The following is a 142,521-nucleotide window of genomic DNA, read 5'->3' as shown; positions in this document are numbered from 1 at the left end:
CCTTTGACTATTGGATGTTCTAATTGGCACCTTAGTATTGCCAGCCTAATCTCAGGAGTTGATTGGCTTGAAGTCATAAACAGCGCTGTGCTTCAAGCATTGCTAAGAGCTGCTGGCAAACGCAGGAAAGTTTGAATGAATGCTTACGAGCCTGCTGCTGCCTACCACCACTCAGTCAGACTGCTCTATCAAATCATAGACCCTATTATAATATAATAAACACAGAAATACGAGCCTTTGGTCAGTAATATGGTCAAATTCGGGAACTCGTTTAGAAAACAAAATGTTTATTCTTTCAGTGAAATACGGAACAGTTCTGTATTTTATCTAACGGGCGGCAACCCTAAGTCTAAATATTGTGTTACATTGCACAACCTTCAATGTTAGTCATAATTATGTGAAATTCTGGCAAATTAGTTTGCAGTGAGCCAGGCAGCCCAAACTGTTGCATATACCCTGACTCTGCTTGCAGTGACACAAGTGACACAATTTCCCTAGTTAATATTGCCTAACATGAATTTCTTTTAACTAAACATGCAGGTTTAAAAATGTTTACTTCTGTGTATTGATTTTAAGAAAGGCATTGATGTTTATGGTTAGGTACATTCATGCAACGATTGTGCTTTTTTCACGATTGTGCTTTTGTTAAATCATCCCCTGTTTGGCGACGTAGGCTGTGATTCGATGATAAATTAACAGGCACTTCATTGATTATTTGCAACGCAGGACAAGCTAGTTAACTACACATGGTTGATATTACTAGGTTAACTAGTGATTATGTGAAGAGAGAACTTTCAACAACAAAAAATTCTGCTAGCTAGCAACTTACCTTGACTCCGTGCTGCACTCGCATAACAGGTGGTCAGCCTGCCACGCAGTTTCCTCGTGGAATGCAATGTAATAGGCCATAATTGGCGTCCAAAAACCGATTGTTATGAAAACTTGAAATGGGCCATAATTAATCCGTCGACTTCTAATTTCAACCAATTGCTTCTGCCTCTCATTCTACTTAGAAACCATGCCTTTATAATTGCAGTAATTATTAGCTATGATATGAGTCAACTTTCCATTCTACTGCTGCCTCTTTTCAGATTTGATGTTCCAGAGCACAAGTATACCAGCACAGTAATCTAATACAAATTCCTTCTTTTCCAATCTAACAGAAAAACTGCGATTGCCATTGACACCATCATCAACCAGCGACGTTTCAACGAAGGCAAAGATGAGAAGAAGAAGCTCTACTGTATCTACGTTGCCATTGGCCAGAAGAGATCCACTGTGGCACAGCTGGTGAAGAGGTTGACTGATGCCGATGCTATGAAATACACCATTGTGGTTTCTGCTACAGCCTCTGATGCTGCTCCCCTGCAGTACTTGGCCCCCTACTCGGGCTGCTCCATGGGAGAGTTCTTCAGGGACAATGGCAAGCATGGCCTCATCATCTATGATGATTTGTCCAAGCAGGTGAGAAGGGGAAGTTGGGGCTGAGTGGAGTCTCGAGTGTGATGCTACTTCATGGAGGAAAAAATAATGGAACTGGGCTCGCACAGTGACTTCATCCATGTTCACCATCTGTATTCTCTCCCCTCCCTACTCTCCAGGCTGTAGCCTACCGTCAGATGTCCCTGCTGCTGCGTCGTCCCCCCGGTCGTGAGGCCTACCCCGGTGATGTGTTCTACCTGCACTCCCGTCTGCTGGAGAGGGCCGCCAAGATGCACGACAACTTTGGCGGCGGCTCCCTGACCGCTCTGCCAGTCATTGAGACCCAGGCCGGAGATGTGTCTGCCTACATCCCCACCAACGTCATCTCAATCACTGACGGACAGGTGGGTGTGATGTGGATGGACGTAATTTCCAGTCAACATGTCAAAGATGAATGTAATCCCTAAACAGGGGTGTGCTCTCTCCCCGGCAGATCTTCTTGGAGACTGAGTTGTTCTACAAAGGTATCCGCCCAGCCATCAACGTGGGTCTGTCTGTGTCCAGAGTTGGATCAGCTGCCCAGACCAAGGCCATGAAGCAGGTACGAACTGTGGATCTGAAGGAGACTGTCTTTGGATAAATGCGGAGCAACTTCCTTGCATTTCATCAGTTGGCCCACAGTATATTTTTTTTCACTTGAATCGGTCTCCTAAATCCATGATGTAATTGGTCCTTTCTGTGTAGGTGGCTGGTACCATGAAGCTGGAGCTGGCCCAGTACCGTGAGGTCGCTGCTTTCGCCCAGTTCGGCTCCGACCTGGACGCTGCCACCCAGCAGCTGCTCAACAGGGGCGTCCGTCTCACCGAGCTCCTTAAGCAGGGACAGTACTGTGAGTGTTGCCACCAGTATGCTAAGAAAGTTTGACATTTTTGTTGTCCGCAAGGCCCACAATTATTATTATTTTTAAAATGTATTTCTTTCCCTCCTGTAGGCCCAATGGCCATTGAGGAGCAGGTGACCGTCATCTACGCTGGTGTCAGAGGTCACTTGGACAAGTTGGACCCATCCAAGATCACCAGGTTTGAGAAGGCCTTCCTTGGGCACATCCTCAGCCAACACCAGGACCTGCTCACCACAATCAGGTAACACACGGGACCACCTGAGTACTACCAGACTGATCCGAGTTACAAGTCAACAGTGGTTTATGTTAAAATGGTAACGTGTTGATATACACTTCATCTGAACTGATGGGACGCCCTTGTTTCTTTCCAGGACTGATGGCATGATCTCACCGACAGCTGATGCCAAACTGAAGGAGATTGTGTTGACCTTCCTCTCCAGCTTTGAGTAATGAGTGAAACTGCTCCTGGTCCTTCAGTGTGCTTGCTACCGGTCTCTGCCCCCATTGTCCTAATATTATATGTGAACTACTGAAGACCAGAACCTCCATGTACAGATTTCTCCAAAGAAGAAATAAAATGTTACAACCCTGGAGAGCTGTGGTAAAATGTGACTTTATGGTAGGGTGTGCAGGTCCAGCAGTTTTTGTACTTGGAAGGGTATAAATTATCATGTGAGAAATAAAGGAGAATCCCTGCATTCTGTTCTGTTGCAGTGATGTTTCACCCACTGGGGGTCTTAATATACTAAAACTACCCTAAATACAGTATCTTAACTTTGTTCATGAATTTCACTTCCATCTTGTCAGAATAAAAACATGGTGGTCTCAAAATATATCGATTTAACAGGACATGAATTGTCATTCTTGCGCCTCGTGAAAGATGCAGCACATTCAGTCAACAATGGTGCATTTCAGAATTGATTAAAATAAATCTATGGCTTTGAACCCTTGTGTGGTGTTCATGTTATTATTCACCCAATGTTAGCAGGTCTGGACCCACAACGTTACTGGGTTAAAACAATACAGCCATAACAATTTATGTAAAATTACTTAATACTTAGATGTTGACTTACATCAATTACAGCTCTATAGACAGCATACATGGTTAATATTAGCCATTCAACTCTACTAGATCACATTTATCAGTAGCACTGGTTTACAAAAACAATCTATACTTAGGACATGGGTGGAATAAATCATGTTTCTTGGAACAAATATAAATTAGGTTTTCATCACTTGATTATTGCTTTGAACTGAACAAATTTTAGTCGTATTTTATGGAAATATTAAATGAGCCCCATTAAAAACACATTAAGGCTGGTCTACACACGAGGGACAGAATTTAACTGTGTTGCAAATCTATTTCTTTCACTTGATGCATGTGTACTGTGTCTTTCTGTCCTTGGGTCCACACACATCGCAGCGCTTCTTGTTGCTACCGGCTCCAATCTAGAATGATGAAAACACTTAGTGAGATGTTAGTAACATTCCTGAACTCACATAGTTACAGCAGGCCAAGGTAGGAGAGTCAGACACACACATATACTTCCGGTATTGGAGTTGTTGCTTCTGTGGGTCGGGCAGATGGGGCACCAGCATCCTCATGATGGCTGCAGAAGCTGGGGTCCTTGGGATATGTTGCTTCCTCTGGATTTGAGGTCTTACCAATGCCGCGTCGTATGCCACGATGTTGAATATCACAAGTGGCCAGCGTAGGGTTCTTTTTTTTTGCAGCTGTAGCCAGTCACCAGCTTGTCTAAATTGTCCACCCCTCCTTTTGTGGAATTGTGATCCATTATGATTTATTTTTTGATGTTCCTGGCCACTAGGGACGTGTCGGCCGGGAACACGAACTTAGAGGAATTGCTAGTCCTGTTCTGTGTATTCAACAGCTGAGGTGAGAGTTCTGGCTTGTTTTTTGTGCTGTTCCTACCATCGTCAGCTTCCTCTTGAGGAGCTCCTGTCCTTGGTTGTTCTCAGGGGCTCCTCCATCTGGCTTCCCCGTATACACTTGCAAGTTCCACGCACATGATGAAGCAGCATCACAGGCAGCCCAGATCTTGATTCCCTATTTTGTGGGTTTAGACAGTATGTACTGCCTGAAGGGGCAGCGGCCCATAAATGGCATAAGCTGCTCATCAACAATAATGTTGGGCGCAGGGCTGCTGACGGGTTGGTCCTGGGTCTGGCTGAGGGACAATCTCATCCTCTTCTTCCAACTCACTGTCAGACTCCCGAATTGACAGCGACATGATCCTCATATTTGGAAAATTCTTCACCTCCAAAGTGGAAGACGCTCCTTCCACACTAGCTTCTCTCTCTGCAAGAGGCCCTCTGAGTTGAGACTATTTTTGCCATACTGACTGATTGTGGTAAGGAGCCACACATGCAAAGCTATTTATTTGTTGTGTCCCTCCCCCAATTTGCACCTGGCTGGGGTAGATTGTGGGAAAATATAGGATTTTTTTACAATGTATACAAATAATGTATTGAAATAATGTATTGTAATAACATTGTGCAGGTTCCCGCAAGTCAATGTGTAGTTTCACACACTACAAAGGGTAAAGAGTGCGAGAAAATCTGAAGACAGGCAGACGGGCAGGGAGACAGACAGGTTCTTGGTGCTATGTTGAAACAGCAGGTCCAGGGAGGAGGAAGACAGAGTGAAGGCATACAGCAAACCTTTTTGTTTAATTTTTCCTTGTTTTCACCTACAGACACACTTTTCCACACTTTTATTACACTCGGGTCCAGTGGACCCGAACACCACATATGTAATATAAATGTGTAGGGGGGTGCACAGTGTACACTCAATGAAAATGTGTTATTTTACAAGGCCAATGAGTCTCATTCATTGTATCATTTCTCTTTTAGTAAACATTGAAAATGGGTCCCACAGACCCGTACACCACACAAGGGTTAAATACCGTTGCTGCAATGTCTATTGAGTAGTTCCTGTCAGGGCTCATGTGTAAACATTTCTGTAAATCAGGAATGGTGGGTGTTACTTGTTTGATACAATGGAAGTAAAGGTATCCACATTTATTGTAAAACTCTTGCTATCACATTTCCCATATCTAGTACAGCTCTTTGCACATTCATCTGGACCAATACGGCTCTGCTTTCATTTTGATTCATTCAACATGGCAAGTCCTAGTCAGCACTTTGTGAGAACTGTATTACTCTTATTTGACCTTGCATTCCAAATGTTTTGAATAAGATGCAGTTTTACTCTTGAACATGGAATCTGTCAAATCCTTTGCTGAGGTCATCGCCATCACACTGCACACTGCCCTAACCCATCTGGACAAGAGGAATACCTATGTAAAAATGCTGTTCATCGATTACAGCTCAGCATTTAACACCGTAGTACCCTCCAAACTCGTCATTAAGCTTGAGACCCTGGGTCTCGACCCCGTCCTGTGCAACTGGGTCCTGGACTTCCTGACGGGCCGCCCCCAGGTGGTGAGGGTAGGTAACAACATCTCCACCCCGCTGATCCTCAACACTGGGTCCCCACAAGGGTGCGTTCTCAGCACTCTCCTGTACTCCCTGTTCACCCATGACTGCGTGGCCATGCACGCATCCAACTCAATCAGCAAGTTTGCAGACACTACAGTGGTAGGCTTGATTACCAACAACGATGAGACGGCCTACAGGGAGGAGGTGAGGGCCCTCGGAGTGTGGTGTCAGGAAAATAACCTCGTACTCAATGTCAACAAAACAAAATAAATGATCGTGGACTTCAGGAAACAGCAGAGGGAGCAGCCCCCTATGTACATTGACGGGACAGTAGTGGAGAGGGTGGAGAGTTTTAAGTTCCTCGGTGTACACATCACGGACAAACTGAAATGGTCCACCCACACAGACAGCGTGGTGAAGAAGGCGCAGCAGCGCCTCTTCAACCTCAGGAGGCTGAAGAAATTCGGCTTGTCACAAAAAAACTCACAAACCTTTACAGATGCACAATCGAGAACATCCTGTCGGGCTGTATCACCGCCTGGTACGGCAACTGCTCCGCCCATAACCGGAAGGCTCTCCAGAGGGTAGTGAGGTCTGCACAACGCATCACCGGGTGCAAACTACCTGCCCTCCAGAACACCTACACCACCCGATGTCACAGGAAGGCCAAAAAGATCATCAAGGACAGCAACCACCCGAGCCACTGCCTGTTCACCCCGCTAACATCCAGAAGGCGAGGTCAGTACAGGTGCATCAAAGCTGGAACCGAGAGACTGAAAAACAGCTTCTATCTCAAGGCCATCAGACTGTTAAACAGCCATCATTAACATTGAGTGGCTGCTGCCAACACACTGACTCATCTCAAGCCACTTTAATAATTGGAAAATTGATTTGATCAATTTATCACTTGCCACTTTATGTTATTTATATTAGATAATATTTACATAACCTACATTTTTAATCTCATATGTATATACTGTACACTATACCATCTACTGCATCTTGCCATCTTGATGTATTAGATGAATCACTAGCCACTTTAAACAATGCCACTTTATATAATGTTTTCATAATCTACATTTCTCATCTCATATGTATATACTGTACTCCATACCATCTATTACATCTTGCCTACGCCGTTCGGCCATCACTCATTTATATATTTTTATATACATATTCGTATTCATTCCTTTACACTTGTGTGTACTTTTATTTTTTTATTTTTTTATTTCACCTTTATTTAACCAGGTAGGCTAGTTGAGAACAAGTTCTTATTTGCAACTGCGACCTGGCCAAGATAAAGCGTAGCAATTCGACACATACAACAACACATAGCTACACATGGAATAAACAAAACATACAGTCAATAATACAGTAGAACAAAAGAATACAAAACGTCTATATACAGTGAGTGCAAATGAGGTAAGTTAAGACAATAAATAGGCCATGGTGGCGAAGTAATTCCAATATAGCAATTAAACACTGGAATGGTAGATGTGCAGAAGATGAATGTGCAAGTAGAGATACTGGGGTGCAAAGGAGGAAGATAAATAAATAAATACAGTATGGGGATGAGGTAGGTAGATAGATGAGCTGTTTACAGATGGGCTATGTACAGGTGCAGTGATCTGTGAGCTGCTCTGACAGCTGGTGCTTAAAGCTAGTGAGGGAGATATGAGTCTCCAGCTTCAGAGATTTTTGCAGTTCATTCCAGTCATTGGCAGCAGAGTACTGGAAGGAAAGACGACCAAAGGAGGAATTGGCATTGGGGGTGACCAGTGAGATATACCTGCAGGAGCGCGTGCTACGGGTGGGTGCTGCTATGGTGACCAGTGAGCTGAGATAAGGCGGGGCTTTACCTAGCAGAGACTTGTAGATAAACTGTAGCCAGTGGGTTTGGCGATGAGTATGAAGCGAGGGCCAACCAACGAGAGCATACAGGTCGCAATGGTGGGTAGTGTATGGGGATTTGGTGACAAAACGGATGGCACTGTGATAGACTGCATCCAGTTTGTTGAGTAGAGTGTTGGAGGCTATTTTATAGATGACATCACCGAAGTCGAGGATCGGTAGGATGGTCAGTTTTACGAGGGTATGTTTGGCAGCATGAGTGAAGGATGCTTTGTTGCGATATAGGAAGACGATTCTAGATTTCATTTTGGATTGGAGATGCTTAATGTGAGCCTTGAAGGAGAGTTTACAGTCTAACCAGACACCTAGGTATTTGTAGTTGTCCACATATTCTAAGTCAGAGGCGTCCAGAGTAGTGATGATGGACGGGCGAGCAGGTGCGGGCAGTGATCGATTGAATAGCATGCATTTAGTTTTACCTGCGTTTAAGAGCAGTTGGAGGCCACGGAAGGAGAGTTGTATGGCATTGAAGCTCGTTTGGAGGTTAGTTAACACAGTGTCCAAAGAGGGGCCAGAAGTATACAGAATGGTGTCGTCTGCGTAGAGGTGGATCAGAGAATCACCAGCAGCAAGAGCGACATCATTGATGTATACAGAGAAGAGAGTCGGCCCGAGAATTTAACCCTGTGGCACCCCCATAGAGACTGCCAGAGGTCCGGACAACAGGCCCTCCGATTTGACACACTGAACTCTATCAGAGAAGTAGTTGGTAAACCAGGCGAGGCAATCATTTGAGAAACCAAGGCTGTCGAGTCTGCCAATAAGAATGTGGTGATTGACAGAGTCGAAAGCCTTGGCCAGGTCGATGAAGATGGCTGCACAGTAATGTCTCTTATCAATGGCGGTTATGATATCGTTTAGGACCTTGAGCGTGGCTGAGGTGCACCCATGACCAGCTCTGAAACCAGATTGCATAGCGGAGAAGGTACGGTGGGATTCGAAATGGTCGGTAATCTGTTTGTTAACTTGGCTTTCGAAGACCTTAGAAAGACAGGGTAGGATAGATATAGGTCTGTAGCAGTTTGGGTCTAGAGTGTCACCCCCTTTGAAGAGGGGGATGACCGCGGCAGCTTTCCAATCTTTGGGAATCTCAGACGATACGGAAGAGAGGTTGAACAGGCTAGTAATAGGGGTTGCAACAATTTCGGCAGATAATTTTAGAAAGAGAGGGTCCAGATGTTCTAGCCCGGCTGATTTGTATGGGTCCAGATTTTGCAGCTTTTTCAGGACATCAGCTATCTGGATTTGGGTGAAGGAGAAATGGTGGGAGCTTTGGCGGGTTGCTGTGGAGGGTGCCGGGCAGTTGACCGGGGTAGGGGTCAATGTCATTCCAGGATACACCGGCCAGGTCGATTAGAAAGGCCTGCTCGTAGATGTGTTTTAGGGAGCGTTTGACAGTGATGAGGGGTGGTCGTTTGGTCGCAGTCCCATTACGGATGCAGGCAATGAGGCAGTGATCGCTGAGATCTTGGTTGAAAACAGCAGAGGTGTATTTGGAGGGCGAGTTAGTTAGGATGACATCTATGAGGGTGCCCGTGTTTACGGATTTGGGGGTGTACCAGGTAGGTTCATTGATAATTTGTGTGAGATTGAGGGCATCAAGCTTAGATTGTAGGATGGCCGGGGTGTTAAGCATGTCCCAGTTTAGGTCACCTAGTAGCACGAGCTCAGAAGATAGATGGGGGGCAACCAATTCACATATGGTATCGAGGGCACAGCTGGGGGCAGAGGGAGGTCTATAGCAAGCGGCAACAGTGAGAGACTTGTTTCTGGAAAGGTGAATTTTTAGAAGTAGAAGCTCGAATTGTTTTGGTACAGACTTGGATAGTAATACAGAACTCTGCAGGCTATCTTTGCAGTAGATAGCAACACCGCCCCCTTTGGCAGTTCTATCTTGGCGGAAAATGTTATCGTTAGTAATGGAGAATTCTGGGTTTTTGGTGGTTTTCCTAAGCCAGGATTCAGACACGGCTAAGACATCCAGGTTGGCAGAGTGTGCTAAAGCAGTGACTAAAACAAATTTAGGGAGTAGGCTTCTAATGTTAACATGTATGAAACCAAGGCTTTTACGGTTACAGAAGTCAACAAATGAGAGCACCTGGGGAGGGGGAGTGGAGCTAGGCACCTCAGGACCTCGATTAACCTCCACATCACCAGAGGAACAGAGGAGAAGTAGGATAAAGGTACGGCTAAAGGCTATACAAACTGGCCGTCTAGCACGTTCGGAACAGAGAGTAAAAGGAGCAGGTTTCTGGGCATGATAGCATAGATTCAAGGCATAGTGTACAGACAAAGGTAAGGTAGGATGTGAGTGCATTGGAGGTAAATCTAGGCATTGAGTAATGATGAGAGAGATATAGTCTCTAGAGACGTTTAAACCAGGTGATGTCATTGCATATGTAGGAGGTGGAACAACATGGTTGGTTAAGGAATATTGAGCAGGGCTAGAGGCTCTACAATGAAATAAGACAGTAATCACTAACCAGGACAGTAATGGACAAGTCATATTGATATTAGAGAGAGGCATGCGTAGCCTAGTGAACATATGGGTCCAGTGATTGGTTGGGCTGACTGGGGACACGGCGATTCAGACAGTTAGAAGGCCGCTGCTAACAAGCTAACATGTAGTTGTTGTGGAATTGGTAGATTACTTGTTAGATATTATTGCATGGTCGGAACTAGAAGCACAAGCATTTCACTACACTTGCATTAACACCTGCTAACCATGTGTATGGGAAAAATAAATTTGATTTGATTTGATTTGCCACTGTACAACCACCTATTGCAATGCTACTTTTCTCCACCAGAGGGTGGTAGTTAGCCTGGCTAACATTCCACTCCTTTCCAGTGCCACTCCTGTCATTTAGTAAATTACAGGAGTGGAATGTTAGCTAAAAAGACAGGTAGCCAGACTAAGTGGCAGTTTTGTATTTGTATGTATTAGGGATCCCTACTAGCTGCTTTTTTCAATCTGATTCTACTGCTTGAATCAGTATCCTGATGTGGAATAGTGTTCCATGTAATCATGGCTCTGTGTTGTACTATGCGCCTCCCATAGTCTGTTCTGGACTTGGTGATTGTGAGGAGACCTCTGGTGGCTTGTCTTGTGGGGTATGCATGGGTATCCGAGCTGTGTGCTAGTAGTTTAAACAGACAGCTCGGTGCATTCAGCATGTCAACACTTCTTACAAAAACAAGTAGTGATGAAGTCAAACTCTCCTCTGCTTTGAGCCATGAGAGATTGACATGCATATTATTAATGTTAGCTCTCTGTGTACATTTAAGGGCCAGCTGTGCCTCCCTGTAGTAATATTCCGAGGTCCCTCATTGTGGCACTTGACCACACGACTGAACAGTAGTCCAGGTGCGACAAAACTAGGGTCTGTAGGACCTGCCTTGTTGATGGTGTTGTTAAGAATGCAGAGCAGAGTCATACTTCTCCCCATCTTAGCTACTCTTGTATCAACATGTAGTTGATCTTCTGGTTGACTTCACTTCAGGAGTGCAGGCAATATCATCTATATAGCAAACATGAAAAATGTCTGGTATTTTATTATTTACTTTTGCCCTCAAACTGTTCTAAAAATTAAGTATTTTAGAGAATGTCCCTAGTTGATTCATTTGAACACTTCCGTTGTAGAATGCATCACCCAAAGCATCACTCATTGCTTGGCAAGAGGGAGAGAGCAACATGTGACAGTTTGAATGGGGCTTCTGTCAAAGAGGACTATTGTCTGGGTCAAAATAGTCTCGTTCCCAGCCGTGTGTACCACTATTATCCGGGTCAGAACAACAATGTGTGACGAAGGAAAAACCAAAAGAGGCATCCCGGTGTCAGACATAGTTGCATTTCGTACTAAGGTGATGCTGGGTATATATAAAAAAATCTAATCACAATTTACCATGAATGAGTCCAACATAAAATACAAAAAGCCAGTGGAAATGTATGTTTTTTTGCATTTAGTACCCTGCACCAGGGATTTCAATTAGTCCAGACAGACTGTAGCCTTATGTTTATGGTAATAAAAACAGCATATTTATACCACTTTGCACATTTCACACATACTTTATTAACCATGTAATTAATGTGTTATACCATGTAATACATGGAACACTTAAACTTAACTGGTTCATCTTCTAGAGAGATATAGTAGTGTTGTATTTCATCCTAGAATAGAACATATTGATTCACAGAGGAATAGAACATGCCTGGTAGGCTGGAAGGAACCAAGTGGCTCCTCCTGTCACACAAAATACAAGTGATCTCTTTTCAGACCAAAATCACAATGGGGAAAATCTGGGCCTCCTTTAGGGCCCAGAGTGTTTCCTGGTCAGATCACAGGGCCAGGAAAAGTAATGGGACTTGAAAGTCATGTACAGGGTAGAGGAGAGCCCTAAAGCAGAAATCCCTCAACCTTATAACGCTCTGTAATTAGACATGGCATGAAGACATTGTTAAAATAGATCCCTAGCAGGTGATCATGCTGTTATCCAAACCATGCTATAATGTCCTTCTCTGAGTACTCAACAGGTAATAATTGCAGAGCGCAGGCCATACTGAAAGCCTATTGCTTATACAGACAGTAAAAATGGTAGTACCTCACTGCTTGAGCGGTAATTTATGTAAAACACGTTTTTACTGGACAGCAACTAAACACCGACAGCAGATGTTACTTAAAGGACTAAGGTGAATTATGGTGCAAGTTACATAAGAATGTGTTTGATTTGAATGTGATTTCGTTCTCATTTGCATGCCCATAGTTTATATGTGTGTGGCTGACAGGTGAGGACACACCCACATTGGGAAAAGGGTTGAACAACTGAGAGAGACAGAACACAAATATTTCCAGTGAGTAGCCTACGACTCTAGTCTGTATTGTGGCTTTTGAGCAGTCATTAGGAATATGTTCCTTGTGTTCAGACCTCACCCTGCCTTCCCTCCTGAGCCTCTGCGGCCCAGAGGCCCCACTTAACTCTCATTTCAAAAAGAGACCCTTTATGTCAATGGGACATCCTGGTTAATTAAAGGTTGAATAAATAACAAAAAGCAGCCTACCCAGGCTATTTGACAGGTATGGGTTTGGCCTTTCTGTATGGGTAGTTTCTGTCCCTGATGATCTCACAAAAACAATGCACATATTTCTACAGTTTACAAAATCTGTCTCAGACACAGCACTTTTCCTCATACCAAAGAAGCCAAATGGAATGCCATCTTTCTTTATCGCAGATACAGTTTTTACAACAGTACATCAAAAAAAGATACAACAAACTGTAAAAAAATGTAATTTGTGTAGTTGCCATCATGATTTCTACTATTGGACACATTTGTTAGGAGTTTGCAGGGAGTTTTGAGCAAGTAGCAGCAACAATCTGGCTAAGGCAGTATTAAAACATATATACAGTACATAGTACATCATTTCAGATTTCAATAAGTCTCCTGGCTTTCATTTAAGCTTTGGGACATTAAGGGCTCACAGGTGTAAAATGTATTATTGGCCTGGCTGCACACTAATGGAGGCTGCTGAGGGGAGGATGGCTCATTAGAATGGCTGGAATGGAGTGAAGGGAATGGTATCAAACACATGAAAACCATTCCAGCCATTATAATGAGCCATCCTCCCCTCAGCAGCCTCCACTGCTGCACACATGGACACTCTGCTCACTGTAACAACTGGGATTTCATTCATTTCAAACAAAAGCTTCAACCCAACGCAAACACAACAGCTCCAACAACCTCAGACCTCGCAGGGTAAATGCACAAAGACCAGAAACCCAATCCACGGATCATTAGCTCAACACACCCAACCAAAGGAGACCCTAACCCTAGGCAAGATCATTGTCTCTGAGAGGGCTAGCAGCTGTCTTCAAGGCTCAGGCAAAGTGACCACCACGACAGCCAATGAACTGTAATGCATTGAAATAAATAACCATAGTCCTCCGTAGCGGATGGCAGGTAGTGGTAGCTAGCTTAGCATGCTACTAGTCCTCCATGCGTTGTCTGCTACAGTAAGTCCATGTTGTGGCCAAAGCTTCACTCTGTGCTTCCATATTGGTTCTCATTATCTGGGTTGTCCTGGAGACTGGTTTCGGACGTCTCCTCTTGTATCTCTACTGGATCAACAGGCCTCTTGAAGAAGTCGGACGCGTAGAACACCTGTGTTGGTAGAGCAGAGGACATTCTTTTTTTAAACAATAGAGACAGAAACTGAGAAAACGACTTATGGTGATACAACCATGAATGTGTGTGATGTTGTCTCTATGGGAATGAGAATAAAAGGTTTGTTTGCTAATTCCTTTATGTGTTTATCCTAATTATGCCAGTGCCCTTGGTGGTAGCGTGTTCATTGCTGTATTAAACCATAGCCTATAGCTAGCTACCCACTGTGAGTATTGCGACTATCGCCCCCTGCAGGAGGCCAGTAAGTACGTCACTCCAGTGGTGTTTGTAGTCAGAGATGCGCGACAGTCCCACGTAGACGGACATTGCAATCAGGAAGAACTGTATGGTGGGTCTGAGGAGCCTGGCCCACTCTGTCTGCAGTCTGGCCTGGACGTACAGCTACAAGAGGAAAAGGAGGACACCATCAACATCATGAAAGGGAGATATTGCTCAGGGACGAAGGAACAGTTGTAGCCTCCCTGAATGTAACAATTATCTACTATACTTACTGCAAGGAACAGCATACAGTACATAGAAAAAGATGAGTGACCAGAAAAGAAGGAAAGTCTGTAAAAACAAAAAGACAAAAGAGATTAGGGGAAGCTACAGCATGGCAAACACCTTTTGAGCTTGCATTTCCCAGTTAAGAGTTTTTCCCATTTTGATTTTGTAGCAATGCCTTCTCTTGGGATGTATCCAAGGCTTTGAGATATAACCCTCGGAGCCCTTACTGTACCTGGCCTCATCTACCATGTCCTTGTCCCCGGTACAGGTGAAGTTCTCGATGTAGCCTCCGGCCCTGCAGTTGATACGGTCCCACACAGGCTTACACACAGCCAGGAAGTGGGGCCGCAGTCGACCAATCGAGTACTTGGCAATATCCGTCAGTGATTGGCTAGCAGCAGCCCCGAATAGGAAGCTGGCCACTGCTTTATAAATGCGCGCCACGTAGTTAGTCCCCAAGGACGATTTGGTTTTGACACGAGTCATATAGACGCCAAGGCACTCACCACTGACTACCTGTAACAGCAAGAAAGTCATCTTTAACTGAGGTCAATTGAATATGTTAACATATTGTCTCATATAATTGCAGTTTTACCACAAACCTTTAAAACACACATGCCTGATATGTTGATGACATTTTGAAGAGAATATCTGAGAACAGGGCAGAGGTAATCACTTACCACAATCAGTGTGAAAGGGATCATGACTCCCCCCAGTAACTGGTAGGATATGGTGTCCTCTTTCAGGGGGTATCTGATGGACTCATCATTACAGAAGAAACCCCTTTTGAAGGGATTGTGCTGAGGGGTGAGGATCGCAAAGGGAAGTCCAACTGGAGAGAGAAAGATAATCAGCAATAGTCTCCTTGTTCAAACTATCTTTTGTAATTCTGTACAACAAGCTTTTGACTAAATGTTTTTATCAAAAGTCACAGGAGAAATGAACTTGCTAGGCAAAACCTGATACAAAACAATATCCAAATAAGGCGTGCTTGTTCATGTTTTCAGTTGATTTGGTTAGTCCATTTCTCTCCCTCCCTCTCACCTTACCAAATAGCCCAGCCATGGCCAAGTTAACAAATGAAGGTAAAAGTCAATATAATGAAGGAGGTAGAGTCTCCTAAATAACTAATAGAGTCCAGGATGTGAGTGGACAGCACTTCAACGATAACATGATTTGACAGACACTGTCCACAAACTAGAGCACAAAGATATTTCCTGGTCATGACATGGTAAAGAAAAACTCCTGGTTATTATATTATAGTCTTACTGTGCGTTGTCTTGTATGCTATTATAACAGTGGTACTGACCACAGCTGTGTTGCCTATCTCTGGTGGATGAGCAATGGAATGAATCAGCTGCAAAATAGGACACCCATTCATGACTTTCTCACACTGGTCTGCTCTCATCTGATTTCTATCTCACTCCTCTTATTCACTGTCCACAACATCAGGCCTTTACCAAGAGAAATTAACTATCCAATGTGACACCAATGGGATATTACCCATTGGTAACCACTGTCAGAAGCTCGGCATTCTCAACAACACTAACAGAAAGATATAGAAGAGTCAGCAGGGGTGCTGCTGTGGCCCAGGAGTGGGGAATACAGACAATGAAAGCAAATGCTGAAAAATAAGTTCAAAAGAGTAGCAGTAGAATTCCATGTCCTGATATCTCTTTCTGTCTCTCAAGGTAAGCCCTCTCTCGTATCATTCATTTGCACACTGCAGAAGGCGACATACACTCGTACGGCCCACTGTTTCCATAGCACAGCGCATTTCATCAGCTTCTATGTTTAACAGAGTTTGTTGTAAGTTCAAAATAGGTTTGCTGTTTCTTAAAATATCCTTCTATTCCCACTTCCAAACTTCACAGATAGTAAATTTGCTGTTTGAATCATGCAGGTTACACAACCAGCAATTGTTCTAAGCATTAGAGTCTACGTGAATAGGAGTGCTTCAATTAGCTATCTATTCCACCCTCTGGCCAGATTCTGGCCAGTAGGGCACATTCCACTCCGTCGCACTCCGTTGGCAGATTCCAGCCAAAATGAGATAACTAGCAGTCACAGGTCTTTGATTAGAGCTTGTCCTGTTATGTTGGGGAGTATGGACACCATATGCCATCCTTTGTTAAACATTCTGACTGCATCTAATTGATCACAAAGGGTGAAAAAAGATCCAGAACAATTCAGCATAGAACATTGCTCAAAGGGTTTTAAAAGTGCTACACTAGCCGCTAACTCCAAGTCACTCGTAGGCACACACTTACCATCCTTTTAGCTTCATTCTAAGGACCATGATGTGAAATATAGAGATTTGGCAAAAGGGTAATCACCAAAACACAGGTTTTAAGAGGTTTGAGTTGTTATCTGTTTTTGCAAATTTTTTCTGTGTAACTAAAGATGTTGCAGGATTTTGTTATTTTGTGATTTTGTGTAACGAATGACAGCATGACACTACTATATTATGAGAGAAACAAGTGTGTTTATGTCATTGAGCAGAGATGGCCAACTATCTTAAAACATCCCCAAAATAAGAAATGTTCTCCCTCCTGCTTCCATATTTTAAAAAGCAAAGTTCCCTGCCACTTTTGTGTTGACTCACAACTACTTAGTCACATAACTCTGACAAGTCTTGTCAAGACATCGTACTCAGTGTTGACCACATGAGTTCAGAGACTACAAAAACAATGGTCTTGTCGAAAACCATTACATGCGACCAAGACCCTTACCCAGAGTATCAAGACCCATCTAAACCGAGTTTAGATCAACACCAGTTGCGGACTTACCACTAGGCGGAAGAGGCAATTGCCTCAGGCCACACGTCATTAAGGGGCTTTGTGAGCTGGACATAATAAAAATGTTAAAAAGCATCATTTTTCCACTTGAAGCCCACAGATGGTATGCTGGATTTAATTGTAATTTTTTGTCAATGAACTACACAAAATACTCTGTCATGTCAAAGTGGAAAAAATAAAATAAAAATTAAACACTAATAATTCTTGATTACGTAAGTCCACCTTGATTGTACAATATTTGCACAATATTTGTTATTTTTAAAATTCTTCAAGCTCTGTTAAGTTGGTTGTTGATCATTGTTAGACAAACATTCTCAAGTCTTGCCATAGATTGTCAAGCCAATTTAAGTCAAAGCTGTAACTATGCCATTCAGGAACATTCAATGTCATCTTGATAAGCAACTTCATTGTATATTTGGCCTTGTGTTTTAGGTTATTGTCCTGCTGAAAGGTGAATTTCTCTCCCAGTTGGAAAGCAGACCAAACCAGGTTTTCCTCTGGCTGGATGTCCTTTGGGTGGTGGACCATTCATGATACACACAGGAAACTTTTGAGTGTGAAAAACCCAGCAGCGTTGCAGTTCTTGACACACTCAAACCAGTGCACCTGGCACCAGTAGTTCAATACCATGTTCAAAGGCACTTGTCTTGCCCATTCATCCTCTGAATGGCACACATACACAATCCATGTCTCAAGGCTTACAAATCCTTGTTTTTTTTACTTTATTTAACTAGGCAAGTCAGTTAAGAACAAATTCTTATTTGCAATGACTGCCCACCAGGGAACAGTGGGTGCCCCTGCCTTGTTCAGGGGCAGAATGACAGATTTGTTACCTTGTCAGCTTGGGGATTCGATCCTGCAACCTTTTGGTTACTGGCCCAACGCTCTAACTAGGCTACCTGCCTCCTCCCCTTCATCTACACCGACTGAAGTGGATTTACATCAATAAGGGATTACCGAGGGGAACTACTGGTTAAATGTAATAACTGAACCCCTCTGACTCGCTTGTTTAATACACAACCAGAAGGTTATATTCAAATAAACTGTGCTGGTCTGAATGATCTCATACAATATAGGTTATTGGTATCGTTTCCCCAGAAAAACAGAAGTGGTGACTTTCCTCTGCATGATATGTTAGGTTATAAGCTAAGTTTTAGCCTAGCTAAAACTAGAGCACAAAGATGTTTCCCGGTCATGACATGGTAAAGAAACACTCCTGGTTATTATATTATAGTCTTACTGTGCGTTGTCTTGTATGCTATTATAACAGAGGTACTGACCACAGCTGTGTTGCCTATCTCTGGTGGATGAGCAATGGAATGAATCAGCCGCAAAATAGGACACCCATTCATTCACAGACTTAGCAAAGCATATTTGCAATACAGTTGTAATAAAGAGATACCTCAATTGGACTGGTGTTTAGGCTGCAGTTGGCTAGTGCAGAATAACTTCTCACAGAAAAGGGAACTATAGGCCATGACACTGCCAACACCAACTGTATAGTACGTAGGCTACATACCGAGGATAAGGCAGGTAACGTCGAGAAGGACGAGTGGGATTCTGCCAGTTTCAAACATGTTGCGTCTCGGGACTTCTGTCTGACAAATCCGTAAACTCGTGAGCGTTCGGCTGCTGTCGGCTTTCTTCCGGCGAGATGAGAGACAGTCTATCTGTCGAACATGCCTGGCTATTTGTAGAAAACAATTAAAAACGTCGTTTTTAATATTGTAGGTCTTAACCTAAACCAAAAAAATAGGTCAAACAAAACTGTTTCTGTTAACCCAGGGGGATCCGTATACAGTCTAGTTTACAAACTACTCCTAAACCCTTTATGTTTTCAATCCCTTACCCTTTAAAATTGTCATAGCCCAACTTCATAATAAACAGATTTTTTTCAGCGAAAGGCGCTCATAATCTTCTGGCCCGTCTCGTACGATGCTCCGGAAATAACACAGGCAGGCTTCCAGTTGTGATAATGATGGGAGGTTGAGTCAGGTGAAGAGCCTATCGTGTGCTTGCTAGTGAAATACGACAGCCGTCGCCCGATGCTCGACTCGCTCCATCCCCTCCCCTTTGCTATAGGAAAGTTAAGTTTACGTCACTGTTGCTATTATTGGAAACTCCACGGCTCGAGGGTATGAAAAGTGTTCAATGGAACAGCACCCAACATGATCAATTAATTTACTCTGATTATGTTATCCAATTCTTAATAGAAGGATGATGATAACAGGGGTGTACATTTTTTCCATCCATTTTTACAGGGACGCAAGTTTCACTGGGGAGGGGGGAAATGTCCCCCCCCCCCCACATTCTGAAATTGCACTTTTGTCCCCCGGGTTTTAGCATTGGAATGTGACAGTGCCCCACCTTTTTTTCCCTGTTTTGCATGCTATTTTGACGTTAATATGTGTCACATATCAGTTTGCAAACAATGTAAAAAAATAAAAATAATAAAGCTGCATACAAACTTAGTCTCTTTTTTGCTTTCTTGAGTAAGTCAACTCCAAAATGCAGGTGTTTCAGCCTAGCTCAGTGCTTTCTGTGGTGTTGGGCCAGCCAGCGGAAAATACGGAGTGTAGGTGTTGGTAATGTTCTCTGGTTGCGCGTAATTGGGTAATGTTCTCTAGTTGCGACGGGATTGGCTCAGTATTCTGTCACTCATGGGGACACTACATCACCGCCAAATCTAAGGATAGAGTTAAAAAATTCAAGCCCATTGGATGCTGCCATAGAGTTACATTAGAAGTGCCCATCCAAGAAGGCTCAAGGTCATTGGCCACAGATAAAATGGCATCAATTCACGTTATATCTACAATAGCTTTGATTGGTCTGTCATACTATCAAAATTTTAGCTAGCAAGCTTGCATTCATCATTATGAATGAAGTCGACAATCTACTGGCAAATGCTTTTTAATCCTTGTCATATAAAGATAAATAATGAAGCGAAATTATTGATAAAACGTATCGGTGCTCATCGGCCATTGGACATAAACATTGGAAATCGCAAATTCAACAATGAGTGGTTTGCAAAGCGATCACTAGCCTGCTATACAGCGGAGTGGGTTTGTGGTTCCAAGTCTGGGTTTAAGGGTCTCTTTTCCAAGATTGAAAACATATACATTCAACATTGGCCATGCTGTCAATCCAGCATGACTTCTGCTGCACTCAAAACAACTGTAAACTCAGAACTGGGAAATCTGACTTCAGTGAGTTTAAGATACATGAAAACTCTGAAAAAAACGAGTTCTGACTGGGAAAATACATTTTGAATCGTCATCCAACTCGAAGTTGTATATCTGGAACTCGGGCCTCTTTCTAGAGCTCTGACCTGATGATCACTGAAATCATCATGATTCAACCTTGTCCTTTTACGACTTTCCAGATGTCTTGAAAGCACCATAAATCTAGAGAATGCCAGACTTTGATGCCAAAATTTGCCCACGATGGACCTCCGCGCCCCCTTCCTGTTCAAGTGAGTCCAAAAATGCCTTGTATGCTGCTGCATAAATTATGTAATAAGTCAGGGAGATAGCTAAGAAAGCAATACTAAGTGTATGTTAAGTTGCACACTGTTAGTTGCCCATGTGCCCATGTGCCTCACTCACTCTTTGCCTACGGTTCTGACTTGGTGGTGTACATGGAGCCTATAGCCACGGGGGGCCAGTACAGAAAAAAATGTATGAAATGAGTCGCTCTGGTTAAGAGCGTCTGCTAAATTACTAAAATGTAAATGTAAAATGTAATCATTGAATATTGTAAGAGCTTTCATTGTCTGCTTATAAACTCGACAAAAAAATAAATGTCCTCTCACTGTCAACTGCGTTTATTTTCAGCAAACTTAACATGTGTAAATATTTGTAGGAACATAACAAGATTCAACTTAGACATAAACTGAACAAGTTCCACAGACATATGACTAACATAAATTGAATAATGTGTCCCAGAACAAAGGGGGGGGGCAAAATCAAAAGTAACAGTCAGTATCTGGTGTGGCCACCAGCTGCATTAAGTACTGCAGTGCATCTCCTCCTCATGGACTGCACCAGATTTGCCAGTTCTTGCTGTGAGATGTTACCCCACTCTTCCACCAAGGCACCTGCAAGTTCCCGGACATTTCTGGGGGGAATAGCCCTAGCCCTCACCCTCCGATCCAACCGGTCCCAGATGTGCTCAATGGGATTGAGATCTAGGCTCTTCGCTGGCCATGGCAGAACACTGACATTCCTGTCTTGCAGGAAATCACGCACAGAACAAGCAGTATGGCTTGTGGCATTGTCATGCTGGAGGGTCATGTCAGGATGAGCCTGCAGGAAGGGTACCACATGAGGGAGGAGGATGTCTTCCCTGTAATGCACAGCATTGAGATTGCCTGCAATGACAACAAGCTCAGTCTGATGATGCTGTGACATGCCGCCCCAGACCACGACAGACCCTCCACCTGCAAATCAATCCCACTCCTGAGTATAGGCTTTGGTGTAACGCTCATTCCTTCGACGATAAACGCAAATTTTACCATCACACCTGGTGAGACAAAACCGCGACTCGTCAGTGAAGAGCACTTTTCCCCAGTCCTGTCTGGTCCAGCGACGGTGGATTTGTGCCCATAAGCGACGTTGTTGCCGGTGATGTCTGGTGAGGACCTGCCTTGGGCTCCTGAGTGGCGCACTGGTCTAAGACACTGCATCTCAGTGCAAGAGGCATCACTGCAGTACCTGGTTTGAATCCAGGCTGCATCACATCTGGCCGTGATTGGGAGTCCCATAGGGCAGCACACAATATGTCTGGGTTTGGCCGGGGTAGGCCGTCCTTGTAAATAAGAATTTGTTCTTAACTGACTTGCCTAGTTAAATAAAGGTGACATTTTTATTTTATTTTAATTACAACAGGCCTACAAGCCATCAGTCCAGACTCTCCCAGCCTATTGCAGACAGTCTGAGCACAGATGGAGGGATTGTGCATTCCTGGTGTAACTCGGGCAGTTGTTGTTGCCATCCTGTACCTGTCCCGCAGGTGGGATGTTCAGATGTACTGATCCTGTGCAGGTGTTGTTACTCATGATCTGCCACGGCGAGGACGATCAGCTGTCCGTCCTGTCTCTCTGTAGCACTGTCTTAGGCGTCTCTCTCTCTCTCTCTCTCTCTCTCTCTCGCTCTCACACACACGTTCACGCAGATGAGCAGGGACCCTGGGCATCTTTCTTTTGGTGTTTTTCAGAGTCAGTAGAAAGGCCTCTTTAGTGTCCTGAAGTTTTCATAACTGTGACCTTAATTGCCTACCTGCTGTTAGTGTCTTAACCTGTGCATGTTCATTAATTGTTGATGGTTCATTGAACAAGCATGGGAAACAGTGTTTAAACCCTTTACAATGAAGATCTGTGAAGTTATTTGGATTTTTATGAATTATCTTTGAAAGACAGGGTCCTGAAAAAGGGACGTTTCTTTTGTTGCTGAGTTTTTGTCCCATTTATTTATCCTACGGTTCTGACTTGGTGTACAGGGAGAATACTGTAAGAACGACCCATGTTCTGAATTATGTTGCTGTACATTTCAAAAGTGCTGAACAATTAGTTATATTGACTATGTCCGTCCTAGCTCGCTCATTAATGTCTTAATCGAAAATAAGGCTCCGCTGAAAGCCAGGTTTAGCAGTGGTAAGGTGTTGGGACTGCTGTTGGGAGGGACTCTGCTGTTGGGACAGCTTTATGTAGGCCCTAACAGTTTGTGGGCACCGTTTGTCACCGTTATAGTGCAATTAATGTATTGTTTAGTATTGTGTTTTTTAGTTTGCCCCACAAAGATTTACATGTTAAAATTGCCACTGGAATGTTATACAAAACGAGGCAAAATAAGAACACAGATTCCACCAAAGTGTTTCTTCTGTTCTGTGTCAAAACATGCCTGACCATGAAATACTGCCAGTTGTAGGCCTCCACACCTTGTAGCTATGTCTGCACAAATAGACTCTCTCTCTCTCTCACACACACACACACACACACACACACACAGAAAGAGCTAGATAGAGGGGAAGGAGGAAGGGAGAGAGAAATGGTTTTGAAATATTTACTCTCCCAATGTTGCAATGCAAGACCAGAAAGAACACAAATATTGACATACATGCAATTGCGTCATCTACTCCCAAATCATATAAAACGCTATGATAGTGCATGCAATCAGCATTCTTTTAATTAGGCTTCTTGATCCTTCTATCCAGGTAATGGGCTCCAAGTCAGTTGTTTGGTTGAGGCATTATGATCTTGTATTATTCTAATAAATATTCAGATACAATTATAAATACAGAGTGTTATACAAAAGCGTCCTTCCCTTCATTTATACAAAAATATTATTTTCATTGAGTCCATAGCAAGTTGACAGTCTCAATACAACAAAGTGGGTAAGGTTCTTCTGCCCTCCCTGCATTCACCCAGTGAGCACAAGAAGTTGAAAGACATCTTTGCAATGTCTTTTCAACCAAACGCTCATAGGACAGACTCATCAGATCATTAGGCGATCATCCGTCAGCAAAATGACAATGACGACATACAGTGAGTACATAACATCACATCAATTTTTCATTCAATAACATTTTAATCTTGTCATGACAAAGTTCATGTCTCATCCCTCTACATGCCCTCCCTAGTCCTTAAGTTGAGTCTGTAGGATGATGAGATCATTGTTCTCGCAACAAAACCTCTCCAGAGGTTCTGATTTCCTAACCATGACCACAGGTCCAGGGTCAGATATAGTTCAACTTACTAATGGTTAAGGCTAAGATAAGGTGTAGGGTATTCTGATCTTAGATCTGTGGTTATGGGGCAACCTCTACCTCAAGTGACTTGAGTCGTTCAGTAGTTTCTGCCTCTCCAGGTGCTCCTGGATCTCCTGTGTGAAGAACAGCTCCCCCAGGTGGCCGTGAGAGGCCTCGCTCATGGCCTTGGTCTGCATACACATCTTATACTTGTCTGGCTGCAGCTCGTCCGCGCATTGCTTCTCATGCCACAAGTGGAAGAGGCTACGGGAGGGAGAGCGAATCACCATCAGCTTGCTGTGCAGGTACTTTCTGTATAGGTGAACATCCTCCAAACCCCAGCCTTTGGTGTTCCGGTCAAACCCACCTGTGCAGATCAGAGATATAAATTGACCAAATCAATCAATCAATCAAATTGACAATCAGTCAGTCAGTCAGTCAATCAGCGAAGAAACATATCGTTTAATTACCTATGTTGATGAAATCAGACCTATACTGGCAAGTCATGCCAAACCCAAAATCTCTCCAGAATCCAGCATCCTTCATTATCACCTGTTGCAGAAAGACACAAAATAAAAGTAACATAAAAAAAATCTATGTAATGTATAATACCTTTTTCCTATTTCCACACACAGGTGCACTAGCAAGAAAGACTCACCAGTTGTTGTTGAATAGAAGGGAAGGGACTCTGGTTATTGTCGATAAGAGATGGATTGTACTGACTGAAGAGAACTGGGTAGAACACTTTCTTACCTAAAGTTTGAAAAACAAAGACATGCATCTTCCATTAAAACTTCCACTTCCATTGACAGACAGACACACTGACACACCGACAGATTGATAGATAGTTAGGAGCTCCCGCTCCTCACCAGGCTCTGCATTGAGTCTGCAGGAAGTGAGGAAGTCTAGGGTAAAGTGGATGTCGACGTCGCAGAAGAAGAGCAGCACGTTGTGGCTCCGCCTCCAGGCCCGCGCGCCCACCTCTAAGCCCCGCCCACGAGAGAATTCCTCGTTCAGTTGGATCAGCGTGAAGTTCCGGAACTGGGTTTCCCTGGGGGAGGGAAAGTTTTGCTGAGGTCATCTAAATCAGTGTTTAATGAGAAACGGTCATCAGTCCTCAAGCCTTAGGTCAAATCTAAGCAAACACAGTTGTGGCTAGAAACAGGGTTTAATCATTTAAGTGGGTCAGTAGAAAATGTGGAAATTTGGAGTGATCAAATCAAAATTTGGGTGGTTTAACTTAAACACACTTCCACATATTCACATACAATAAGCCCTGTCTGTGGTCATACAACTGCTGCCCTTTTCATTCCATTCCTGTTGGTTATCCTGTATCTGTATATGTATGGATCTGCTACAATCAGGAGATTACTCAAATTTCTCTCCTTACAGTCTCCTAGCTCTGCAAAACTCCCCTGGCTCCTAATGCTTGAGAGGATGTGGTGATTAAAGAACCTTAACAGTTACTGTATATCTCATTGGAGTTATATCTACACTATCTGCTATCCACCAACGACCGCAATGCAGCACGGACTCATTCCTAATTAGGAATTCCAGAGGAGCAACAATGCATTCATTAGAAGGCAATATGCTGTTGGACAGTACACCGTGGAGCTGAAATTTGAGATTAAGATTTTCAGACCTTTGAGCCCTGTTTGATGGAGTAAGCTTGCTGTTGTTTTGAACTTGTTATTACTTACAAACATGGTATAGCTGAGAAGAGTTTATTACCTGGATGTCTGATCCATGATAGCTTTGACCTCTTCAATCTGGTCCCTTCCAAAGTAGACCACAGTGAGGTGGGTCTTCCCTTCCTGCTGGATGCACACCTTTCTGAAACAGCAAGATGGCAGTTAAAGGCTGACCACACCGCTCGCGTCGCGATGAATACATTTAGAATGGATGAATACATTTAGAAATCCATGTTATTCAATTATTGCACCCACACTGCTCGCACACGCCAACGAGCGTCTGCGTTGCCAAGGGCTAAAATAGAATCAGTTCTATTTCTGACGCAGATCGCGCTGCAAGTCCTGCCTCCCATCTCCTCATTGGTTTGTAGAAGCAGGAACCCACGTGCCATCTCCTCATTGGTTATACCCACGTGGGTGACTGAAGACGAACGAGGTCAGTGGCGATAATGCACCTAATGAAAGTTGCCAATCGCAATATAAAGTCAAGAGAAGAAAAAGCCTAGGAGGAGAGATGACTAGAAACGATTCGGTTTACTGTTTCATGTGTGGATTAATTGTCGGAGCAGAGGACCTTGGGCATTTTAGGTAAAATAACAACTCAATGTTTATATCACAGGACAAATTAGCTAGAAACAGCAAGCTAACTAAATAGGACAAATTAGCTAGCAAGTACAAGCTAGCTAGCTAAATTGCCATAAATGTTTAATGTTTTTCGGCCTGTCCCCAAATTAATGTAATTGGTTCAGAGTTTGTTTTGATATTTTAACCTGCGTGTCGTGATCGCATTTGGTGTGGGGAGACAAATTACATTTATGCACGATGGCGCACGATAGCGTACGATGGCGCACGATGGCGCACGATGGCGCACGCGCGCAGCCGGTTTGGGTTCCGTGTTATAGTCTATATATAGTATTATAGTATTCCACGGGGAGCCGAGTGTCTGCGGGTTTTCGCTCCTCCCTTGTACTTGATTGATGAATTAAGGTTACTAATTAGTAAGGAATTCCCCTCACCTGGTTGTCTAGGTTTTAAATGAAAGGAAAACCCCAAAACCTGCAGACACTAGGCTCGCCATGGAATGAGTTTGACACTCCTGCCCTAAACAGATGGGCAGCCTCCTACAATGTTACCCATGTTCCAGCATACATACAGTACCAGTCAAAAGTTTGGCCATACCTACTCATTCAAGGGTTATTCTTTATTTTTACTATTTTCTACATTGTAGAATAATAGTGAAGACATCAAAATGATTTAATAACACATATGGAATCATGTAGCAGCCAAAAAAGTGTTAAACCAATAACAACATATTTTATATTTGAGATTCTTCAAAGTAGCCACCCTTTGCCTCAACCAGGTAGTCACTTGGAATGCATTTCAATTAGCAGGTGTGCTTTGTTAAAAGTTAATTTGTGGGCCTCCCGGGTGGCGCAGTGGTCTAAGACTGTGCCACCAGAGATTCTGGGTTCGAGCCCAGGCTCTGCCGCAACCGGCTGCGACCGGGAGGCTCATGGGGAGAAGCACAATTGTCCCAGTGTCGTCCGGGTTAGGGAGGGTTTGGCTGGCAGGGATATCCTTGTCTCATTGTGCACTAGCGACTCCTGTGGCGGGCTGGGCGCAGTGCATGCTGACCAGGTCACTAGGTGTACGGTGTTTCCTCTGACACATTAGTGCGGTTGGCTTCCGGATTGGATGTGCGCTGTGTCAAGAAGCAGTGCGGCTTGGTTGGGTTGTGTTTCAGAGGACGCATGCCTCTCCCGAGTCCGTACGGGAGTTGCAGCGATAAGACAAGACAGTAACTACTACCAATTGGATCACAAGAACATCTCAAATAAGCAAAGAGAGTCAGTCCATTACTTTAAGACATGAAGGTCAGTCAATACGGAACATTTCAAGAACTTGATGGTCATAAACACCTGACATTACAATTGTTGATGCTGGGAGAAAAACTCTGTATATACAACGTAAATGGTTATCTTTACTTCCAAAACTGCCTGAGATTGTGGGCCATGTTGTTTCTTTTTGTTCCAACCTGAAGTTGTTGATGAACTGTCTGAATGTGTCAGCCCTCCTGGACAGTGGTACTATGATGTTGATGAGCATGTGGCGTGTGTCCACCCTCTCATTCTTCACCCTGACCACCGGGCCGAAGGGTCTGAAGAACACCAGCTGTCTGAAGTCCTGCGGCCCCTCGCCCTTAAACATCAGTTCATACACTGTCCCCTTGTCACGCTCTGTACGGGTCAGCCCTGTTAGGGATGGATGGACGGACGGACAGACAGACATACAGACAGACATACAGACAGACGGATGGACGGACGTACAGGTGGACAACAGACAAACATCAGCAAGTACAAATCATTTAAACAATCGCAAATTGTGTTCGTGACCCTCTGGAGATCTGAGAGGATTTCATACTTGTAAGCAATTTGTTGAAAAATTCCACCTTTTTCATATTATAATTCCACCTAGACAATAGGAGAGTAAAGTACACTTGGCTGGGCCCAACACGCTCACCCTCTATGAAGTCCGATGGTGAATAGGAGCGTCGGCGGCGCTCCCCGTGTCTCCGGGGTCCGTTGAGGACCTGCAGGGCTATCTCTAACGTGCCTGTCAGCTCGTCTCTCCGGTCCTTCCTCACAGGCCTCTCCTCTGGATGACGGGTCAGCCCCATCTCGAGCTGGTACACCCTGGAAAACAACCATCCTGAGTAGCACTGCATTTATACTGTACCTCAAAATGGCAACGTGCTTATGGTTATGAATATGGTCAAGAGGTTTCCATGGTCAGGTAATGTGGTTAGTGTAAAGCTCAGGGGTCTAATTATAATGCCTTTGAAATAAATAAGGTCAAAGGTCACTTGACTGACCTGTGCAGGGTGAAGCTTTCGAAGGGAATCACGGCGTACTCACTGGGCAACTTCTCACCAGACTGGACCTCAGCCCGGCTCAATTGGGCCTTGAAGAACTCCTGCCGGAAGAGTTGACATACTGATTGATAAAGATGCACACACACACGCGCACGCACACACGCATACACTCATGCACAAACACACACTGGACCTCAGCCCGGCTCAACTGGGCCTTGAAGAACGCCTGCCGGAAGAGTTGGCACACTGATTGATAAAGATGCACACACACACACACACACACACACACACACACATGCACATGCACACACTCACGCAATAACACACACACACACACACACACACACACACACACACACACACACACACACACACACACACACACACACACACACACACACACACACACACACACACACACACACACACAAACACTCACCTGGAGGTCGGTGTGTGTCTGGGGCCTACGCAGGCCCTCCAGCCCCATAGGTAGAACCCCTTTGGCCCTGGCCTTTTCCAGAGACTCCTGCAGCTGCTGGGTCCTCATCTGGAGAGCCTCTTTGAGCTGGGCTATCTGCTTACTGAGACTGTTAATATAGTGCCTGTGTGTGTCCTCGCTCTCCTGCAGTAGCGCCAGGTAACCCTCTTTACTGGTGGCTCCTCCAGCCCAGACCTGGGCCTGTTCATGGCTGTAGCTGCTGGGGGGTTTGCAGGCCAGCAGGTAGAGTAGAGACAGGCAGCAGCACACCACTAGTGCTATGACCCCAACACGGGCCACCAGAGCTAACAGCCACCTCCGGAGCATTGTGGATTCAGAGCACATTAGCGTTTACGCAGCACATCTCTGGAGCATGGTAGGGGCTTTCAGCTTATAGAGGTCATCCTTCCCGTCGTCTTCACTGTCCACACTCATCTCTCAAGTCCCCCATGACAGAATGGTCTTAATGTCCCACGACACTCATTCCACCGATAGAGGAAGTCCATCACAGCATATTCATGCCATACTAAATGTTAAAGGGCATTCTTCCTTGCCTGAAATGGAAAACAAATGTATTAAGTTTCTAATAGTAAATTCCAGCTTTAACAAACACACTGTAGTAAAACCTGAGTCGTGATTACAGAATCAGGCTATGGGACAGTACATATCCAAGCAAAAGTCAGGCTCCTGTTAGGCTCCTACATTCAGTAGGACAGCTGTATGACTGACAATGTGTGGACTGTGGATGAATGACATACAGTATGTTCCAAATTAAAGAGGCAGATTATTATATTTACGTTACAGTATCAGAAAAGAAGATAAGTCGATTTAGAGTAGTGGTCGGCAAAAGGCAACCGGTCCGGTGTTTTTTTTGTGCGGAATGGTTTTAGTAAAAAATAATAACATATGTTTGGGGGTGGAGGGGCATTATAGTTTTTCCCCAAAAAGACTGTAAAATCACCAGGAATTCAGCCAAAAATGTGTATAATTTAGGAAATCTGATCCCAACTATTCACACAACTTAAAAAAAGGCAGATGTGATCGTGTCGCACTCGTGTGCGCGTGTGTGTGTGTGTGTGTCGGACTGTACTAATATAAGACATACAGAGAAACACCTGAACTTACATACTCTTGCAGAACCACAGCGCTGTAGAAGAAAATGCAGGACACAAACCTCTCTCTATATCTGTGTGTGTGTGTGTAGGTGTGTTTTGTTAGTCAACGTTAACTCACAGCACAGTTAGCCCTTTATAGACCAGGTAGAGGTTGAACTCATGAAAGAGCTGCTTATGTTTCCAGGTCCACTCGAACTGTCAGAGAAGATACACATAGCCTGCAGTACACACCCGTGTGTGTGTGTTTCTCAGAAAGGATACAGACAGCCTACAGATGTAGAATCTTAATTTGATCACCCTGTTGCAGGATCCATTTAAAAAGTGTATTGTATTTGAGGTTTAAAAAGGCTTCTGAAGTTTGTAATATCCACTTTGAAATTTCAGACTTGATTTTCCCTTACGAAAAATATGTCAGCCACTACAAAAATGTCCATTAATTATAATCCACATAATAATTTACATTTCCTGTTGCTGCAGAATTATTTTCCTGATGTAGCAAACTGGCTCAAATTAAGATCCTAGATCCAGTCCACACTATAGGATATTATACAGCCTGCTAATGTGTATGTGTGTGTACGTGTGTGTGTACATGTGTGTGTACGTGTGTGTGTGCGTGCGTGTGTGTGTGTGTGTGTCAGTTTTTGTCAGAAATGTGTAAAAACAATGTTATTTTTATACTGATACTCTGTAGTGCACTGCATTTCAGATGTATTTTTTACTCCAGTTATTATGCTTATGCTAGCAATCTTGTTGAGCTGAGCTTTGCAATGAAACATTGAGCCATCATTATAACAAATTATAAATGAAGTGACATGGACTTTGGTCATGTTGCAGGACAGCTACCAGAGAGTTGAAAATACATACTTTTAATGAAGATACAGATCTTTATCCGATGAAGGGGTCTTTACTGAAATACCATATCTACGCACATATAAGTAAACTGATACTGAGATTCATATTTAACTAACATATCTCTCTGATTCAGTTTGACATTAACTTTCTGATTTTACTCAGAGAAACAGACAAACAAGTCTGCAATCCACATACCCTCAATAACTAAACACTTCTTATTCAATATAAAACGATGTATACTTTACTCACCAACTGCTCTCCATCTCTCGGCATGCAACATAGCAGAGATAAGACAGATCCAACATGATTTAATAATTGCCACGCATCTCTTTTCAGAGTTAGCAAACTTACTGCACAGAGCTCTGCGCTTCATTCATATTAGCCCACGACAGAGCTCTCTCTCTCTTTCTCTCTCCCCCTTCCTCTTACTCTGTCACTCTCTCATTAGGACTGAGAGCGAGAGAGAAAGAGAGCAAGAGAGAAAGAGAGAGCAAAAAAGAGAGAGGGGGACACAGAGAGAGCTGAAATGGCCCTCTTTGGCTGAGCTCACTGCTGCTGAGTGCACCCTCTGTCTCGGCCTTCCTCTTCCTCCCCCCACTACTCCCTCTCCTCCCTCGTTCTCACCATGAGAGCAGTGTTTGTTAGTGTGGGGTTGTATCAGTAGTATGAAGTAACTTCCTTTCCTACCCAGTCCGTTCACCTATTAGTGGTACTAAAGTAAATTATATTAGGAAAGGAGATAAGGAGATAGGACTATAAAGACTATTGGGACACAACCTGAGCTCCAATCTCAAACTCCTAATCCTCTTCTTGAAATCCCCCCTTTTAAAGGTTTCAGTCTCTTTGACAGTGAAGTCTAACTAGTAATACGAGTGGGAACTGGCTTTAGAAGCTTTATGATGATTTGACACATGCACGCTATCCTAATTTCTTACTAGATCATTGGTAGCTGTAGGATTAAGTGTGATGGAAATGTACATGCTGTATCTACATTCCAATTGAGCTCTACCAGATGAAACATATTTGTCCAAGAGTGACATAAAGGGAGTTTAATTTTGATAATATAAGACCATTGAACAGTTTTTGTTGAGATAAGGAGATAATCAAATTCATATATTAGATGTAGACTGAGGAAGCAGCAGAATTGCATGTCTCCACGAGTATCCTTTACAGAAATAACACTTCAGATGATATTCTTATGTTGTACCAGAGGGTGGCGCCAGAGACACTATCAGGCTCAGTATGCACACACACGCACAGACACACTTGACAAAGTAGTCAAGAAATAAACAACTTGTAAAGTAGTAAACTAAGAAGAAGGGTAAACCCCTCCATTTATTCAAGTCACATTTGTGTACGCCGACTGATTTAAAAACGTGCAATGTGGCTGGTGTAGGAAAACCAAACGTTTCTACAAACCTCAGGCACATTACAGGTGCTGTAGGTGGTGCTATACAGTAGTTCTCCAGTAGTTATCTTCATCCCATGGTCAGTACTGGGATGTACCTCCATGGCACAGGCGAACGTTACATACACTGCATTCGGAAAGTACTCAGACCCCTTGACTTTGTCCACATTTTTTTTTCTTTTTCCCACACATCAATCTACATACAATAGATTATAATGACAAAACAAAAACAATTTTGAAATTTTGCTAATTTATTCAAAATAAAAACATTGAAATATTACTTTTACATAAGTATTCAGACCCTTTACTCCGTACTTTGTTTAAGCACCTTTGGCAGTGATTACAGCCTCGAGCCTTCTTGGGTATGATGCTACAAGCTTGGCACATCTGTATTTGGGGAGTTTCTCACATTCTTCTCTTGCAGATCCTCTCAAGCTCTTCCAGGTTCGATGGAAAGCTATTTTCAGGTCTCTCCAGAGATGTTAGATTGGGATCAAGTCCGGGATCTGGCTGGGCCACTCAAGGACATTCAGAGACTTGTCCCGAAGCCACTCATGCATTGTCTTGGCTGTGTGCTTAGGGTCATTGTCCTGTTGGAAGGTGAACCTTCGCCCCATTCTGAGGTTCCGAACACTCTGGAGCAGGTTTTCATCAAGGATCTCTCTGTACTTTGCTCCATTTACCTTTCCCTTGATCCTGACTAGTCTTCCAGTCCCTGCCACTGAAGAACATCCCCCCACCATGCTTCCCCGTAGGGATGGTACCAGGTTTCCTCCAGACGTGACGCTCGGCATTCAGGCCGAAGAGTTCAAGCTTGGCTTCATCAGACCTAAGAATCTTGTTTCTCATGTCCTGAGAGTCCTTTAGGTGCCTTTTGGCAAACTCCAAGCGGGCTGTTGTGTGCCTTTTACTGAGGAGTGGCTTCCGTCTGGCCACTCTACCATAAAGCCCTGATTGCTGGAGTGCTGCAGAGATGGTTGTCCTTCTGGAAGGTTCTCCCATCTCCACAGAGGAACTGTGTCAGTGACCATCGGGTTCTTGGTCACCTCCCTGACTAAGGCCCTTCTCCCCCGATTGCTCGGTTTGGCCGATCAGCCAGCTCAAGGAAGAGTATTGGTGGTTCCAAACTTCTTCAATTTAAGAATGATGGAGGGCCTCCCGAGTGGCGCAGCAGTCTAAGGCACTGCATCGCAGTGCTAGCTGTGCCACTAGAGATTCTGAGTTTGAGTCCAGGCTCTGTCACAGCCAGCCGCGACCGGGAGACCCATGGGGTGGCGCACAATTGGCCCAGCGTCATCCGGGTTAGGGGAGGGTTTGTCCTGCAGAGATGGCCTTGTCCCATCGTGCACTAGCGACTCCTGTGGTGGGCCGGGCGCAGTGCACGCTGACACAGTCGCCAGGTGCACAGTGTTTCCTCCGTGCGGCTGGCTTCTGGGTTAAGAGGTCATTGTGTCAAGAAGCAGTGTGGCTTGTGTTGTGTTGTGTTGTGTTGTATTTCGGAGGACGCACGGCTCTCAAGCTTCGCCTCTCCAGAGTCTGTATGGGAGTTGCAGCAATGAGACAAGACTGTAACTACCAATTTGGTACCATGAAATTGAGGAGAAAATGGGGTGAAAAGAATGATGGAGGCCACTGAGTGGTGCCGCTCTCTAAGGCACTCCATCACAGTGATAGAGATGTCACTACAGACCCAGGTTCAATCCTGGGAGACCAATAACTGAATGATGGAGGCCACTGTGTTCTTGGGATCTTTAGGATCCTGAGTGGTGCAGCGGTCTAAGGCACTCCATCACAGTGCTAGAGCTGTCACTACAAACCTGAGTTCAATCCCAGGCAGTATCACAACCGGCCGTGCTTGGGAGTCCTTTAGGTTGGTGCACAATTGGCCCAGTGTCATCTGGGATAGGCATTGTAAATAAGAATTTGTTCTTAACTGACTTGCCTAGTTAAATAAATAAAAACAATCAATGCTACAAAAAAAATGGTGCCCTTCCCCAGATCTGTGCCTTGACACAATCCTGTCTCGGACTTCTAGGACAATTCCTTTGACCTTGGTTTTTGCTCTGACGTGCACTGTCAACTGTGGGACCTTATATAGACAGGTGTGTGCCTTTCCAAATCATGTCCAATCAATTGAATTTACCACAGGTGGATGCCAATCAAGTTGTAGAAACATCTCAAGGATGATCAATGGAAACAGGACGCACCTGAGCTCAATTTCTAATCTCATAGCAGTGTCTGAATACTTAGTTAAATAAAGGTATTTCTGTTTCTTATTTTTAATACATTTGCTAAAATAAAATAAAAACTGTTTCCACTTTATCATTATGGGGCATTGTGTGTAGATTGATGAGTAAGAATGTAATTTAATCAATTTTAGAATAAGGCTGTAACGTAACAAAATGTGGAAAAAGGGAAGGAGTCTGAATACTTTCTGAATTTCCCCACTACAGATAAAATACAGAGACCAGGGTAGTGGTAGAGATTCAGGGTGTTTAATAGTCACATGTACAGGGTTGTAGGTGGGTTTGCAGGTGGGTTTGCAGGTGGGATTGCAGGGTACAGTGAAAGTCTTCGAGCGCCAACATGCAGGACTAGTGAAATAAAATAATGAAATAGAAATAACAACAATATAAATAGCACTATATACACATCATAATAAGTGTAGCAGTGATGAATAAATAAATGTCCATTGGGGTGGAGGTAGAGACTGTTGAGGGGCTGGGGTGGAATGACCATAGGGGGAGCAGCCGCATGACCATTGAGCACAATAAAAACAATCAACATTTTAATACAATTCAAATATACATATTAACAACAGCAACAGTGATAAAATGCCATTGGTGTGGGGGCAGAATAAAAGTCTGTTCGGGTGGGATGGGGGGTCTGGTAGCTGACTAGTGGTGGCTATTCAGCAGCCTGATGGTCTGAGGGTAGAAACTATTGGCCAGTCTTTCAGTTTTTGCCATGATGCTTCTGTACTGCAATGTCTGAGTGATTGAAGCGGGGTGGACAGGTCATGGTTTGGTGTCTGGGGTCCCTGAGGATCTTCTTGGCTTCCTGCGACACCTGGTGTTGTAGGTGTCCTGTAGGGCAGTTTGGCTGCATGTACACCCTCTGAAGAGCCTTGCGGGCTGCGGCGGTGGAGTTGTCGTACCAGGCTGTGATGCAGCCCAACAACATGCTCTCGATGGTGCTCCTGTAGAACACTGTGAGGGCCCTCGAGGACAGGCTGAATTTCATCAGCATCCTGAGGTTGAAGAGTTGCTGTAGTGCCGTCTTCACTACCTTGTCCATGTGGTTAGGTCATTTCAGCTTCTCTGAGATGTGAACGCCAAGGAATTTTAAGTTATTGACCGTTTCCACGGCGGCCCCATTGATGAGGACAGCCTGGTTCCTCCTGAAGTCCACAATCAGCTTCTTTGTTTTGCTAACGTCGAGGGAGGGGTTGTTTACCTGGCACCATGCCGTCAGAGTGCCTACCTCCTTCCTGTAGGCTGTCTCGTCGTTGTTGTTGATCAGGCCTACTACTGTCATGTCGTCAGCAAACTTGATGATGGAGTTGGAACTGTCTGAGGCCACGCAGTCATGGGTATACAGGGAATACAGGAGGGGACTGAGGACACACCCTTGTGGGGCCTCCGTGTTGAGGATCAGTGTTGAGGAGGTAATGTTGCCCACTTTCTCCACCTGGGGGCGGCCCGTCAGGAAGTCCAGGACCCAGTTGCATAGGGAGGAGTAGTGCTCAATTTAAGCAGTGCTTACTTGGTTTGTGTTCGACTGGTAAAACAGTTTTAAAATACAGATTATTTCACAGAGATGTGCGAAAAGGAGCCATTAAACATCACGTAAAAAAAATTGAAAGCATATTCTTCAAAGAGAAAGAGAATTACATACTGAGAAAAATGACATATGCTATATTCCATCGGATGGAGTTGTGGAGAAATAATCACACAACATTGAAACTCTAAACTACTGTAACTTGCGAAGAACCCTTTGCTTTATAAAAGTAATGTCACAGGTATACTGCACCAGTAATACGACAGAAAACAGCAGGTGTATTGCCTTTGACTTCTTAGATACCTCAATCTATTAATGTGATTGGCTAGGTATCAAATTCAGGCTGTCTCCACATTTCAGAACCACAATAGTCTACTGAGCTAAAGCCTAGGCAATAATTCTGGGAGCTAAAACGAGTCTTCAGGTGTCAGGCAAGGTTATAAACATGTGAGCATGTTTCACTAAACCACCTGTGCAGTGCGATACACACATTGGTTGGCAGGAGGTATATAAAACACAGAGTGTCAGAGTGCAATATATCAAAAACAAACACCTTTCAGCCAAGAACAAAAATGTTGTGGTGAGAGGGTGATGCACATCGCTCACATTGCCTTGGTCCATGTACAACAATAGAAAACAAACATGTTATAAACAAAAAAAGAAATATAACAAGTGACAAACCCAAAGAGACTCCTCTGTGCGACAACACACACACACACGACACACACATGCCCATAGAACATCACTTTGTATTTTCTCAACACCATGGTTCTTAAAGTTCCACTCTTGTCTTTACACATTCAAATCAACTGCCTCCACTCTCCAACTGTCTGGAGCTCTTCCCTCTTGCTGACTTTGGAATCAGAACTCACCTCTGAGGAAGTAAAAGACAGAAAGAGAGGAAAAGAGAGAAGGTGAGAAAATGAGTGTCAGAGAGAGAGAGAGAGATCAAAGAGACAACAGAAGAAAGACAGAAATAGAGAGCGTGACAGAAAGAACAGAGAAGGCTAGTGAGAGAAAAAGGGGGAGAAAGACAAAGAGAAAGAGTGACGGGGTGAAGTGTGGGTAGCTGGAGACTGTCTGTGGTGTAGACTCATGTATGCAGCTCTGTGTTGGTTGCTAGGTAACAGAAGCTCTCACAGTCCTCTCCAAGTGGTAGTTAGGTTACACCATTTCACAGTCATCTGTGGGTGGTTTCTAGGATACACCAGACAATAGCGGTCACTTTCTGTTGGTTGCTAGGTTACACCAGCTCACAGTGCCCACTCCGTACTGGTTGTTAGGTTACACAAGTTCGTCCAGTAGTGTTCCTATGCTGTTGCGCTGTTCTGGGGGTCCTGCAATGGTTTTGTTGCACATGGGGCACACACAGCGCACCTCCAGCCATTTCACCAGACACCTAAGAAACACACAGAAATTGTATAATTTGCTAAACATTCCAAGTAACTGTAATTTTTGACATCACAAAGGATACACCTGTAAAATTCAGTATAATTGATGACATCACAAAGGCTGAATCTGTCAAATTCAGTGTAATTGTTGACATTTAGAGCAACAGATAGCCTAGCGATTAGAGCGTTAGTTAGGCCAGTAACCACAAAGTTGCTAGTTTGAATCCATAAGCCGACATGGAGAAAAATGATTGCAGACCCTGGCCCCTAGGAACATACAGAGATAAGCATACTATGAAATTGCTCCCCTATACCATCTGTTGTATATATTTAATGTAGTACATGAATGGTGATCATTGCCCTTCCGAAAAAATACATTTAAATTGTGTTTTAATGCGATTTTATCCCACCCTGCTCCATGTATTCAATGCAGGTAGCATAGTGGTTAAGTAACCGAAAGGTCGCCGGTTCAAATCACCAAACTGACTAGGTGAAAAATCTGTCAATGTGCCCTTAAGCAAGGCACTTAACCCTAATTGCTCTGGATAAGAGTGGCTAAATGACAACAAAAAAACATTACATTTCAAATTTGGCTTTACTTCTGGGCATCTGGCAGTTATTATGAGGCATCTGGCAGTTATTATGAGGCATCTGGCAGTTATTATGACGCATCTGGCAGTTATTATGAGGCATCTGGCAGTTATTATGACGCATCTGGCAGTTATTATGACGCATCTGGCAGTTATTATGACGCATCTGGCAGTTATTATGACGCATCTGGCAGTTATTATGACTCATCTGGCAGTTATTATGACGCATCTGGCAGTTATTATGACGCATCTGGCAGTTATTATGATGCATCTGGCAGTTCCTAACCTGGCCCTGACCCCACTCTCTGAAGGATGTCTCAGGGAGAGTTGTGATATGCACTTTTTTGGCAGGGGGGGACAAATATAAGTACCCTCCAAAATTATTATCACAAAGGAAACATCTGTAATATTAAGTCCAATTATGTCTAATTGATGACATCAAAGGTAGTAACGGATCATGACAAAGGGAATTCCAGAGCGAGAGAGAATCTAAAAAAAGAAAAACAATGTTGCACATTAAAGGGCTTCAAATGGGATTCAGTGTTTACCAAGAGGTGCCTCTCTAGTCAGGCAAGTATTGTCTTCCTGTGACCTGGAAACATTTCATAACTGTGGGTATGTCAGTGACAAATCTCTCCATTCAAAAACTGTGTGCTGACTGAAATGAATGGCGGTGACCTCCTTCCTCCTAATATGGTACTCACTTCCTGTGAAAGGCATGTTGGCATGGCAACACTCCCAGCTCATCTTTGACTTTGAAGTCTTCCAGGCAAACAGCACATGTCTGCTGTAAGAGTGACAGAGACAGGAACACGACCAGAGGAGACACAGGGAAGGATATGTTGAGGGAGCGAGAACGAGAGTGGCGCAATGGGAAGAAAGAGGAGACAAAAGAGGGGAAAGATTGAGGCAGAGAGAGAGAGAGAGAGGCGAGGTGGCATCAGATATTGTTACTAAGATTGACAGACATTGTAAATATTCACAATCAGTAACGTAAAGTAGATTGTATTCTTACCCCATGGAGATTCAACTTCTTAGGATCTCCTTTTAAAACCACCTCTCTGTAGCCAAACCTATCGCTCTGGGCTTGGTGTCTTAGTTTACTGTAGGTGAACAAACACACAAAGTACAACCATTAGAGATGACCTACTGTATGTCATTGGTAAGAGTATGTTTTTGCAAGCGGTCCCAGTCCCCCAAGAAACCCAGAAATCAAATCAATCACTGTACTTTTATTGGTCAGAGCAGTAAAGGTAGTACACCTTCAGATGAAAATGATTTACAATTGTATCAAATGGTGGTACGGGTATCAGTGAATGTAGCCTTGACTTTACTTGTAGAAAATAGTCTTCATTTTGATAAATCAATCATACTGTATATTATCAGTGAAGGAAGGGATGGACCATCCTCCTCAGTGAATTTCATAAAAATTGTGAAACAATAAAAATTAAAAAAAAGTTTACTTTTTAGATACAATTATACTAAATATATTCACATCACCAAATAATTGATTAAAACACACTGTGTTGCAATGAAGGTCTACAGTAGCCTCAGCAGCACTCTGTGGGGTAGCACCATGGTGTAACAGGAGGACAGCTATCTGTCCTCCTCTGACTTCAATACAAACCTAGGACAACACGGGTGGATAACATGTTAGTTCATTGCGCCACTCTCATGGTTCTCATCCCCTTCCATAGACTTACAGAGTAATTATGACAACTAGTACTGAAAGCATAAACTACAGATAGCTAGCACTGCAGTGCATAAAATGTGGTGAGTAGTTGACTCAAAAAGAGAGAAAGAAAAAGTTTGAAAGTTTCTTCCAAAATTAAAAAGAAGCGAGAGAAAGAAAAAAGATAGTTACAGTATATTTGGTTGTATTTTTATTTTTTTACTTTCACAATTTAGCTTGCTAGTTTAGGCTACTCAAACACGCGGCTCAATCAAAGAGGGATGCTATGCTAGCTAGCTGGCTATGGCTATCCAACACTGGAACTTCTCCAAGTCAAGGTATTTATTGCCACTGTGGCCTGCCGGTGTAAACTGCTTGCTGACTGTACTGCATGATTGTAGCTGGTTTACCAATGTGTTAGTTCTAGTAGCTATGTAGACTATGACAATGATGTAGGCTGTGTGTAGTGGTTAGCAGTCATGACATGAAGGTTTGGCTTGGAAAGCGTTTTTTCGCCTGGTCACAGACAGCTGATGTGTTGTGCACTGAAGTCCACAAGAGAAGGGAAAAGGTGAGAGCGCGTAGATAGTTGCGAGAAGGAATTACATATACAAGGAGTAAATTGGTCATCCTGTTTTTTGTGGCGGTTATGAAAGTGAACTGGGTTTGCATGTGATCAGGGGATTCTATTCAAAAACATTTCTTAAACGGAATGAAACGGGGATAAACATACCTGAATTTGTCCAATAGAAACTCTAGTTTGCAACTGTTGGACTAATGATTACACCCTAGATCTGCTAGATGCAGGCAAGAGTGTTCAACGCGGTGTTTAATGTGTCAAGGTCTCTTACCTTGATTACTCAAAATGATCTCCACCTGTGCACCTACGTTGTAAACGTTCATTCATAGGCTAGGTTGTTGCAACCTCATGATGGGTACAGGGAAAATTAGAGTATCATGTAGAAACCTAAAGCTATCGATGTTACATTGAATGGAATATGAATGACAGTCATCCAATATGCTGTAATAGAAATAAGGCCATGCTCATAAAAAAAAGAATCATCCTCCCTCATCTTAAACAGCACCGACCGCCACTGGTGTACATACTAGTTTCTTTGTACTTTTTGTTACTACTTGTTACTTTTTTACTTCAGTATTTGGACTGTTTTTCTTGATTGATATTGTTATTGTACTCCATTGTTGAGGAGTTAGCAAGCAACCATTTCACTGTACCGTGTGCACGTGTCTACCCAGCTCACTACATTCTTTAAGGCCTGGGAAAACTCCATGTATATAAAGCAAATATCCTCACATTGTTCTACATGGAGCAATGTTATCAGTCATCAACAACACTAAATTGATCAAAACAACAACTATAATGCTTGGCTGGGCTATATACAAATGTCCTGTCATTTTGGGGCAGATTAAATGCATGCACGCAAACTCACGGAAACACAAGTGTAAAAAAAAAATGCCATAGCAAGGTCCCTAAAAATAAGAGACACAGTTAGTGAAGTGATAAAGATCTGCTCTCCATTGTTTGAGTTGGAAAATTATTTAGGGGCCTGGGAAGCGCAGTGCACTCATTTTGTGTATGTGTGTGTGTGTGTAACAATTTGGCTTTGACAATGTGATTCATTATCTACAGGTAAATATTTACTTGGCCATACAGAGAATCACATACCCAATGTGCATTCTTAAGAGTTCATATTAAAAAATGGCAGTTAATTAAACAGTTCATCTTTCACACTTGCTGAACAAATATTAACAGAGTTGTCAGAACAATGACAATATCCCCACTTCTCTATTGACTACTCTCTCTCCCTCGCTTTCTACTCTGATGAATATAGAACAATAAATGATTTACAAGCATACACAAAGTGAAATGAAATACCATGTCTATCTGAGATTAGTCTGGAAGCGGTTTATGGATATATTGAAGCAACATCTCAAGACATCAGTCAGGAAGTTAAAGCTTGGTCGCAAATGGATCTTCCAAATGGACAATGACCCCAAGCATACTTCCAAAGTTTTAGCAAAATGGCTTAAGGACAACAAAGTCAAGGTATTGGAGTGTCCATCACAAAGCCCTGACCTCAATCCCATAGAAGATTTGTGGGCAGGACTGAAAAAGCATGTGCAAGCAAGGAGGCCTACAAACCTGACTCAGTTTCACCAGCTCTGTCAGGAGGAATGGGCCAAAATTCATCCAACTTATTGTGGGAAGTTTGTGGAACGCTACATGAAACGTTTGACCCAAGCTAAACAATTTAAAGGCAATGCTACCAAATACTAATTGAGTGAATGTAAACTTCTGACTCACTGGGAATGTGATGAAAGAAATAAAAGCTGAAATAAATCACTCTCTCTACTATTATTCTGACATTTCACATTCTTAAAATAAAGTGGTAATCCTAATTGACCTAAGACAGGACATTTTTACTAAGATTAAATGTCAGGAATTGTGAAAAAAATGAGTTTAAATGTATTTGGCTAAGGTGTATGTAAACTTCCAATTTCAATTGTATGCTGAGCACTTGTTGGCTGCTTTTCCTTCACTCCTTGGTCCAACTCATCCCAAACCATCTCAATTGGGTTGAGGTTGGGTGATTGTGGAGACCAGGTCATCTGATGCATCACTCCATCACTCTTCTCCTTGGTCAAATAGCCCTTACACAGCCTGGAGGTGTGTTGGGTCATTGTACTGTTGAAAAACAAATGACAGTCCCACTAAACGCAAACCAGATTGGATGGCGTATCGCTGCAGAATGCTTTGGTAGCCATGCTGGTTATGTGTGCCTTGAATTCTAAATAAATCACTGACAGTGTCACCAGCAAAGCACCCCCACACCATCACACCTCCTCCTCCATGCTTCACAGTGGGAACCACACATGCAGAGATCATCCATTCACTTACTCTGCGTCTCAGAAAGACACAGCGGTTGGAACCAAAAATCTCAAATTTGGACTGATTAGACCAAAGGACAGATTTCAACCAGTCTAATGTCCATTGCTCGTGTTTCTTGGCCTAAGCAAGTCTCTTCTTCTTACTGGTGTCCTTTAGTAGGGGTTTCTTTGCAGCAATTCGACCATGAAGGCCTAATTCACGCAATCTCTAATGAACAGTTGATGTTGAGATGTGTAGTTACATGAACTCTGAAGCATTTATTTGGACTGCAACTTCTGAGGCTGGTAACTCTAATAAACGTATCCTCTGTAGTAGAGGCAACTCTGGGTCTTCCTTTCCTGTGGCGGTCCTCATGAGAGCCAGTTACATCGTAGCGCTTGATGGTTTTTGCGACTGCACTTGAAGAAACTTTCAAAGTTCTTGACATTTTCCGGATTGACTGACCTTCATGTCTTAAAGTAACGATGGACTGCCATTTTTCTTTGCTAATTTGAGCTGTTCTTGCCATAATATGGACTTGGTCTTTTACCAAATAGGGCTATCCTCTGTATACCACCCCTACTTTGTCACAACACAACTGATTGGCTCAAACACTTTAAGAAGTAAAGAAATTCCACAAATTAACTTGTAACAAATGCATTCCAGGAGACTAGCTCGTGAAGCTGGTTGAGAGAATGCCAAGCGCGTGCAAAGCTGTCATCAAGGCAAAGGTTGGCTACTTTGAATAATCTCAAATATAAAATAAACTCAACATCCTCTCACTGCCAACGGCGTTTCTTTTCAGCAAACGTAACATGTGTAATTATTTGTATGAACATAACAAGATTCAACAACTGAGACATAAACTGAACAAGTTCCACCGACATGTGACTAACATAAATTGAATAATGTGCCCCTGAACAAATGGGGGGGGGGGGGGTCAAAATCAAAAGTAACAGTCAGTATCTGGTGTGACCACCAGCTGCATTAAGTACTGCAGTGCATCTCCTCCTCATGGACTGCACCAGATTTGCCAGTTCTTGCTATGAGATGTTACCCCACTCTTCCACCAAGGCACCTGCAAGTTCCCGGACATTTCTGGGGGGAATGGCCCTAGCCTTCACCCTCCGATCCAACCGGTCCCAGACGTGCTCAATGGGATTGAGATCCGGGCTCTTCACTGGCCATGGCAGAACACTGACATTCCTGTCTTGCAGGAAATCATGCACAGAACGAGCAGTATGGCTGGTGGCATTGTCATGCTGGAGGGTCACGTCAGGATGAGCCTGCAGGAAGGGTACCACATGAGGGAGGAGGATGTCTTCCCTGTAACGCACAGCGTTGAGATTGCCTGCAATGACAACAAGCTCAGTCTGATGATGCTGTGACACACCGCCCAAGACCACGACGGACCCTCCACTTCCAAATCGATCCCGCTCCAGAGTACAGACCTTGGTATAATGCTCATTCCTTCAACGTTAAACGCGAATCCGACCATCACCCCTGGTGAGACAAAATCGCGACTCGACAGTGAAGAGCACTTTTTGCCAGTCCTGTCTGGTCCAGCGATGGTGGGTTTGTGCCCATAGTCGACGTTGTTGCCGGTGATGTCTGGTGAGGACCTGCCTTACAACAGGCCTACAAGCCCTCAGTCCAGCCTCTCTCAGCCTATTGCGGGCAGTCTGAGCACTGATGGAGGGATTGTGCGTTCCTGGTGTAACTCGGGCAGTTGTTGTTGTCATCCTGTACCTGTCCCGCAGGTCTGATGTTCGGATGTACCGATCCTGTGCAGGTGTTGTTACACGTGGTCTGCCACTGCGAGGACGATCAGCTGTCTGTCCCGTCTCCCTGTAGCGCTGTATTAGGCGTCTCACAGTACAGACATTGCAATTTAATGCCCTGGCCACATCTGCAGTCCTCATGCCTCCTTGCAGCATGCGTAAGGCACGATCACGCAGATGTGCAGGGACCCTGGGCATCTTTCTTTTGGTGTTTTTCAGAGTCAGTAGAAAGGCCTCTTTAGTGGTTTTCATAACTGTGTTTTTTCATAACTGTGACCTTAGTTGCCTACCGTCTGTAAGCTGTTAGTGTCTTAACGACCGTTCCACAGGTGCATGTTCATTAATTGTTTATGGTTCATTGAACAAGCATGGGAAACAGTGTTTAAACCCTTTACAATGAAGATCTGTGAAGTTATTTGGATTTTTATAAATTATCTTTGAAAGACAGGGTCCTGAAAAAGGGACATTTCTTTTTTAGCTGAGTTTATATTTTGATTTGTTTAATACTACGTAATTCCATATGTGTTATTTCATAGTTTTGATGTCTTCACTATTATTCTACAATGTGGAAAATAGTACAAATAAAGAAAAAAAACCTTGAATGAGTAGGTGTGTCCAAACCTTTGACTGGTACTCTATACTTTAGCCTATCACCATATAACAATGCAGAAAATACAATACCGGTACACACTTAAGTCACATGTACAGTAATATACTGCGGGTTTTGGTGTTCTCAAGGGTGTTACGTTGAACCCCGCTCCCCTAGCTCTAGTGACGTCTGTCCTCACACTGTGGCAGGCAGCTTCCTGCGAACCTCATTTCCTCACAGTCGTCCCCTCAGCTTATCAGGGAGTTCATTGTCAACAGAAGGAAATGTCACCTCTCTCTCTCTCAACAGGAAAAGGTATCACAGAGGTGAGCATGTGGACCGCACTGACAGCATGTCTGTGTGGATGTCTCTTACCCTCGTCTGCAGCCAACAGGCTCTCTGACCCACTATTCTATTCCACTCTGTACAAAGTTCACCTGATGAAGTAACAGCAGAAGATGAGGCTGAGGATGAAGATGAAGATGCCTGTTCCGAAGATGATCATGTAGATGTTGAGGGGCAGGTCCTGGAAGGTGATGGGAGGCATGGTGCACGACTTGTTGGAGTAGACCAGTCCCAGACCACAGAAGCACCCTACACAGGGGACGAGAAAAGTGGTTAGAACATAGTAGCACCCTACACAGGGGACAAGTGTAGTGTTATGACCATAGAAACACCATTGGGACAAGTATAGTGTTAAAGAGGCATCCTCCACAGATGATAAGTACACAGTCTACTGTGTTAGAAACAAATAAATACCCTACAGAGGGGGTGAAGCACACAGTTATAGTCTGACACATTCAGCACCCTCAGAGTGCTGAGAATTAATCCTGCCGAGGCAACAAGTACAATTTTGAGAACACAGAGGCATGTTAAAAAGGTAATAAATATAGGGTTTAGACTACACACACACACACACACACACACACACACACACACACACACACACACACACACACACACACACACACACACACACACACACACACACACACACACACACACACACACACACACACACACACACACACACACACACACACTGCCATCACAGCTGAGGGTCAGGGTTGCCAGTGCTGCAGCTGTGTCCACCTCTGATACAGACGAAAGCACGCACACACACACCACACACACACCTCTGTCTATACCTCACTCTCTCTCAAAGAAAGTACAACCATGGCATCGCTGCTCCATGAAAGACCATGCAATCTCCACTCTATTGAAGAACATGGCGTCTACACTCCATGAAAGAACATGGCATCTCTGCTCCAAGACAATGGTACACAACGGTATCTAGGCAACTAGTCTACATCATACAAGGCATAACCTGATTACTAAGACTTACAACAGAACTAATTGTTTGATAAAACAAAGAAAATAAGACATAATGGCATTGTTGAAAAAGCAATTTAAGCTGTTCAATTCATTTAAATTCCTTTCTTGTTTTGCAATAAAATAAACCATATTAATAGCACAATATAGATAAGATCTGACTAACTGATTTATAAACAATGCACAATGTCTTGGAAGACATGAATGACGTCATGTAGCTTTTGATGTTTCTACGCCTTCCCAAAATATCCACAAAGACACTCGTTCATCAAACACAGAGAAAAGTCTAACTGTTTTACACATCAGGGCCTTTATTTCATATAAATTTAAAGTGGTTTACATTTCTCAGGACAATATTGAGTCCTCTATTTGGCAGCATTGTTTGGAAAAATTGGCATGATGTCTGCAGGGAGCCTTGATTGAGAAAGACAAACAAGGGAATACTCCGACAAAACATACAAGGTCCTGAAAGGTGGTGGTCAACTGCATTTAAATTAAATCAACTCAGAAGAACAGGACAAGAAGACAAACAGAATGTCCAATTCCAAGGCTGGTGGACATGAGTTGTTGAATAGGACGGAGAAGTGTACTAATGCTTCTGCCAAGACCTTTCTGTTTCAGGATGTAGTGTGCTTTCCCGTTAACGGCAGGGTTGAGGGACTGCTCTGGCCGTTCCCCCTAAATTGCTACTTACACATCAAAGACACGCATCTACATAGTTCTATTTCTATGAGATCATTTGATTCTATTTTTATGTGCATATATTCACCAATGAATTCCATGCAGAGAAGGTTAGTCCGCCCACATGTGTGTGTGTGTGTTGTCTGTAGCCCATCTGTATGTATGTGTGTGTGTGTCTATTAGACCACATTATCACTGAAGCATTCAAGTCGGTCGCTGACCAATTTAAAGTAAGGGGGGTAAGATAGAACCAGGACAGGGAGAGGAACTGTGGGGGAGAGAGGAAGGCTGACTGTGGAGAATTAATGAGACACGGGTAGGCTGACTGAGATAGGTCTTTGTGTGTGCCAGGTCAAATGAACCCTACTGCAAGTTTGAACTAGAGCCACTTCAATTCACAGAATTTTTTGGTGGCATTTTAACTAAATCAGAGATATTATTCCATGAGACAAACTGTTAATTCATTGAACTCTGATATATTTATAATAACTCATCAACGAAAGAAAACAAAGTAAGCTCTCTCTCAATTCAATTTAAGAGGCTTTATTGGCATTGGAAACATATGTTAACATTGCCAAAGCAGGTGAAGTAGATAAAAAACTAATGTGAAATAAACAATAAAAATGAACAGTAAACATTACACTCACCAAAGTTCCAAAAAAAATAAGACATTTCAAATCTCATATTATGTGCAAATAGTTAAAGTACAAAATGGAAAATAAATAAACATGGGTTGTATTTACAATAGTGTTTGTTCTTCACTGGTTGCCCTTTTCTTGTGGCAACAGGTCACAAATATTGCTGCTGTGATGGCACACTGTGGTATTTCACCCAATAGATATGGGAGTCTATCAAAATTGGATTTGTTTTTTAATTATTTGTGGGTTTGTGTAATCTGAGGTAAATATGAGTCTGTAATATGGTCATACATTTGGCAGGAGATTAGGAAGTGCAGCTCAGTTTCCACCTCATTTTATGGGCAGTGTGCACATAGCCTGTCTTCTCTTGATTGCCAGGTCTCCCTAAGGCGGCCTTTCTCAATAGCAAGGCTATGCTCACTGAGTCTGAACATAGTCAAAGCTTTCCTTAAGTTTGGGCCAGTGACAGTGGTCAGGTATTCTGCCACTATGTACTCTCTGTTTAGGGCCAAATAGCATTCTAGTTTGCTCTGTTTTAAAAAAATATATTTTCAATGTGTCAAGTAATTATCTTTTTGTTTTCTCATGATTTGGTTGGGTCTAATTGTGTTGTTGTCCTGGGGCTCTGTGGTCTGTTTGTGTTTGTGAACAGAGCCCCATGACCTGCTTGCTTAGGGGACTCTTCTCCAGGTTCATCTCTCTGTAGGTGATGGCTTTGTTATGGAAAGTTTGGGAATCGCTTCATTTTACGTGGTTGTAGAATTTAACAGCTCTTTTCTGCATTTTGATCATTAGCGGGTATATGCCGAATTTTGCTCTGCATGCATTATTTGGTATTTTCCGTTGTACAGAGAGGATATTTTTGCAGAATTCTGCATGCAGTCTCAATTTGGTGTTTGTCCCATTTTGTGAATTCTTGGTTGGTGAGCGGACCCCAGACCTCACAACCATAAAGGGCAATGGGTTCTATAACTGATTGAAGTATTTTTTTGCCAGATCGTAATTGGTATGTTGAATTTTATGTTCCTTTTGATGGCGTAGAAGGCTCTTCTTGCCTTGTCTCTCAGATCGTTCACAGCTTTGTGGAAGTTACCTGTGGCGCTGATGTTTAGGCCGAGGTACGTGTTGTTTTTTGTGTGCACTAGGGCAACGGTGTCTAGATGGAATTTTGGAACACCATTATTTTTTATCTTACTGAGATTTACTGTCATCAACGTTTTTAGAGCAATATGCCAGTGACACACACACACACACACACACACACACACACACACTCCTCTACAGCTGAACTCTAGGTGGACTAGGGTTACTGTCGTGAATGAGACCAGGTCGATTGTCTCTTTGTTTTTGGTTGGTGTCGTGACACTGTTTCTGTGTGGTTATAGCATTCTCATCATATCTGGACATGTCAAAAGGAGAGTGGAGAATCATAGAGAACAGTGGTAAACTGGATAAAGATAATTATAGGTTGGTCTAGTTCTGAACACACACACACACACACACACACACACACACACACAAGGTGACTCACCCAGCAATCTTATTCCTCTGTTAAGAGGACGTCCTTTTGACATGGCCCTCTCTGTGTGTGTGTGTGTGTGTGTGTGTGTGTGTGTGTGTGTGTGTGTGTGTGTCAGAGGTTGTTTCATGGGGGGGGCTAAAGTAAAGAGAGAAAAAGAGGTAAAGGGAGAGAGAAAGCTCTTCACAGTCTCATTGAGAGAGAGAAGTAGAAAGAGAGTCCTTGTCTGTGTATTCATATCTGTTCACAGTTGATGAAACATATCACCTGTGATGCCTCTGCACTCAGACTCAAATGTGGGTCGTACATGAATGCCTCTGTATGTGTGTGTGTGTGTGTGTGTGTGTGCACTAGCTGACTGACTGAGAGGAGCCCCCCATGACCAATGACCTATATTGGCACTCTCCAGAGGGACCCCCATTGCCATGGCACCAGAGCCAGATGATGCATAGAGAACCCTGCTTTAACATTCTGAATGCAGAACTGTTCTCCTGATGTTATATATTCTGAATCTAGAATTGTTCTCCTGTTCTGACAGTCTCATTCTAAAACTCTTCCCATGCTCTAACATTCTCAGTCCAGAACTGCTCCTCTATTCTAACATTGTAAATCTAGAACTGTGGCACCAATGTGCTCATTCTAGAACTGAGCTGATTTCTCAATGAGCCAGTAACATTTTCATAAAAGGTGACTCACCTGGGTAGTAATGACTTTTGCAGATTTAAGGAGAGGTTTGAGGACTACACTCACACAAGGCTTTTACTGCTGCCTCCTTTTACAAACAGAGCTTTAATCAAATATTAATCGGCTCACATGAGCACAAGCATTCATCTGTGCTTTCAAGAAAAATAAAAGATGAGAAGCACACGCAGATCAGTCTGTGTACAGTACATGTAAGACACTAGAAACAACCACTTATCTAGCCCAGCCATGAGGGTTGCTGAAGGTCCACCCTCTGCACCTGCTCTTAAAAATCCTCCAATCATAAGTATTCTCATTTGGGGAGCATGTTAGGGTTTCTAAACCAGCTGTATACTGCCATAGATGGCATTTAGTGATGCCGAATACTAGTAGATACGTGTAATGTGGTATCAGCCAATTTAATAGCATGTTTTTTCTGTATCCTATCATTCCTGGCCACAGCAGGTAACATTTTGTAGGCCTCCTGTAGTTGCATGGAATTCTAATCTCCTGACCTACAGAATGAGGATATACTTGCCTGGTTGCCAGTCTGGTTCCACTTCCAGCTCCTTTGTCATTGTCATGTTATTATGGCTACAGAGATATACAGTAACTCTCCAGGAATACAAATCACCTCTGTATTTTGACCTAAAGAGATAATAATAGATCCTGGTATTGGCTGAGTGTGGAGATTCTCCTCCTCAAATTCAATCATCACTAAATGTCACGAAAGGTTGTGTCAAGGCCATGGGAAACAACACTGATATTGTGAGGAGTGTTTGGCATGACATTCAGAGGAGGCCAAACGGTCTGGCATACCTTGTCTTGGTCCGCACCCCGATGGAGCATTTAAATCAGAAACATGTTTATTTGATTTTAAAACATCTTCCAAATGTCCATGTTTGTCAAACAGTGGCTGCATATATTTTATAGATCTAGGCATGATATTCAGTCCAAGATATCTCAGAATAACATGTGCACTCCAATCTATATTCATAGTTTATAAATTAAAACATTTGAGTGCTGCAAAATGAATGTAAACGAAAAGTACAAATACTTGAACTAGCCAAACACTGGACCATTAAGAGAATGAAGAAATGTTGTGAATTCTAAACATCTTCATTCTCCAACCACACCACTTTGAAGTTCACCATAGCTCTTTCTAAGAGAATCAATGAGATTACATGAAAGTTGCAGAGGATGGTAAGAATCATGAACAAGGAACATCAAGTAGCAATAAGAAAGCAATGAGATTACATGACAAATAATGAAGGGATGAATTATCGAAATGGCAATACAGGTCAAGCCCAGTTTGAGTGGATCCCCTATAGTCAATAAACGTTGATAGCAAGAGCACTGAATAAATAGAATATGACTGAGTGAATAAAGAATGTATTGATAGCCTAGACTACCAGTTTCAAAATTGCCATTTAAATTTGACCAATCCCGCTTGAAAGCCATAGTGGAACAAATATATTCAACTGTAGGCTAATACAATTAAAGAAAACGACCATACCTTGTATTGCAAGATAATATTTATGTATTCAATCTCCTTCATTCTTGGCAAATTAAAAATATCAACCAAATAGAATAAATTAAGTATTTTTTTATAGTCCAATAACCCTTGAATAGACCTTCGCATTTAACACATAAAATGTCGGTCAACATCAGAGAGAAAAATTAACGCTCACCGTTAAACCACTGAAACGGGTGCATCAATGCACCGGAGGTGGTCCTGTATGAGAAAGGATTCGTGTTTATCAACAAACGGTTGATGCTACAGTGGCCGCAGGGCTTGTCCGCCGTATATGCAGTTGGCTGTATTCAAATCACCTTATGAGATCGATATCCAGCTCAAAATAAAAAATATAGCATATATCCAATAAAAACACCGTGTGTCGCTAAATGTAGCCTATCAGTAAAGTTGTTGGCGTAAAAGCAAAATGAAGCGATAATTTACGCGGCGGTTCATCTTTAAGATACTGGTGTCGTTGCTAACTACGAAAATAAATTCCAGCCTTCCACAGTTCAACCACTGATTTACCCTTCAATAATTGGATATATTCGCAAGCTGCTTCAAACCAATGACTGTATATAACTGACCAAGCATCTGTGGAGAGAACGCTGGATCACTTATTCCTACACCCCCCCACCCCCACCCCCCCCACCCCAAAAAAAGCGTTAGACATCCAACGTCCAATCGCTACGTGCGCTGGCCCCACTTGGAGTGTTTCCCCTAGATAGCACAGCCATAAAGTCAGGATTGGATATATTGTAAAATATCATGAAAACAAAAATTGTATTTTTGGTCTTAATTTAAGGATAGGATTAGGCATAAGGTTAGCAGTGTGTTTAAGGTTAGGGTAAATGATAGGGTTAGGATTAAAATCAAATGTTAAGAAGACATATTGTAGAAATAGGCGGGGTTGTCTTTGTGGCTGTGGTAACTAGTGATGACCCGTTGGTGACCACGTTCGTTGTGTTGTGACGGCGCGGGTGGATTTTTTATTTGTTTTATTTAACCTTTATTTAACTAGGCAAGTCAGTTAAGAACAAATTCTTATTTACAATGTCAGCCTACAAAAAGGCAAAAGGGGACGGGGGCTGGGGGCGGGGTTAAAAAATATAGGACAAAGCACACATCACGACAAGATGCACTACAACACTACACGAAGAGAGATCTAAGACTGGATGGATGGGTCTTAGGCTCGCAAACGATGTTACTACACTGAACAGAAATATAAACGCAGCTTGCAACAATTTCAAAGATGTTACTTTAGTTACAGTTCATATAAGGAAATCAGTCAATTTAAATAAATTCATTAGGCCCTAATCTATGGATTTCACATGACTGGGAATACAGATATGCATCTGTTGGTCACAGTTACCTTTAAAAAATGTGTCTCACAATGTGCCTCAGGATCTTGTCACGGTATTTCTGTGCATTCAAATGACCATTGATAAAATGCAACTGTGTTCGTTGTCTGTAGCTTATACCTGCCCTTACCATAACCTCACCATGGGACACTCTGTTCACAAAGTTGACGTCAGCAAACCGCTCGCCCCCTCACAACCGCACATACTGCCAAATTCTCTCAAACGACTTTTGAGTGGCTTATGGTAGAGAAATGAACATTCAATTCTCTGGCAACAGCTCTGGTGGACATTCCTGCAGTCAGCATGCTAATTGCACGCTCCCTCAAAACTTGAGACATCTGTGATATTGTGTTGTGTGACAAAATTGCACATTTTTAGAGTGGCTTTTTATTGTCCCCAGTACAAGGTGCATCTGTGTAATGATCATGCTGTTTAATCAGCTTCTTGATATGCCACACCTGTCAGGTGGATGGATTATCTTGGCAAAGGAGTAATGCAAAGGAAAATTGGCAAAGGGACATTTCTGGGACATTTTATTTCAGCACTTGAAATATGGGACCAACACTTTACATGTTGCGTTTATATTTTTGTTCAGTGTAGATTGGGCCAGAAGGTTGAATTCATTTCAACAATAAACATTTACACCCAACAGCAATCTCATGCCAAAATAGGCCAGCTACTAAACCACCATACAGTGACTAGGCCTATATGGGTATATTTAGCCTACAGGAAAATCATCATTTCATGTGGTGCAATTATACATATAATAAAACATTTTAATTGCAATGATCACTCAACATTTCTAAAAGTCTGTATATGAAGTTTTAGAACATGTCACATTTCAGAGCTAACAATTAGTGCCCATGGTAAACTTCTCATAACATCCCATAATAACATCAGGGACGAATTATAGCGTTGTGAGGGCACAACATCTCAGAAGAAGTAGATCTGCTCGTATCCAGTGAAGTTGCCAGCGTAGGTTGGTGTGTAGTTGTATATGAGTGACACGGCCTCTTCCTCAGGCTGGTCGAAGTGATGCAAACTTCTCCTGCCTTTTAACATAGAATATAACTTTATTGTGCATCCAAAAGGCCAAATTTCACGATTTACGAAACCTCACTATTTATCACTACACTGTCATAAAATAACATGTACAATACAATATACTGTATGTGTCTGACTGTAAAGAACACAACGATTAAACTTCAATAGGTGTGATCTGATTACCCACCTTCATTGACAAAGAACTCAGCCAGTAGGGAGGCAACGCGTACAGCGTCTGAGGAGTGGGGGAAGTTGAGTTTGGGGTCCCACTGGAAACGGTTCACCTCAGGATGCCACTGGACCCCATAGAAGGGGTAGGTCCTCCCTGGGGGGGAAGACAGTTCCAAACTCAACACAGGATCTCACGTTACCTTATGACAGTGAGCAGACTACACCCTATTTCCTTAGACGCCCTTCCTGGTGGTGAGCAATCAGAGCAATAGTATTATTACACTATACAATTTAATGAATACAATTATTATAATGATAACAACCATTCATTTGTACAGCATAGCTCATACAGAATATGCAGCCCACCCAAACTGCTTTAAGCAAAAAACTATGTAAATCACTGTGATCTGTTACAGGCCCATTTTGTTCACTGAATGGATGACATGTTTAAAACTGTAGTTCTACTTGTAGTGGATTATACCTTCCATGGTTGAGACAAAGATGGCACCATTCTCAGCTGTGTTCGTGGACAAGATGGAGAAGAAACTTTGTAGCTTCTCATTTTCCTTGAATGTCTGTAAGCAAAGAAGTTTGATAGTCAACACCAGTACAGAGTCGTATTGTGTTCAACAGAGCTGTACACTAACCAATACTCATTTGAAATCTGATTTGCACCTTCACGGTCACTCCATATTGGTGAAAATTCCCTGTCAAAGCTTCCTGGGATAATGCCTTCATGACATCAATGGGGAACCCCTGGAACATTTGACTGGAATGGGCCTCTGCAGGGAGAGAGGAAAGACATTCCAATGTAGTTCTTTAGGTTACAACCACAGGGAGCAAAATTCATCAGTCAAGAGGAAGCATAAATGCACTACATGAAGATAGAAACTGTTTTGCAATAAGTGTGGGAGTTGTCAGGATGTAGTTTCCACCATGAGCTTCATTCAGATTCTGACATAAGACCACTCTTCTTCTGTCTTGATCGGAAGTATTCCCTGCCCTCCAGTGGTCAATTTTAGCATGTGCAGCATAAGGAAGTCTTCAGACCACATGGTCTATGCTTCAGACCCAGTCCCAAACCGTATCCTTGACCTTATCCTTAGCACTTGACTCCCCTACAGAGGTGTGAATGGATTGGGCCATACCTTTGGTGAGGTTCAGGGGAAGGGCCATGTTCTCAGCTGTGGTTTTGGTCAGCAGGTTCTCTCCAGCCACCAGACAAGTCAGCAGCTGCATCCCCAGACATGTGCCCCAGATAGGGAAAGAGTCTCCAGCATCATTGGCCTGAGACAAGGGAACACATCAGGCTATTAGACAGTTTTGGGATAATGTGAGATGGTTACTGATGGTAAACATACATGCAATCAAATGGACAGATGTAAAAAGAGGCCTACAGAGCATTAGATAGACAGACAGTAGCCGGCTTTGCTCAGCAGCACCACTGACCTTGAGGGCAAGCCGGTAGAAGATCCCTGCCACCTTGGCAAAGTCTGACGTCTCTAGATCTGACGAACCTCCGATGAGCAGCAGGCTGTGAGATCCATCAATCAATAAATCAATCAATCAATCATTTTACATTTGGTTTGCAATCACGTAAAAACAATAAAATACACACAATTCCTATATAGGAAAGAAATGATAATATGATAGCCTACCCATTAATCGACTTGAAAATGTTCTCATACTCATCAGTACTCTGAGTCAACCTGTAGGAGAGGAACAGGCACTGATTAAAAGGGGTAAAGGTTTTAAAGGTTTGAGAAATACATTTTTGGATGACCAGCCATGCACAGTTATAGGCTGCTATGTTCGATCAGTTATTAACAGGATGTGCCCCCTCTCAAATCTTCTCTACTTTTGCATATTTTTGATAGTGATTGTCATCAGATCGTCAACCAAAGCCTAATATTAGCTCAAGGGAACCTGACTTAACATATAACACAACAATTACACATTCACTTTATTTCATAAACAAAGTTATGCAATGCCCCTGTGTGAAAAAGTAATTGTCCCCTTAGACTCAACTGGTTGTCACCTTTAGCTGCAATGACTCCAACCAATGACTCCTGTAGTTTTTTTTTCACCCCCTTTTTTCTCCCGAATTTCGTGGTATCCAATTCGCTGCAACTCCCGTACGGACTTGGGAGAGCTATGCGTCCTCCAAAACACAACCCAACCAAGCCGCACTGCCGGCCAAACCCTCTCTAACCCGGACGACGCTGGGCCAATTGTGCGCGACAGAGCCTGGGCTCGAACCCAGAAACACGCGATACAGTGCCTTAGACCACTGCGCCACCCGGGAGGCCCATCTTCCTGTAGTTGTTGATCACTCTCTCACATCGCTGTGGAGGAATTTTGGCCCTCCCTTCCATGCAGAACTGCTTTAACTCAGCTACATTTGTGGGTTTTCAAACTGTTCGTTTGAAGTCCTGCCACAACATCTCAATTGGGATGAGGTCTGGACTTTGACTTAGGCCATTCCAAAACATCAAATGGGTTGCCTTTTAGCCATTTTCATCTAGAATTGATTGTGTGTTTTGGATCATTGTCTTGCTTTATGACCCAGCTGCATTTTGGTTGAAGATCTGATAACATTTACTATCAAGAATATGCAAAAATAGAGGAAATCTGAAAGGGGGCAAATCCTTTTTTTTAAGGCAGTGTAGATGAACCCCCTTGGGGTTCAAAGTGTCTGGATTTCGCTTTGTTTGAACATGAAACAGAGGAAAAAGGATTCTTCTCAAAAGTGAGAAGTATAGAACTTTATATCGGCCTACCTGATAGGTAGCACTCTACTTCCTGCTGACTCTATATACTTTACATAGGAAGCAGGGATGTAGGTCTTTCCAAACGGCTTCATCACATCATCTTCTACTTCTTGAGTTAAAATTCCTGTGGGACATACAGACATTATAAGCTACAGTCCATAACAGTATCCATCCAGTAGGACTTCTCAAATAGTTCCAGTGAAATGTGATGAGAGTATCTGTAGACTACATAATGAGCAAAAGTAATTCACTGTCTTCAGTTTCTGCCTTTAGAGTTGATTCATTTTCATTAATATATAAATTGTATAACAATTTCAATTTTGCATGTATTGACTTTATTCCTCTTCAAAACAAAGTTATTGCTCTATGCAACCTAATTGTTATTTTTAGCAAAATTCCATATTCATACATGTACATTTATGAGTCGAAAACCTCTGTTTATTACTTTTGAGAATTCAATTTAGCAATCAATATATTAATACAATTTCTTCTTCTCATAACAAAGCAATCAAACTCAATCTTTGTACAGGTCTTAATAATGTATTGTCTGTATTCCCCTGACTGTTGTTTATAATGTTTGTATACCGTTGTATACTATTTGTTAGTTTTTTCTATATTGTATATTTTTTATCGTTTTACCCAACAACAAAAAACAATTCTTTTTTTTACGCACCAATAATCGGTCGGTTGTTGACTGGACCCGGCTGTCGTCTCGTCGGTAATGAGTCGCTCCACGGGACGAAAATGACATGTAAACACAACACCACAGTGAGTAACATTTTCTCACAGTTCAGGTCGAACAGATCTGTCTGCCCTGTATGACAGTGTGTTATTAAAAACTAAAAAGGAGGAAGCGCTTATAGAAAAAGCCTGCAAGACAACTCCTACTAGATGTGCAAGGGGGAAGTCAGGAGATTCCAGTTTGACATGTGAGATTTCTTTAAGCACACGGTCCTGTGCAGTATTGTATTTAAGGTAAGAATATCTGTAATTCCACCAGACAAACATATTTATCCGGTGGTTAATTGAGCCATAACATAATTGGAAATGGAGACTTCTTTGTTGCAAAATGTGTATGTGGTCATTGTTTGCATTAGCTGGTAAATCCCAGATGGTACATTAATGAGCCACATCATATCTGGCAGTGGACCCAGGTAATTCTGTTTTAAAGGCCCAGTGCCGATTTTCCTGTGTTTTATTTACACTATATTGCCACACTATGAGGTTGGAATAATATTGTGAAAATTATGATAATGCCCTTTCAGTGTAAGAACTGTTTGAAAGGAAGGATTTAAATTTCTGCCTGTTTTTGGTGGGATGAATTTTTGGCCTGCCTGGTGTCATCACCAGGCGGTAAATTAGTTTAATATACCAATAAGAAAGAGTTCCAAACCTCTCTGCAAATAACAACTAGTTTTCAGTTTCCCCCTCCCAACTCAGACCACTCCCAGACAGTCCTAGCCAAATTATTGCTTGAGAACTGTATCTTTGATTAGATCTAGTTTTGTTTCTTTTTGCCAATTTTAATTGAAAAAAGTCACAGTAAGCTAGTTAGTTTTGAACCAGAAATCAAATCAAATGTATTTATAAAGCCATTCTTACATCAGTTGATATCTCAAAGTGCTGTACAGAAACCCAGCCAAAAACCCCAAACAGCAAGCAATGCAGGTGTAGAAGCACGGTGGCTTGGAAAAAGTCCCTAGAAAGGCCAGAACCTAGGAAGAAACCTAGAGAGGAACCAGGCTATGAGGGGTGGCCAGTCCTCTTCTGGCTGTGCCGGGTGGAGATTATAACAGAACATGGCCAAGATGTTCAAATGTTCATAGATGACCAGCAAGGTCAAATAGTAATAATCACAGTGGTTGTTGAGGGTGCAACAAGTCAGCACCTCAAGAGTAAATGTCAGTTGGCTTTTCATAGCCGCTCATTCAGATTATCTCTACCACTCCTGCTGTTTACAGAGTTGAAAACAGCAGGTTTGGGACAGGTAGCACGTCCGGTGAACAGGTCAGGGTTCCATAGCCGCAGGCAGAACAGTTGAAACTGGAGCAGCAACACAGCCAGGTGGACTGGGGACAGCAAGGAGTCATCAGGCCAAGTAGTCCTGAGGCATGGTCCTAGGGCTCAGGTCCTCCGAAAGAAAGAGAGAAAAAAAGAGAAAATTAGAGAGAGCATATTTAATTTCACACAGGACACCGGATAAGACAGGAGAAATACTCCAAATATAACAGACTTACCCAAGCCCCCCGACACATAAACTACTGCGGCATAAATACTGGAGGCACAACCCAAGGGGGGGGCGCCAACCCGGACAGGAAGATCACGTCAGTGACTCAACCCACTCAGGTGACGCACCCCTCCTAGGGACAGCATGAAAGAGCACCAGTAAGCCAGTGACTCAGCCCCCGTAATATGGTTAGAGGCAGAGAATCCCAGTGGAGAGAGGGGAACCGGCCAGGCAGAGACAGCAAGGGCGGTTCGTTGCTCCAGTGCCTTTCCGTTCACCTTCAAACTCCTGGGCCAGACTACACTCAATCATAGGACCTACTGAAGAGATGAGTCTTCAGTAAAGACTTAAAGGTTGAGACCGAGTCTGCGTGATTTGATATTGAGATAAAACGGCTGGATTGGACCTTTAAAGGCCAGCAGAGGATAGGCTCCAGACAAGACTGTGAATTTTGACCTGCTGAGTGAATAGGCTATTAATTTAAGGTGTCACCTTTTCATATAGGCTAACCCTGTAGAATTAGAAGAGACATGCATTGAAATAGTAAATTACATTTAAATTCAAACGCCTATACAGATGAACCGATGACATGATGTTGAGATGTGGAGGTACAGTATTTTTGCCATGGGGCATGGTGTCATGCTGGGAGAAAATAGAGAAGTCACAGGTTCTGTGGTTGGAACCCGGAGCTTCTGCAACACGAGGAAGAAACAGGGAAGTACTAGGAACATGTATTCACACATACTTTAATATGTCATAGTAATTGCATACTCATATCAGCTTGAAACATACAAAATACTCAATAAAAAAATGTATGTTGCCGAAAATGTATACAACACAAGCTTAAGTTACAGTAGGCTACATAATATTGCCACTTATTTCCCAATAAGACAGGTTTCTCAAGTTTGACCTCCAAACCATCAGCGGTCTCATCTCTAAAGGGAGGTATGTAAAAAAAATATTCTACAGCCAGACACTGCTAGGAAAAGCAGAACATGGAATACAGCTAAACATTGAATACTGGGAACTAGAATGCAAGTCTCCCACATAGCCTACACCAACTTAAAAGAAAATTACACTCCAAAACTATATTTTGGTATTTGTTTCATTAGTCCACTGCTGGTACAGTACCAAAATGTTTTGCATGTCAGCAATTACATTTTCAAGATATAGAACTGTCAAAATACAGAAAGTGTCACAGTATGATTCTTTTTGCATACACTTTCCCAAACAATAAAAGGTTTGTGACCCACTGCTCAAATAGACCAAAGAGAATAGAACAGAAGCTGATATAATCAGTCTTCTAAGTGTAGGTAGTGTTGCGGAGGTGGCCATACAGTTTGGTGTCCAGGTTGATGAGCTGTCGGAGGAAGCCTCTGTTGGGGATCACACCGCGGTTTTCCTTCACGGCGCAGATGGCATCCACCAGGGTCAGGTTCTGTCTCAGCATCAGGTAGGCAAGAACCAGGGTGGCTGAACGACTCACCCCCACTGCACAGTGCACCAGCACTATACCTGAGGGAGAGGTGGGGGGTAGAGGGTAGAAAGAGGGAGAGGTGGTGCGGTAGAGGGTAGAAAGAGAGAGAGGTGGGGAGGTAGAGGGTAGAAAGAGGGAGAGGTGGGAGGGTAGAGGGTAGAAAGAGGGAGAGGTGGGGGTAGAGGGTAGAAATAGGGAGAAGTGGGCGGTATCAAGAGGGAGAGGTGGGGGGTAGAGGGTAGGAGGGAGAGGTGGGGGGTGGTAGAAGGAGGGAGAGGTGGGGGGTAGAAAGAGGGAGAGGTGGGGGTAGAGGGTAGAAAGAGGGAGAGGTGGGGGGTAGAGGGTACAAAGAGGGAGAGGTAGAGGGTAGAAAGTGGGAGAGGGAGAGGGTAGAAAGAGGGAGAGGTGGGGGGTAGAGGGTAGAAAGAGGGAGAGGTGGGGGGTAGAGGGTAGAAAGAGGGAGAGGTAGAGGGTAGAAAGAGGGAGAGGTGGGGGGTAGAGGGTAGAAAGAGGGAGAGGTGGGGGGGGTAGAGGGTAGAAAGAGGGAGAGGTGGGGGGGGTAGAGGGTAGAAAGAGGGAGAGGTGGGGGGATAGAAAGAGGGCGAGGTGGGGGGGTAGAGGGTAGAAAGAGGGAGAGGGAGAGGTGGGGGGTAGAAGAAGGGAGAGGTGGGGGGTAGAAAGAGGGAGAGGTGGGGGGTAGAGGGTACAAAGAGTGGAGAGGTAGAGGGTAGAAAGAGGGAGAGGTGGGGGGGTAGAGGGTACAAAGAGGGATAGGTAGAGGGTAGAAAGTGGGAGAGGGAGAGGGTAGAAAGAGGGAGAGGTGGGGGGTAGAGGGTAGAAAGAGGGAGAGGTGGGGAGGTAGAGGGTAGAAAGAGGGAGAGGTGGGGGGTAGAGGGTAGAAAGAGGGAGAGGTGCAGGGGTAGAGGGTAGAAAGAGGGAGAGGTGGGGAGGTAGAGGGTAGAAAGAGGGAGAGGTGGGGGGGGTAGAGGGTAGAAAGAGGGAGAGGTGGGGGGGTAGAGGGTAGAAAGAGGGAGAGGTGGGGGGTAGAGGGTAGAAAGAGGGAGAGGTGGGGGGGGTAGAGGGTAGAAAGAGGGAGAGGTGGGGGGGTAGAGGGTAGAAAGAGGGAGAGGTGGGGGATAGAAAGAGGGCGAGGTGGGGGGGGTAGAGGGTAGAAAGAGGGAGAGGTGGGGGGTAGAAGAAGGGAGAGGTGGGGGGTAGAAAGAGGGAGAGGTGGGGGGTAGAGGGTACAAAGAGTGGAGAGGTAGAGGGTAGAAAGAGGGAGAGGTGGGGGGGGGGAGAGGGTACAAAGAGCGATAGGTAGAGGGTAGAAAGTGGGAGAGGGAGAGGGTAGAAAGAGGGAGAGGTGGGGGGTAGAGGGTAGAAAGAGGGAGAGGTGGGGAGGTAGAGGGTAGAAAGAGGGAGAGGTGGGGGGGTAGAGGGTAGAAAGAGGGAGAGGTGCAGGGGTAGAGGGTAGAAAGAGGGAGAGGTGGGGAGGTAGAGGGTAGAAAGAGGGAGAGGTGGGGGGTAGAGGGTAGAAAGAGGGAGAGGTGGGGGGTAGAGGGTAGAAAGAGGGAGAGGTGGGGGGTAGAGGGTAGAAAGAGGGAGAGGTGGGGGGTAGAGGGTAGAAAGAGGGAGAGGTGGGGGGGGTAGAGGGTAGAAAGAGGGAGAGGTGGGGGATAGAAAGAGGGCGAGGTGGGGGGTAGAGGGTAGAAAGAGGGAGAGGGAGAGGTGGGGGGTAGAAGAAGGGAGAGGTGGGGGGTAGAAAGAGGGAGAGGTGGGGGGTAGAGGGTACAAAGAGTGGAGAGGTAGAGGGTAGAAAGAGGGAGAGGTGGGGGGTTAGAGGGTACAAAGAGGGATAGGTAGAGGGTAGAAAGTGGGAGAGGGAGAGGGTAGAAAGAGGGAGAGGTGGGGGGTAGAGGGTAGAAAGAGGGAGAGGTGGGGAGGTAGAGGGTAGAAAGAGGGAGAGGTGGGGGGGTAGAGGGTAGAAAGAGGGAGAGGTGCAGGGGTAGAGGGTAGAAAGAGTGAGAGGTGGGGAGGTAGAGGGTAGAAAGAGGGAGAGGTGGGGGGTAGAGGGTAGAAAGAGGGAGAGGTGGGGGTAGAGGGTAGAAAGAGGGAGAGGTGGGGGTGGGGGGTAGAGGGTAGAGAACATGGATTTTTCCCATTAAGCACAGTGTGGTACTGTAACTTCCCCTCTGGAAACTCCTGCTTCCTTTCAGTGTGACCTTTTACTGCTTTGCAGATAGAAATGTCGTGTTTGCATAGGAAACAATTCTTCGACATGTACAATGCACATTTCATCATACACTTGGCCATACCACACTTTTAACATTATACAGGCATTTTCCATCGGAACAATGTATTACTCTGTAAGAAGCTAGTACATACAATAAATGATGAAGTACTTTAGTACAATCAATGAGGTAGTACTTCACTTTTAAACTCCCTTTTTGAACTTCCTCTCACCACCTCCACTGAACAAGCCCCTGGTCTGGACTTCCAGCTCCCGAGTGGCGCAGCGGTCTCAGGCACAGCATCTCAGTGCAAGAGACGTCACTACAGTTCCTGGTTCGAATCCAGGCTGAATCACATCCAGCCGTGATTGGGAGTCCAGAAGGGCAGCGAACAATTGGCCTAGCATCGTCTGGGTTTGGCCAGGGTAGGCAGGCCGTCATTGTAAAGAAGAATTTGTTCTTAACTGACTTGCCTAGTTAAATAAAGGTTAAATAAAAAAAATACTTCCACTCACCTCTTCCACTGAACAAGCCCCTGGTCTGGACTTCCACTCACCTCCTCCACTGAACAAGCCCCTGGTCCGGACTTCCACTCACCTCCTTCACTGAGGGCCCTGTGGATGAAGTCTGCGGCAGTCTGGAAGTTGACACTCATGTCAAAGTTACAGGAGTCATGAGCCTCGATGCCAAAGTACTTGATGTTCATTCCTAGGTAAGTCTCCGCACCGTCTCGCCGTTTACTGTGGTTTGCATTCAAGACGTGGGTGACATGATGGTTGGCCAACTGGTGGACATTCGTACCACTGTCCCTATGAAAACCACAAGTTTCAAGATTATTCAAAAACATTATCGCATAACTATGAAAATGGATGTTTGCACATGTTGAGGACAAGACTAGAATAAACGAATATATGCAGTCTACAATGAACAAGTAACAAATAATTTCCAGGTCTGTTGACAAAGTTCTGGACACTGAGGCCTGACGTTTATGCTAGATCTATATAGATTGGATAAGAACAAATATCTGGCAATCTGATATTAAGAATTCACACTACTGAGGTCCACATTGGGAACTATTATCAGATAAACCTTTGCACTTTCCCAACACCGAACACAGCACTCAAGTTACGTTAGAGGGCCCAAGCATTTAAAAACTGATTTATGATCAGCTCCCCTTACACACATCGGAGCCTTGTCCAAATAATGCCTTGGATTAGTCTCTATGGAGCCGACGACATACAAAATTCTTGTCCACTTAAAGTGACCCTAGGTTAAATTCCATTGTCAACCATTATGAAAGGAAAAGTATTGTCACTGCACTTACTGGTCTCCAATGTAAAGTCTGGGCCACACTTCGTCTGCATGGCTGTTGATGGCTTTCCCAGTGAACAGGAGTCGTTCCAGCTCAAACACAGCCAGCCCCGGTGAACTCAGGTCAATCTCCACCTTACGAGGAGGGGGTCTGTCGTTCCAGGATTGGGGGAATTTGGAGGTAAAAGACATTTTGTTCTGCTTTTAAAATATCTGATAAATCTCTAATACAATACCTACGCGGGTTACATACAAATCCAGTTTTTCTTCAAAGTGGTTTGAAGCCCAGTCCGAGAATGAAGATAATAAAACAATATATATGTTGCAGATGCTGTGTTTTGCTGGAACCGGTCCTTGGAAAAAACAGTGTAAATGATCCCTAATGTATGAAGGATCTGTCTATCACCGTGCAAGGGCGACAGACTATATCTCCATACTTTTTTCTAGAGCAGCAAAAGTAATGATTGTAGGTTTGTTTCACAGGAATCCTAAAGAGGGATGAACAGGTGTAGGTTTTATACCAGTGCTTTGCTTCAGAGTTGCTCGCTCCATGGAGTCTTCAGAGCCATCTGATGCCCTGTCCCACAAATCAAATTCAATGCGTGTTCCACAAGGCTTGGAGAGACTGTGTTTTGCTTTCGCATCAAAATAGCTACCTATTTAAAGATCTGAACGCTAGTTGGCAGGCAAGGGTGTATGTGCTGCCATCTCAACTTCACCAAAATACATTCATTTCATTTTTCTCATGGCTAGTCATTCTGAGATAGGGTTTCTTTAGGGAGGTAAACTATTCACAGAATGGATCACAGAATAAATTAAATCCATAGAGAAAATACAGTACCAGTCAAAAGTTTGGACACACCGATGGGTTTTTCTTTATTTGTACTATTTTCTACATTGTAGAATAATAGTGAAGACATAACACATATGGAATCATGTAGTAACCAAAAAAGTGTTAAATCAATCAAAATATATTTTAGATTCTTCAAAAGCAGCCACCCTTTGATTTGATGACAGCTTTGCACACTCTTGGCATTCTCTCAACCAGCTTCATGAGGAATGCTTTTCCAACAGTCTTGAAGGAATTCCCACATATGCTAAGCACTTGTTGGCTGCTTTTTCTTCACGCTGCGGTCCAACTCATCTCAAACCATCTCAATTGAGTTGAGGTCGGGTGATTGTGGAGGCCAGGTCATCTAATGTAGCACTCCATCACTCTCCTTCTTGGTCAAATAGCCCTTACACAGCCTGGAGGTATGTTGGGTCATTGTCCTGTTGATAAACAAATGATAGTCCCACTAAGTGCAAACCCGATGGGATGGCGTATCGTTGCATAATACTGTGGTAGCTATGCTGGTTAAGTGTGACTTGAATTATAAATTAATCACTGACAGTGTTACCAGCAAAGCACCATCACACCACCTCCTCCATGCTTCACGGTGGGAACCACACATGCAGAGATCATCTGTTCACCTACTCTGCGTCTCACAAAGACACGGCGGTTGGAACCAAAAATCTCAAATTTGGACTCATCAGACCAAAGGACAGATTTCCACCGGTCTAATGACCATTGCTCGTGTTTTTTGGCCCAAGCAAGTCTCTTCTTATTGGTGTCCTTTAGTAGTGGTTTCTTTGCAGCAATTTCCCCATGAAGGCCTGATTCACAAAGTCTCCTCTGAACAGTTGGTGTTGAGATGTGTCTGTTTAACTTATTTGGGCTGCAATCTGAGGTGCAGTTAACTCTATCCTCTGCAGCAGAGGTAACTCTGGGTCTTCCTTTCCTGTGGCTGTCCTCATGAGAGCCAGTTTCATCATGGCGCTTGATGGTTTTTGCGACTGCACTTGAAGAAACTTTCAAAGTTATAAAACATTTCCGGATTGACTGACCTTCATGTCTTAAAGTAATGATAGACTGTCATTTCGCTTTGCTTATTTGAGCTGTTCTTGCCATAATATGGACTTGGTCTTTTACCAAAGAGGGCTATCTTCTGTATACCCCCCTACTTTGTCACAACACAACTGATTGGCTCAAACGCATGAAATTCCACAAATTAACTTTTAAGAAGGCACACCTGTTAAATGAAATGCATTCAAGGTGACTACATTGTGAAGCTGGTTGAGAGAGCACCAAGTGTGCAACGCTGTCATTTTTTATTTAACTAGGCAAGTCAGTTAAGAACACATTCTTATTTACAATGACGGCCTAACCCAGCCAAACCCTAGCAACGCTGGGCCAATTGTGTGCCGCCCTATGGGACTCCCAATCCCAGCCGGCTGTGATACAGCCTGGAATCGAACCAGGGCCTGTAGTGACGCCTCTAGTACTGAGATGTAGTGCCTTAGACCGCTGCGCCACTCGGCAATGCGTGGCTACTTTGAAGAATCTAATATAAAATATATTTTGATTTGTTTAACAGTTGTTGGTTACACTATGAAATAACACATGGAATCATGTAGTAAGTCTACACTATTATTCTACAATGTATAAAATAGTAAAAATAAAGAAAAACCTGGAATGAGTAGGTGTGTCCAAACTTTTGACTGGTACTGTATATCAGCTTGCAGTGTGTTGTCTCACTTTCATTACCCCTCACTTCATTCAAACGCCTTTAATTTTCTCTCTCCCACCTATCATGACAAACTCTTGTTAATTTTGAGTGTTTATGGTATGTTTTCCAAAAGACTATACAATAACATGCATAACACATTTGAAAAATGTACTGACATTTAATGCAATTCATCTGTTTGAGCTGTAGTCATTTCTGAATCAGTCAGGAAAATATTCCCATCTTATGTTAGAAACATGCATTACGTCAGAAACCGCTGTAGACAGGACCTTGGTCCCTGTATTTAAAGTGTCTTCTATGTTACAAATATATATATTTTTTAGTTAGTGAATGGTTCTCTATCTGAACACAAAAATAACATCACAGGAAAAAAATAAACATATGACAAACAGAACATTTTGATCCATGCAAAGCTTAAGAGATTTAAAGTTTATTTTTTATAACGATTTGAAAAAGCACCTGCCGATATTATGGCACTCGTGATAATTTATTTTTATCAACAAAGTAGCTGATTTCTAAGAAATGAACAGTCTAAGAAAGGGATTTTTGGTGCTAGATTAAATAAGAAAAGCATTTGATTTGTTGTTTTGAAGAAGAAGAAAAAAAACCTCCAATCATAGTGCTGTAGGATGAAGCTGACCCCAACCACCTGTTTCAATACATCCTTCTTCCTTAAAATATCACTGAGCCCGTATCCACAAAGCCTCTCAGTAGGAGTGCCGATCTAGGTTCAGTTTCGCCTTTTAGATCATAATGAATAAGATTATATGGACAGGGTGGACCTGATACTAGATCAGCACTCATATTCCGAGATGATTTGTGGATATGGATCCTGGTCAGATATGAACTTGAATGGTAAAACTGGTAGAAAGGTCAGAGATTACTCTAAAGAAGGAAGTAATTGAACAGGGTCTAAGGTCTGTTTTCCTTTTCGTCCTTCGAAGAATAACACTAAACTGATCCTAGGCCTGCACTTAATTACAATGTCTAAAACCAATCAATGGCAAAAGCATTGTGGAGGAGTTGTAGACCAACTACTATACAGAACATACCAGGGTTAGGATAGATGGAATTACAAATGTAATTTATTCAGGAAGTGAATTGAAACTTCCTCAATATTTCCATTGAGCAACTTTAAGTCATTAATTGAATTAATGAATTTCTTCCATCGACCGCATTGACTCTACCTTTGTAGATACTGAAAAAAAGTGTAAATGAACGGAAGTGTGTAACATTACCCACCCAGGGACTGATATTAAAGTCTAAAAAGGCAAGTCAGGAGCATTTTTTTGGTTGCTCAGAGATTATGATCACTTGCTCAAATGTAAATTAAGTAGAAGTGCTTAAATCAGAAGTATTTAAATCAGTAAAAAAATAAAAAATAAGTAACTTGCCCAACTGCCATAAATTCTGTCTTTCACTTAAAGGAATATCAGTTTTAGGCTATTGAAATTATTTGCAGTTTGGTTGTATTCCCTTTTTAAAAACATATCACCTGACTAATGAAGCAACCTCAGAGCAGGCTTAACTTGCATGACTGCTCAGTTAACTTGACAAAGGCAATAGGGCAACCCTTAATGTCAATCCCTGCGACAATTTGGAAGGCTGTGTGTGAATGCACACTGTTTGCATTCTGCTTACAATGACAGGTGGGTGATAAGGTTAGGGTGAGTGATAAAGGGGAAATGTCATGGTAGTGCAAATGGTTCACAACATGTAAGAAAACATGGTGAATGGAAGGAACACTCATGGTAGAAGTGGCCTTTGAATACAGATCTAGGATCAGATTAGCCTACGCCAAATCCAAGCCTTATTAACCAGGCAAAAACATCTCACCCTATCAGTGATTAAGGGGCAAAGTTTACCTACTTTGAAAGGAACATGGTGACACTATATGAAACCACCATTATAAGACTACATTACACTGGCACAAGCATGACATAACCGATGCTTTAAGCCATCATGGACACTAATGTCGGGTTATGACAACTAACCCAACAACACCATAACTTAGTCATGACTTGATATGTACAACCATTACATTTGCCATCATGAATACTTTGACATGGCATCTCTTATGTTCCTGATCACACCTGCGTGAAGTAGCATAAGCTGGCCTGATTCCAAACCAAACCCTAAGTCCTTGTCGAGAACCAGTCTATCTAAACCTTTACGATCCAGGAGATGTAGTCAACAAACAGAGAATTGGGCATTTAATTCCAAGGGACCGGTTTAGATTCAAATGTCACAAAAAAAGAACAGTCCAATTCAGAAGGCCTTTTTCTCCAGCCGGTCCAGTATGGCCTGGATCCTCTGCACAGCCTCCTTCCGGGCCTGCCTGACCACTTCCTGTCCCTGAGTCTCCACTGAGTCTAGAACCAGCAGCTCCTTGGTCAGCAGTTCCTCCAGGTACCGGTAACTCTTGTCCGATTTTTTACCCACAAATTCATCCACATCCTCATGGAGCAAAAGCACCCGGGCCATGACCTGCTGGACTTTGGCCAAGCTGGGGTTGTCGCTCAGGGGCTGGGGCCCGATCGGACCCTGGGGCTGGGTTGGAGGCTCACCCTGGGAAGGCTTTGGCTCCTGCACCCCCCCTCGTCCTGGTTTGTTGTACATCTGGGGAGGTGAGCTGAAGTCGACGGGCTTGCCATTAGTGGGGTTAGGGGAGGGGGCTGGTCTGGGTTTGGGTCCCACCTGTGGGGCACACTGGTGCTGGTGGGGTCCTGGGTAGTGCTGGTCCTGAGGAGGTAAAAAAGATTGTCTTACACAATTAGTGTGTAATGAATAGAAAATTAATTCAGACCCAAGATTGCTATGGTACCGGAGGGGGGTATGAGCTTTTCTGAACTATCCCCTTTCTTCCAAGAAGAACAAAATTAGTACCACTTGGAGGGCATTTTAGAAACAATATGTTAAAATAAAGGAGACGAGACGACCAAAGGCCAATTTAGGTAATTGAGATGCCTCCCTTGTGTTCCACACGTACCTTGGCTTCATAGGGGGGTGGGGCTCCAGTGCCAGTGCCTGGCCAGGCTGGGGGATGTTGTGGGCGGACAGGGTTCCCATAGTTGCTGTGTAGAGGTTGGGTGCCTGGCTGCCACTGCTGGTGTGAGGGCCCATACCCACCCGAGTGGGCCCAAGCCTCAGCCTGTGGCCTAGGGTGAAGGGCCTGTCCAGTGGAGTATTGGGGGTTTGCAGGCAATGCAGGACCACCTTCCCCATAGTGTGTGTAAGACCCAGGAGGATAGCTAGGGGCCTGGGAGAAAATAGACAAGAGCCATTATACCCAACTGCCTTTACCTTAGACACTGTTAAACACTGCCCTGCCCTCGTTGAATGCACTTACCCCTTGACAGTGTGGTCCAGGGTAGTGGTGGTGCTGATGTTGGTGCTGGGTGTGGGGTTGTCCTGACCCGCCTGTGCTCTGCTCTGGTCCTGGGCAGCCCTGGCTAGGGTACTGGCCTGTTGCCTGCCTGGGAGACATCTGCTCTGCACAGTAGAATGGGTTGGATGGGTGGAAAGAATTTGCCGGATACTGGCCTGGACCAGGGTTATAGACGCCGTGGCCATTTGGATATGCTTGCATTGCCTGGATAGGGAGAGAGAGGGAATGTGTGCATACATCAGTAAGGGTTTGAATTTGAGTGCCAGACTGCCAGTCTGTGAAAATATGTGTGCGTGAGTAACAAAGTGTCAAGGAAGGGTGAGAGCCCTTGAGACGACAGATTAGGACTTAATCCCCATGTATAGAGGTGGATTTAGAGGGCCTTTGCTATGACATAACATGAGGCCGTACTGTACCTGTGGGTTGTAAGGTGGCTGCACATCGGATCCTGAAGGGTAGGCATTTGGATAGTGCCCTGCTGTGGAATGTGTCTGAGGATACCAGTAGTTTGAGGAGTAACCAGGGTATTGGGAAGCGTCCTGTAGACACATGATAAGATATTTTACATGGGCTCAAAATCCGCAATGTTTAAATAGTCAACTATATTGACATGAGTAAACAGTAACCCCAGACCTCTATTGTCACGTCACTTCAATAACTTGTTTGACTAAAGTATCCAACCGTCTAGTAATGCAGCAAGAAAGCGTTTCCTACTGTATTACATAATAGCTAGCTAAGGTTAGCTAGCAGCAGAAGTATCACAAATCAGTAGCCATTAACTAGCTAGGATATTTATCATACACTACAAACTACATAACTAGACAATCTGCATGTCAAATATAACCAACTAAGCAAGTTAGGTAGCTAGCAATATAGGACATCTTACTAGTTAGGTAGATGGGACAAACGGTCAGGAGACGGCTAGCTAGCTAAAAGTAGCTGGCTAGAACGCAGGCTAACTAGCTTGCTAGCTAATGAACGCTAAACTGTATACACAGTACAAAAATACTAACGCGTGTTTACGAACATTAAATCGTATGTTCTAAAATGTGATTAACATAACTAGTTATCTACGTGTTGACATGAATTGGCTATACAATGTGTCGTACCATAGCGTTATTCCAGTTCACGTTATTATTTTCCGAGTTGAAATTTGAGGGCCAGGCGGATTTGGGATTCGACTGCATTTGATGATGCATAACCCAAGCAGCGTCCCCAGCACTTCTGTCGTTTGTCATTAAAAGAAATGGTGATAAAAATGGACTGTCAAAATGGACTGAGCACTCTGACTGCTATGAAAAACAAATGCTTTAATGTAATTCTCGAGTTGTTGAAGGCATTGACCATGGACAGCTAAATATATTATTGTTTGGCCCTTTCATTTTCGCCCCTCCCTTTTCCTTTTGTCCACGTGCGTAGAATATTAGTTATTTTGACCAATAGGCGCTCAGAGTTTAGAGCAGAGCTCATCGAATGCGTGGATTTAAACCAATGATTTGTTTAAACAAGTGGCGATGGTTACAATTCACCGTAGTTGTTTAAATGGCCTTATATTTGTGTCTTATTAAAAACCAAAAGCATATTCATTCAAAGTATTACATTATTAGAAAAATGCAATGTTCTAAATATACATCAGTTATTAAAGTTATATTAGCCTAAATTGTCACTTAATAACTCAATCGAAATTCAAATACAATAACAATTTTATCTATTATCGGATACAATAATAAATTACAGAAGAACGTTTTCCAATGTGCGGTGCTATCGGCGCTTAATGGGTTACAATTCTACAGGAAGTGTTTCCCTGAGCATGCGTCCCCTGCTCTTCCTGTTGAGAGGATACAGGTATACTTTTGAACGATTTTCCTTGACACATGTCATACACGGCGAATAGCTACACACGATCAAAATGAACTACATGCCAGGGACCGCGAGTCTCATCGATGATATAGACAGTAAGTTGGGATAGCAAAGGTTAGGCTGAGTTGAGACAGAAGTGTGAGTGAAAAGTCCAAAACATTTCCAACGTTCGAAAACCGTGATGATGATAATGATCAAATACAGTCACTGGTAAATTATGAACCCGTTCTTGTTAACTATTCATCATTCGACACGGGGCGACCTTGCAACATTGTATCCAAAACTCACTGTGGGGAGTGGGGGGCAACGATTGGATACATTGTAACCACGTGCGGTGGCTCAACTATAAACGTTCCCTTTTTTTTCTTGCAGAAAAGCATCTTGTACTTCTTCGAGATGGACGAACGCTAATTGGGTTTCTGAGAAGCATTGACCAGTTTGGTATTGCAAATTAACAAACTAATAATCATATTTCAGTTTAAACACTAGCCTTAGCTTACTTTGATGTTGTCAATACTCAGATAATGTAACTTATTCACAAGTAGGTACATTCAGGCAAGCAAAGGGAAAATGATCTTAACTTCCCTATCTCATCTCTTCGCCTTCTCTTTCAGCCAACCTAGTTTTTCATCAAACAGTTGAGCGCATCCATGTGGGCAAGAAGTTTGGAGACATCCCCAGAGGAATCTTCATTGTGAGAGGAGAGAATGTTGTTTTGCTTGGAGAAATAGTAAGTATTCATCCATGCCACCCTCTTGTTCTTTATCAGTACTTCAAGGCTGCTTTAGCTTTCCTTAGTAGAGTAGGCCTACACAGTCATTTGTTTGTGCTAAAGTAAGCCTGTTGACCAGGGGGGTACACTACAAATTAGGATCATAGAGAATAATGAACAACCAGAAATAACAGCTGATTTTCTGGTTCATTTAAGAAAGCTAAACATAGATATGTGTTTGGTTGTTGAGTCAATTAGACCATGCCCATTTCAAGCTTATCTTTCTAAAAACTCAAATGTTATTTCAGAATATTCAGGCAAGTTAGCTGACTAACTTGATGATTTAGTTTTGTGTTATACCCCTCAGTTGAATGTGTAGCAGTTTTTCAATATACTCACATGATTAGTAAGTACTTCAGCCCAAACTTTAGTTGTCACCTACGTAGCGTGGTTGATTCACACACAGGGCCCGGTTTCCCAAAAGCATCTTAAGACTATATTCAGCATTAGAAACAGGATCCTATCGTTCTAAGATTATCTTTGATTGAACTCACTGGCCAAGCTTCCTGACATCCAGGACCTCTATACCAGGCAGTGTCAGAGGAAGGCCCTAAAAATGGTCAAAGACTCCAGTCACCCAAGTCATAGACTGTTTTCTCTGCTACCACACGGCAAGCGGTACTGGAGCACCAAGTCTAGGTCCAAAAGGCTCCTTAACAGCTTCTACCCCCAAGCCATAAGACTGCTAATGTTAATCAAATGGATACCTGGACTATTTATATTGACCCCCTTTTTTTATGCTACTACTACTCACTGTTTATTATCTATGCATAGTCACTTTACCCCTCCCTACATGTACATATTACCTCAACTAACCAGTACCCCTGCACATTGACTCGGTACCGGTCCCCACTGTATATAGCCTCGTTATTTTATTGTTACTTTTTTGTACTTTATTTTATATTTGATGCATTTTTGTAGCAGATATATATATATATTTTTTTAATCTGCATTGCTGGTTAAGGGCTTGTAAGTAAATATTTTAGGTAAGGTTTACACCTGTTGAATTCTGTGCATGTGACATACAGTTTGATTTGATCAGTTGATAACAATCAATTGCTGGGGTTTACATGTGTGCCACTGCTATTACTCTCCAGAAGGACATGCATGACATGTACGTTGACAGTATGTTTAATATGATCCCGCTTAAGGACATTGATAAGCTGTGTGACAACGTCTTGCAGCAAGTTTCTATAGAGGAGATCCTGGAGGAGCAGCGATTGCAACAGCAAGCCAAGCAGAAGACAGAGAAAGCCAAGGTGACCGCGCTGAAGGACAGAGGCCTATCCATCCCAAAAGCAGATAATCTCGATGAATACTGAAGGCATTTCTGTTCCATTTTCTTACGTAATACTGGACTCCTCAGTTATATGTTGAATAGGGGATTATTTTGAAGACTGTGAGAAGAATGTGTGCTTTGTAGATGACGCAACGTCACACTAAATACTGTACTGATTTCATTTTGATTATGACTCATTGGTTTGAAAGCAAACAATGAATTAAGTGATGCATGATTTGAAGGTAGACCACACAACCTAGATTGTCTACAAGACTACATTTGATTAGAAATGAATTATGATTTTCATACCATAGCACTGAGAACTAAGTCAATAGTATATAGTGATGAACTCTGTTCGTGTAAGCAGACACATTGTAATGGCAAGATTTGTTTTCCATAAAAGATTTTGTTATTTTATTACTGAAGTCTGCTTTGTTTAATTTGTAAATGGGAATTTTCATTTGAGTCTGACTATGGATCACTGCTCTACTGCAGAAGGCACTGTGGTCTCCCATAGAGTGATGGAGGTCTCTAGTATATTAGCATGGGCAGTGACATTGAGGGCTTCCATCATTTTAATGTAGTCAACTGGGTGGGACTTCCAACTTCATTGGCTGATCCCTCTTGGCGACCCAGTCATGTCCAACTGGGTGATCAGGTGGGATCAGCCAATCTGATGGAGAATGGCGCTGGGATGTATAGCGTCCGTTTTACGGGCTCCTGACCAAATATGCTATTTTGTGTTTTTTTCTTTTTGTGCTGATCTTTAAGTTTTTTTTGTACATAATGTTTCCACCATAATTTTCTATGACTAAAAATAGCTTCTGGACATCAGAACAGTGATCACTAACCTCAATTTGGATGAAGAATTATACTTCAATGATTCGACTGCGCAGGACATGCTGCTCACCTGGAACCAGGCCCTAATCCCCAACACAGAAGAGGAAAATATGGCAATATAGAGAATAACAAGTCTCTACCCTCTGTTCTATTGGTGAATGTTTAATCATGGAAGAACAAACTACACGAGATTTGTTCAAGACTGTCCTACCAATGGGACCTGAAGAACTGTAATAGCCTATGCTTGTCGATATGTAGGAGCAAGTCATGAAGTTTTAATCCCCATATGGGTACGGGCACACTGAGCTGCATGAACACGGATTCAATTGTATATCACGTACAGTACCAGTCAAAGTTTGAACACACCTACTCATTCCAGGGTTTTTCTTTATTTTTATTATTTTCTACAATGTAGAAGAATAGTAACTACATCAAAACTATGAAATAGCACATATGGAATCATGTAGTAACCAAAAAAGTGTTAAATCAAAATGTATTTTTATTTCTTCAAAGTAGCCACCTGTTGCCTTGATGACAGCTTTGCACACTGTCTCACCCAGCTTCATGTAGTCACCTGGAATGCATTTCAATGAACAGGTGTGCCTTGTTAAAAGTGAATTTTTTAAATTTCTTTCCTTCCAAAAGCGTTTGAGCCAATCAGTTGCGTTGTGACAGGGTAGGGATGGTATACAGAAGATAGCCCTATTTGGTAAAAGACCAAGTCCATATTATGGCAAGAACAGTTCGAATAAGCAAAGACAAATGACAGTCCATCGTTACTTTAAGACATAAAGGTCCGTCAATCCGGAAAATGTCAATAACTTTGAAAGTTTCTTCAAGTGCAGTAGCAAAAACCATCAAGCGCTATGATGAAACTGGCTCTCATGAGGACAGCCACAGGAAAGGAAGACCCAGAGTTACCTCTGCTGCAGAGGATATGTTCATTAGAGTTACCAGCCTCAGAAATTGCAGCCCAAATAAATCCTTCAGAGTTCAAGTGACAGACACATCTCAACATCAACTGTTCAGAAGAGACTGCGTGAATCAGGCCTTCATGGTCAAATTGCTGCAAAGAAACTACTACTAAAAGACACCAATAAGAAGACACTTGCTTAGGCCAAGAAACACGAGCAATGGACATAAGACCGGTAGAAATCTGTCCTTTTGTCTGATGAGTCCAAATTTGAGATTTTTGATTCCAACTGCCGTGTCTTTATGAGATGCAGAGTAGGTGAACGGATGATCTCTGCATGTGTGGTTCCCACCATGAAGCATGGAGGAGGTGGTGTGATGGTGCTTTGCTGGTGACACTATCGGTGATTTATTTGGAATTCAAGGCACACTTAACCAGCATGGCTACCACAGCATTCTGTAGCAATACGCCATCCCATCTGGTTTGCGCTTGGTGGGACTATCATGTTTTTCAACAGGACAATGACCCAACATACCTCCAGGCTGTGTAAGGGCTATTTGACCAAGAAGGAGAGTGATGGAGTGTGTTCCAGTTTTGTCATACAACACAATGCCACAGATGTCTGAAGTTTTGAAGGAGCGTGCAATTGACATGCTGACTGCAGGAATGTCCACCAGAGCTGTTGCCAGATAATTGAATGCTAATTTCTCTACCATAAGCGGTCTCCAATGCTGTTTTAGAGAATTTGGCAGTACATCCACAACCGCAGACCACGTGTACCCACGCCAGTCCAGCTTCCTCACTTGCGGGATCGTCTGAGACCAGACACCTGATGAAACTGAGGAGTATTTTTGTCAGTAATAAAGCCTTTTTGTGGGGAAAAACAAATTCTGATTGGCTGGGCCTGGCTCGCAAGTGGATGGACCTGGCTGCCAATTGGGTGGGCCTATGCCCACCCATGGCTGCGCCCCTGCCCAGTCTTGTGAAATCCATATATTAGGGCCTCGAATTCGTTTCAATTGACTGATGTCATTATATGAACTGTAACACAGTAAAACCATTGATATTGTTGCATATTGCGTTAATATTTTTGTTCAGTATATATGAACCTAAGAAGACAGGCATAAAGTCTACTGGTAGGCCTGTATGAGATCTTGAGATAATTGGATGTTGTGTTTGATCAGTTTTCATAATTAAAATATATTATTGTGCACCGCGGTTCTTAGGCTTTCCATGTCAGATGAAAAACAGCATTTGAACAACGGACCAATCACCGTTATCAATATCATTCTTTCTCCCAAGGTCTTTCATCTTCAGTTCTACCGCTTGGCATTGCATTGGGAGGGGATGGCAAGAATGTGCCGCTATCAGATGTCTATGACAGCCAGACAGGCACACTCAACAACGCATACGTCATGGGCCAGATATGAACACGCCCCTTCCGACTGGATGTGTGTTCCACGGGCGATGGAATGGAATATTGGAACCACCAACTTGGTGGATCAAGATTTGCGAACTCTTATTAGAAATCATTGAACTTCCATTGGCTGTACACTTAGCCCCCTGCACGATATCCAAATATAACCGAAATATTGACGAGAACCACGGGGGAAACCGCTTAGAGCTCCGCCAAACATTACAACCAAGATTAAAAAAACCCAGCCCTTTTTTTTTTATTATTATGCACCAAGAGGTGGAGCACGTTGAGTCTAGTACACTTCACTTCACCAACTCCCACCAGTGCTACTGGTCTGTGCTTCAGCCGCTGTTAGGAATGCGTTACCAAAGGATGTAGGTCTTGCTGAGGTCTCGGGCTGTTTCGAGATGTATTGATGGCCCAACAGTCCTATCCTTCTTTGATTCCGCACGAAACACACAACAGTCTCCGGAATTGGAATGGAAATGCCCTCCGGACGCTGTATTCGGAGACGACAATATGAACCATGCCCTAGTTAATATTACAAGGATTTCCTCGATAGCCTGTGTATTGACTTTCAAGGAATTTGAAATGTATACATTTGATTCGGATTTGGAGTAAAACGAAAAGCAATTTAGCCGTGAAGAGCAAGGTGTTGCTGTGCCGACGTAAAAACAACAACAAACCTATTCAGCAAAATCAAAGGATTTTAAATGGAGCTGGAGAATATTGTGGCCAATACGGTACTGTTAAAAGCAAGAGAAGGTAGGTCTTCAAACAGTCTAATAAAATGAATGAACCATTTTGACGCGTAGAATGGGGTTCGAATTCCATTTTGTGTTGAATGCTACAGTGATGCAATCTAAATAGTCTCTGAACATGATATTTACAGACGCTATGCTGCTCTAAAATCTACTTTATACCATACACCACCATCATCATCATCACCAAACAACATGTTTTATTGCTTATGCTAGGCTTTTAAACCCTTCAATGTATCCATCCCTAGCTCAATTGATGTCCAATATAGCTTATGTATGTTCAGGCCTGTGGTTTAAAATCGTTTGACATGCCCTACGTTTGTGAACAAAGGTCCTTCTAAATGTAATAAAAAAATAACCCCGCACATCAGCTTTAAGTTTTGTTTAAGAAATTGTTAACCGCGTGATTATGATTAGACTGTAGTAGAGCCCACCAGTGAAACCGTAACAATTCTTTCCCAACATTCGACATGTTCAGACAGTATTACTAGAACTGGGGTCAAACTCTGGTCTGATGATCATTTGCTACAGTTGGCAGTGGCACATTTATGATGATCTAGGAATCTAAATGGCTATGGTGGTCTCCGTGCAGCAAAATGCAGCCTTTTACACTTCGATACCCCAAACAACCGTGTGATTGGGCACTTAGGTTCTGTCAATTTCATCTTTACCGTCTGTTTGTGTTAGGTCATAATCTGTGTGTTCATCATGGTGGAGAGTTTCGGAGACCAGCTGTTTTGTTATTAACCTTAATTGATCTTTAAGGAAATATCCTTTCACGTGCACATTAGCCTATCCCTTCACTTCAGACTCGACCAAGGATCCAAACTGATGAAATGATTGGCATTGCAGTAAGTTACTAATGATAACGTTATGGCTCTTATGTCGTGTTAATGCCATAAGATACAGCGTCCCGTCTATCTGAATACATAAAAATACTGAGAAGGCTGTGTTCCTCTCACTCTGAGAAATGCACCGTTAGATACACACACACACACACACACACACACACACACACACACACACACACACACACACAGTTGTGCATGGTGTAATGTGGCTACAGGCTCTCTGTGGAGTTGAGCAGTGACGCAGGAGAAGGCAGTGTTCCTATGGCTGGCCTAGTGGTTATCTCACAGTAATAATGACATACTTATGGATTGGCTGCACTGGGTCAAAGATAGGACACACAGAGAGAAAGAGACTGATGTTTGCAGTCAGTGTACCACTGCCATACAAGGGTCCTTCGTTGTTTTGAGATGCAGCTTGAAACCAGCCTACTACAGTGTCAAATAAAAACTGCCAGATCACAGATGATTCCAAAGAAAATCAGAGCATCAAACAGTCTCTATAGCACAGGTACAGTATTTGGCAACCAGTCCTCCTCAGGTGATCCAAAAAGATTAAACTAGTTTAGTCATGATTGTGAACCATTGCTGGTCCAGGAGTGGTGTAGTGTTCACTCATCTGAATAACATGGAACTGTCATATGTTCAGATATGTGCAAGATAATGAAAATAACATATCTATTTTGAAGTCGTTTTTGGTGGTGTCCCTTTAAATTGAATGAAATAAGAAGATGACATGGCGACCCATGACAGATCCTTGTTGTCCCAGCTGCTCTATACCCGAGCCAGCATAGTACGGGTTGGGTTGGCACAACAGTGTGTAAACCATGGTCTGGTACATCCCAAAAACTGAAAGGGGTTTTCATTGGTCATCAGTGGATTCACTGTTGCTTTTTGCTCAGAGTTGATAGTGAAAAGGCAGACATGATCAACAGAGATTTGAATTGTGAAGAGCTGATGGTTGATTTATAAGATCTTGTTGAAGATGGCTCCATAACAAGTGATCAACTGTCAACTTATCTTTTGTGATTCATTGCTGATTGCAGTGTGTTGTGTATCGAGTCTGAGTGCCTAGTTGTTTAGATTCTGCCTGGTAATGTTAGAATGACTAGGGGCCGTATCTGACAGAGCCCAGAGTGCCAACGGTTGTATGAATGCCTGTGAGATTTTGTCAAAGTCCAGGGTGTACAGGGATGCTCCTATCTTTGTGTGTGTGCTGTGTACTTACGCTGTATGCCGAAGCTGGTTGAGGTCACAGCACAGGGACATAGCGAGAATGTGAATGGAGAAGAGAGAACCATGTTTATTCCTGTTTGTTTATGCAAGTGTGTCTCAGCCAGAGCTGAACGGAGAGATCCACATTCCCTGTCCGAATGCTCCCAGAGTCAGAGAGACAACAGGAAAGTCCAGTTTACACTCAGCTCCCAGTGTTTACGCCAGCGTCCTCACACTTCCCAAATCACTGGAATAAAGTGAACTGTAGCCAAGCAGAGAAATAAAAAGCCATCAATATCCCCTGCCTTCTGCAGAGCTGACCAGGGAGAGAGGCCCTATTCCAGTACTTGGTAAATGCATCCCTCTGTTCTCCTTTATTCCTTTGAAGTAAGTAATCATCACTAATCTGACACGACTGAGTTGGTCTAAGCGCAGCTTCACGTTAGCCAATTCAGTCATGTTAGGTAAGTGATCACAAGGGAGGATTTGTTAAGGGGCCAGAGGATGGAGTAGAACATATTCAGGCCTGCTGAAGAGGACCTTTGATGACATCACGGTTGAGATTCCAGGAAGTTCATCTCACCTGCTCTGTCTCAAATACCAACAAACAACAGAGTAGCTAGTAAGACCTGAGTATAATTCAGAATCAGGAAATCCCCCTCCGTTTCTCCCTGGTGTCCAGTAATCTTGTTTTTGTGGAGGATGCAGTGAAATCCAAACCTCCATTCAGCGATCTCATCTCTGCTGAGGATCACCTAACGGCTCATATTACCAGTCACAGCCCACAGTGTTGGAAGATGCTGACGTGTTGAACATAGAAACAATAAAGGTGCAATCCATAAATTCTACTTCTCTTGTGACAATGGGGAAAGTGCAAACAGTCAATTTGAATTAAAACGCACAATTACTGCGCTTGTTGTCCTTTGCACTCACAAAGACCTTTCCCCTCAGTCTTCTAAAACATCTTGAGAAGACAAAGTTACTCGAAGTTGAGCGTCCGCATTGTGCCTTAAATGCTAGTTTCATCAATGTGAAAGCAGAAGTGTTTTACATGTCAGACAACCCTGGAAGGGTTCTAGAACAGCGAGAGCAGCAGCTCAGAAGCGTCACTTGTACTTGATTTTTAGGAAGCGTTTCCTCAGATCCGCTTCTCTTATTCGCTGAGCTGTGGAAGGGAGGCATCTCCATTACGTGTGTGTGTGTGTGTGTGTGTGTAATCTTAGCTCTGACGAGGGCAACATCCTGCAGTAGACCCTGAGCTCATGATGCCTGCGTGTGGGTGTACGCCCTTCCCCATTCACAACTGTCACATTGGCAGCAGCCGTGGAACCCAAGCCACCTGAACAAACGTCATCAGCGGTTTAAATGAAGGAGAGTAAAGGGAAAAGTGTGTTGTTGAACTCATATGTGTTGTTGGGATAGCAGACGTGTAGCAACAGAATTGTAGCCTAGGTGCCAGCCTGCGATTTTAGGTTCATGCCTCCGTTGTTGGCCAACAGAACAGGCTAAGAGAATAGCATTGCTGATCCGTGTCTTCCCTGTTTTCAGATACTGTTGCCCTTTTTTAATTGAGGAAGGTGGTAACCAAGCTATGTTGGCTGGATGGCCTATTTTTACCTGAGGCAATTGTCTTGTTCAACCTCTGTTTTAGAATAAAAGGTGTTCTAGAGCGAAGGAACAAATGTTCTACAATGAAGGGACGAGTGTTGTATCTAGAATGAAATGCGAACATGTTTTCTCGACTAGAGGAAAAGGAATGGGTTGATGCATCGTCTGATGAAAACAAACATGCAGATTTTAGGGCTTTATCTTAACCTGTCAAAACAGACAAGAAACCAAACATTCTAGTACAAACAACACCATCTGTCTGTCATTAAAAGGTCACAAACGCAGACAAGCATTCTCCTCACTTCTACTGAGGAGAAACATGGTGAGAAAATGGCAGCTGTCTTTCTAAAGCCAACAGCTACCTCTGACTTGTACTTCACCCCACCTATGCCACTCTGGGGCGGCAGGCAGCCTAGTGGTTAGAGCGTTGGGCTAGTAACTGAAAAATTGATAGATTGAATCCCCGAGCTGTCGTTCTGCCACTGTTCCTAGGCCGTCATTGTAAATAAGAATTTGTTCTAAACGGACTTGCCTAGGTAAATAACGGTTACATCTATGCAGATGAATGTTCATCACCATTTATTTCCAGGCACAAGATAATATGGCTGTTTGCTGTATTAGTGGGCTTTACTTCAGCAATATGTAATGAGATCGACACAGACAATATGACTGATCTTTAAGATGGTTTTGAAGGAAAGCAAGATAGACAGAGAAAAAGAGTGAGGGTAGGAAGTGGGCACTGGGCATTGAAATAGTGTGAGCCACTAACTCTGTCACTAAACCCATGTAGTCCTGCATGCCATAGCTGACTGATTACTGTGTGACCATGTCCACGCTGTCTTGTCGGCTGACTTGTGCTGAGTGGTTCATTAGTTATACTGGCAGTGCCCACAAAGGAAGTTGAACATTATGAGACTATTACTAATACATTCTAACAATATTGGAAAAGGACAGTTTTAGGTAATAGGAGATGCCTCCTGGTTAATGTTCCCTCAAATTTTTGGGGGTACTGAGCAAATTTCAGGTCTGCTGAGCGCAAACTTGAACATTGAAAATTCTGTGCAACTTCTAGCCAATGTGTGGTGTTCAATGTAGGCCTGCATTCCATGAGCCTTTTGAGGAAAAACTTGCAGGGCTTGACATTAACCTCTTTATCCACTTGTCCTTCAGACAAGGTGGTGACTGAATTTTTTTTATTGTTGTTTGATGCAAGAAACCACTTTACAAAATAAAATGCATTTTTATTCCCATACCATTGTTACAGCTACTTAGATTATTCAAGCCTGTCTCAAAAAACAACACTGCCCCTTCATCTATAACTGGGCTAATAACTCACTAACTAGCAAAGGATATAAACAAAACCTGCACACGAGGCTACGTGCAGCTCTTGCCTTTCTCATAACAAGCGAAACTACTTACGACCACAGCTGTATGGCACAGATCCATATATGGCAATGGTCTATTTGCATATAGGCCTTTGCAGCTTTAATTGGTTATGCTGCACCGGTCTGTGTAGAGTACGGGCTGAGTCGTGCTCAATAGAATCCTACTCTGATGTGTTCTGCCTACAGCAAAATCTCTTGCATAGTTCATTTTGTTTCGGTATGTTGCATGGGAAGTGGCTAATATTGAGCTGATTCAATCACAATTGCCACAGTAAAGGGAAACGTTGCTAGTGTTAACTAACAGGGAAAACTCTAGGAAGTTGAGTGAAGTTAAATCTCATGCTTCTCTCCTTGGGCTGATAGTTCTTCTGGGCTCTGCGCAGCAGTCTCGGGGCTGCTGCGTGGCCGCGCACGCGCAGTTTAGAGGGAACATTGGTGCTGGAAGGTGTCGGGTGCTGGTGCTGGAAGGTGTAGGGTGCTGGTGCTGGAAGGTGTAGGGTGCTGGTGCTGAGAGGTAAAAAAATAAATAAAAAGACGTTAAAAAAAAATCCTTGATAAATGTTGGGATAGTAGTTATTACTGCAAGTGAGAGTGGTTTGTCTTAAAAATTTACCCGCAAAGTGTAAAATGGTAGTAGATGCACAGTCAACACATTCAGAGGAGTATATGTGGCCCATGCAGGAATCAAACTACTGTAGTACTGCAAACACCATGCACGCTCCAGCCAACTGCGGTTAGATTGTCAACTATGCACTATCTAGCTACAGTTTTCTTCTTATTTATCACATGCACCGAATACAACGGATGTAGACTTTACCGTGAAAGGCTTGCTTACGAGCCCTTCCCAACGATGCAGAGTAAAAATAAATAATCATGATACAAAGGAAATGTGGATGGATCTCACCTCAGGCTTACTTTGTGAGGAGCCTTTTTTGTGAGGTGAGAAAAAAATGCTGCTCAATCGTGTTATAGCACAAGCCACAGGAGCAAAAAAAAACTGGATTTATGCTCCCTAAAGATTCACGTCTGTTTCAGACATCATTGGCTACTTTGCAGTAGTTTAAAAAAAAAAAAAACTATTCTCTTCTAGTGTCCTGACTTCCATGGTGACTGATCTGGCAGGACATGTCAGGGAAAAGCATGGTGAACACCTATCCACTATGCAGTGTATTTGTGTGTGCAGCCTGGAGTGTGTTCCCTCAGGGCTTCTCTCAGAGGGCTGAGCCATGACATAATGCTGGGGAGTTTTATTGAGGAGACAACTGAAGATCATTAATGGGAGGAGAATCCCATCCATGAGAGAAGAGTTGAGAGGCCCAGGCCAGCCCGTTTCCTCTCTGTGTGCTTCTGTTTGTTTGTGTGGACACAGAGAGAAGACAAAAAATGTTCTACATACTAGCTGTCGCTCACACATAGCTACAGAGCAAGCCCCCACCCTCATGAACAAGCCCCCACCCTCATGAACAAGCCCCCACCCTCATGAACAAGCCCCCACCCTCATGAAGCTGAAAGGTAGCTATGGTTCTATACTTTGTGCTGTCATGTGTTGCCTTGTATAGGAGAATTGTCTTGGTTATTTTAGTGTCTGTCCGTGCATCTATGTTGAATCTCTTTAGACAAACCCAATTAATATTTAATGTTTGAAGTGGAAAATTCTCAATATCTATAGGACTACTCATCTCTGGCTTGTGTACTTTCACTGCGCGCGCACACACACACACACACACACACACACACACACACACCAGAAAAGGGAATGAACATGTAGTAGTTAAGGGGTAGACATTGACCCAGTGGCCTCTTAGTGTTGTTAAATTTGGGATGTTTTCCCAGTTCCCAGACCTTATCAGAGTTATCTATTTAAAGGCTGTTTTTGGTATTCCTGAGTCCCTTGGTATGCCCCAGATCCATCACTAATTTTAGAGCCCCCAGCACGACACAGAAAGGGTAGAATAAGGAGAAGAGGAGGGTTGCAAGTCCGATAAGAGAGAGAGATTGGAGGACAGGGGAAGGCACAACAGAATTAGCTATTTAGGAGATAACTACCATATATGCCAAATAACCTTGGTTGTTTTTCCTGTGAGGGAATGTCTTATGTGGTATTTGGCATACGGCAACAGTGACACTGGACTTTGAAATGTGTTTGGTTTCAGCAGTGCATGACCAGGCAGTTAACACTACTCTCTTCAGATAAACAAACAAACAATCTGACTGTGTTCTGTATCCATTAATCACACAGGGGAGGGGGGTGAACCAGGAGAGGGGGGTGAACCAGGAGAGGGGGGTGAACCAGGAGAGGGGGGTGAACCAGGAGAGGGGGGTGAACCAGGAGAGAGGGAGAACCAGGGGAGGAGAGGGGGGCGAACCAGGGGAGGAGAGGGGGGCGATCCAGGAGAGGAGATGGGGTCTACCAGGAGAGGAAAAGGGGGGCGATCCAGGAGAGGAAAAGGGGTGGGGTCTACCAAGAGAGGAGAGGGGTTGAACTAGGAGAGGGGATGGTGTCTACCAGGAGAGGGGATGAACCAGGAGAGGGGATGAACCAGGAGAGGGGATGAACCAGGAGAGGAGAGGGGATGAACCAGGAGAGGAGAGGAGAGGAGGTGAACCAGGAGAGGAGAGGGGGTGAACCAGGAGAGGCGAGGAGAGGGGGTGAACCAGGAGAGGAGAGGGGTTGAACCAGGAGAGGGTGAACTCTGGTCGAAGAAAGAGGATGGATGAGCTTTCATAGAGAGAAGAGGATATGAGCATTCGGACAGAGGAAATGTGTGTGTGTGTGTGTGTGTGTGTGTGCGCACAGGAAAGGAAACGGAGAACAGCTGTAGAGGAAATGGAGAGCCTAGAGAGGGCCATCGTAATCACTTTAACCCTGTTTCCGGGATTGCTGTGTGAGGCGACTATCTTTTGATTTTGTCTTTTTGTGTGTCTATGCGCGTGAGCTGTGCATTTATTTGTGTGTTGTGGTTTGATGGTTGTCTGTTTGTGTGTGTTGGAGACAATAGCCTTTTGGACAGAATCAGTCCTATCCTGGGGCAGCAGGCAGCCTAGCGTTTAGAGCGTTGGGCCAGATATCAAAAAGTTACTAGTTCGAATCCATGAACTGACTTTGTAAAACAATCTGCCCACCTTAGCCCTAATGGCTCCGAGTGCTGTCAGTAATGACTGCCCAGCTAGCACATCATGTTCTCAGAACCATGTTTTTCATAGGTGGGGATTTCAGTACTTCAGCATAATGTTTCTTACAGGTTTCCTCATGGTTCTATTTCAAATTATGTTCTCAAATTGTTCAGAGAATGTTAAGAAACAATTTTGTTCTGTGGAAAATTCAGTACTTCAGCATAACGTTTTCTACAGGTTACCTCGTGGCTCTATTTAATGTCATGTTCTCAGCACATGAATAAAACTTTCCATAACAACCACAAGAAAAAATGAGTAACGTTCAGAATGTCAGCATCAACAAAACTCAATATCCGCTATCTTGGTAAGTGTGTTCAGGTGTGTTGGCTGTGCCTTGTTTTCTTTGAAATGGGGTCTGTCTGAATAGACTGAAATGAACAGCTTTGTATGAGTAAAAAATAACACACAAAAAAACATGGAACGCTTGCTCTGTCCTGGTGTCGCAGTGGACTAATTCCAGGAATAAAGAACAGAAGATCGTAGGTTGGAATCTCACTGATGCCATGTCACAATCAAAAAAGGAATTTGTTTGCATGATTAATGCCTAAGCAAATACATTTCCATGTGTCCTATAAGTGCTAAGGGTTCAAAACAGTTAACCTAAATGAATCATGTTCTCAGAACGTTATTTAATTACCTTAAAATAACTAAGAAGAATTTCCTTTCTCAGAATGTTAATAAAACCTTCCAGGAAAACTTTCAGCAAACTATAGTAAAATGTTCTCAGAACATCGCTGCAACCTAGACATCTATGTTCCCAGAACAGGCAAAATTGACAGGAAGCTTATGGCTTTGTTCCCAGAACCAATGGGAAACCAAAAACGTACGTACCCACAACTTCCAACAAACTTAATGTATTATCTGGGTGATCCCATGCCATGACCTCACACTCCGAGGGTGTCTCAGGGAGAATGGGATATGCAAAAAAACGAATTTCCATTTCACCACACACTTGTAGAGGTTATGTACATGTGTGAAACAGGGCAAATATAAGTGCCCCCTATTTGACCTTTTTGACCTAAGATTGGATCAGGTCAAAGATTTAGTCTGTACCATTTGTTCCTTTTGGAGGATTCAGAGCAGTAGGCCTAGTGCTGGTGGACTGTTCTGTTCCTCTCTTGTAGATGTATAGCGTATTTCACGCAGTGTGCCCTCAGCTGTCACAATGCAATTTCAGCCCAGAGAGTGTGAGCTTGGGTGATGAGAATGTTTTCTCACTTTTCATGTGTGGTATATTTATAGAACAGGAAAATTGTGACACCTGACTCTTCCCATACAGGAAGTGTAACCCCCCCCCCCTCATTTTTCACTCACTCTTCAATTCTAACCTTAAAAAACTAATTTGGGATTGGTGTCCCTTCCACAGGACGCTTGAGCTAACGTAGGCTAATGCGATTAGCATGAGGTTGTAAGTAACAAGACAATTTTAGACATATCTGATATTGGCAGAAAGCTTATTCTTGTTAATCTAACTGCACTGTCCAATTTACATTAGCTATTACAATGAGAGAATACCATGCTATTGTTTGAGGAGAGTGCACAATTTTCAACATGAAGAGTTATTCATAAACAAATTAGGCACATTTGGGCAGTTTTGATACATAATTTTCAACAGAAATGCAATGGTTCATTGGATCAGTCTAAAACTTTGCACATACACTGCTGCCATCTAGTGGCCAACATCTAAATTGCACCTGGGCTGGAATAATACATTATGGCCTTTCTCTTGCATTTCAAATATGATGATACCAAAAAAAATACAAAAGACAATTCAGTCCCATTCAAAATCCTATTTTCCCTAACCCTAAACCATACTCTTACCTTAACCCTATTTTTCATTTTTCATTTAAACAGGCAAGTCTGTTAAGAACAAATTTTTATTTACAATGACGACCTACCCCAGCCAAATCCTAACCCGGACGACTGGGCTAATTGTGCGCCACCATATGGGACTCCCAATCACGGCCGGTTGTGATACAACGTGGAATCGAACAAGGGTCTGTAGTGACGCCTCTAGTACTGAGATGCAGTGCCTTAGACCGCTGCGCCACTCGGGAGCCTAAAACCCTTAACATAATTCTAACCTTAACTCTAAACCCCCTAGAAATAAGGCAGTTTAACCCACTGTTCCCCGGGCGCCGAAGACGTGGATGTCGATTAAGGCAGCCCCCCCGCACCTCTTTGATTCTGAGGGGTTGGGTTAAATGTGGAAGACACATTTCAGTTGAAGGCAGTTGTCCCCAGTTGGTCAAATTGTTGTTTGTTTACTATTCTTGTGGGGACTTCTGGTCCCCACAAGAATAGTTAAACATGTCCACACACACAGTGTTGTAAGAAAGACAAGCATCAGAGCTCAGAGGTTGTGAGGTCAGGGACCGGTCTGACCACCTCTGTCAAAGACCTCTCTAGACAAGCCTGTGTTAACAGACCGACAGCTAGAGCCCTCAGACAGACAGCTATTTCTAACATCACCGTTGGTTGACAAGACGCTGCGAAACACATGAAGAGATCAAACCTGTTACACTCAGGCCATTGTGTACAGAATCAATTCCCTGGAGTTGGTTGATGCAACTACTATTTTGATTTTGTTACTCTGTACATTTTTGACATTGATATATTGATCATGATTTGTATAGAGTATGTCATGTAACAGAGTGTAAAGCCTGTTATCGGTCTTTATTTTTCCCCAGTACGACTGTGTGATCTCAATAAAAATTTAAAATCACACAGAACTAAACAACACCAAAACAGAGGTCATTGTCACTGTACCAAGTTATGCTTTAAGTCAGTGGTCACCAACCAAGGCAGTCCTAGTTGATCACCAAATGTGTGTTCCCATTTTCAACCATTTCATATGTCTGAAGGTACAAACTCTGGCTTTCTGGCGGGCCCGTGGGGAGCAAATCAAGTGCACTATAGACCTATCACTGGCCAATCAGCTGGCTCAGATTACAGTGTCTGCAGCAATGTAGCAGGCGTAAAAGAAAGTTACAGCAAAGCTGATACTGAGATTTCTAAACTTTTAAAACCATGACTAGAGAGACTGTCAACGAATACAGAAAAGAGCTGCTGTTTTTGAGTGAGTTCATGTTTATGTTCTTACTCAGCAATGTCAACACTTTGTATTGAACACTTTTATAAGCCATAAAATGTGCGTTCTTCCTACATTCACTGCGAGCAGCACTGCAGCTGTAATGAATGAGTATGAAAGTGGATCCATTGGCTTGCATTGTTATTATTAGCGGCTTGGGTCTTTTTTATATAGAGGAATATTTCACTTTCTCTGGTCATCGGAATATTTCACTTTCTCTGGTCATCGGAATATTTCACTTTCTCTGGTCATCGGAATAACAACATGAATTTGTGCAAGAGGCAGAAATAATGTGACTTGAGTTTTGCCATTAGCTGGAAGACGGTGTCCCCTTTTGGTCAGTGTCAGCGGAGGAGAGGGGAGGGATTTTGAGGCGGACCCTCAGTCTGCTGCTCTCTCCCTCCGCCCAGTTAAATAAAAAAAGAAACGATTTATATGTATGCTCACTCAGCTGTGCCTCACAAGTAATACACCAACTAATACATTACCGGTGTGATCATATAGCCTACCTCAAATAGCCTACCTTATATTGCCTACCTCAAAGGTTGAAATATTATTTAAAACAAATGGTCTGAGAAGAATGCATTGCCAGGTCAATTCAAGCAAAGCCAATATGCTGTGATAATGTTTTGGGCCTATAGCCTACTGCACACACCTCATTACTACAGTACTCTTTTTAAATAGGTTAATGTTTAAAAAGAATGACGGGAGATCTCGGCTTGCATTTTGACTCACAAAGTGATCTCGACTCCAAAAAGGTTGGTGACCACAGCTTTAAGTTGTAGCAACATGTGTATTCCATGGAACATACACCGAGTGTACACAATGTTAAGAACACCTTCCTAATATTGAGTTGTACCCCCCCAGTGCATGGACCCATCTTGAGTCCAATGCTTCCCACAGTTGTCAAGTACGCTGGATGTCCTTTGTGTGGTGGACCAATCTTGATACACATGGGAAACTGTTGAGCATGAAAGGCCCAGCATCAACTACCATACCCCGTTCAAAGGCACTTAAATATACACTGCTCAAAAAAATAAAGGGAACACTTAACACAATGTAACTCCAAGTCAATCACACTTCTGTGAAATCAAACTGTCCACTTAGGAAGCAACACTGATTGACAATAAATGTCACATGCTGTTGTGCAAATGGAATAGACAACAGGTGGAAATTATAGGCAATTAGCAAGACACCCCCAATAAAGGAGTGGTTCTGCAGGTGGGGACCACAGACCACTTCTCAGTTCCTATGCTTCCTGGCTGATGTTTTGGTCACTTTTGAATGCTGGCTGTGCTTTCACTCTAGTGGTAGCATGAGACGGAGTCTACAACCCACACAAGTGGCTCAGGTAGTGCAGCTCATCCAGGATGGCACATCAATGCCAGCTGTGGCAAGAAGGTTTGCTGTGTCTGTCAGCGTAGTGTCCAGAGCATGGAGGCGCTACCAGGAGACAGGCCAGTACATCAGGAGACGTGGAGGAGGCCGTAGGAGGGCAACAACCCAGCAGCAGGACCGCTACCTCCGCCTTTGTGCAAGGAGGAGCAGGAGAAGCACTGCCAGAGCCCTGCAAAATGACCTCCAGCAGGCCACAAATGTGCATGTGTCTGCTCAAACGGTCAGAAACAGACTCCATGAGGGTGGTATGAGGGCACGACGTCCACAGGTGGGGGTTGTGCTTACAGCCCAACACCGTGCAGGACGTTTGGCATTTGCCAGAGAACACCAAGATTGGCAAATTCGCCACCGGCGCCCTGTGCTCTTCACAGATGAAAGCAGGTTTACACTGAGCACGTGACAGACGTGACAGAGTCTGGAGACGCCGTGGAGAACGTTCTGCTGCCTGCAACATCCTCCAGCATGACCGGTTTGGCGGTGGTCCAGTCATGGTGTGGGGTGGCATTTCTTTGGGGGGCCGCACAGCCCTCCATGTGCTCGCCAGAGGTAGCCTGACTGCCATTAGGTACCGAGATGAGATCCTCAGACCCCTTGTGAGACCATATGCTGGTGCGGTTGGCCCTGGGTTCCTCCTAATGCAAGACAATGCTAGACCTCATGTGGCTGGAGTGTGTCAGCAGTTCCTGCAAGTGGAAGGCATTGATGCTATGGACTGGCCCGCCCGTTCCCCAGACCTGAATCCAATTGAGCACATCTGGGACATCATGTCTCGCTCCATCCACCAACGCCACGTTGCACCACAGACTGTCCAGTAGATGGCGGATGCTTTAGTCCAGGTCTGGGAGGAGATCCCTCAGGAAACCATCCGCCACCTCATCAGGAGCATGCCCAGGTGTTGTTGGGAGGTCATACAGGCACTTGGAGGCCACACACACTACTGAGCCTCATTTTGACTTGTTTTAAGGACATTACATCAAAGTTGGATCAGCCTGTAGTGTGGTTTTCCACTTTAATTTTGAGTGTGACTCCAAATCCAGACCTCCATGGGTTGATAAATTGGATTTCCATTGATTATTTTTGTGTGATTTTGTTGTCAGCACATTCAACTATGTAAAGAAAAAAGTATTTAATAAGATTATTTCTTTCATTCAGATCTAGGATGTGTTGTTTAAGTGTTCCCTTTATTTTTTTGAGCAGTATATTATCTTGCCCACTCACCTTCTGAATGGCACACATACACAATCCTTGTCTCAATTCTCTTAAGGCTTAAAAATCATTTTTTAACCTGTCCCCTCCCCTTCATCTACACGGATTGAAGTGGATTTAACACGTGACATCAATAAGGCATCATATCTTTCGCCTGGTTAGTCTATGTCATGGAAAGAGCAGGATTTCTTAATGTTTTGTACACTCAGTGTATGTCATTCTTTCTGTGTTCATTAATCATCTATGAGTAAAGCCAGGAGTTTTTCCTAGTCAGCTGAGGTCACATACTCAGGCTATAAGTAGAAGGGACTGGTCAGTCCAGAGTTTTTCCTGCTCAGCTCACATGACCAGTAAAAAACTCCTGGCCCTAGCTATGAAAAATATTAAGTCTATTACCCCCACTAAGTAGTTCACAATGTGACAAAAGACACTCCGAAGAATAGTACCGTGTGAATGCTACGGCCATGCGTACGTCATTGATGTTTGCTTAAAGCGCACTAACAGATGTTACAGCTGCTTGGAACATCCCATTGTTACTAAAAGACAATTTATCACCAGGTCCGTTTTTATAATCCCCCAAAATACTAACAATGACATTACCACGGAGGAACTGGGCAACACATAGCTAGCTCTTCCTCCCATAGTCCCCCGTTTCACTCTGATTGCGGGACAGAGCATTTCTCAGTATCTCACACACACACACACACCTGGCTAACACATAGCCTAAAGCATGTGTGCTGGAAACAGTCTGACGTGTATTTCCAAGTACGCCTGTGTTAGCCCGGTGCACTCAGTGTGCTCTTTGTTTCAGTGGAAGGATAAAGATCTCTTATCGTCATGTCCTTCTGAGGAGAAATGGATATGATATTTGTTTTGGCTAACCAATGGATCTTTCAGAGTCAACAATCCTCCCTTGATATCAAGTTAATCCAGTTTACCTACCTGGAAATTCAGCCTATTAGTTTTGCATTGGCAGTGTGTGAAGCACAGACCTGAAAGAACACCTCTCTATCCTCTGACCACCATGCACGTACCTTCTCAGGATAACACTGACCACGTTTGGGGCGGCAGCGTAGCCTAGTGGTTAAAGCGTTGGACAAGTAACCGAAAGGTTGCAAGATCAAATCCGCAAGCTGACAAGGTACAAACCTGTCATTCTGCCCCTGAACAAGGCAGTTAACACTGTTCCTAGGCCGTCATTGAAACTAAGAATTTGTTCTTAACTGACTTGTCTAGTTAAATAAAGGTAAAATAAAAAAGTTTACACGCGCACCAATATCCCCTTATTATTCAAGTATTCTGTTTGTGAGTTAATGCATATAAACATCATATCCGTTTACAATAATCTGAAAAAGCTTCTATCCCGGTTATGAGAAACCCAAATAAGATTCCTGGGTTATGCTGATCTTAGTCAGGATACTGTGGCATGTAAATATCTTGTTTTTCTCGGACTGCGCAGGCTCAGTTTCGCATATCATGGGTGTTGTATGATGATGTTTTCATCTGATTGTCAAACAAAGCATTTTAAGTTGCCTACTTGCTCAGTTCGATCCACCACAATGCCATAATTATTTATTTTGCTGATACTCCGTACTGGACTGTATAGCCTACTAGCTACTTTCACCCCTAATTTAGACACGTTTCTTATAATTGCTTATAATTTCCAACATTTGGTAGGCTATGTTATAATTTGTGACATCTCGGATTACACTGAACAAAAATATAAACGCGACATGTAAAGTGCTGGTCCCATGTTTCATGAGCTGAAATGAAAGATCCCAGAAATGTTCCATACTCACAAAAAGCTTATTTCTCTAAAATGTAATGCACAAATTTGTTTACATCCCTGTTGGTGAGCATTTCTCCTTTGCCAATATAATCCATCCACCTGACCGGTGTGGCATATCAAGAAGCTGATTAAACAGCATGATCATTACACAGGTGCACCATGAGCTGGGGACAATAAAAGGCCACTCTAAAATGTGCTGTTTTGTCACAACAAAATGCCATGTTTTGATGGAGTGTGCAATTGGCATGCTGACTGCAGGAATGTCCTCCAGAGCGGTTTCCAGATAATTGAATGTTAATTTCTCTACCACATGCCACGTCCAATGTGGTTTTAGAGAATTTGGCACTACATCCAACCGGCCTCACAACCGCAGACAATGTGTAACCATGCCAGCCCAGGACCTCCACATCTGGCTTTTTCACCTGCGGGATCGTCAGAGGGGAGAGGAGTATTTCTGTCTGTAATAAAGCTGTTTTTTTGTGGAGATAAACTCATTCTGAATTGGCTGGGCCTGGATCCCCAGTGGGTTGGCCTGGCTCCCAAGTGGATGGGCCTATGCCCTCCCAGGCCCACCCATGACTGCGCCCCTGCCCAGTCATGTGAAATCAATAGATTAGGTCCTAATTTATTTATTTAAATTGTCAGATTTCCTTACATGAACTGTAACTCAGCAGAATCTTTGAAATTGTTGCATGTTGCGTATTTATATTTTTGCTCAGTATAAAACTGTTTGCATCCTGATTGTGAGGAGGAGGCAGGTCACTGACACATGTCTTCCTCACGTTGCTGCCCAGGGAAAGGACTGGATTGCTATGGCTTATATTAACGTGGGGACATTATGGTGATAATTTTACCTATAGCTCTGCTTATGGCCCTGCGGCTGGGCGTTTGGTTCAGTACCTAACATAGTTACCTAATGATCTCAATAGTTCACATCGGCGAACATTTTAAGGGTTAAGGCCAAGGGAACTGGAACAGAAATGGAACTGAACAACAATGTGCCTTCGTTCAATGAACATTGAAGGAGCCCACTTTATTTCAGCTGTATTAGCCCACTGTCATTCAACACAGGGAATGAATTTGTCCTTGGGTTCTGTCAAATTAAATCAAATGTTATTTGTCACATGCGCCGAGTACAATGGGTGTAGCCTTTCTTACGTGAAATGCTTACTTAGGAGCCCTTCCCAACGATGCAGAGGTCAGGTCAGGACCTTACACATTGCACACACTATTTACTACCAATGGTCTGACTATCAGGTAGAGCTGGCACAGTTACCGTATAACTGTGTAACCGATGGTTATGGATGAAGAATGTCATGTGTTTTGTTTTTTGGAACAAACAGCTGGCTGAAGACGGGACGGCCTGGCATTTGTGTGGTTGAGTCCGTTTCTGCGGTAACATGGATTCTTCACAACCTGTTGTTGCAAACGAGTCTTCGGTTTCCTAGAATGAATAGAACGGGCTTGGAACCTCTAACCCTGGCAATTACCCTGGCAAGTGTACCCATAAATGGTAAAGTCATATGTACACTCGCAATGGCTGCCTGGTATTGTGATGCAATAGTGTCTTTGGTAATGTAGAATTTTCATTCAAATGATGTTAATTGATGTGGCTCATGCAGTGGAATGTCAATTGATTTGAATCAACAAATCACAGCACATATTGATGGGTCTTTTCCCATACAGTAGATGTGATAAAGGTCAATGGAACACAGACGTTCCATTGACCAGATTGGCACACATTCAACAAATCTGATCCAACAAAGTGGATATTCGTCAAATCCGTCACGTACGGTTCCCACAGTGACCGTACGTACATACCCCAACCAGAAGCCATGGACCACAGGCAATATCCGCACTGAGCCAAAGGGTAGAGCTGCCGCTTTCAAGGAGCGGGACTCTAACCCGTAATCTTATAAGAAATCCCGCTATGCCCTCCGATGCACCATCAAGCAGGCAAAGCGTCAATACAAGACTAATATTGAATCGTACTAGACCGGCTCCGACGCTTGTAGGATGTGGCAGGGCTTTCAAACTATTACAGGCTATAAAGGGAAGCACAGCCGCGAGCTGCCCATTGACACAAGCCAACCAGATGAGCTAAATTACTTCTATGCTCACTTCGAGGCAAGTAACATGACTGCGTGATCACGCTCTCCATAGCCGATGTGAGTAAGACCTTAAAACAGGTCAACATCCACAAGGCCGCAGGGCCAAACGGATTACCAGGATGTGTACTCCGAGCACGCGCTGACTAACTAGCATGTGTCTTCACGGACATTTTCAACCTGTCCCTGACTGAGTCTGTAATACCAACATGTTTCAAGCAGACCACCATAGTCCCTGTGCCCAAGAACACTAAGGTAACCTGCCAAAATGACTACCAACCCGTAGCACTCACGTCTGTAGCCATGAAGTCCTTTGAAAGGTTGGTCATGGCTCACATCAACACCATTATCCCAGAAACCCTAGACCCACTCCAATTTGCATACTGCCCCAACAGATCCACAGATGATGCAATCTCTATTGCACTCAACACTGCCTTTTCCCTCTTGGACAAAAGGAACACCTATGTGAGAATGCTATTCATTGACTACAGCTCAGCGTTCAACACCATAGTGCCCTCAAAGTTCATCACTGAGCTAAGGACTCTGGGACTAAACACCTCCCTCTGCAACTAGATCCTGGACTTTCTGACAGGCCGCCCCCAGGTGGTTAGGGTAGGTAACAACACATCCGCCACGCTGATCATTCAACACGGGGGCCCCTCAGGCGTGCATGCTCAGTCCCCTTCTGTACTCCCTGTTCACTCATGACTGCATGGCCAGGCACGACTCCAACACCATCATTAAGTTTGCTGATGACACAACAGTGGTAGGCCTGATCACTGACAACGATGTGACAGCCTATAGGGAGGAGGTCTGAGACCTGGCCATGTGGTGCCAGGACAACAACCTCTCCCTCAACGTGTTCAAGACAAAGGAGATGATTATGGACTACAGGAAAAGGAAGACCGAGCACACCCCCATTCTCATCAATGGGGCTGTAGTGGAGCAGGTTGAGAGCTTAAAGTTCCTTGGTGTTCACATCACCAACAAACTAACATGGTCCAAGCACACCAAGACAGTCGTGAAGAGGGCACAACAAAACCTATTCCCCCTCAGGAGACTGAAAAGATTTGGCACGGGTCCTCAGATCCTCAAAAGGTTCTACAGCTGCACCATCGAGAGCATCCTGACTGGTTGCATCATTGCCTGGTATGGCAACTGCTCGGCCTCTGATCGCAAGGCACTACAGAAGGTAGTGCGTACGTCCCAGTACATCACCGGGGCCAAGCTTCCTGCCATCCAGGACCTCTATACCAGGTGGTGTCAGAGGAAGGCCCTAAAAATGGTCAAAGACTCCAGCCACCCTTGTCATAGACTGTTCTCTCTGCTACCGCACGGCAAGCGGTACCGGAGTGCCAAGTCTAGGTCCATGAGGCTTCTTAACAGCCTCTACCCACATTCCATAAGACTCCTGAACAGCTAATCAAAGGGCTGCCCAGACCCCTCTTTTACGCTGCTGCTACTCTCTGGTTATTATCTATGCATAGTCACTTTAAGTACCTACGTGTACATATTACCTCGACTAACTGGTGCCCACGCACATTGACTCTGTACCGGTACCCACTGTATATAGCCTCGCTATTGTTATTTTACTGCTGCTGTTTAATTATTTGTAAATTTACATTTTTTATTTTCAAATTTTTACTTAACGCTTATTTTTCTTAACTGCTTGACACATTGTTGTTTAAGGACTTGTAAGTAAGCATTTCACTGTAAGGTCTACACCTGTTGTATTCGGCACGTGACAAATAGAATTGTATTTTATTTACAATGACTTCAGAAAGTATTCATACCTCTTGACTTATTATACATTTTGTTATTACAGCCTGAATTAAAATTAAAAATTGATTAAATATTTTTTTTCTCACCCATCTACACACAATACCCCATAATGACAAAGTGAAAACATGTTTTTAGAAATGGTTGCAAATGTGTTGAAAATTAAAAACAGAAATATAGTAGTTACATAAGTATTCATATCTCCGAGTCAATACTTTGTAGAAACACATTTGGCAGCGATTACAGCTGTGAGTCTTTCTGGGTAAGTCTCTAAGAGCTGTGAGTGGTTGTGGGTAAGTCTCTAAGAGCTTTCCACACCTGGATTGTGCAACATATCCCCATTTATTTTACAAATTCTTCAAACTCTGTTAAATTGGTTGTTGATCGTTGCTAGAAAACCATTTTCAGGTCTTGCCATAGATTCTCAAGTAGATTTAAGTCAAAACTGTGACTCGGCCACTCAGGAACATTCACTGTCTTCTTGATAAGCAACTCCATTGTAGATTTGGACTTGTGTTTTAGGTTATTGTCCTGCTGAAATGTGAATTCATCTCCCAGTGTCGGGTGGAAAGCAGACTGAACCAGGTTTCCCTCTAGGATTTTGCCTGTGCTTAGCTCCATTCTGTTTATTTTTATCCTGAAAAACTCCCAAGTCCTTAATGATTACAAGCATACCCATAACGTGATGCAGCCACCACTATGCCTAAAAATATGGAGAGTGGTACTCAGTAATTTGTTGGATTGGATTTGCCCTAAACATAACACTTTTGTTGTCAGGACAAAAAGTGAATTGCTTTGCCACATTTTTTGGCTCTATTCATTTAGTGCCTTGTTGCAAACAGAATGCATGTTTTGTAATATTTGTATTCTTGTCACGGATCCCTCTGGAACTGTCATTACGCACACCTGGCCCCTATTCCCATTGATTAGTAATTGTATAAGTGTGCCCTTTTCTTCACCGTTGTCCTGTCGATTTTATTGTTCCAATGTCCGTTGGTCGTGTGAGTACCTGTGCTGTGTTGTTTTGGCTTTCGTGCCACGTGTATTGTGCCAATAATTACGGGTCTCGTCCCATGGGATAATCATTGTGCGATTGTGTATTTAATCAAGGTACTCCTCACTATTTTGTTTGGGTCTCAACCCTGTGTCTGGTATACGTGTTTGTTTGGTCTTCGACTACAATGTAACTCTTTTAAAGTCACCATTGGCCTCATGGTGATATCTCTGAGTGGTTTTCTTCCTCTCCGGCAACTGAGTTAGGAAGGACGCTTGTATCTTTGTAGTAACTGGTTGTATTGATACACCATCCAAAGTGTAATGAATAACTTTTGTATGCTTTTTTTTCTTTCTCATCTACCAATAGGTGCCCTTCTTTGCGAGGCAATGGAATACCTCCCTGTTTTCTGTGTTTGAAATTCACTGCTCAACTGAGGGACCTTACTGATCATTTTATGTGTTGGGTTCAGAGATGAGGTAGTCATTCACAATTACACTATTATTGCACACATTGAGTCCATGCAACTTATTATGTGACTTATTAAGCACATTTTTACTCCTGAAATTATTTAAGCTTGCCATAACAAAGGGGTTAAATACTTGATTCAAGACATTTCAGCTTTTCATATTTTATTAATTTGTAAACATTTCGAAAAACATAATTCCACTTTGACAATATGGGATACTGTGTGTAGGCCAGTGCCAAAAAAATCTAAATTGAATATATTTTAAATTCAGGCTGTAACACAACAAAATCTGAAAAAGTGAAAGGGGTGTGATTACTTTCTAAAGGCACTGCATGTATTCTAATAGGCCCACAATGTGGTTACTTAAGTCCGATTTGGATATATTAGGCTGTTTTCACTGCATAACATATAGAAGTTGTCCTTTTTCAGGTTTAGAAGTGAATGCTAACTCCCATTTGGTTTAAGCTGATTAGCATAGCTAGCATACAGACATTTTGCAGGGGAGCAATGAGGAGACTGGATCCCCCCTCCCCCCACCATGGCCCTTTCCCCCATGTGTTTCCATAGTAAATCCATGGTTTTGATCGAGTTTGAGTGACCTCTTTACCACATCTATATTGATGGGTACACTTGCTGCTTTTACTTCCTGCTTTTACTTCCTGCTTTGCTCCTATGGGGACACTCACAATAGCCTCCAGTCCACCCATTATGCCATCATTGACTTGAATGGGGATGTGCGGTATATTAATTATATTTCTATGGCAGCATATGCAGTCACCAGGAAATCATCAAGAATAGAGCAAAACATTTGTTTAATTTAGGAAATCTGTTCCCCAAATATTCCCACGAAAAAAAAAAAGAGTCGTGATCATGTCTCAATGTGATGTGTCTCAAGGTAGGAAATTATTGTTATTTACAAATGCACATTTTTGGGGGGCTTAATTGTTGTCAATTTGCAGTGTACAAATGATTATAATTATGTTCCGGTCCCCCGACCATCCTCTCAGAAAAAAACATCCCGTGGCTGAATCTAGTTTCCTTCCCCTGGTCTATAATGTCAGGATATGGTTTTCTAGCAATCACTTTTACATTAGATTGTGAGGTCTGTATTATGTTGATCGTGTGTGTCTGATCTATCTATCTATCTATCTATCTATCTATCTATCTATCTATCTATCTATCTATCTATCTATCTATCTATCTATCTATCTATCTATCTATCTATCTATCTATCTATCTATCTATCTATCTATCTATCTATCTATCTATCTATCTATCTATCTATCTATCTATCTATCTATCTATCTATCTATCTATCTATCTATCTATCTATCTATCTATCTATCTATCTATCTATCTATGTTGCCATAGCTATGTTTTTTCTTAACTGTGTGTGTGTGACAGATCCCGTACAGACCTACTGTGCCCGGGGCCTCTCCAGCCCACGTAGTCAGGATGAGCTCATCGCCACAAAGTCCACAGTGGAGCTCTCTTCGCTCGCAGTACTCCTCAAACTTCACTTTCTCTCCCTCTCTCTCTCACACACACACACACACACACACACACACACAGACTTAACAAAGTTCCCTTTAGTCAGGACAGTAGGATGATGGTACACACCCTCCTCTCTAATTACATTTGTATTTATTTTATTTAACTAACACTGAAAACGCACACGTGAGTGTGATGATAGTAACCCCCTGGTTTCTCTCCAGACGGATGTAGTTCTCTCTGACATTATTTTTACTTTGCTCGGCTCGCGCTGATGATGTCAGAGCTGTAAACCAGAAACATGAAACAAAGGGAGTAGTCCGCATAACCCGCATGGAACAAATTACACTGACGGGTTCCTGTACGCAATGAGCGCGCACCGGAATGTGTGAGTTTGTGTGTGTGTGTGTAAGAGCGAGTGAGAGAGAGTAACACACTGTGAGAAAGGGAGCTACAGAATAGAGGGAGAGAGAGGAAGGGGAGAGGAGAAAGTTTACATAAGACTTTTATGACTCTATTCATACTTTTACAACCCAACTTTGTCAAACAGAAAGCTACAGTAACCAACCCAGACACTGTGCTGCTCGACACAGGCTTTTACTTAACTTAAACATTATACTATGGTTAGAAATCTGAGCATATTCATTTATTATAGTTTCACGTCATTTCCACAAAGGCTTAGCACTATCACACAGTGCCAGATGCATTCCATTGCAGATGGTCTTGGAATGTTCATGTCAATGTTTCCCCTTCATTAAGCAGCAATGGCCAGCTGCCATGGAAGTAACATAAAAGGATAACTCGTGAAAGTAATGAGGTCATGTTTTCTGCTCCCACTATGGCGCAGACTTATTGTCATGAAAAGTAAGGTTATTTTGTCTTCCTGTCTACATGCTGTAGGTAGCATTGAAGGCTATACCCACTTCTGGTGAGGTTGCTACTGTAAAAAAGAAAATGTTTTCCCTGAACGGACTTTAGTTTGAAACCATTCTTTGGTTACATTGCTACCATGTAGTTTAATTTCATGCTGTAATGACATACTATGCACTAGAATTATACTGGTAATGTATTTTAAAGTCTCTTTGTCACACTTTAGTGTGTCATTTATTGTGGGACCCCCCCCATAGCTTCCTCTCTGTGTTTCTGTGATGCTGTGTGTGTGCCTGATTTGGTCATTGTTTTAATGTTGTTTGGAATCTGTGAAGTGAATTCATGGAGCCCACCCCTCAACACAGTATTTAGTTTGGGCTCTCTTTGATGGCAGTACTGGCTTGCAAGTAATATTCTAAGTGTTGGTCCCTGGTTCTGCTCTTTCTTAAGATGTATAGCATCCATCACCTGTACTCTTAGGTGGGATCCTCCTAAGGCTGTTTGTTACTGCTAACAATTAACTGCACTGACATGAGTACTGTTAGAGTTTGCTAAGCAGTTAAATGCTTTCTTTCAAACGACCGACACACACACACACACACACACACACACACACACACACACACACACACACACACACACACACACACACACACACACACACACACACACACACACACACACAGGCCTGAGCCTGTTTCTTCATGTAGACTTTGTCCCTGTTAGTTTCAGCTGAACACCAAAGTAAAAGTCACTCAGATACATTTCAGGTTTAATTTGCCCACAGACACACTTGTTCTTTGTGCTTTCATCAGTAGGTTTTCTCAATGACTTTTAAAGGGCACGTGTATGGTTATTTTCCATTGTCCTAACCATAAAATTACAAATCTATTTATGTGGACCTTTTAATAAAAAACAATAAAAAAAACAATGGGCTGATATGCTAAATATAAAACTATACATTTGACTCCTGACAATTGCACATCGAATGAGTAAAAACTCTGTTTAAGTTGCACCATTCTTTACTGCATCTCAGATATATCTATGCTATCCCAAAATGTATTTTATCTACCACGAAAACAACGGGAAGGTTGTTCATCTAGTAAACAAGTTGTAAACCTGTGACCTCAAATGACTCAAGATAGAGATAATTGATTGGCCAGCAGAAGGGAATGAGGTCACTGATTGGTCATGAATGCAGCTCAGTAACAAGGCATGTTAAAGTGATTATTCAATGGGGACGTATCAGACAGAGAGTGAGACTAAGAAAGAGGTAGAGATTAAGAGAGGAAGGAAAAGTGAGAGAAGGGTAAGTAAGAAAGAGGAAGTTGATGGACAGAGAGAAAAAGAGTGAGAGGGAGAGACCGAGTGAGGAAGGAAGAGACAGAGAGAATAGGACATCCATACAGGACTTACCCTAGTGTTTTACCCAATTTACCCTAGTGTTTTACCCAATTTACCCTAGTGTTTTACCCAATTTACCCTAGTGTTTTACCTAAAACTGACTGGGTCATGGCTTGGCTGGACCTGCTCTCACCTGGGGCCAAAGCCAGGCCACTGGTACTTTTAAGCTTGCATTTACATAACAATGGCTAACTGTGAACTTTAACATCTCACAAAGCAACTATTTTGATTATGCAGAGGTTGTTGATTCTGCTCTTACAGTGGTGTTACAGTGTAACAACAGCATCGTGTTGTATTGAAAGACAGGGTTGAGGACCAAGCTATTTACACCATTTTAAAATGGTGTAATGGACTATCTTTCTTACACATGTCTATTCATTGTAAATCCATGAAGGGAATGAATGAGAAAGCACTGTGGAGAAGGAGAGAGAATCAGATATAAAAAAATATAAAAAAATGTTGTAATTCTCTATTTGATGGATCTCATTCAGTTATGAGCCTCGTAGACAATATGTTTACCATCTATGATGTCCACCATAGTCTCTTGCTCTAACCAGTCTAGCCTTCTGATAACCCTGACTGCGTCTCACCTGTCTGTCACTTATTCATTCATTTCCCCCATTTGAATCCTAAAGAGTCGTATTTCTGTTCTCTGAGAAGTTGTGTGAACGTAGCTAGGGAAGTGGGCTGGGGTATGAATGTCATAGTTACTGTTGCTTAGGCTCAATAGTTATTTTAGGATGTTTCAGGTCAGGGTTAATAATTCACTAGTTACACCTGTTGACTTGTTGGAGTTTCATCTCCATTATATTCCATGTGACCCAACCAGGAACATCTCTGTGTCCTAGTTATAGCCTATCTGTTTTTCCTGGTCAGGGAATGTGTTGCCTGAAAGGCTTACCTCTGCAAGGGTTCCACTACACAGCTTTCACCTGTCAAGTCAATGTCAGTTCAGTGAGGGGAGGAGGGAGGCCCGTTGTGTAACCCAGTTTAGACTGACGTCTGAGGAGAGGAGGGAGGCCTGTTGTGTAACCCAGTTTAGACTGACGTCTGAGGAGAGGAGGGAGGCCTGTTGTCTAACCCAGTTTAGACAAAGGTCTGAGGAGAGGAGGGAGGCCCGTTGTGTAACCCAGTTTAGACTAAGGTCTGAGGAGAGGAGGGAGGCCTGTTGTGTAACCCAGTTTAGACTGACGTCTGAGGAGAGGAGGGAGGCCCGTTGTGTAACCCAGTTTAGACTGACGTCTGAGGAGAGGAGGGAGGCCCGTTGTGTAACCCAGTTTAGACTGACGTCTGAGGAGAGGAGGGAGGCCCGTTGTGTAACCCAGTTTAGACTGACGTCTGAGGAGAGGAGGGAGGCCCGTTGTGTAACCCAGTTTAGACTGAAGTCTGAGGAGAGGAGGGAGGCCCGTTGTGTAACCCAGTTTAGACTGACGTCTGAGGAGAGGAGGGAGGCCCGTTGTGTAACCCAGTTTAGACTGACGTCTGAGGAGAGGAGGGAGGCCCGTTGTGTAACCCAGTTTAGACTGACGTCTGAGGGGAGGGTCTGTGGCAGCAGCCAGTGTGCAAGAAAAAGTTTGGGGGGGTTAGTAAAGAGGAAAGGGATGTGAAAGCTGCTAAAGTGTTTACACACAGTGAGTGGTTAACTCATTACATACTTGTTGGAGCGTTCCTGGATTATTGATTAAAGATGTCCATCTGTCTGTAGCCCTCGCTCTCTCCTCTACCGCTTTCTCCCTCTTGCTCTCCATCTCTCTCCATCACTCTCATACCAGACTATCCCACGCAATGTGAGTGTGAGACAGGGAAAGGCAAACCTAGGGAACATTAGCACCATTTCAGTAGCAAACATGGTTAATCATATGATATTGATGCGTGTGTGAGAGCCCTCTGCTGGAAGCATATTCAGGGTTATTTAGTGATGGAATCTGCTTTGGCCAAGCTCTATGTTCCGACGGGAATCTGCCTGGCTGGGATGGATTCCCTGTTAAACACACACGCACACTGTTCTGCCTCGGGGTGGCCACATTCCCCGGCGCATTACACAGAGGACGAAAAGAGAAGGGATTTGGAGAGGAAGTGAGAGACAATGTATAAATGATACATAAACACAATGGCTATGAGTTCATTCAGAGCCCTGAGCTGCACTCATTTGTCAGTTGCAGAGCTCTCCATCTCTTTCTCTCTTTGCGTGCGTACGTGTGTGTGTGTGCGCCTCAGCATAGAACATATCAGTTCTTGGTGTGTGTGTGTGTGTGTGTGTGTGTGTGTGTGTGTGTGTGTGTGTGTGTGTGTGTGTGTGTGTGTGTGTGTGTGTGTGTGTGTAAGCACAGAACCTCAGTTGTTGGTGTTGTAGTTGATCGTCCCCCTCATCCCTTGTTTTCTCTCTCTGCAGGTGGAGGTGGGAAGCGGAAAGGGAGGAGTAAGAAATGGAAGGAGATCCTTCGCTTCCCCCACATCAGCCAATGCACTGAGCTGGGCAACAGCATCGGTACATTACTGTGTCTGCATCTGTGTGTGTTTTTGCATGTATTACTTGTGTGCCACTTTGCTGGTGTGTTGTAAGTGTTTGTAAACGTGCCTAGGTCTAGCCAAATGTTTATACCTGTGTGTGTGTGTGTGTGTGTGTGTGTGTGTGTGTGTGTGTGTGTGTGTGTGTGTGTGTGTGTGTGTGTGTGTGTGTGTGTGTGTGTTTCTGGCAGATCGGGACTACATAAGCCTGTGTGAGAAGCAGCCCATCGGCAGACTGCTGTTCCGCCTGTACTGTGAGACCAGACCTGAATTGCTGCGATGCATCCACCTACTGGACGCCATGGTAAAAACACACTTTTAAATGCACTCACTTGGATTAAACACCATCTCAAAAAATGACTGATCATGTTCAGTTGACTGAGAGAAGATAATCAAATTGAGAAGTGATTATACTAACAGCCTCCCCTTTACTCAGTGACACAGTGTGTTCCAGATGACAGGTTTTACATTGTAGAGAAGAAACCATCAAACCCAATATCAACAGTGGCCCGCAGCCTCCCCAGGATTATGTGACTGGATGAGAGGATTGTTTCTGGTCCGACCCCCCCTTCCCCCCCGTCCCATCTGCACCCCGTCCCATCCGCACCCCGTCCCACCCGCACCCCTTCCCACCCGCACTCCTTCCCCCCACCCGCACCCCTTCCCCCCACCCGCACCCCCTTCCCACCCGCACCCCTTCCCATCCGCACCCCTTCCCATCCGCACCCCGTCCCACCCGCACCCCTTCCCACCAGCCTAAAAAGGACCATCACGCGCTCAGAGGGAAATTACCCTCGCACACACAAAAGACATGCATTTGTAGTCACACACACTAGATCTGAGGGTAAAACACAATGTTATGAGAAAGAAGAGATGATGAAATCAGACATCTAGATTCCATCACCCAAATACTCTTGTGGGGTCGTTTTTGTGTGAGAGAGAAACAGATACTATACTGTATAAGCTAGGACGAGAGAGGGAGAGAGGGAAGGAAGGAAGGAATGTGCCTGGGGTCCCTGTGGTTCCTCTGACGTCAGTGCAGAGGGAGGGAGGGGGGTATGTGTGATTGCTGGTGAATTATGATTGGCTATTGTTGGCCAAAGTCTGTATGCGTTGACACACACACAACTACACAGAATGAGCTTACCAATTGTTACCCCTAGGGGTTAGCTGAAGGGAAACGGAGACGCCCCCTTGGCTTTTTGGCAGACTTGTGTATACACCCTTATATACACATACACACACACACACACACACACACACACACACACACACACACACACACACACACACACACACATCACTAAGGTCAGAGGAACAGATCTAATCACAGAAGTCTGGCCTTTTCACCCCACGCCTTTCTTTCTATGGCTCAGTTTCTTTCTCTCTCTGTTTCTTTATTTCTATGGCTCTGTTTCTCTCTCTCTCTCGCTCTCTCTCTCTCCTCTTTGTTTCTATGGCTCTGTTTCTCTCTCTCTCTCTCGCTCTCTCTCTCCCTCTTTGTTTCTATGGCTCTGTTTCTCTCTCTGTTTCTTTCTATGGCTCTGTTTCTCTCTCTCTCTCGCTCTCTCTCTCCCTCTTTGTTTCTATGGCTCTGTTTCTCTCTCTGTTTCTCTGTTTCTTTCTATGGCTCTGTTTCTTTCTATGGCTCTGTTTCTCTTTCTCTGTTTCTTTCTATGGCTCTGTTTCTCTTTCTCTGTTTCTTTCTATGGCTCTGTTTCTCTTTCTCTGTTTCTTTCTATGGCTCTGTTTCTCTCTCTTTCTGTGTCTCAGAGCAGAGTAGATGACTCTAGAGTGTGCCACGGCCCGGGTCAGGAGAGAAACTCTAGATGTGGGTGTGTTGGAAAGCTGGTGATGCTGGTCTGTGACACTCCAGGACCTCATGGAATCCTGCCGTGGTGACTATGTGGTTGCCAGGCAACGCAGGATCACATATGGACTATAGAGAGTGTCTGTTAATAACAGATTGTGTGTGTGTGTGTGTGTGTGTTTTTCAGGGCAGGTGGGCTAGTGGAGAGTCTTGTGTAGTGGGGATTGAGAGGGGAGAGAATGATCAGGGAGTGAAGGATTATCACTGATGCCCAGATCAGCTGACCTACTCACCTCGAGACTATCCCCCGGCCCTAGCAATGCCCAGATCAGCTGACCTACTCACCTCGAGACTATCCCCCGGCCCTAGCAATGCCCAGATCAGCTGACCTACTCACCTCGAGACTATCCCCCGGCCCTAGCAATGCCCAGATCAGCTGACCTACTCACCTCGAGACTATCCCACGACCCTAGCTATGCCCAGATCAGCTGACCTACTCACCTCGAGACTATCCCACGACCCTAGCTATGCCCAGATCAGCTGACCTACTCACCTCGAGACTATCCCCCGGCCCTAGCAATGCCCAGATCAGCTGACCTACTCACCTCGAGACTATCCCACGACCCTAGCAATGCTGAACCACACTCAATACTCTCATACTCGTGGCTGATATATGATTGATTGATTGTTGTACACCAATGGCGAAGGGGCATAAAGATGGCGGTCCCCATGTACTTACTACAAATACCTTGTTTGTTCAGATCACCGTGTTGTACATTGCTCTCCATTACTCTTTTTTTGTATGGGCATTAGCTCAGTTTACATGATCCTGATTCTAGCTCCGTGACGGCGGCAATTTGAAAAAATTAACAAGTAGATTGTGCTGATTTACTGGCACATTGAACCATGTTGCACGCCGTGGGTTAGAAACTCTGAGTAGTGCTAAAACAATTATTTATTGTTTTTTTACCCAATAAATGACTGGGAGTTTATTTATATAAAGTGTGCGACTCTCTTCATTTATTTTTATAGTGCTAAAACAATGACATCATATCTGAATTTCTCCATCTGTATACACCTTTACCAGCGTTGGTGCCCAGCCGTATGGGCTTAGAAGACATCAAATCAAGAATGTGTGCTGTGCACAAAACACAAAGCACATGTTTGATTCAGAGGGGTTGGGTTAAATGTGGTAGACACATTTCAGTTGAATGCATTCAGTACCAATGACTAGGTATCTCCCTTTACATTAAACAAATCAATTGCATTTAACAATTAAATGCATAATTAGCACTCGTAACAAAGTACAGTTTTCACCTTGTCACACTACACAAACAATACACTTCTCCCTCTCCTATATCTGAGCTACTAAGGGTATAGATAATGACTGATCATTTTCAAGTCATTCACACTGTCAAGTTGCATGTTTGCATAACACCGATAGACATTATTGTGTGGCTATCATTCAAAACATGGTTTAGTCCATACATTGTCCCTGATTATGGAATATTATTGTATGTACCAGTCAGACCTCGGTCAAAATAGTATATTGTTTTCTTTCAAATGCTACAGTTGCTTAGCTTACTTTACCCAGCATGCCAGTCGGATTTGTTTTGCACTTTTGGGAATATTCCATTGGTTGCATTATGCGATACATTGGTAGTGCATGACGTATTTCAAAGAAAACTGATATTATTTGGAACCAGGTCTGATATGTACTGTCAGTGTTTAATAATGGGATGTTGTGTTGAACCAGGTCTGATATGTACTGTCAGTGTTTAATAATGGGATGTTGTGTTGAACCAGGTCTGATATGTACTGTCAGTGTTTAATAATGGGATGTTGTGTTGAACCAGGTCTGATATGTACTGTCAGTGTTTAATAATGGGATGTTGTGTTGAACCAGGTCTGATATGTACTGTCAGTGTTTAATAATGGGATGTTGTGTTGAACCAGGTCTGATATGTACTGTCAGTGTTTAATAATGGGATGTTGTGTTGAACCAGGTCTGATATGTACTGTCAGTGTTTAATAATGGGATGTTGTGTTGAACCAGGTCTGATATGTACTGTCAGTGTTTAATAATGGGATGTTGTGTTGAACCAGGTCTGATATGTACTGTCAGTGTTTAATAATGGGATGTTGTGTTGAACCAGGTCTGATATGTACTGTCAGTGTTTAATAATGGGATGTTGTGTTGAACCAGGTCTGATATGTACTGTCAGTGTTTAATAATGGGATGTTGTGTTGAACCAGGTCTGATATGTACTGTCAGTGTTTAATAATGGGATGTTGTGTTGAACCAGGTCTGATATGTACTGTCAGTGTTTAATAATGGGATGTTGTGTTGAACCAGGTCTGATATGTACTGTCAGTGTTTAATAATGGGATGTTGTGTTGAACCAGGTCTGATATGTACTGTCAGTGTTTAATAATGGGATGTTGTGTTGAACCAGGTCTGATATGTACTGTCAGTGTTTAATAATGGGATGTTGTGTTGAACCAGGTCTGATATGTACTGTCAGTGTTTAATAATGGGATGTTGTGTTGAACCAGGTCTGATATGTACTGTCAGTGTTTAATAATGGGATGTTGTGTTGAACCAGGTCTGATATGTACTGTCAGTGTTTAATAATGGGATGTTGTGTTGAACCAGGTCTGATATGTACTGTCAGTGTTTAATAATGGGATGTTGTGTTGAACCAGGTCTGATATGTACTGTCAGTGTTTAATAATGGGATGTTGTGTTGAACCAGGTCTGATATGTACTGTCAGTGTTTAATAATGGGATGTTGTGTTGAACCAGGTCTGATATGTACTGTCAGTGTTTAATAATGGGATGTTGTGTTGAACCAGGTCTGATATGTACTGTCAGTGTTTAATAATGGGATGTTGTGTTGAACCAGGTCTGATATGTACTGTCAGTGTTTAATAATGGGATGTTGTGTTGAACCAGGTCTGATATGTACTGTCAGTGTTTAATAATGGGATGTTGTGTTGAACCAGGTCTGATATGTACTGTCAGTGTTTAATAATGGGATGTTGTGTTGAACCAGGTCTGATATGTACTGTCAGTGTTTAATAATGGGATGTTGTGTTCTTTAGGACGACTATGAGCTGGTGCCTGATGAGAAACGGAAAAGCAGAGGAGATCAGATTATTGGGAAGTTCCTGTCTAAACAGGTTTGTAAGTCTAAAGGAGGATTGGTGAATATAGATGTACAGCTATTAGTGAAATTTAACTTGTTTGTTTGTGCGTGTGCTCTTGTGTGTGTGTAGTCGTCTGAGTGTGTGGAGGCAGCAGAGAGCCTTGCTGAGCAGTGTAGAGAGAACCTGGAGCTCCACCCCTGCAAGGAGATCTTCAGTGACTGTCGCAAGTAAGGGAATCTTCCTTTGTTCACGTTAGTTCTCGTCAACTATGATCTTATTAAGAAACAGCTTGTTCCTAGCTCATCCCTAACCTGGTCCCTTACTCATTAGGCTGTATCCAAGTCTTAAAGTGGTTTCAAGCCATTCAATTTGCTGCTGGTATAATGCAGCTTCTAAAGAGACTTTGTTTAACCCACTTGGTAACAGTGGGAGAATTGAGTGGTTGGAGTACCAGGTAGGGCCAGGTGCTCAAAGTGACGCCCCCCACCCCCGCCCCCACACACACACACTTTTTTTGTTATTTGTTCACTCAGGTTCCCTTTATCTAATTTTAGATTTTGGTTGAAGATCTGATAACATTCAGTATCAAAAATATACAAAAGTATAGAAAATTAGGAAGGGGACAAATACTTTTTCACAGCACTGTATATGCACTTGTGTAAGAGCCTGGGGACAAGGTAATGTTTGACAATGAAGAAACACAGAGAGGGGTTGGCTGAAGCACTAACACCCTGGAGAGACCACCAGCTGGCTTGGTCCCTTGTTAACTGTAACTGCAGCTGCTGTCTGTTGTCTCAGGGCTTTAACCAGTAACCTCTTGTTGTCTGTGCTCTCAGAGCTCTCCATCACTACCTGAGAGGGGCTCCCTTCTCGGACTACCAGAACAGCATGTACTTTGACCGTTTCCTACAGTGGAAGATGCTGGAGAGGTGAGTGCTGCCTAAAAACTCCTACAAAATCAAATAAATGTCTGATGTTTTTAGAGATTATTTGAGTGGAGTTCACTATCAGCCTGGTACTTTCTCCAGACAACATTACAGGTTGGCTAAAGCAGGATCAGCCTTGCACCCAGGCTAGTATTATTATGTTCCATGATGTACGGTGGACTATTATTCAGCTGTACATTAATGGCTGATGTGTGTTTTCAGGCAGCCAATAGCCAAGGATACGTTTCGACAGTACAGAGTACTGGGGAAGGGCGGATTCGGGGAGGTGAGGCAAATTTTTCCTTTTAGGAGAATTATTAGAAAATTGTGGTTGTGAGATAAACTGGCCCATGGTATAATACTGTGTGTCTTCTATCAGGTGTGTGCGTGCCAGGTGCGAGCCACAGGGAAGATGTATGCCTGTAAGAAGTTAGAGAAGAAGAGAATTAAGAAGAGGAAAGGAGAGTCCATGGCCCTCAATGAGAAACAAATACTAGAGAAGGTCAACAGCAGATTTGTTGTGAGTCTCCTGTTATTTATTAGGATAAATGACCATACACAATACACACTTCTTTCACTTTATTCTCTCGTTCTCTGTGTCTCTCTGTCTCTGTCTGATCTCTAATCTCTGCCCCTGTGTCTTTGCCCCCTCTCTCTAGGTGAGTTTAGCGTATGCCTATGAGACCAAAGATGCTCTGTGTCTAGTGTTGACCTTAATGAATGGAGGAGATCTGAAGTTCCACATCTATAGCATGGGGACACCAGGCTTTGAGAAGGACAGGGTCCAGTTCTATGCTGCCCAGATCTGCTGCGGCCTGGACCACCTACACCAGGAATCCATCGTCTACAGGTGACAGCTTTTTATCATAGCACCTAAACTCAGAATAGATGGTGCCCTTAAACACAGATCTAGTTTCAGGTTGCAAGATATTTCGGATCAGATGGGGGCAACCCATTTCTACCTACTTCCACCTATACCCGAATGAACTGTCTGTTCTTCTGATTGTCATTTGCTATACCAATGTCTCCAGAGATCATGTGATGTCAACACATGATGTATTGGGTTTAGTCCCAATGTCAAATGTACCAAACTAACTGTGGTTTTTGAATTTTTTTCTCAGGGATTTAAAACCAGAGAATATTCTATTAGATGATAATGGTGAGTTAACCTTCTTCCTACTGTACAATAGCATATAGTAACTACTGGAATAATGTCTTTGAACTCAGAGAGGCTCTCTGCTAAATATGACTGATCTTTGACCCCTGACCTCTTCCCCTATGCTGTAGGACACATCCGGATCTCAGATCTGGGCCTGGCCATCAAAGTGGCTGAAGGGGACCCCATACGAGGCAGAGTGGGAACAGTGGGTTACATGGGTAAGACACCTCCATATGCTATTACCAGCATTATAATACATTTATAATACATCTATAAAATCATTGAACAAAAACCTTACATTATAGTAATACATTATCAATTTAAACCTTTTACCATACAAAGAAGATATCATCAAACCTGCATGATGAGAACATGGCATTGGGACAATCTGGTGTTATACTGTGCTGTGTGTGTAGCTCCGGAGGTGATCAACAACGAGCGCTATGGGATGAGTCCAGACTGGTGGGGGCTGGGATGTCTCATCTACGAGATGACCGCTGGACGCTCACCCTTCCGCGCACGCAAAGAACGAGTGAAGCGGGAGGAGGTGGAGAAGAGGGTGCAGGAGGAGGAGGAGGAGTACAGCGACAAGTTTACAGAAGACACCAAGGCCATCTGTAGGGTGGTGAGAGTCCATTGATTGATTGATAAGACTAAGGCCTAGTTAGTGTGTCGTCAGGAACCTCAGACGGAGGCCTAGTTAGTGTGTCGTCAGGAACCTCAGACGGAGGCCTAGTTAGTGTGTCGTCAGGAACCTCAGACGGAGGCCTAGTTAGTGTGTCGTCAGGAACCTCAGACGGAGGCCTAGTTAGCGTGTCGTCAGGAACCTCAGACGGAGGCCTAGTTAGTGTGTCGTCAGGAACCTCAGACGGAGGCCTAGTTAGTGTGTCGTCAGGAACCTCAGACGGAGGCCTAGTTAGTGTGTCGTCAGGAACCTCAGACTATATTGGGTAATCACCCTGAGTATCTGATGTCATTATATTTTAAAATAAGCGACTGTACATTGCATCATCGTCTCTACTTCTCTCTCTCCTCTTTCTCCAGCTGTTGACCAAAGATCCAAAGCAGAGACTGGGCTGTACAGCAGAGGGGTCAGCAGGGGTGAAGGCTCACTCTTTCTTCAGGAACATCAACTTTAAAAGGCTGGAGGCAGGCATCCAGGAGCCCTCCTTCGTACCGGACGTAAGTAGAAGAGGAGGAGGATTGTATCTCTGGTCTTGCTTCAGCAGTAGAAACACAAGACCAGGAAGTGTTCGATATATAACCAACCAACTGTTTCAATCAGTTACATTCATGACTGGATGAATATGTGAATTGGAACAGGGTTGATTACCTCTACTTCTGCCTCCCTCCCTTTTCCCTCCCTCCTTCCCTCCATATTCCCTCTCTTCCTCCATTCCTCTATTCTCTCTATCAGCCCCGGGCGGTGTACTGTAAGGATGTGTTGGACATTGAGCAGTTCTCTACAGTCAAGGGAGTAAATCTGGACCAAACCGACAACGACTTCTACTTCAAATTCTCTACAGGCTGCGTGTCCATCCCATGGCAGCACGAGGTGGGTGAACTAACTGGGACGTCTGTCCCTCTCCTCTGGTTTCTTCTCCGAGGTAGTCTGCAACGTAACCTGAAAGACTGAATTATTGGTGGTTTTGACAATCAGTGGCAGTCATATACTGTCCTGACACCAACTCTAATATACTGAACCCCTCTCCCCCCTCGTTCTCTCTCCCTCTGTATAGATGATAGATACAGAGTGTTTCAGTGATCTGAATGTGTTTGGGCCCCAGGGGACCAGACCCCCAGATCTGGACTGGAACACCCCCCCCGAGCCTCCCCGACGCAGCCTGCTTGACAGGATCTTCAGGAGACATGTGAGGACACACACACAGGATCGGTACATACTTACACACATACCAATACTCTCAGTCTCACACTGTTCCCACTGCACAGTTACATCCACACACACTGTTCCCACTGCACAGTTACATCCACACACACTTTTCCCACTGCACAGTTACATCCACACACACTGTTCCCACTGCACAGTTACATCCACACACACTGTTCCCACTGCACAGTTACATCCACACACACACACTGTTCCCACTGCACAGTTACATCCACACACACACACTGTTCCCACTGCACAGTTACATCCACACACACACACTGTTCCCACTGCACAGTTACATCCACACACACACTGTTCCCACTGCACAGTTACATCCACACACACACACTGTTCCCACTGCACAGTTAAAATCAAATCAAATGTATTTATTTATATAGCCCTTCGTACATCAGCTGATATCTCAAAGTGCTGTACAGAAACCCAGCCTAAAACCCCAAACAGCAAGCAATGCATGTGAAAGAAGCACGGTGGCTAGGAAAAACTCCCTAGGAAAAACTCCCTAGAAAGGCCAAAAACCTAGGAAGAAACCTAGAGAGGAACCAGGCTATGAGGGGTGGCCAGTCCTCTTCTGGCTGTGCCGGGTGGATATTATAACAGAACATGGTCAAGATGTTAAAATGTTCATAAATGACCAGCATGGTCAAATAATAATAAACATAGTAGTTGTCGAGGGTGCAACAAGCACGTCCGGTGAACAGGTCAGGGTTCCATAGCCGCAGGCAGAACAGTTGAAACTGGAGCAGCAGCACGGCCAGGTGGACTGGGGACAGCAAGGAGTCATCATGCCAGGTAGTCCTGAGGCATGGTCCTAGGGCTCAGGTCCTCCGAGAGAAAGAAAGAAAGAGAGAGAAAGCGAGAGAGAATTAGAGAGAGCATATTTAAATTCACACAGGACACCGGATAAGACGAGAAATACTCCAGATGTAACAGACTGACCCTAGCCCCCCGACACATAAACTACTGCAGCATAAATACTGGAGGCTGAGACAGGAGGGATCAGAAGACACTGTGGCCCCATCCGATGATACCCCCAGACAGGGCCAAACAGGCAGGATATAAACCCACCCACTTTGCCAAAGCACAGCCCCCACACCACTAGAGGGATGTTTCCAACCACCAACTTACCGTCCTAAGACAAGGCCGAGTATAGCCCACAAAGATCTCCGCCACGGCACAACCCAAGGGGGGGGCGCCAACCCAGACAGGAAGACCACGTCAGTGACTCAACCCACTCAAGTGACGCACCCCTCCCATGGACGGCATGGAAGAACACCAGTAAGCCAGTGACTCAGCCCCTGTAATAGAGTTAGAGGCAGAGAATCCCAGTGGAGAGAGGGGAACCGGCAAGGCAGAGACAGCAAGGGCGGTTCGTTGCTCCAGCCTTTCCGTTCACCTTCACACTCCTGGGCCAGACTATACTTAATCATAGGACCTACTGAAGAGATAAGTCTTCAGTAAAGACTTAAAGGTTGAGACTGAGTCTGCGTCTCTCACATGGGTAGGCAGACTATTCCATAAAAATTGAGCTCTATAGGAGAAAGCCCTACCTCCAGCCGTTTGCTTAGAAATTCTAGGGACAATTAGGAGGCCTGCGTCTTGTGACCGTAGCGTACGTGTAGGTATGTACGGCAGGACCAAATCGGAAAGATAGGTAGGAGCAAGCCCATGTAATGCTTTGTAGGTTGGCAGTAAAACCTTGAAATCAGCCCTTGCCTTTACAGGAAGCCAGTGTAGGGAGGCTAGCACAGGAGTAATATGATCAAATTTAGTTACATCCACTGCACAGTTACATCCACACACACACACTGTTCCCACTGCACAGTTACATCCACACACACACACACTGTTCCCACTGCACAGTTACATCCACACACACACACACTGTTCCCACTGCACAGTTACATCCACACACACACACTGTTCCCACTGCCCAGTTACATCCATACACACACACTGTTCCCACTGCCCAGTTACATCCACACACACACACTGTTCCCACTGCCCAGTTACATCCACACACACACACTGTTCCCACTGCACAGTTACATACACACACACACTGTTCCCACTGCACAGTTACATCCATACACACTGTTCCCACTGCACAGTTACTCTCGCTCACTCCCCCCTCTCTCTCACTCCCCCTCTCTCTCTCGTTCCCCCCTTTCTCATCCCCCCCCTCTCTCTCTTGCTCCCCCCTCTCTCTCTTGCTCCCCCCTCTCTCTCTCGCTCCCCTCTCTCTCTCTCTCTCGCTCCCCCCTCTCTCTCTCGCTCCCCCCCTATCTCTTGCTCCCCCCTCTCTCTCTCGCTCCCCCTCTCTCTCTCTCTCTCTCGCTCCCCCTCTCTCTCTCTCTCTCTCTCGCTCCCCCCTCTCTCTCTCTCGCTCCCCCCCTCTCTCTCTCGCTCCCCCCTCTCTCTCTCGCTCCCCTCTCTCTCTCTCGCTCCCCCTCTCTCTCTCTCGCTCCCCCCTCTCTCTCTCTCGCTCCCCCCTCTCTCTCTCTCGCTCCCCCTCTCTCTCTCTCCGCTCCCCCCTCTCTCTCTCTCTCGCTCCCCCCCTCTCTCTCTCTCTCGCTCCCCCCTCTCTCTCTCTCTCGCTCCCCCCTCTCTCTCTCTCTCGCTCCCCCCCCTCTCTCTCTCTCTCTCGCTCCCCCTCTCTCTCTCTCTCGCTCCCCCTCTCTCTCTCGCTATAAATATGGGTTGTATTTACAATGGTGTTTGTTCTTCACTGGTTGCTCTTTTCATGTGGCAGCAGGTCACAAATATTGCTGCTGTGATGGCACACTGTGGTATTTCACCCAATAGATATGGGAGTTTATCAAAATTGGATTTGTTTTCAAATTCTTTGTGGGTCTGTGTAATCTGAGGGAAATATGAGTCTCTAGTATGGTCATACATTTGGCAGGAGATTAGGAAGTGCAGCTCAGTTTCCACCTTATTTTGTAGGCAGTGTGCACATAGACTGTCTTCTCTTGAGTGCCAGGTCTGCCTACGGCGGCCGTTTTCAATAGCAAGGTTATGCTCACTGAGTCTGTACATAGTCAAAGCTTTCCTTAATTTTGTGTCAGTCACAGTTGTCAGGAATTCTGCCACTATGTACTCTCTGTTTAGGGCCAAATAGCATTCTAGTTTGCTCTGTTTTTTTGTTAATTACAGTGAGGGGGAAAAAGTATTTTATCCCCTGCTGATTTTGTACATTTGCCCACTGACAAAGAAATGATCAGTCTATAATTTTAATGGTAGGTTTATTTGAACAGTGAGAGACAGAATAACAACAACAAAATCCAGAAAAACCATGTCAGAAATTGTATAAATTGATTTGCATTTTAATGAGGGAAATAAATATTTGACCCCCTCTCAATCAGAAAGATTTCTGGCTCCAAGGTGTCTTTTATACAGGTAACGAGCTTGTTACTTGTATAAAAGACACCTGTCCACAGAAGCAATCAATCAATCAGATTCCAAACTCTCCACCATGGCCAAGACCAAAGAGCTCTCCTAGGATGTCAGGGACAAGATTGTAGACCTACACAAGGCTGGAATGGGCTACAAGACCATCGCCAAGACCAGCGCCCGCAAGGTCCCCCTGCTCAAGAAAGCACATATCCATGCCCGTCTGAAGTTTGCCAATGAACATCTGAATGATTCAGAGGACAACTGGGTGAAAGTGTTGTGGTCAGATGAGACCAAAATGGAGCTCTTTGGCATCAAATCAACTTGCCGTGTTTGGAGGAGGAGGAATGCTGCCTATGACCCCAAGAACACCATCCCCACCATCAAACATGGAGGTGAAAACATTATGCTTTGGGGGTGTTTTTCTGCTAAGGGGACAGGACAACTTCACTGCATCAAAGGGACCTTTATTTACACTATTTCAATATTGATTGTCTTTTAATCAATTCTCAGTCAAAAACACAAGTCAGAACGTCAAATCTTGGGTGAGAACCTCCTTCCCTCAGCCAGGGCATTGAAAATGGGTCATGGATGGGTATTCCAGCATGACAATGACCCAAAACACACGGCCAAGGCAACAAAGGAGTGGCTCAAGAAGAAGCACATTAAGGTCCTGGAGTGGCCTAGCCAGTCTCCAAACCTTAATCCCATAGAAAATCTGTGGAGGGAGCTGAAGGTTCGAGTTGCCAAACGTCAGCCTCGAAACCTTAATGACTTGGAGAAGATCTGCAAAGAGGAGTGGGACAAAATCCCTCCTGAGATGTGTGCAAACCTGGTGGCCAACTACAAGAAACGTCTGACCTCTGTGATTGCCACCAAGGGTTTTGCCACCAAGTACTAAGTCATGTTTTGCGGAGGGGTCAAATACTTATTTCCCTCATTAAAATGCAAATCAATTTATAACATTTTTGACATGGTTTTTCTGGATTTTTTTGTTCTGTTTCACTGTTCAAATAAACCTACCATTAAAATGATAGACTGATCATTTCTTTGTCAGTGGGCAAACGTACAAAATCAGCAGGGGATTAACTAATTTTTTCCCTCACTGTACTTGACACATTGGAAATAATGATTTGGTTGGGTCTAATTGTGTTGTTGTCCTGGGGCTCTGTGGGGTCTGTTTGTGTTTGTGAACAGAGCCCCAGGACCAACATGCTTAACTTCTCTAGGGCCAGTGGATTTCGTCCCACCTACGTAACAGCCAGTGGAATCCCGTGGCGCATTATTCAAATACCTTAGAAATGCTATTACTTCAATTTCTCAAACATATGACTATTTTACACCATTTTAAAGACAAGACTCTCGTTAATCTAACCACACTGTCCGATTTCAAAAAGGCTTTACAACGAAAGCAAAACATTAGATTATGTCAGCAGAGTACCCAGCCAGAAATAATCAGACACCCATTTTTCAAGCTAGCATATAATGTCACATAAACCCAAACCACAGCTAAATGCAGCACTAACCTTTGATGATCTTCATCAGATGACAATCTTAGGACATTATGTTATACAATACATGCATGTTTTGTTCAATCAAGTTCATATTTATATCAAAAACCAGCTTTTTACATTAGCATGTGACGTTCAGAACTAGCATACCCCCCGCAAACTTCCGGTGAATTTACTAAATTACTCACGATAAACGTTCACAAAAAACATAACAATAATTTTAAGAATTATAGATACAGAACTCCTCTATGCACTCGCTATGTCCGATTTTAAAATAGCTTTTCGGTGAAAGCACATTTTGCTATATTCTAAGTAGATAGCCCGGCATCACAGGGCTAGCTATTTAGACACCCACCAAGTTTAGCCCTCACCAAAGTCAGATTTACTATAAGAAAAATGTTATTACCTTTGCTGTTCTTCGTCAGAATGCACTCCCAGGACTTCTACTTCAATAACAAATGTTGGTTTGGTTCAAAATAATCCATAGTTATATCCAAATAGCGGCGTTTTGTTTGTGCGTTCAAGACACTATCCGAAAGGGTAAAGAAGGGTGACGCGCCCGACGCGTTTTGTGACAAAAAAATTCAAAATATTCCATTACCGTACTTCGAAGCATGTCAACCGTTGTTTAAAATCAATTTTTATGCAATTTTTCTCGTAAAAAAGTGATAATATTCCGACCGGGAATCTGTGTTTTAGTACAAAGAGAGAGAAAATAAAAACATGGGGTCGCCTTGTGCACGCGCCTCAGTCTCATAGTACTCTGACCGACCACTATCCAAACGCGCTAATGTTTTTCAGCCAGGGGCTGCCTCGACATCATTCAGCTTTTTCCCAGGTTCTGAGAGCCTATGGGAGCCATAGGAAGTGTCACGTTACAGCAAAGATCCTAAGTTTTCAATAAAAAGAGTCAAGAAGCTCAAGGAATGGTCAGAGAGGGCACTTCCTGTACAGAATCTTCTCAGGTTTTTGCCTGCCATATGAGTTCTGTTATACACAGACACCATTCAAACAGTTTTAGAAACTTTAGGGTGTTTTCTATCCAAAGCCAATAATTATATGCATATTCTAGTTTCTGGGCAGTAGTAATAACCAGATTAAATCGGGTACGTTTTTTATCCGGCCGTGTAAATACTGCCCCCTAGCCCTAACAGGTTAAGGGACTCTTCTCCAGGTTCATCTCTCTGTAGGTGATGGCTTTGTTATGGAAGGTTTGGGAATCGCTTCCTTTTAGGAGGTTGTAGAATTTAACGTCCCTTTTCTGGATTTTGATAATTAGTGGGTATCAGCCTAATTCTGTTCTGCATGAATTATTTGGTGTTTTATGTTGTACACAAAGGATATTTTTGCAGATTAGTGCATGCAGTCTCAATTTGGTGTTTGTCCCATTTTGTGAATTCTTGGTTGGTTGTGTAACTGATTCAAGTATTTTTAGCCAGATCCAAATTGGTATGTCAAATTTTATGTTCCTTTTGATGGCGTAGAAGGCCCTTCTTGTCTCTCTCTCCCTCCAGCACCCCGAGGTGTCCATTGCCAACAGCCGCTTGTCTTCCTGCAGTGTGAACTCGGTGGACTCCATGTCAAACTCTGCCCCCTAGTGGCCAGGGCCTTGTGTGGCGCCACACACAGACAGAGGAGGAGCCTGTAGGATCTCCTCCCTGCTGGTTGGTTTACACCCGGCCTGACCAGCTGTCAGTCATCCGGAGGCACCCCTCCCACGTCCACGGTCAGCCTAGGGGAAATGCTGACCATGACCCGGGGCCTGAGAGACCGACCCATGGGTAATGATTAGAGGGACGTTCAATGATGCAAAGACGTTTTGAGAACGATGCTCAGACATCTCACTTACCCTCATGATTGCTGGAGTAGAGAAGAGCCACTGACGTTGTTGATGAATAAGAAAAAAACGATCTAATTCAGGGGATCCACTGTCTAAGAAAGACCACCACAGGGAATACAAGATGGGGTCTTTGTTGAAATGTTGTAGCTTTTTAATTTTTTATTCCTTGCATAAATACTAATTCGCACTCAAATGCACTCTGTATTTGTTCATCTATTCCTCTCTCTATCTTCCTCCCTCTCTCTCTCTCTCCCCTTTCTTTCCCATTTCTTTCCCACTACTCTAATCACTTATAAACATGCATGCAACCAACAACATCACCAACCTCAAGAAACAATGTGCATATTGCCTTGTATACCCTCAGGCCAAAGACATACTTCAGTTGTGTGCCTGTCATTGTTGCCATATTGGTTTTGGGGGAGGAAGGAGGATGGCTTGGTCTTTATTCAATCACTAATTGAATCTGCAGCTATGTTACACCTAGGTAACAATCAAACAAGTGTGTTTTCACACCACGGACAAGTGTGTGAGACCAGACAGGTGTAGTATCCTCACACCTGCATAGCCCTCATGCTAATACCCCACCACAGGCATCCTGTTGACCTTGAGCAAAATGATATGTCTTTTCAAACCAGTAGTGAACCATTTATATACCAATTAAGATGTTTTAACAGTAAATATGTTGTTTTACCTCTGACATTAAAGAAATATTACTGTGATATAACCTTTGTCATATACAATGAGCTGGTGCTGTTTTATGTTTGTGTTGCCATCATGACCATGGGTGTATCTCAATCGTTTCAATGGGGGCATTTCTCTCATCTCCTTACCTTCGTCTGCACTGATCATAAAGGAAAGGTTCGGATTCCTAGCAGAAATATGGCCTATGCCTACAGGGAATAAGCTTTAACCAGTCCAGTTCAGATGAAGGAAAGGAGACAAAGAGAGGATGCCATGTTAAACTAGTGAGATGCCTTGGATTTGGTAGTGTCCTTGGTGAAGGGACCACACTAAGGCAATCCTTCCAACATGCCCAAACAAAAGGGAAGAACAGCTTTGGTTTTAGAATTTGATATATGTTAATTTTACTGGACAATAAATAGTTAATTACATTAAACAAGTGTCCTAACACATTATTCTGAAATAATTTCACAAATTAAGAATCAGAAGTGCCTCCTTGTTAGCCTGTTCTCCCAGACGACGTGCACAGAAATGTTTTACACGTTTTTTTAGTCTCGTGATCTGTTCCTTTATGATTCACCCACACACAGGGGGGTGGCAGGTAGCCTAGCGGTTAGAGCGTTGGGCCAGTAACCAAAAGGTCGCTAGCCTTTTTGTCCCTGGCCGTGACCCCACTCTCTGAGGGTGTCTCAGGGAGAGTGGGCTATGCAAAAAACACATTTCCAATTCACACATGCGTATCAATATATGTGTGAAATAGGACAAATATAAGCTCTTCAATATTATTATTGTTATTATTATTACACACACTGTACTTGGCTCGTGGTGGAGGGTAGGAAGTGAGGATAAGAAGGAAGTGAAACGAGGATTGAAAAGGAAGTGAGATGATCTACTGCTATTATTGTACATTAGAGTGCTGCGTGTAGACTTTTTAAAGCCAAACCAACGGTGTCCTGCAGTTCCTAATAAATCAGCTCCGTGCTGGCGTGAGCACCTCTCTACCATCTGTGTTTCATGTCTGTCTGGGTAGCAAATACAACAGTCAGGATTTTCTCATATGGATGGATGGATACAAGATTCATCAGTTTCTTACAACATTTCCACAAGATTAGTTGGTACTATGATTAATTATTTTATACTATGATTCATTAGTTGATACTATGATTCATTAGTTGATACTACGATTCATTACAGTAGTTGATACTATGATTCATTTATTGTCCGGTTTCATAGACCCAGATTATATACATTCAAAAGCAGACCAAATTCTTTCTCTGTTCATCAACAACTATAAATGTGATTTCATGAACATTCATTACAGTTTTTCTTAATCGCGTACAAGAAATGTTGGGATATGTTTTGAAAGGTATCTATAGCTGAACAGCAATGATCAAATGCTCAAATACTGTACATTTACAGATACGTTTTTTGCCTTAGTACCGGACTTGCATATCTTAAACCACCTTTTGTAAAACATCAAATACAAAATGTCATCAGTGAATACAAAATTCACTTAAGTGTTTTGTTCACAGAATATTAAGACATTGTTTTCGTCAGAAGAGAAATGTGTGCAATTGTGTTCACTGTTTCCGTCAATCAGTAAATACTACTGCATGAAATTCTAAATCATCCCATCAGTGTCAGACCATGTACAATATATGGAAATATTTAGGCAATAGGACTGTCTAAATGTATTGATATTCTTTTACAATATTGCAGAGAATGTAGTTGGGGCCACTTCTATGTACCTTTGGGTTAAAACGAAGTTATCAACTCCAGCATTGTGACCTTCCGTTATAGAGCTTTGCTTTGGTGTGGACTTAGGCCTATACTATACATTCATATCAGTTGTGTTCCTCCATTGTATTCACCTTTCCTTATTTCTAGTGTTCTTCTGTGCGCTAACGAGAAAACCAACCTTTGTATTGAATACATGGAATTGGATAGTGATTATGCTGATTAATGAATCCTGCACACAATGTGCTTTCAAAACAAATCTGGAATAATATTTGATTTGATATGTATGAAATTGTTTGGTGAAATATGTATACAGGGTGAGTAATTGCCCATAATTCTGCACCTTTGGATAGTTGTACTCATCTTTAAAACAAAAACAATGTAGGTCAAAAGAGTTTATCTTAAGAACTGAATGGAGAAACTAACAGTACAGATACTGTAGATAGCAATAACAACTGTAGAGGCACAGAATAACAAAAATACATGGAGGAACTTATTCAAGGAAGATCAAGTGTAATATATTATAAAAAATAAAGTCAACTTGGTGGAAAATGTTTCCCTGATCACTACAGACCACAGTTGGGAGAACTGGACAGGTTTCCACCCTACCGAGGCCTCCCGAGTGGCGCAGTGGTCTAAGGCATTTCACAAATTAAGAATCAGAAATGCCTCCTTGTTAGCCTGTTCCCCCAGACGATGCGCACACAAATGTTTTGCACGTTTTTTAGTCTTGTGACCTGTTCCTTTATGATTACCCACACACAGGGGAGCGGCAGGTAGCCTAGCGGTTAGAGCATTGGGCCAGTAACCGAAAGGTCGCTAGCCTTTTCGTCCTTGGCCGTGACCCCACTCTCCTAGTGGCGCAGTGGTCTAAGGCACTGCCTCTATAGAGTCTGGGTTCGAGTCTAGGCTCTGTCACAGCCGGCCGTGATCGGGAGACCCATGGAGCGGTGCACAATTGGCCCAGCGTTGTCCGGGTTAGGGGAGGGTTTGGCCGGCAGGGATGTTCTTGTCCCATCGCGCACTAGCGACTCATGTGGCAGTGTTTCCTCCGACACATTGGTGCGGCTGACTTACGGGTTAAGCGGATATTGTGTCAAGAAGCAGTGCGGCTTGGTTGGGTTGTGTTTCGGAGGACGCACGGCTCTCGACCTTCGCCTCTCCCGAGTTCGTATGGGAGTTGCAGCAATGGGACAAGACTGTATCTACCAATTGGATACCACGAAATTGGGGAGGAAAAAGAGGGTAAACAAATATAAAAAAGGTTTCCACCCTACCTATTTCTTATTGGGGGATAATAAAAGGAAGAGTCATCCATGATTCACCAAACAATATTTTGAAAAACAAAGCAACGTACTTTAATCTTTCACTACTAACTGAAGTTAATTGTAAGGATTTGTTTCTATTAATAGTGTAAATAAACAACTATACAGAAAGACTCATGTGAAGGCCTAATTACAGAGGAGGAACTTCTAGATGCAATGAAAGCCTTTAAGTCTGGGAAAACTCCATGGATGGATGGCATACCAGTTGAAGTATATCAAATCGATGTATTCATAGATCCTTTATTAACACGTTTTAACCACTTCTATAAAAAAATGCTCACTAAGGTCTGATTTGCCTATTACTGAAACAGGACCCAGATGGTAAAAATAAAGATCCAGTCTACCTAAAAAAAAAACGTAACACTTCAGTGTTGTGATGCCAAAATCCTAGCAATATGCATAGCGCATAGAATTTAAAAGGTAATCAAACAGGTTTTTTTACATGGACTATACATTGAAGATAATATAAGACAAGTACTGGAAACACTACGAAAAATCAGGGAAATCAGGCCTGGTTTTTATAGTTGACTTTGAAAAGGCTTTTGATAAAGAATGGAATTTATATAGAAATGCCTGGACTATTTTAATTTAGGAGAATCTCTTATACAATGGGTTAAAGTTATGTATAGTAACGCTAGGTGTAAAATAGTAAATTACGTCTACTTCTCAGAAAGTATTAAATTGTCAAGAGGAGTAAAACAAACTGTCAACTATCGGCATATCTATTTATAATGGCTATCGAAATGTTAGCTATTAAAATCAGATCCAACAATAATATCAAGGGGCTTAAATCCAGGGTTTAAAAAACAAAGATGTCGTATGCTGACAATTCCTGTTTTCTTTTAAACCCGCAAGAGGATTTAGAATTAGTGCACAATATTACATATTGGATCTATACAAAATCCAACTTTTACATGATTTGTAGTTTACCAATAAAATGGTCTGACGGTGAAGTGGACATACTCAGTATTCATATCCCAAAATAAAGAAATGATCTCACTACAATAAATGCTAATATAAAGTCAGATATGATTTTCCTTCCATGGAAAGGACAACAGCTGTCTATTTTTGGAAAAACCACCCAGAGTAAATCTTTAGTCATATCCCAGTTTACGTATTTACTTATGGCCCTACCTTCACCTAACGACTTGTTTTTTAAATTACATGAGAAAAAATATTCCACTTTATTTGGAATGGCAAGCCAGACAAACTTAAACGGGCCTATTTATATAATGAATATTAATGGACCTCTCACTAAAGGCTTCAGTCATACAAAAACTATACTTAAACCCCAACTGGTTCTGTAACAGATTAGTAAGAATGGCTCTGTCACGACTTCCGCCGAAGTCGGTCCCTCTCCTTGTTCGGGCAGCGTTCGACGGTCGACGTCACCGGCCTTCTAGCCATCGCCGATCCACTTTTCATTTTCCATTTGTTTTGTCTTTGTTTTACACACCTGGTTTCAATCCCCCAATTACTTGTTCATTATTTAACCCTCTGTTCCCCCATGGTTTTTGTGAGTGATTGTTTGTATGTATATGGTCCGTTATTGTGGGCTAGTTTATTGTGTTGTATTTATTGATTCCTTGAGTAAATGACGTTCCTTACTCATATCTGCTGTCCTGCGCCTGACTCCTCCACACCAGCTACACACAGGCCGATTACAGGCTCACCCCGTGTTAAAGACTGGCCTTTTTTCCTTCATTCAGATTACAACCTCTCACTTTCGGTTATTTGAAAATGAAATCTCCAAAATATTGTTATTTTTAAAACCAGCAATTAAAGCTGGTTGCAATTTCAGTTTAATCCACCAGAATAGACAGAACAAATATTAGAACAAATTTTATTGTTAAACTCAAATATACTAAAAAAATGTATTTTTTAAATTTTTTAAGATCTTTTTTTAAACTATATAATCTTTGCAAATAATATCATAAATATGATTGGTGGAGTTATGTCACATATGCAGTTAACAAAAATATATGTAAATGTCTGCTCTATCCAAAATTACAACCAACTGATTGCAGCATTATGCAAAAATCTCAGAGACAAGTGGAAAGGGGAGAAGGTAAGGGACTTGTCTGTCGGCCCTGCATTAAAGACCAGAATTGGCTAAAGAAAATTGTGATGAATAAAAAAGTATACCAGTTTAATTTAAGGACCAACATTTTTTTACATCTGTACCATACATGTTACAAAATAGTTTGGAGGAGAATTTCGATGTACCGATTCCATGGCACATGTTTTATGAACTGATACACAGAATGACGCGGGATTCAAAACTTTGTTTTTAAATGTAAATGATTATACAAAATTCTTCCAACCAATAGAATGTTATATACAGTGCATTCAGAAACTTTTCAGACCACTTGACATTTTCAAAATCTTATTACGTTTTTCCGCTCATTAATCTACACAAAATAACCCATAATGACAAAGTAAAAATGGGTTTCATTTTTTTTCTCCAAATGTATTAAAAATATAAAACTTAAATATTAAATTTACATAAGTATTCAGACCCTTTACTCAGTACTTTGTTGAAGCACTTTTGGCAGCGATTACAGCCTCAAGTCTTCTTGGGTATGATGCTACAAACTTGGCACACCTGTATTTGCGGAGTTTCTCCCATTCTTCTCTGCAGATCCTCTCAAGCTCTGTCAGATTGGATGGGGATCGTCGCTGCACAGCTATTTTCAGGTCTCCCCAGAGATGTAAGATCGGGTTCAAGTCAGGGCTCTGGCTGTGCCACTGAAGGACATTCAGAGACTTGTCCCGAAGCCACTCCTGCGTTGCCTTGACTGTGTGCTTAGTGTCATTCTCCTGTAGGAAGGTGAATCTTTGCCCCGCTCTGAGGTCCTGAGCACTCTGGAACAGGTTTTCATCAAGGATCTCTCTTTGCGCAATTCATCTTTCCTTCGATCCTGACTAGTCTCCCAGTTCCTGCCGCTGAAAAACATCCCCACAGCATGATGCTACCACCACCATGCTTCACCATAGGGTGGTGTCGGCACCATGGTGCCAGGTTTTGTCCAGACGTGACGCTTGGCATTCAGGCCAAAGAGTTCAATTTTGGTTTCATCAGACCAGAGAATCTTGTTTCTCATGGTCTGAGTCCTTTAGGTGCCTTTTGGCAAACTCCAAGTGGGCTGTCATGTGCCTTTTACTCAGGAGTGGCTTCCGTCTGGCCACTCTGCCATAAAGGCCTGATTGGCGGAGTGCTGCAGAGATGGTTGTCCTTCTGGAAGAGGAACTCTAGAGCTGTTTCATGTTATTTTGGCATTTATACGTGTCATATCAGTTTGCAAACAATGTAAAAAAATAGATATACATTTAGTTAATAAAGCTGCATACGAACATGGTCTCTTTTTGCTTTCTTGAGTAAGACAGCTCCAAAATGCAGGTGTTTCAGCCTAGCTCAGTGCTTTCTGTGGTGAGAAATACAGAGAGTAGGAGTTGGTAATCTTCTCTAGTTGCACCATCATTAGCTCAGTGTTCTGTCACTCATGGAGACACTAAGTAACAGCAAAATCTACAGAGAGAGCTAAAAAGTTCAAGCCCCTTGGGTGCTGCCATAGATTTACATTAGAAGTGCCCATCCAAGAAGGCTCAAGGTCATTCGCCACAGATAAAATTACTTCAAATCACGTTATATGTACAGTAGCTTTGATTGGACTGATCATGTCAACATCATACTTTCAAAATCTTAGCTAGCAGTCATCATCATGAATCACGTCAACAATCTACTGGCAAATCCTTTTCAATCCTTGTCATATGAAGAGACATTATCGATAAAATGTATCGGTGCTAATCGGTTATTAGACATAGACATTACACAAAACGTTGGAAATCGCAATTTTAACAATAAGTGGTTTGGAAGGAATCAGTGGCTAATTGACAGCGTTGCAAAGCAATCACTATTTTGCTTCTCCTGCCTGCTATTCAGTGGAGAGGGGTCCAAGTCTGGGTTTAAGGGTCTCTTTTCCAAGGTTAAAGGATAAACATTCACACGCATCACCATGGGGCAGAAAAGGTTGAATACAGTACATTGGCCATGCTGTCAATACAGCATGACTTCTGCCGCCTGAAACTCGGAACTGGGAAATCTCAGACTTCAGTGAGTTCAAGACAACTGGGAACTCTGAAAAAGATTTTCTCTGACTGAGGAAAATACATTTTGAACAGTCGTCCAACTCAGAATTTCAAGTCGGGAACTCAGGCCTCTTTCTAGAGCTCTGACCTGAAGATCACTGACGTCGTGATTCAACCTTGTTTTTTCAGTTTCCAGTTGCCTTGAAAGCACCATACATCCAAAGAATATCAGACTTTGATGATAAAGTTTCATGACAAAATTTGCCCACATGATGGACCACCACGCCACCTTCCTGTTCAAGTGAGCACAGCACAACGGTGAGTCCAAAAATGTCTTATATGCTGCTGCATAAATGATGTAATATGCCAGGGAGATATGTATACTGTAGCTAAGAAAGTAATACTAAGTGTATGTTGTGTAGTGAGCTGTTAGTAGCCCATGTGCCTCACCCTAATAATTTGGTCCCTTTTCCCTCATTATCCAAGATGGCGTAGCAGTCAGACATCTTTTGTCCTCGTCTTGTCATGTCCCGTGTATATATCTTTTTATATCTTTTTCTTTGCATATATTTTTAACTTCAACTTCAACATACTCTCCTGCAATCCGCCTCACCCAATGTGGTATGGATCTGCTATTTTCTTTACCTTTGAATCGAAGCTAGCCAGCTAACTAGCTACTAGCTAGTAGTCAGCTAGCCACTACTAGCGATCATCAGCTACCTTTAGCCCAGAAAACTCTCGCCAGTATGCACAGCGCGACTCAAACCAGAGCAAACCGGACTTATTTTTCTCCATATCTCCGGATTCCTACCGCAAGCTCTGAACCTTTTCACCTTGATCATCGCAGCTAGCTAGCTGCTATCCGAGTGGCCACTCCTGGCAAACGTCTCTGTCCCGAAGCAAGAACCAATTAGCTTGGAGCTAGCCTTTGCTAGGCCCATCTTCCGGCTAGCTGAAGAGGTCCATCAGCCACTCCTTGGGGTACAATACCTATTTTTCAGTTGGCCTGGACCCCCGCCAACCTATCACGACTGGACTACCTACGTAATTCGCCCAAGGTTTTTTTTTTCAACTTGCTCCCCTGTCGCGACGTCCCCTGAATACCCATCTGCTAGCCTGCTAGCTGTGGCCCGCTAGCTGTCGAGAGCATATCGGACTGTTAGCTTAAGAGGCCCATCGGACAAATTCTTTGGCCACTATACCTATTTTGCCAGTTGGCCTGGCCCCTTTTACCACACAGAGCCCTGCTGATCCACAACAACTGGTCTGCCAACGTAACAGCACAAGGGGGCTACAACAGACATCTGCCGTCGCAACGTCCCTCTAAGGCCCTTTGCTAGCCCCGGCCCGCTAGCTGCCTGAATCGCCGTGTCTCCGGCCCGAGCCACTCACTATGATCACTCGGTTACGCATGCCTTTCCCTAATGTCAATATGCCTTGTCCATTGCTGTTTTGGTTAGTAATTATTGCCTTATTTCACCTTAGAGCCTCTAGCCCTGCTCAATACACCTTAGTTAACTTCTCTAGGGCAGGCGGGACGAAATCGTCCCACCTACGTAACAGCCAGTGGAATCCTGTGGCGCGTTATTCAAATACCTTAGAAATGCTATTACTTCAATTTCTCAAACACATGACTATTTTACACCATTTTAAAGACAAGACTCTCGTTAATCTAACCACACTGTCCGATTTCAAAAAGGCTTTACAACGAAAGCAAAACATTAGATTATGTCAGCAGAGTACCCAGCCAGAAATAATCAGACACCCATTTTTCAAGCTAGCATATAATGTCACATAAACCCAGAACACAGCTAAATGCAGCACTAACCTTTCATGATCTTCATCAGATGACAATCTTAGGACATTATGTTATACAATACATGCATGTTTTGTTCAATCAAGTTCATATTTATTTCAAAAACCAGCTTTTTACATTAGCATGTGACGTTCAGAACTAGCATACCCCCGCAAACTTCCGGTGAATTTACTAAATTACTCACGATAAACGTTCACAAAAAACATAACAATACTTTTAAGAATTATAGATACAGAACTCCTCTATGCACTCGCTATGTCCGATTTTAAAATAGCTTTTCGGTGAAAGCACATTTTGCTATATTCTCAGTAGATAGCCCGGCATCACAGGGCTAGCTATTTAGACACCCAGCAAGTTTAGCACTCACCAAAGTCAGATTTACTATAAGAAAAATGTTATTACCTTTGGTGTTCTTCGTCAGAATGCACTCCCAGGACTTCTACTTCAATAACAAATGTTGGTTTGGTCCAAAATAATCCATTGTTATATCCAAATAGCGGCGTTTTGTTTGTGCGTTCAAGACACTATCCGAAAGGGTAAAGAAGGGTTACGCGCATGGCGCGTTTCGTGACAAAAAATTCAAAATATTCCATTACCGTACTTCGAAGCATGTCAACCGTTGTTTAAAATCAATTTTTATGCAATTTTTCTCGTAAAAAGCGATAATATTCCGACCGGGAATCTGTATTTAGGTAAACAGACGAGAAAATAAAGCATGGGGTCGACTCGTGCACGCGCCTCAGCCTCATAGTACTCTGACCGACCACTATCCAAAAGCGCTAATGTGTTTCAGCCAGGGGCTGCCTCGACATCGTTCAGCTTTTTCCCGGGTTCTGAGAGCCTATGGGAGCCGTAGGAAGTGTCACGTTACAGCAAAGATCCTCAGTTTTCAATAAAAAGAGTCAAGATGAACAACGAATTGTCAGAGAGGCCACTTCCTGTACAGAATCCTCTCAGGTTTTTGCCTGCCATATGAGTTCTGTTATACACAGACACCATTCAAACAGTTTTAGAAACTTTAGGGTGTTTTCTATCCAAAGCCAATAATTATATGCATATTCTAGTTTCTGGGCAGTAGTAGTAACCAGATTAAATCGGGTACGTTTTTTATCCGGCCGTGTAAATACTGCCCCCTACCCCTAACAGGTTAAGGGACTCTTCTCCAGGTTCATCTCTCTGTAGGTGATGGCTTTGTTATGGAAGGTTTGGGAATCGCTTCCTTTTAGGAGGTTGTAGAATTTAACGTCCCTTTTCTGGATTTTGATAATTAGTGGGTATCAGCCTAATTCTGTTCTGCATGAATTATTTGGTGTTTTATGTTGTACACAAAGGATATTTTTGCAGATTAGTGCATGCAGTCTCAATTTGGTGTTTGTCCCATTTTGTGAATTCTTGGTTGGTTGTGTAACTGATTCAAGTATTTTTAGCCAGATCCAAATTGGTATGTCAAATTTTATGTTCCTTTTGATGGCGTAGAAGGCCCTTCTTGTCTCTCTCTCCCTCCAGCACCCCGAGGTGTCCATTGCCAACAGCCGCTTGTCTTCCTGCAGTGTGAACTCGGTGGACTCCATGTCAAACTCTGCCCCCTAGTGGCCAGGGCCTTGTGTGGCGCCACACACAGACAGAGGAGGAGCCTGTAGGATCTCCTCCCTGCTGGTTGGTTTACACCCGGCCTGACCAGCTGTCAGTCATCCGGAGGCACCCCTCCCACGTCCACGGTCAGCCTAGGGGAAATGCTGACCATGACCCGGGGCCTGAGAGACCGACCCATGGGTAATGATTAGAGGGACGTTCAATGATGCAAAGACGTTTTGAGAACGATGCTCAGACATCTCACTTACCCTCATGATTGCTGGAGTAGAGAAGAGCCACTGACGTTGTTGATGAATAAGAAAAAAACGATCTAATTCAGGGGATCCACTGTCTAAGAAAGACCACCACAGGGAATACAAGATGGGGTCTTTGTTGAAATGTTGTAGCTTTTTAATTTTTTATTCCTTGCATAAATACTAATTCGCACTCAAATGCACTCTGTATTTGTTCATCTATTCCTCTCTCTATCTTCCTCCCTCTCTCTCTCTCTCCCCTTTCTTTCCCATTTCTTTCCCACTACTCTAATCACTTATAAACATGCATGCAACCAACAACATCACCAACCTCAAGAAACAATGTGCATATTGCCTTGTATACCCTCAGGCCAAAGACATACTTCAGTTGTGTGCCTGTCATTGTTGCCATATTGGTTTTGGGGGAGGAAGGAGGATGGCTTGGTCTTTATTCAATCACTAATTGAATCTGCAGCTATGTTACACCTAGGTAACAATCAAACAAGTGTGTTTTCACACCACGGACAAGTGTGTGAGACCAGACAGGTGTAGTATCCTCACACCTGCATAGCCCTCATGCTAATACCCCACCACAGGCATCCTGTTGACCTTGAGCAAAATGATATGTCTTTTCAAACCAGTAGTGAACCATTTATATACCAATTAAGATGTTTTAACAGTAAATATGTTGTTTTACCTCTGACATTAAAGAAATATTACTGTGATATAACCTTTGTCATATACAATGAGCTGGTGCTGTTTTATGTTTGTGTTGCCATCATGACCATGGGTGTATCTCAATCGTTTCAATGGGGGCATTTCTCTCATCTCCTTACCTTCGTCTGCACTGATCATAAAGGAAAGGTTCGGATTCCTAGCAGAAATATGGCCTATGCCTACAGGGAATAAGCTTTAACCAGTCCAGTTCAGATGAAGGAAAGGAGACAAAGAGAGGATGCCATGTTAAACTAGTGAGATGCCTTGGATTTGGTAGTGTCCTTGGTGAAGGGACCACACTAAGGCAATCCTTCCAACATGCCCAAACAAAAGGGAAGAACAGCTTTGGTTTTAGAATTTGATATATGTTAATTTTACTGGACAATAAATAGTTAATTACATTAAACAAGTGTCCTAACACATTATTCTGAAATAATTTCACAAATTAAGAATCAGAAGTGCCTCCTTGTTAGCCTGTTCTCCCAGACGACGTGCACAGAAATGTTTTACACGTTTTTTTAGTCTCGTGATCTGTTCCTTTATGATTCACCCACACACAGGGGGGTGGCAGGTAGCCTAGCGGTTAGAGCGTTGGGCCAGTAACCAAAAGGTCGCTAGCCTTTTTGTCCCTGGCCGTGACCCCACTCTCTGAGGGTGTCTCAGGGAGAGTGGGCTATGCAAAAACACATTTCCAATTCACACATGCGTATCAATATATGTGTGAAATAGGACAAATATAAGCTCTTCAATATTATTATTGTTATTATTATTACACACACTGTACTTGGCTCGTGGTGGAGGGTAGGAAGTGAGGATAAGAAGGAAGTGAAACGAGGATTGAAAAGGAAGTGAGATGATCTACTGCTATTATTGTACATTAGAGTGCTGCGTGTAGACTTTTTAAAGCCAAACCAACGGTGTCCTGCAGTTCCTAATAAATCAGCTCCGTGCTGGCGTGAGCACCTCTCTACCATCTGTGTTTCATGTCTGTCTGGGTAGCAAATACAACAGTCAGGATTTTCTCATATGGATGGATGGATACAAGATTCATCAGTTTCTTACAACATTTCCACAAGATTAGTTGGTACTATGATTAATTATTTTATACTATGATTCATTAGTTGATACTATGATTCATTAGTTGATACTACGATTCATTACAGTAGTTGATACTATGATTCATTTATTGTCCGGTTTCATAGACCCAGATTATATACATTCAAAAGCAGACCAAATTCTTTCTCTGTTCATCAACAACTATAAATGTGATTTCATGAACATTCATTACAGTTTTTCTTAATCGCGTACAAGAAATGTTGGGATATGTTTTGAAAGGTATCTATAGCTGAACAGCAATGATCAAATGCTCAAATACTGTACATTTACAGATACGTTTTTTGCCTTAGTACCGGACTTGCATATCTTAAACCACCTTTTGTAAAACATCAAATACAAAATGTCATCAGTGAATACAAAATTCACTTAAGTGTTTTGTTCACAGAATATTAAGACATTGTTTTCGTCAGAAGAGAAATGTGTGCAATTGTGTTCACTGTTTCCGTCAATCAGTAAATACTACTGCATGAAATTCTAAATCATCCCATCAGTGTCAGACCATGTACAATATATGGAAATATTTAGGCAATAGGACTGTCTAAATGTATTGATATTCTTTTACAATATTGCAGAGAATGTAGTTGGGGCCACTTCTATGTACCTTTGGGTTAAAACGAAGTTATCAACTCCAGCATTGTGACCTTCCGTTATAGAGCTTTGCTTTGGTGTGGACTTAGGCCTATACTATACATTCATATCAGTTGTGTTCCTCCATTGTATTCACCTTTCCTTATTTCTAGTGTTCTTCTGTGCGCTAACGAGAAAACCAACCTTTGTATTGAATACATGGAATTGGATAGTGATTATGCTGATTAATGAATCCTGCACACAATGTGCTTTCAAAACAAATCTGGAATAATATTTGATTTGATATGTATGAAATTGTTTGGTGAAATATGTATACAGGGTGAGTAATTGCCCATAATTCTGCACCTTTGGATAGTTGTACTCATCTTTAAAACAAAAACAATGTAGGTCAAAAGAGTTTATCTTAAGAACTGAATGGAGAAACTAACAGTACAGATACTGTAGATAGCAATAACAACTGTAGAGGCACAGAATAACAAAAATACATGGAGGAACTTATTCAAGGAAGATCAAGTGTAATATATTATAAAAAATAAAGTCAACTTGGTGGAAAATGTTTCCCTGATCACTACAGACCACAGTTGGGAGAACTGGACAGGTTTCCACCCTACCGAGGCCTCCCGAGTGGCGCAGTGGTCTAAGGCATTTCACAAATTAAGAATCAGAAATGCCTCCTTGTTAGCCTGTTCCCCCAGACGATGCGCACACAAATGTTTTGCACGTTTTTTAGTCTTGTGACCTGTTCCTTTATGATTACCCACACACAGGGGAGCGGCAGGTAGCCTAGCGGTTAGAGCATTGGGCCAGTAACCGAAAGGTCGCTAGCCTTTTCGGTCCTTGGCCGTGACCCCACTCTCCTAGTGGCGCAGTGGTCTAAGGCACTGCCTCTATAGAGTCTGGGTTCGAGTCTAGGCTCTGTCACAGCCGGCCGTGATCGGGAGACCCATGGAGCGGTGCACAATTGGCCCAGCGTTGTCCGGGTTAGGGGAGGGTTTGGCCGGCAGGGATGTTCTTGTCCCATCGCGCACTAGCGACTCATGTGGCAGTGTTTCCTCCGACACATTGGTGCGGCTGACTTACGGGTTAAGCGGATATTGTGTCAAGAAGCAGTGCGGCTTGGTTGGGTTGTGTTTCGGAGGACGCACGGCTCTCGACCTTCGCCTCTCCCGAGTTCGTATGGGAGTTGCAGCAATGGGACAAGACTGTATCTACCAATTGGATACCACGAAATTGGGGAGGAAAAAGAGGGTAAACAAATATAAAAAAGGTTTCCACCCTACCTATTTCTTATTGGGGGATAATAAAAGGAAGAGTCATCCATGATTCACCAAACAATATTTTGAAAAACAAAGCAACGTACTTTAATCTTTCACTACTAACTGAAGTTAATTGTAAGGATTTGTTTCTATTAATAGTGTAAATAAACAACTATACAGAAAGACTCATGTGAAGGCCTAATTACAGAGGAGGAACTTCTAGATGCAATGAAAGCCTTTAAGTCTGGGAAAACTCCATGGATGGATGGCATACCAGTTGAAGTATATCAAATCGATGTATTCATAGATCCTTTATTAACACGTTTTAACCACTTCTATAAAAAAAATGCTCACTAAGGTCTGATTTGCCTATTACTGAAACAGGACCCAGATGGTAAAAATAAAGATCCAGTCTACCTAAAAAAAAAACGTAACACTTCAGTGTTGTGATGCCAAAATCCTAGCAATATGCATAGCGCATAGAATTTAAAAGGTAATCAAACAGGTTTTTTTACATGGACTATACATTGAAGATAATATAAGACAAGTACTGGAAACACTACGAAAAATCAGGGAAATCAGGCCTGGTTTTTATAGTTGACTTTGAAAAGGCTTTTGATAAAGAATGGAATTTATATAGAAATGCCTGGACTATTTTAATTTAGGAGAATCTCTTATACAATGGGTTAAAGTTATGTATAGTAACGCTAGGTGTAAAATAGTAAATTACGTCTACTTCTCAGAAAGTATTAAATTGTCAAGAGGAGTAAAACAAACTGTCAACTATCGGCATATCTATTTATAATGGCTATCGAAATGTTAGCTATTAAAATCAGATCCAACAATAATATCAAGGGGCTTAAATCCAGGGTTTAAAAAACAAAGATGTCGTATGCTGACAATTCCTGTTTTCTTTTAAACCCGCAAGAGGATTTAGAATTAGTGCACAATATTACATATTGGATCTATACAAAATCCAACTTTTACATGATTTGTAGTTTACCAATAAAATGGTCTGACGGTGAAGTGGACATACTCAGTATTCATATCCCAAAATAAAGAAATGATCTCACTACAATAAATGCTAATATAAAGTCAGATATGATTTTCCTTCCATGGAAAGGACAACAGCTGTCTATTTTTGGAAAAACCACCCAGAGTAAATCTTTAGTCATATCCCAGTTTACGTATTTACTTATGGCCCTACCTTCACCTAACGACTTGTTTTTTAAATTACATGAGAAAAAATATTCCACTTTATTTGGAATGGCAAGCCAGACAAACTTAAACGGGCCTATTTATATAATGAATATTAATGGACCTCTCACTAAAGGCTTCAGTCATACAAAAACTATACTTAAACCCCAACTGGTTCTGTAACAGATTAGTAAGAATGGCTCTGTCACGACTTCCGCCGAAGTCGGTCCCTCTCCTTGTTCGGGCAGCGTTCGACGGTCGACGTCACCGGCCTTCTAGCCATCGCCGATCCACTTTTCATTTTCCATTTGTTTTGTCTTTGTTTTACACACCTGGTTTCAATCCCCCAATTACTTGTTCATTATTTAACCCTCTGTTCCCCCATGGTTTTTGTGAGTGATTGTTTGTATGTATATGGTCCGTTATTGTGGGCTAGTTTATTGTGTTGTATTTATTGATTCCTTGAGTAAATGACGTTCCTTACTCATATCTGCTGTCCTGCGCCTGACTCCTCCACACCAGCTACACACAGGCCGATTACAGGCTCACCCCGTGTTAAAGACTGGCCTTTTTCCTTCATTCAGATTACAACCTCTCACTTTCGGTTATTTGAAAATGAAATCTCCAAAATATTGTTATTTTTAAAACCAGCAATTAAAGCTGGTTGCAATTTCAGTTTAATCCACCAGAATAGACAGAACAAATATTAGAACAAATTTTATTGTTAAACTCAAATATACTAAAAAAATGTATTTTTTAAATTTTTTAAGATCTTTTTTAAACTATATAATCTTTGCAAATAATATCATAAATATGATTGGTGGAGTTATGTCACATATGCAGTTAACAAAAATATATGTAAATGTCTGCTCTATCCAAAATTACAACCAACTGATTGCAGCATTATGCAAAAATCTCAGAGACAAGTGGAAAGGGGAGAAGGTAAGGGACTTGTCTGTCGGCCCTGCATTAAAGACCAGAATTGGCTAAAGAAAATTGTGATGAATAAAAAAGTATACCAGTTTAATTTAAGGACCAACATTTTTTACATCTGTACCATACATGTTACAAAATAGTTTGGAGGAGAATTTCGATGTACCGATTCCATGGCACATGTTTTATGAACTGATACACAGAATGACGCGGGATTCAAAACTTTGTTTTTAAATGTAAATGATTATACAAAATTCTTCCAACCAATAGAATGTTATATACAGTGCATTCAGAAACTTTTCAGACCACTTGACATTTTCAAAATCTTATTACGTTTTTCCGCTCATTAATCTACACAAAATAACCCATAATGACAAAGTAAAAATGGGTTTCATTTTTTTTCTCCAAATGTATTAAAAATATAAAACTTAAATATTAAATTTACATAAGTATTCAGACCCTTTACTCAGTACTTTGTTGAAGCACTTTTGGCAGCGATTACAGCCTCAAGTCTTCTTGGGTATGATGCTACAAACTTGGCACACCTGTATTTGCGGAGTTTCTCCCATTCTTCTCTGCAGATCCTCTCAAGCTCTGTCAGATTGGATGGGGATCGTCGCTGCACAGCTATTTTCAGGTCTCCCCAGAGATGTAAGATCGGGTTCAAGTCAGGGCTCTGGCTGTGCCACTGAAGGACATTCAGAGACTTGTCCCGAAGCCACTCCTGCGTTGCCTTGACTGTGTGCTTAGTGTCATTCTCCTGTAGGAAGGTGAATCTTTGCCCCGCTCTGAGGTCCTGAGCACTCTGGAACAGGTTTTCATCAAGGATCTCTCTTTGCGCAATTCATCTTTCCTTCGATCCTGACTAGTCTCCCCAGTTCCTGCCGCTGAAAAACATCCCCACAGCATGATGCTACCACCACCATGCTTCACCATAGGGTGGTGTCGGCACCATGGTGCCAGGTTTTGTCCAGACGTGACGCTTGGCATTCAGGCCAAAGAGTTCAATTTTGGTTTCATCAGACCAGAGAATCTTGTTTCTCATGGTCTGAGTCCTTTAGGTGCCTTTTGGCAAACTCCAAGTGGGCTGTCATGTGCCTTTTACTCAGGAGTGGCTTCCGTCTGGCCACTCTGCCATAAAGGCCTGATTGGCGGAGTGCTGCAGAGATGGTTGTCCTTCTGGAAGAGGAACTCTAGAGCTGTTTCATGTTATTTTGGCATTTATACGTGTCATATCAGTTTGCAAACAATGTAAAAAAATAGATATACATTTAGTTAATAAAGCTGCATACGAACATGGTCTCTTTTTTGCTTTCTTGAGTAAGACAGCTCCAAAATGCAGGTGTTTCAGCCTAGCTCAGTGCTTTCTGTGGTGAGAAATACAGAGAGTAGGAGTTGGTAATCTTCTCTAGTTGCACCATCATTAGCTCAGTGTTCTGTCACTCATGGAGACACTAAGTAACAGCAAAATCTACAGAGAGAGCTAAAAAGTTCAAGCCCCTTGGGTGCTGCCATAGATTTACATTAGAAGTGCCCATCCAAGAAGGCTCAAGGTCATTCGCCACAGATAAAATTACTTCAAATCACGTTATATGTACAGTAGCTTTGATTGGACTGATCATGTCAACATCATACTTTCAAAATCTTAGCTAGCAGTCATCATCATGAATCACGTCAACAATCTACTGGCAAATCCTTTTCAATCCTTGTCATATGAAGAGACATTATCGATAAAATGTATCGGTGCTAATCGGTTATTAGACATAGACATTACACAAAACGTTGGAAATCGCAATTTTAACAATAAGTGGTTTGGAAGGAATCAGTGGCTAATTGACAGCGTTGCAAAGCAATCACTATTTTGCTTCTCCTGCCTGCTATTCAGTGGAGAGGGGTCCAAGTCTGGGTTTAAGGGTCTCTTTTCCAAGGTTAAAGGATAAACATTCACACGCATCACCATGGGGCAGAAAAGGTTGAATACAGTACATTGGCCATGCTGTCAATACAGCATGACTTCTGCCGCCTGAAACTCGGAACTGGGAAATCTCAGACTTCAGTGAGTTCAAGACAACTGGGAACTCTGAAAAAGATTTTCTCTGACTGAGGAAAATACATTTTGAACAGTCGTCCAACTCAGAATTTCAAGTCGGGAACTCAGGCCTCTTTCTAGAGCTCTGACCTGAAGATCACTGACGTCGTGATTCAACCTTGTTTTTTCAGTTTCCAGTTGCCTTGAAAGCACCATACATCCAAAGAATATCAGACTTTGATGATAAAGTTTCATGACAAAATTTGCCCACATGATGGACCACCACGCCACCTTCCTGTTCAAGTGAGCACAGCACAACGGTGAGTCCAAAAATGTCTTATATGCTGCTGCATAAATGATGTAATATGCCAGGGAGATATGTATACTGTAGCTAAGAAAGTAATACTAAGTGTATGTTGTGTAGTGAGCTGTTAGTAGCCCATGTGCCTCACCCTAATAATTTGGTCCCTTTTCCCCTCATTATCCAAGATGGCGTAGCAGTCAGACATCTTTTGTCCTCGTCTTGTCATGTCCCGTGTATATATCTTTTTATATCTTTTTTCTTTGCATATATTTTTTAACTTCAACTTCAACATACTCTCCTGCAATCCGCCTCACCCAATGTGGTATGGATCTGCTATTTTCTTTACCTTTGAATCGAAGCTAGCCAGCTAACTAGCTACTAGCTAGTAGTCAGCTAGCCACTACTAGCGATCATCAGCTACCTTTAGCCCAGAAAACTCTCGCCAGTATGCACAGCGCGACTCAAACCAGAGCAAACCGGACTTATTTTTCTCCATATCTCCGGATTCCTACCGCAAGCTCTGAACCTTTTCACCTTGATCATCGCAGCTAGCTAGCTGCTATCCGAGTGGCCACTCCTGGCAAACGTCTCTGTCCCGAAGCAAGAACCAATTAGCTTGGAGCTAGCCTTTGCTAGGCCCATCTTCCGGCTAGCTGAAGAGGTCCATCAGCCACTCCTTGGGGTACAATACCTATTTTTCAGTTGGCCTGGACCCCCGCCAACCTATCACGACTGGACTACCTACGTAATTCGCCCAAGGTTTTTTTTCAACTTGCTCCCCTGTCGCGACGTCCCCTGAATACCCATCTGCTAGCCTGCTAGCTGTGGCCCGCTAGCTGTCGAGAGCATATCGGACTGTTAGCTTAAGAGGCCCATCGGACAAATTCTTTGGCCACTATACCTATTTTGCCAGTTGGCCTGGCCCCTTTTACCACACAGAGCCCTGCTGATCCACAACAACTGGTCTGCCAACGTAACAGCACAAGGGGGCTACAACAGACATCTGCCGTCGCAACGTCCCTCTAAGGCCCTTTTGCTAGCCCCGGCCCGCTAGCTGCCTGAATCGCCGTGTCTCCGGCCCGAGCCACTCACTATGATCACTCGGTTACGCATGCCTTTCCCTAATGTCAATATGCCTTGTCCATTGCTGTTTTGGTTAGTAATTATTGCCTTATTTCACCTTAGAGCCTCTAGCCCTGCTCAATACACCTTAGTTAACTTCTCTAGGGCAGGCGGGACGAAATCGTCCCACCTACGTAACAGCCAGTGGAATCCTGTGGCGCGTTATTCAAATACCTTAGAAATGCTATTACTTCAATTTCTCAAACACATGACTATTTTACACCATTTTAAAGACAAGACTCTCGTTAATCTAACCACACTGTCCGATTTCAAAAAGGCTTTACAACGAAAGCAAAACATTAGATTATGTCAGCAGAGTACGCAGCCAGAAATAATCAGACACCCATTTTTCAAGCTAGCATATAATGTCACAAAAACCCAGAAGACAGCTAAATGCAGCACTAACCTTTCATGATCTTCATCAGATGACACACCTAGGACATTATGTTATACAATACATGCATGTTTTGTTCAATCAAGTTCATATTTATTTCAAAAACCAGCTTTTTACATTAGCATGTGATGTTCAGAACTAGCATACCCCCCGCAAACTTCCGGTGAATTTACTAAATTACTCACGATAAACGTTCACAAAAAGCATAACAATTCTTTTAAGAATTATAGATACAGAACTCCTCTATGCACTCGATATGTCCGATTTTAAAATAGCTTTTCGGTGAAAGCACATTTTGCAATATTCTCAGTAGATAGCCCGGCATCACAGGGCTAGCTATTTAGACACCCAGCAAGTTTAGCACTCACCAAAGTCAGATTTACTATAAGAAAAATGTTATTACCTTTGGTGTTCTTCGTCAGAATGCACTCCCAGGACTTCTACTTCAATAACAAATGTTGGTTTGGTCCCAAATAATCCATTGTTATATCCAAATAGCGGCGTTTTGTTCGTGCGTTCAAGACACTATCCGAAAGGGTAAATAAGGGTTACGAGCATGGCGCATTTCGTGACAAAGAAATTCTAAATATT

General features: G+C 43.1%; 9 protein-coding genes across 15 annotated transcripts in view; 3 read left to right on the top strand and 6 right to left on the bottom strand.

Moving 5' to 3' along the window:
• Positions 1-3,268, top strand: part of LOC106580568 (ATP synthase subunit alpha, mitochondrial) — a 7,638-nt gene extending 4,370 nt beyond the window's left edge. Inside the window, exons 6-11 of the mRNA XM_014161765.2 lie at positions 1,164-1,464; positions 1,602-1,826; positions 1,916-2,023; positions 2,167-2,311; positions 2,414-2,564; positions 2,695-3,268. Coding sequence (XP_014017240.2) covers positions 1,164-1,464; positions 1,602-1,826; positions 1,916-2,023; positions 2,167-2,311; positions 2,414-2,564; positions 2,695-2,773 — 1,009 coding nt within the window. The 3' untranslated portion in view covers positions 2,774-3,268. The remainder of the gene's footprint in view (positions 1-1,163; positions 1,465-1,601; positions 1,827-1,915; positions 2,024-2,166; positions 2,312-2,413; positions 2,565-2,694) is intronic.
• Positions 3,269-12,897: 9,629 nt separating this feature from the next.
• LOC106580570 (phospholipid phosphatase 1) lies at positions 12,898-19,166 on the bottom strand. The gene is made up of 7 exons (XM_014161770.2): positions 19,008-19,166; positions 18,678-18,845; positions 15,041-15,192; positions 14,593-14,876; positions 14,366-14,423; positions 14,079-14,255; positions 12,898-13,850 (listed from the first exon to the last, which is right to left on the bottom strand). The coding sequence occupies exons 1-7, from the start codon at positions 19,021-19,023 to the stop codon at positions 13,728-13,730; spliced, it is 978 nt and encodes a 325-aa protein (XP_014017245.1). The 5' UTR covers positions 19,024-19,166; the 3' UTR covers positions 12,898-13,727.
• Positions 19,167-23,203: 4,037 nt separating this feature from the next.
• LOC106580571 (chondroitin sulfate N-acetylgalactosaminyltransferase 1) lies at positions 23,204-31,418 on the bottom strand. Its single transcript, XM_014161771.2, has 10 exons — positions 31,160-31,418; positions 28,905-29,497; positions 28,466-28,566; positions 28,114-28,286; positions 27,629-27,845; positions 25,634-25,735; positions 24,772-24,953; positions 24,561-24,655; positions 24,373-24,454; positions 23,204-24,269 (listed from the first exon to the last, which is right to left on the bottom strand). The coding sequence occupies exons 2-10, from the start codon at positions 29,286-29,288 to the stop codon at positions 23,977-23,979; spliced, it is 1,629 nt and encodes a 542-aa protein (XP_014017246.1). The 5' UTR covers positions 29,289-29,497; positions 31,160-31,418; the 3' UTR covers positions 23,204-23,976.
• Positions 31,419-34,791: 3,373 nt separating this feature from the next.
• rnf122 (ring finger protein 122) lies at positions 34,792-52,010 on the bottom strand. Of its 2 annotated transcripts, XM_014161774.2 has the most exons (6): positions 51,693-52,010; positions 51,551-51,594; positions 45,446-45,602; positions 39,095-39,182; positions 38,784-38,866; positions 34,792-37,497 (listed from the first exon to the last, which is right to left on the bottom strand). In XM_014161774.2, the coding sequence occupies exons 2-6, from the start codon at positions 51,573-51,575 to the stop codon at positions 37,383-37,385; spliced, it is 468 nt and encodes a 155-aa protein (XP_014017249.1). In that variant the 5' UTR covers positions 51,576-51,594; positions 51,693-52,010; the 3' UTR covers positions 34,792-37,382. The 2 variants fall into 2 exon arrangements, with proteins under 2 accessions (XP_014017249.1, XP_014017250.1); XM_014161775.2 differs by having other exon boundaries at positions 38,784-38,863; positions 51,551-52,010.
• Positions 52,011-53,252: 1,242 nt separating this feature from the next.
• On the bottom strand, positions 53,253-58,078 carry LOC106580573 (gamma-glutamyl hydrolase). The gene is made up of 9 exons (XM_014161776.2): positions 57,396-58,078; positions 56,732-56,846; positions 55,610-55,660; positions 55,401-55,485; positions 55,100-55,238; positions 54,627-54,733; positions 54,433-54,526; positions 53,968-54,105; positions 53,253-53,788 (listed from the first exon to the last, which is right to left on the bottom strand). The coding sequence occupies exons 1-9, from the start codon at positions 57,499-57,501 to the stop codon at positions 53,670-53,672; spliced, it is 954 nt and encodes a 317-aa protein (XP_014017251.1). The 5' UTR covers positions 57,502-58,078; the 3' UTR covers positions 53,253-53,669.
• Positions 58,079-58,817: 739 nt separating this feature from the next.
• LOC106580574 (dual specificity protein phosphatase 26) lies at positions 58,818-64,666 on the bottom strand. 2 transcript variants are annotated; one of them, XM_045703314.1, is made up of 4 exons: positions 63,982-64,666; positions 63,255-63,466; positions 60,287-60,464; positions 58,818-58,853 (listed from the first exon to the last, which is right to left on the bottom strand). In XM_045703314.1, the coding sequence occupies exons 1-4, from the start codon at positions 64,158-64,160 to the stop codon at positions 58,847-58,849; spliced, it is 576 nt and encodes a 191-aa protein (XP_045559270.1). In that variant the 5' UTR covers positions 64,161-64,666; the 3' UTR covers positions 58,818-58,846. The 2 variants fall into 2 exon arrangements, with proteins under 2 accessions (XP_045559270.1, XP_045559269.1); XM_045703313.1 differs by lacking the exon at positions 58,818-58,853 and having other exon boundaries at positions 59,680-60,464; positions 63,982-64,661.
• A 2,013-nt stretch (positions 64,667-66,679) lies between these two features.
• LOC106580575 (BAG family molecular chaperone regulator 4) lies at positions 66,680-71,330 on the bottom strand. Its single transcript, XM_014161780.2, has 5 exons — positions 71,033-71,330; positions 70,340-70,462; positions 69,885-70,127; positions 69,525-69,794; positions 66,680-69,277 (listed from the first exon to the last, which is right to left on the bottom strand). Exons 1-5 carry the CDS (start codon positions 71,159-71,161, stop codon positions 68,804-68,806), a joined length of 1,239 nt encoding a protein of 412 aa, XP_014017255.1. The 5' UTR covers positions 71,162-71,330; the 3' UTR covers positions 66,680-68,803.
• Positions 71,331-71,709: 379 nt separating this feature from the next.
• On the top strand, positions 71,710-74,251 carry LOC106580576 (U6 snRNA-associated Sm-like protein LSm1). Of its 3 annotated transcripts, none has more exons than XM_014161782.2 (4): positions 71,710-71,878; positions 72,156-72,224; positions 72,398-72,513; positions 73,740-74,251. In XM_014161782.2, exons 1-4 carry the CDS (start codon positions 71,833-71,835, stop codon positions 73,875-73,877), a joined length of 369 nt encoding a protein of 122 aa, XP_014017257.1. In that variant the 5' UTR covers positions 71,710-71,832; the 3' UTR covers positions 73,878-74,251. The 3 variants fall into 3 exon arrangements, with proteins under 3 accessions (XP_014017257.1, XP_014017256.1, XP_045559268.1); XM_014161781.2 differs by having other exon boundaries at positions 73,707-74,251; XM_045703312.1 differs by lacking the exon at positions 72,156-72,224 and having other exon boundaries at positions 71,733-71,878; positions 73,707-74,251.
• A 2,750-nt stretch (positions 74,252-77,001) lies between these two features.
• Positions 77,002-121,917, top strand: LOC106580577 (G protein-coupled receptor kinase 5). 3 transcript variants are annotated; one of them, XM_014161784.2, is made up of 16 exons: positions 77,002-77,769; positions 104,987-105,082; positions 105,294-105,406; positions 110,018-110,095; positions 110,192-110,289; positions 110,899-110,991; positions 111,211-111,274; positions 111,368-111,508; positions 111,648-111,838; positions 112,110-112,147; positions 112,276-112,365; positions 112,564-112,772; positions 113,192-113,329; positions 113,565-113,702; positions 113,887-114,041; positions 120,475-121,917. In XM_014161784.2, the coding sequence occupies exons 1-16, from the start codon at positions 77,718-77,720 to the stop codon at positions 120,521-120,523; spliced, it is 1,743 nt and encodes a 580-aa protein (XP_014017259.1). In that variant the 5' UTR covers positions 77,002-77,717; the 3' UTR covers positions 120,524-121,917. The 3 variants fall into 3 exon arrangements, with proteins under 3 accessions (XP_014017259.1, XP_014017258.1, XP_014017260.1); XM_014161783.2 differs by having other exon boundaries at positions 77,003-77,769; positions 113,887-114,018; XM_014161785.2 differs by lacking the exon at positions 77,002-77,769 and adding an exon at positions 100,434-100,708 and having other exon boundaries at positions 113,887-114,018.
• The last annotated feature ends 20,604 nt before the right edge of the window (positions 121,918-142,521 follow it).

The sequence above is a fragment of the Salmo salar genome, chromosome ssa20, assembly GCF_905237065.1.
Source record: "Salmo salar chromosome ssa20, Ssal_v3.1, whole genome shotgun sequence".
Taxonomy (NCBI): Eukaryota; Metazoa; Chordata; class Actinopteri; order Salmoniformes; family Salmonidae; genus Salmo; species Salmo salar.
The sequence above is the reverse complement of the archived record's forward strand: the minus strand, read 5'-3'. Positions and strand labels throughout refer to the sequence as shown.

Coding starts and splice junctions, on each gene's coding strand:
- rnf122 (XM_014161774.2), bottom strand. CDS start 51,575: ATGCACCCGTTTCAGTGGTTTAACG. Junction 45,603..51,550: donor CCCGTTTCAGTGGTTTAACG/GTGAGCGTTAAT, acceptor TCCCCTGTGTAG/GGTGCTTCTGTGGTCTGGGA. Junction 37,498..38,783: donor CAACATGCCTTTCACAGGAA/GTGAGTACCATA, acceptor TGTGTTTCTTAG/GTGTCTGGTGAAATGGCTGG.
- LOC106580577 (XM_014161783.2), top strand. CDS start 77,718: ATGGAGCTGGAGAATATTGTGGCCAATACGGTACTGTTAAAAGCAAGA. Junction 110,992..111,210: donor CAGTGGAAGATGCTGGAGAG/GTGAGTGCTGCC, acceptor GTGTGTTTTCAG/GCAGCCAATAGCCAAGGATA. Junction 113,703..113,886: donor CCATCCCATGGCAGCACGAG/GTGGGTGAACTA, acceptor CCCTCTGTATAG/ATGATAGATACAGAGTGTTT.
- LOC106580570 (XM_014161770.2), bottom strand. Junction 14,877..15,040: donor TCCCTTTCACACTGATTGTG/GTAAGTGATTAC, acceptor TTGCTGTTACAG/GTAGTCAGTGGTGAGTGCCT. Junction 14,256..14,365: donor ACTGTATGCTGTTCCTTGCA/GTAAGTATAGTA, acceptor TTCCTCTTGTAG/CTGTACGTCCAGGCCAGACT.
- LOC106580574 (XM_045703313.1), bottom strand. CDS start 64,160: ATGTCTTTTACCTCCAAATTCCCCCAATCCTGGAACGACAGACCCCCT. Junction 63,467..63,981: donor AGACTTTACATTGGAGACCA/GTAAGTGCAGTG, acceptor TGGTTTTCATAG/GGACAGTGGTACGAATGTCC. Junction 60,465..63,254: donor CAGGGCCCTCAGTGAAGGAG/GTGAGTGGAAGT, acceptor CCTCTCCCTCAG/GTATAGTGCTGGTGCACTGT.
- LOC106580576 (XM_014161781.2), top strand. CDS start 71,833: ATGAACTACATGCCAGGGACCGCGAGTCTCATCGATGATATAGACA. Junction 72,225..72,397: donor GAGAAGCATTGACCAGTTTG/GTATTGCAAATT, acceptor CTTCTCTTTCAG/CCAACCTAGTTTTTCATCAA. Junction 72,514..73,706: donor TTGTTTTGCTTGGAGAAATA/GTAAGTATTCAT, acceptor ATCCCGCTTAAG/GACATTGATAAGCTGTGTGA.
- LOC106580573 (XM_014161776.2), bottom strand. CDS start 57,501: ATGTTACTCACTGTGGTGTTGTGTTTACATGTCATTTTCGTCCCGTGG. Junction 55,486..55,609: donor ATTTTCAAGTCGATTAATGG/GTAGGCTATCAT, acceptor TGGATCTCACAG/CCTGCTGCTCATCGGAGGTT. Junction 54,734..55,099: donor TCCCCTGAACCTCACCAAAG/GTATGGCCCAAT, acceptor CTCTCCCTGCAG/AGGCCCATTCCAGTCAAATG.
- LOC106580575 (XM_014161780.2), bottom strand. CDS start 71,161: ATGACAAACGACAGAAGTGCTGGGGACGCTGCTTGGGTTATGCATCAT. Junction 70,463..71,032: donor TGAACTGGAATAACGCTATG/GTACGACACATT, acceptor ATGTGTCTACAG/GACGCTTCCCAATACCCTGG. Junction 69,795..69,884: donor CTGGACCACACTGTCAAGGG/GTAAGTGCATTC, acceptor ATTTTCTCCCAG/GCCCCTAGCTATCCTCCTGG.
- LOC106580571 (XM_014161771.2), bottom strand. CDS start 29,288: ATGTGCTCTGAATCCACAATGCTCCGGAGGTGGCTGTTAGCTCTGGTG. Junction 28,287..28,465: donor GAAAGCTTCACCCTGCACAG/GTCAGTCAAGTG, acceptor GTTGTTTTCCAG/GGTGTACCAGCTCGAGATGG. Junction 24,270..24,372: donor GTCTGATTTCATCAACATAG/GTAATTAAACGA, acceptor TGATCTGCACAG/GTGGGTTTGACCGGAACACC.